Raw genomic sequence first — 123,793 nt, 5'->3', positions numbered from 1 at the left:
AAAAAAAAAAAAAAAAAAAGAAAAATCGTATCGAATCGTAACGGAAAAAAAAGGAGAGAGAGAGGAAAAAATGGAGGGGAAAGAAGAAAAAAATCTTGGAAAATCTTTCTTCTCTTTCGAGAGAGTCATCTGGAAAGAAAAATCGTCGAGCAATTATCGTCCGTTCGCTCGTCCCTCTTTAAACGGTGCTTTTCATTTCCCGGAAAATGCCACGACAGTGCTACTTTACTAGCTCCTTTATTTCGAAACAGTTTCGCCAGACGAGTCAAAGAAGAAAGTTGGCCGCGCGGCATCGTCCTCCTCGCAACGAAACTTTTCTCCACCGTAATTACAAACACCGTTCCCCCAACCCATTCTCACCGATCCGCAGCAGCTCGCATTTCTCGTCGATGAGAAACCGGCCTGGTGACCGTAAATTCGTCTCGAAGCCGAAAAACGTATCCAAGGCGGGGGAGGGGAAACGAGAATTCGATCGATCCGAGCAGCCGGCCAGGTGCGCAAGATTTTATAATTCAAGATGCGGCAGGGAATGGAAGGAAGAATTGCGGAAGAAATTCGGCGCGACAACAACTTTCGAAGAAGAGGAGTATCGACGGTTTTTCATCGAGGTGCCCCTCTTCCTCCTCGCGTTCCTCCTTCAGAGGATGATGTCGCCTTCCCTTCTCTTCCTATCGCGTGGATAAACGACACGGTGGTGGAAAGTGGAATAATTGAGATTTATGTAGTCGCAGGGGAAAGACAGCGCGGAGGAGGCGTGCGCGCCATCCATGGAACAAAAAAAGGAGAAAGAAAAAAAAGGAGAGAGGAAAAAGGAAGGAGGAGGAGAGAGTCTCGGCGAACAAGTTAATTAAAGGGGGGGTCGACGTTAGGGGACCGCGAGCTGAATATCGATCAACTTGAGATTCAATTTCGATCGAAAGGAATAGAATTTATTATATAGGGGAGGATGGATTCGATGGATTCTAATAATTTTAATATAGCTGTTAAGGTTGGGCCGGGGGGTCGATCCATCTTGGCCGTAACCGGCCGTTCTCCGTTATATCCGAGCACGCGAACCTTTGGTTAAGCTCGAACCGTAAGATTTCCCTTCACCCGTTCGGCCGTTGACACGAATTTGCTATAAAAAAAAGAAAAAAAAAAAGAAAAAAACAACTCCGAGATATCGATGCCGCTTATTTTTCCTTTTCCCTCCCCCCTTTTTTTCCTTTCCTTCTCTCTTTTTCCTTTTTTTTTTTTACGTATCGTTGAGAGACGAGCGACAGAGACGAAGGCAGGGGTAGGGTAGGAGTGGATGGGACACGGAAACGACGACACGGTTATAATTGGCGCCTGGTATCGATTCCCTCGGTCTCCTCGATGCCAAACTCGTCGACGAACGTCCAACACACTCGATCGCTCACAAATGGAGAAAATTCGTGCCGGCGTCGAATGTTAACCGCCCGTAATCGAATTCGATGGTTGGTCGGTTGGTTGGTCGGTCGGTTGGTCACCTCGTTTCGAGGATCGCGACTCGAAACTACGAAATGGAGGAGAACGAAGAGAGAGGGAGGGAGGGAGGGAGGGGAGAGAGAGAGAGAGAGCGTCGATACATATTCAAAGGACGGTCAGGCAAGCAGGCAGGCAGGTAGATAGGTAGGTAGGTAGGTAGGTAGGTAGGTAGGTAGGCCGTCTGGTTTGGCACGGGCCATTAGCATCGATCGTCTTCCGGGAGACTCGCGTCGACCGACCGTTTATCCTCTCGAGAATTTCCTTGGTATCGAGTTAAGGGGCGCCCCTCTGCGCGTTCTCTCTCTCTCTCTCTCTCTCTCTCTCCCTCCCTCCCTCTCTCTCTCTGTATTGTCTCGTGACACGAACCACCATTAACTCTTTCTCGTTCGTTGGACGAGATCGAGTCGAATTTTTCTAATCGCGCTCGTTTCGCGAGATATATATATACATATATATACGGAAATGAGGAGGGGTTGGGGAAGGAGAGATAATAACGACGAACAAACGAGGAGGGGAATGTTGAAAATCGGTCGCTTTTTTAATGAAATACGATTTATTTGCTAGATATTTGCGAATATGTATATGTATATATATACATTAGGCCATACACACAAGTACGCGTACGATCTCTTTCCGATCCGATGTGGGGTTTTTCGGGCGACAATGACGGGAGATGGCGATCATCGCGCATTGCGTTTCTCTCTACGGAAAGCGACGACGATTCGACGACGTTTCGCCACTTTTTTTCTCTAATCTCGATCACGAGGTATCTATTTCTCGATAGATACGGCAGGCGTGGTGGTGGTAGTGGTAATAATAGTATGTATAAAGTATTCACAGACGTCTAGGAGGCGGAAGAGGAGGAGGGGGGGGGAGGAGGAGGAGGAGGAGGAGGAGGGAGGATCGCGAAGCGAGCGAGCGGGCGCGTCGCGTCCTTCGGGAAGTAGACAACGGGAATTAGAAGCTTGGAAGCCGTACAACTGGGATGGATAACACGTACTTACTTAGACGTATCGTTACGCGCGTGATGCGAGAGAAACACGGATAGATATGCGTGGAGGAGCGTGGAGGAGACGGCTCGCTGGCCCGCTCGCTCGCCCGATTCCTATCCATCGTCGCTCCAAGAATAATCATGCCCCTCGCTTCCGTGCACGCGTATTTTTCGATAAATATTTACGGCCAGCCCGTGCTCCCGTCGAATCGTTCCGAATTAATCGGCTTACACCCTCGTAAATCGTATTTTCGAGTCGCGTGCCGTAATACGCGGCACGGTAAATCCGGGCTCCGCGTTCTCCGGGCTCCTCCCTCTGGATCGATGATCGTCCATCCGGCCAAGTAGCCAAACGCGATCCTTTCGAAACGCCATTTCCGCTCCGTTCCTCTCCTCTCCTCTCCTCTTCTTCCCCACTCTCATCGACGCTTCGCCCTCTCTCCTTCCGACGACGGTCTCCTCCTCGACGGCTCCTCGGAGGAGGGAAGCGCGGCCGGCCGCGCTCGTCGTCGATCCTGCTCCTAGACCAGCAGCGCGGCGAGCAGCGCGCTAACCACCGTCAAGCGGCAGACGGCAGACGCGAGGGTGGTCGCGCGTCCTGCGACTGAAACATCCGGAACAAGCGAGGTAGAGTGACGAAGGAGGGAAGGACTTCGCGCGAAATTTCAACTTTTTAAGTCGACTTTTGCCCGACACCGAGAAGGTAGGCAGGGGGGAGGGGGAGAGGGGAAGGGCAAATGCGACAGGAGCAGCAACGCGACGTACGTCGCTTCCGAGAACAACTTGGACTAACTAGAGAAAATCGAAGATCGTTAAGAGCAATTTCGTCGAGACGTTCCCCCCCTCTCTCTCTCTCTTTCTCTTTCCCTTTGCCTCCCCTTTGGCGATTTTCGAGTAGACGAGGGGACTAAATTTCTCCTCTCGTTCTCCTTTCTCGATCGATCGCCACCATCCGTTCTCCATTTTTATTTTAATTTTTCATTTATACAACGGACGATTTCCTCCGTCCATCCTCGGGTCGAATGGGCGGTTCGTGGCACGTGATGGGGCATAATTTACGCGTTGAAATTGATCGTGGAAGAAAGAAAGAAAGAAAGAAAGAAAGAAAGAAAGATCGCGAGGCAAAAGGTAAACGAAAGGTAAATTATTGTTTTAATTTTGAAACGGTCCACGGACGCGGCCGTTTCTCGAGGGAGATCTCGGCCCGACTTTGCGGCCGGCGTAGGCTACCCCGTTCCACTCTGGACGACGAGGATCGTAAAGCATCCTTAATTCGTTAGAGGGCACGAGCGATGCTTAATTTCGCGCGAAAGTGACTCCTCGCGCTCTCCCCCCTCTCCGTTCCTTTTTCCCTCCTCGCTTTCTCCGGGGTTGCGCCTCTTTGGTCGAGAAATAACGAGGTAATCGTTTCTCGCGACGTCGAGCACGCGTTAATTAACGCGTCCGTCGTTTCGACGGTTCCCGTCTCTCTCTCTCTCTCTCTCTTTCTCTCTCTTTTCCGCACGAAGGAGAGAGTTAAATAGGAAGAAAGAAAGGAAGGAAGGAAGAGGCGAAAGGATGCTTACCGAAAACTTCCGTTGTGCGAGTCTCGAGGAGCAGCGCGTCCGAGTTTGAATCCAATTCCACGGTCGCCTCGCATCTTTTGACAAAATTGATAGAGACGCATTAATCGTCGGACTCGAGGGGGGCTGGTTGATGTGATGGTGGTGGGTGATGAGTGGTCGGAGAGGAAGATCGTCCAGGACGAAATTACCTGACGTTTATTTTGTCGCCAGCGAAGTGATTCGGTTCCAACTGTAGCCGTAAACTGGATATCACCGAGTAGAGTCCGTGCTGCTCGAACACCATTTCCGTGTCGGGCTTCACCTGAAACGAATCAACGACGGAACGTGTTCTTCCCCCGAATTGTATGTCGTTACGATCTCGTAACGGCGATCGATCTCTCGCCACGGAATTATATTTCCAATTATCGCGATCGAGGGAGAGGGCGAGAAACGATACTCGATTCGCGCGCGATTCGACGCGATTGCGTGGCGTAATGGGGGTGGAGAGGGCCAAGGGAAGCGGAAACGTCGTCCCTATCGAGATTTCCTCCCCTTTCCGCCCAACGAGATTCCCAGCCGCGGGCCATCCGAGCAAAGAGCCTTGTCCCTTCTCCCAGAAATGATAACCGGATGGATGGATGCGCGTTTAGACCTCCTCTCTCTCTCTCTCTCTCTCTCTACCAGCTGTTCCAGAAAATTTCGAATTTCGCTTCTTCTTCCCCTCCTCTTAGAAATCTTCTTCCCGAAACGATATTCATTATCGTGATCGTAACTCGATCTCTTCTTGCTCTTTTCGAACATCTCTATTCGTTCTATCTCCATTCGAATCGAAAGGATACAAGGTCCCTTATATCCCTCGAAACGGATCGAGAGAGAGAGAGAGAGTGGCGAATCGGAGACGAGACGAGACGTTTTCGAAACGATATTACTACTCGCGTTAAGTGGCGCGGTAAACTCGCTCAACTCTTAATGGACATCGCCGAGAAGGCGAGGCAAGTTTTGCCAGAAGCAGAGGGAGACAGAGGGGACGAGGCGCGGCCGATAAGGGAAAAGTTTTCGAGCCGTCGTATCGCGACGCGCGCCGTGTCGCGATTCGTCGCGAAGCCCTAAAGGGGACGACCGACGTTCATCGACGTAATCTTTAAACCTGGCATCCGCTCGCTTCGCCCCGCTCACAACTGCTTCCGCTTTGCGGATTATATTCGAATCCCCCGACGACCTCGCGCACGCCATCCCCAATCGCTTCCTTTCTCCAAATCCCCCCCTCCCCCCCCTCCGACTTTTTTTATTTTCTCGCGGACAAATTAGATTCCTTTCCCAGGTCTACGTGACGTGGATTAATTAAAGCGGTTAACCGAGTTGCCCGAATTTCGCCCTTGTCCACGTTTCTCCTTTCCTTCTTTTCGCCTTTCTTCTCCCCGACGGGAGAAGAGGGAGAAAGGGAGAGTTGGAAAGTTGCAAAGTTCCCGGGAGAAAGTGTAGACGAAAGTGTAGACGAAAGTGTAGTCGAAAGTGGAAAAGAGAAGTGGTTGCGTAGCGGCGGTTGGTCGAGACTGTACCCTATACACGTTATATATATTACGCGCCTTCTCTCACGGCTTTCGGTAGCGCTCGTTAATTGGAACTTTGGCTCATCAAGCATCGTCGTCGTTGCCACCGTCGGTATCGCTTCCTTCGACCGGCAGCCTAAGCGCTCTCCCTCCCTCCCTCCCCCTTTTCTCTCTGATCCGTTTAACGATCCCCAGGTCCTGCTCGTCGTCACGCTTCGTCTATCCGTTGCACGCTTTCGCCTCTCCAAAGTCTATCTATAACTTTCGACCGTGGCAAACTGTGTAACTTTCTCTCTCCCTTCCTCCCTCTCTCTCTAGTACGAAAGGGAAGACGCGAAAACCCCCAAGTTCTCGCCTTCCTCTCACCTGCTTCCCATTGATGAACCATTTGAACGTCGAGGCGGGATGAGACTTGCCGCTGGTGCAATTCAAACCGAGGATGTCCCCGCTCGCGTAAATCTTCTCCTCGCCCGTTATCAAAGGTCCCTCTTGAGGTAGAACTGCAATCACAACAACCTTTACCTATCTTCTCTCCCCCTTTTCTTTTTTTTCCCCTCCTCCTTTATAAACGCGTCGTTGTTTCTCTCTCTCTCTCTCTCTCCATCTTGGTCGGAGATCGGAAAAAAATAGTTCAAGCCTTGCAAACCTGTCACTACACGTTCAGAATATTCTATTCCCTACTAACCGTAACCCTTTCGAGGGCAAAACTCACGAACGATTCGGTTCACAATTATCTCTCCCTCCTCTTTTCGCGGTTTACGAGGTTTTTCGAGGAGAACGAGAGTTGAAATTTACTTCGAGTGATCTTCAAGTATCGCTCAAAGTAAAGCTTTTACATCGGCGAGAGTAACGTCAAACGTGTGTTTCCAAAAAGAGAGAGAGAGAGAGAAAGGAAATTGGACGAAGCCCGTGTCACGCGATTCCCCGGTTTTACTTTCGAGGCTCGAGAAGGAAGGAAAGAGAGGGGAAAGGGCAGAGACACGAGGGATGGCCGCGGGTTATTTGCCGCGTACGAAAATTTTCCACGAGGTCGGTAAAGGCACGGTAATGGCGGGTACGCGGCGGGTTATCGATCGTGCATAGGTCGGAGAGCGCGGCCGGACTACGGAGAATAGAAGGAAACGCGAGGGGGGGGGGGAAGGAAGGAAATTTCATCGTTTTCGAAGAAACGCTTTCGAACGCGGCCCCCTTTAGTCTCTCGCGTCGCGCCCAGCAGATGCTTTTACGCTCGAGAAGCCTTTCTCCCTTTCCTCTCCCCCCTCTCTTTCTTTCTCCTTTTACGCCCGCCTCCCCTTCTCACCCCGCTACACACCACGGACTCTCTAATATTCTCCTCGGACTTTGTCTCTTTCTCCCTCCCTCTCTCTCTCTCTCTCTATCTTTCCTTTGCGAGCGCTATCCCGAAAAATTGAATCTCCATTTTCACAAGGATCGCGTGGGAAGCGGGTGGGGGGAGGTTAGAGCTTAGAAGAAGCCGCACGACAGCTGCAACGTGCGTGAACGTTCTAATCGTGCGCGTGACCGTTGGAAGGAAGGAAAGGTTTTCCTTCGTTTCGAACGGTGCATATCTCAAATAAGCTGGATAAAATTGATTCTGTGACAAATGTGCGTTAAAATTTTAAATCGTCTTTTTTTACAGATTAAATATATATATATATATATATTTAGGGAGAGAATCGATCGATGATTGATCGATCGTTTGAATAGCCGAGAGAGATATTCCGTAAATTTTTTAAGAAGCGTTTTAAATTTCAATTTTATATTAGGATTTCGTATTAGAAATTACGCAAATAATGTAACAACGATTCGATAATATTTTTATATTTTTTAATTCTTTTAATTTTAATTTTAATTAATTTTTTAATTTTTTTATTTCATTTATTTCGTTCCACGCGAGAAGAATGTACATATTTGAATGTACATATTTTTCGCACAAGTTTGCAAAACTTATTATTAGAATTATTAGAATTAATTTTAACGTTTAAAGCCGGCCGTAAATGATGTGTACGAGCTTTGATCTGAGATTCTTTGATCTAGCCATTGGTACGCAGCATGTCTTTTTCCATTGTTTCTTTCATTTTATAATTTTCAGTTTTATCGTTTTTATCGTTATTTTCGTAGCAAGTAAATTGTTCTTTTCCTCGAACATATACGTTCCTTTGGAATGCAATTTCCAATTCTCAAACTCCAAGTCTTCCAATCATAATTATATATATTTTCTTTTCTCTATTCAATATTAACTAAATGCAATGTTAATTTTTCTTATACATTCACATTTTTGCACATTTTTTAACTGAAACGATAATAAAAAGCGTGCTATCCTTTTCGTTAAAAGTTAAATCTCTTAATAAAATACAAATACCGAAAATCGGAAAAGAAATAATTTTGTCCAATTTACCTTCTCCTTACTCACTCGAATCTTCCACGATTATTTCTTTCTCTCTCTCTTCGTCCAACATAATACCAACCAATCATAATTTTACGACCTTACTTGGGTTCCACCCACCTACGATCTCCATATTGGCTTCCGCGTTGACCGCATTGAAGCTAGGAGCCTCTGTGATCACCTCGCACTTGTATTTCCCGCTGGTGTACAGGCTCACGTTCTGAAGCAGAACTTGCTGGTGATCGGAGCGCCGATACTGAAACAAAATCGTCCACGTCGCCCTATAAATCGCGGCCACTAATTTTTCGCGAGCGAGAGTTTTTCCCTTTATCTTTCCAACGGTGATCCCTCCCCCCGTGGCGAGGGGTGGAGATCGATGCGCGACTTTTCTCCCTCCTCTCCACCCCCTCCCCCTTTTTTAAAACTCCAAACAACGGGGAACCGGCTCGAAACGTTTTTCGGCCACGACGATCCACGTCGCCCACCTCTCCATTCCGAGCTGTTGCCTAGTTTGCCCCCCTACCACCACTCGCTCTCGTTTCCTACCTTCACCGTTTCCGCACAGACGCTGTGCACAGCTTCAATTATTCTTCATAGATAGAATATTACGCTATGAGGTGGGTAAGAGGCTTACACGCGCTTATATCGATTTATTGCCGCACGAGCGTGCCCCGATCTACGTGTATCGAAAGTTATTTCGACGATGGATGGATGGATGGATGGATGGATAGATAGGGTCTCCTCCTATGGCCAGTTAAAAGAAAGAAAGAAAAAAAACAACGAGGAGTTGTTTCGTTCTTTCTCCCTGGGAAACTCTCTCTCTCTCTCTCTCTCTCTGTTCCTCTTCCTCATATCGAAAGCGGAGAGATCCGATCGCCGATTAATTCCTACTACGTTGAGAAGGAGTGGTGGGGCAAAGGGAAGACCCGCCAACGTTGATAATCCATTTATCAGACACCCGGTCGCGTGTCTTTTTTTCTTTTTTTTCGCTTCGGCGTTACAAATATCCACGATCCCCTGCCCCTTCCTCGCGCGCTTTCGAAAGAGCCGAAAAAAATTCGATCGAGATCTCGACTCTCGGGTCGTCGAACGAACGAGCGAGCGAGCGAGCGAGCGAGAAAACGTTTTATCGCGACGACGAGGACGACGACGACGAGGAGGATGGCCTCTGCGCAAACTTTCCTCATCGACAAATCGATTTACGTTTGGCGAGAAAAGTTGCGGGAAAACAAGGAGGTGGGGGGGCGTGGATGGAGGGTCCAAGTCGAAACGTTGGCGGGAATCGCATTACCTCCGGGGGTTATTTCGTTCGTGTTTCGCCGGCGAGCGGCGCGCGACTCCTGCGGACCGACCGATTCGCCTCCAACGAGGAGAGAGAGAGAGAGAGAGAGGGAGAGACGAATAGCGCCGCGCGTCCGCTATTCACCGAGAGAAACGGCTGCTGCACACGTCCCCGTATACGTCCCGATAAAACGTGACTCGCTTTCTCGCCTTCCTTTTTTTTTTTTTTTTCCCCTCCCTTTTTCGCGCCAACTACGTTTCTCAGGAAATAAGAGGATCTGCAAAAAAGGTACTCGCCGAGAGGGAGAGAGGGAGAGAGAAGTTTAACGCGGAGAAAACTCGCGAGAGTTTTTTTTTCTTCTTCTTTTTTTGAAAACGATTAAGATGTGGAAACGAGATTTCAAAAGCGACCGCAAACCTCTTGCTTCGTTCCTTCGTCCGAGTGGAAATTAACTAACGACGACGACGACGACGACGACGACGAATTGTCGAGTAGGAGGGGAGGGGAGGGCGACCTCCACGAGCCGATAAAACTTAATCTTCTCTGCTCGTCTTCGACCGCGAGGAATTCTTGATCCCTTTCTCTCCGTTCCAACGAAATTATTCGAGGGAGAGGGAAGGGGTTAAATAAATGTCGAGAATAGAGAGGAGGGAGGGGGGATTTAAAATTTTCAGATAGCGAAATTAAGCGTGGCGGTGTTACGTAACGTGGGCGAACGAGGAAGGGGGTGGAGGAAAATTAAAAGTCGAGATCCCTCCCTCCCTCCCTCCCTCCCTCCCCCTCTGAAGTAGAAAATATACGGCTCCGGCCGCTAAATCCACTTAATTCCTGCTACTCCAATAAGTGTCACGCGAGCGATATCCAAGCGGAGGAATGGGCGGCGGTGGAGAGGGGTGAAAAGACACGCTCGCTTTTGTCCACGAAAGAAATTTCTTTGTCGATATCGGGCGGCCATTGGACCGAGTCAGATTAATAGCCGTGCTCTCTCTTCCTCTTCCTTCCCTGAGTTCTCCGGATCCTCTTCTCCGGAGAAAAAGGATGAGCCGATTCGAATCACGTAACGCTCGTTACGCGTCGGCCGATATTAACGAGCGTGGTGGAGGGGGAGGGGGAGGAAGAGGAGAAAACGGAACTTTCGTGCCTTTCGTTCGCCCGAAAAACGCGGAATCGGAAACGGACGTATCGAGAACGGTCTCTCTCTCTCTCTCTCTCTCTCTCCGCATGGACCTCCGCGATCCGAGAAGAGATCGATCGGTTTTATATATATATATCTTCTTCTCCTCTCCTTTCTTCTTCCTCCTCTCCTTCCTCCTCTCCTTCCTCGCGATTCGACTTTACAACCGATATAGCTGCTTCGGTCACGAGAGACAACTTCTCCTCCCTCTCCTCTTCCCCCTTCCTTTCGTCTCGCCCCGATTCGTCAAACATTTATTCGGGACGATAAAGACACGACGACCTCGTTCGAATGGCGCGGGAAGGACAACGTATGTCGATGTACGACACACGTATCGAAACGTATCGCCAACTTTATGCCCACTCCCCGCCCACCTCCCCTTCCCTTATTCCCTCGATTTGAACCGGCTCGATGAAATACTTTTATATACGACGTCGAATAAAATTCGAAAGGGGAAATTGAATAGAGGGTTCTTACGTTCAAAGCTGCGTGACGTCTTGGCCTCGTCGCGAACCAACCAACGAACCAACGAACGAACCAACGATTCTCAGGCGAGGAAACCCGCGTTTTTTTTATTTTTTTTCTTTTTTTTCTTCTTGCGCGCGGCCCCAAAAACCCGTTCTTCGTTTCGGACGGATGCGAGCGATAAAACGATCAGGCCCGAATGTATTCAGACCTTTCGTCTCTTCCTCTTTCTTTTCCCTTTTTCCTTTTTTCTCCCCCTCATCGTCTCTCCCACTTTTCACCGGGAAAACGGATCAAACGAACCGCTCTCACGGTATCCCAAACGACTTATGATTTTCTTCACAATTATTCTCGAGGAATAATAATTTGCGAGATTTCGTGGACAAAGGAAGGGAAAGAAGATAAGAAAAAGGAAGAAGAAAAAGAAAGAAAAATCGTCCACGGAATGTTTACCTTCGAGATCGATATATATATATATATATATATATATATACATATGCCGACGCATATTCGCAAAGGTAATCGCGCGCATCTCGTAACACGCAAAGAGGTCCGTATACCGGCGTGGATATTGAAGTTGGAGATGATGCGAGATAAAAGGAGCGACGGGCGTAACTGCGCGCTTTTTCCCTCCGTACGGCTTTATCCGTGCCGGCTCGTAAATGGAATTTCTCCCGATGTCGCGCTAGCTTTGTTAGACGTAGTTGGTACTCGCGAGCCTGCGTTGCTACCTCACCCCCCCCCCTCCCCCGGAACGCCGCGTGCATCGCTAGAAAGTCGAGTATTCGAGCCGTTTTCGACTCACGTCAACTTTAACCCCCTCCACGTGATAGGTGTGCTTCTTGGGCTCCCCTCTGGGCACGTATCTGTAGAATTCCTCGTGATCCTTGTACCACGTGATGGAGTAGAGCTTGTCCGTTTCTAGGTCGTATCTGAAACAGTGGAACACAGGGGTAAATGACGCGCCGCCGTTCAATCCTTTCCGCGCCGATTCGTTTATTTGGATTTATCTCTCTCTCTCTCTCTCTCTCTCTCTCTCTCTCTCTCTCTCTCTCTCTCTCTCTCGATCGATCGATTGATATCGATTCGAGACCAAGAAGGGAGAGAACGGATGAAACGGGCCGCGCACGAACCGCGAATCGTTTCTCGATTAGTCGCAGGGTAGACCGTTTCGATGGCTGGAAACGTGCGAGTAATGGAAATTGTTATTCCGTTCCCCGACAACGAATATTTGAAGTATCGAGCGCGTTTGTGATGTATTCTTTGCTTTTACATATCGGAGATTTCCTCCGCCCCCCCCCTCCCCTCCCCTCCCCTCTCTTTTCCCCGTTTATCCGATATTCCGTGGAATCGTCTCATCCGCTGGTCATCCATGGAACTCGTTTCGTTTCGTTTCGTCTCGTCTCGTTTCCAAGCCTTATGATTCGCCCATTCGAATATTCTCCGAATCGTCGATATTTTCCATTCCATCGTAAAGGGGGGGGGAGTAAAGAAACGAGAGAGAGAGAGAGAGAGAGCGGAGGACAGAAGGAGAGGAGGGTAAACAGCGATCGTCGGAGAGGAAACGTTCGTAATAACGGTGTATATACGTAACGGTGTACGATAACGTAATTACGATGATAGTCGGCACGAAGGAACGAAGGCATTGTCGCGTGACAAACTTCCTTCGATCCAGGGGAAGCAACGATTACGGTAATTGATCAACATCCTCCGGTCCAATCCATACTCCGGATCCGCATCAATTTGCTAATCGAGTCCTTTCCCCCCCCTACCCTTTCTTCGTCCGGTGGGGAGGAGAGAGAGAGAGAGAGAGAGAGAGAAAAAATCTCGAAGGATTTCATTCTCGAACGAAAGATCCGGGTAATTTCGATTCGAATTTCCAACAACGGAATTTCACGAACAAATCTTTCCTCGATCGTCTCGTTCTACAGCAACAGGCTATTCCGTTGAAACGAGAGAGAGAGAGAGAGAGAGAGAGAGAGAGAGAAAGAGAGAGAACCGCGATAATTAATATTCGTAAAGTAATTAAACTAGCGCGTTGGTCGACGACGACGACGACGACGACGATATTCCGAGAGAGGGAGAAAGAGAGAGAGGGAGAGAGGGAGAGAGTTGCATCGCGATCCGTCGGATCCTCCGGTTCCGTTTCCGTGCACCCGTTATTCCGTGGAAATTTACACGCGTTCGGTGTAAAACTAGTCGACCAATTCTCGCGCCACTTTCGTCCCTAAATTCGATTACCACCCGTCGAGTTACGCTCCCCCCTCTCTCTGCCCCCCTCTCTCCCCCTCGTTTTCAACGATCATCTCGATAACAAAAGCGGTCGCCAGTCAAGTCGCGAGCATGTTTACCGGCAATTAAATTTTCACCTTCACCCCCGACGCGAATGGTATGCGATCAATAATAACACGTTTTCGTTCGTATTCCTCCGTTCAGATTCCTTTTCCTGCCTTCTTTCTCTCCTTCTTCCACTCACGCTTACTAACCTTTCGCTATTCCTCCGCCAAAAATTTGCACTCGAGAGAGAAAGATCGTCATTTTCTTTTTCGGAGGTGATCTTGTTATCGAAGAATCTAGCGAGAAATTATTGCTACATTTCCAGAGAAAGGTACACCGATACTCGAATCGCTACGCAGATATATAATCGGCCGTAGCCAATTTAATGCAGAGCGACTTTAGTCGGTACGTCGGTGGCAATTTACGGTGAGCGACTTATATTCGCTCCACTTATGCAGCAACGAAAGGGAGTTAAATGTCGCCGATCCGAGCGTGGCTCGATCGCGACGTTTCCTACGGGGAGAAGTACGATAAGGCGACGCGGAGCAGGGGGGCAATCCTGTCGTGTTGGATCGTTTGCGCAGCGTGTCGGCCAACACTGGTAGCCGGTTACGCCGCAGTTGCATGGACGCATCGTGACATGGACGTACCCAAGGGGGACGCATCCACGGAGGAAGGGGAGGAACCGCTCGCGTCGGTGCTGCTGTCGCCGTCGCCGCCACCCAACCTCTCCCCGGTTGCAGCCAGCGGAAAAGGGATCGCCGCAGTCGAGCGTAGGTGCACGATTTGGAGGGCCGCGTCGTGGGATTGATTTGCATCCTCCGGCTCATTTGCCGGGTCGTGTCCTGCGGGATCTCGCCCGCGGCCTTCCACTCTCTCTCTCTCTCGTCTTTCCATTTTCTTCCCTCCTCTTCTCGAGGGATCTCTCGGCTCCTCGAAACTTATCTCCGAATGTACATAATATAGGCGACTGTTTGTCCTCCACGTTGCAAGGAAATCATCATCGAACGAGTTCTCATCATCGGGGGAGGAGGGAGAGAAAGTCTCTTCGACCAAGAGGTGTCGGATCGATGAAATAGAGATGAAATGGATCGTTTATCGTGGCCTTTCGAATTAAAGGTTCGATAAGAAGAATCCGTTTTCGATGAAATTTCCCGCAATTTCCATTCGGCCAGGCGCACCTTGCGGAAATTCGACTGGGACGGGACGACGAACAGGCGACTTGAATGGAGAAGGGAGTAAAGGAGGGTGGAGAAGAAGAAGCGAAGGCAGCCACGACACGCCGGATAAACCAACAACCGAGCGTTCGCTGGGGACGGTAAACTAATTTGCAATTTATACCCAGGTCGGAGAACGATCTTCGTCTCTTCGCTCGACGCCGTGTCTCGCCACCCACCTGATATCAAACGACACTCCGCCCGTCCGTGTTTTTCCGCGAGGGAAGAGGAACGATCCTCCCTGATAATCGGGAGGAGGATTTTCGAAAAACTACCTCCTTTCCCTACCTTTCCCTACCAATTCGATTGCCTCGTTCACCGATCTCGTTCCGATACGAGTCGAATCTCGAGTTGCTCGAGTAAATCGAATCGAGTCGAACACGCAAAGTTCAACGAACGTCTCTCGTTAATTACTCAAAAACCGTCGCCGTCGCGAGAACCTGTCCCTTCCTTCCCCCATCCCGTTCTATTTTCAACGCGATCCAAATTTCGCTTATTCGAACTCGTTACTCCAACCGGTGCTGGCTCCCGGAATAAATAAACGAGGGATCGTTTCGTTCACGAGAGAGATGCGTCTCGAGTTTGTAAAATTCCGTGCCGATATCGTTGGACCGTGATATCGTGAGAATCGTGAACGAGAAATGGGAACGGAGGAGGAATGGAGGAGGAAGGCGTATACTCTTATTCCTCCTTCTTTCGCGCGTTCAACCATCCGTTTTCCGTGAACTTTTACGAAAGAGAGTGGAAAGAAATTAGAATACGAACGGGTGGATATATTTTGACAGAAGAAGAGGAAATCCTCGAGGGGACGGAAAAGAACCTTGGATGAAATTAACCGCGTATATATTCTCGTTCGTTTCGAGAGAAACAGAGAAAAAAGTATCGATCTATTAGATTAGACAGACTTGCGCGTTACTATTCGGATTCGAAGGAAACAAAGACTTGGAATCGATGGTATTTGATAATAGCCAATTCGAAGAATCTATCTATCTCGATCGAGTTTACGTTCAAATTTCATCGTACGTTTGATTTCTGAAAAAGAAAAAAAACGATCAACCCTTGCTAAGGTTAAACCACGTAACGAAGGAACGGGACTATTTCCAAGAAAAACAACGGTCGAGGCGAGAGAGAGAGAGAGAAAATTGAGAAAAACTCTTATCTTACGCTCGACTTCGTGTTCCGTGAATTAATCTTGGGATTTCGCCTCGACAGGTGGCTGGTGGGATCAGCGCAGCGCGTTCGATTCGATCGATCCACGGCCGACGACACGCGTCTCTCTCTCTCTCGATAGATTTTTATAATCGACCGATCTCTCGCGGTCGAGGTCGGTGACACGTTTATGAAAAAAGAAGAAGGAAAAAAAAAAAAGAAAAAAAGTCGGCATTCCCCGGCAATTGCCGCCTGTTTCTTACGTCTCTCTCGAAAAACAACAAGTGCTCTCTTGGAAATACGCCCCCGACGCGATACCCAACGGTCGACCTTATTTTCTTCGTGAAAAGTCGTCGAGACCGTGGCGCCACTAATTAGAATGCATATTCCGACTAACCGTAATTGTAGGACGCGCAATGCCGCGCCATAATTTCATTACGTCTTAATTAACATGGCGGCACGCGCGCGGGGCTTAAGGATCCGCGAAATATCATCGGGGACACCGCCTCCACGGTTCATCCCGTTCCTCGCTTCTCTCTTCTCGCCTTTGGGGAGGAAAAAACGCCTTTTTAATCGATCCACTTATCGTGATTATTAATCATCGCGGCAAAATTCTACTATTAAAAATTTCTGTTGCTGATAATTTCCGCTCGAATTTCGTATCTCGCCAAATTTCGTTTCCGAATTTATTCCGATTTTATATCGAAGATTAAAAATTATCGGAATAGAAGGACGCATTCGATACACGATCGAGGTTAAACGCCGTCGAAAACTTTGCACGAAGCAAAGAATAGAATTCTTCCTCCTTCGTATCTTGACGATAAGCTCGACGGGAAACTCTCTTCTTTAAAAACGATTCCGAGTTTTATACCGTTACGACTTTCCATTCCTGAGATATCATCGCTTTAAAGCGGAGCGGATAATGTTTTAATATCACCTCTCGCGATCGAATATCTCCCTCGTACCGGGATACCACTGACCTCCTATTCCACTCTTAAACAGGATGCTCGGCCAAACATTAATTCAACCGTACTATTTTCCCTACGAAATATTACGATTACGCGTGTATACACACACACACACATATATATATCGAGGGAAACAATAGCGCATTATTACTCGGCTATTCCCCTCTATATATATTTCGAATCTCTGCGATTCGATATCTTCCAAATATAACACAGTGAGACGAGATGCGAAACGCGTAAACTCTTGGATTCCTTCCATCCAAGTCTTCCCTCCGTGAATCGTGGTTAATCGAGAGATTCGTTAACGAAGAGATTCGGCGAAACCCATCCGGTTCCCCGAAACTTTGATTCCGCCGTTAACTACTAGACTCGCGCGCAATTACCGGTCGAACCCGACCCGAAGAGAGGAAGAGAAAGAGAGAGAGAGAGAGAGAGTCTGCGATGACCGCGCAGAAACGTTATTCGGGGCGAAGAGAGGGAAAGATTGGATTCGCAAATTCGGTCTAGACTACCACCGGGTGGGTGTCTAAACTGGCTCAAGGCAACGGGGCCAAGGGGGAGGGGATGAAGCTCACTCGGTGGAAACTGTCGGTACTGGTCGGTTCGCGGGAATCGGAAAGGGAGATGGGGGGCGAGTGGTATCGAGATATCTTTGGGGAGATATCTCGCGGGAGCGGAAGATTGTACGCGCGTCGGACGGAGGCGGGTATCTTTTTTCAGGCGAGAAAGGGGGGGAGAGGAGGAGGAGGAGGAGGAGGAGGAGGAGGATTGCGCTTTCCCGCTCGGATTGCGGTCCACGATATTGGGAGTATAAATAAATAAAGCGCGAGGAGAAGCGAAAAAGATATCGAGATTCGTAGCTCCAAGGGATTACCCCGATCCATCCCACCCTTTTCTCTTGCTCTTATTTTTAATCTTATTTACCGTCCCGTTCGGACGGTAAGCGTAAACTCGATACGTTATTGGCTGGCATCTTATCGATGTCTTTACGACCTCTTCTCGACCGGTTCCCCTTACCGTAAATAAACAGAGAAAAATCGTTGGAAAACCGTCCTCGCGCGTCCCTTCCCTCCCCTTCGAATCCGATTCCGTCCCACGGACGGTCGCCAGTGGATTTATCCCGCGGTTCCAAGACGATCACGGTAGGTTGCTGTTTTATCGGCTCGCGATCGCGCCGATTCTTCCGACGGAAGCGAGCCTCGAGAGACGCTGCACAGTAGGAAAGATTTCGACAATTAAGACTGGAAGCTGAAATATTTTCGAAATATCGTCTACAGATTATCATCTTAATCGAATGGGAGGTTACGTTTGTAAATCAAAGTATCGTATATTTTTGTATTATATGCGTTTTGGAATTCTTTGAATTCTGATGCAACGAGTTTTTCAGTCAAACTCGGCAACTCGAAATGATTTTGCGCGTATGTGACTCGATAAAGAAATATAGATCCAATAAAGGAAACTATTTACAAATTGATACCGCGTCTTACAAACCTCGATAAAAAAATATAGATTCAATAAAGGAAATTATTTAATTAATTTCCTTACTATTTAATAATTTAATATATTTATTATTATACTGCCCTCTTATTAAGAATCGGAGATAAGGAAATCTAGCCATTCGAGGGCAAATCCGTTTCCTTTCAATGGCAACTCGAAATAATTTTGCGGATATGCGATTTGGTGCGTCTTACAAGCCTCGATAAAAAAATATAGATTCAAACTATTTAATTAATTTCCTTACTATTTAATAATTTAATATATTTATCATTAAATTGATACTACCCTCTTTTTAAGAATCGGAGGTAAGGAAGTCTAACCACTCGAGGGCAAACCCGTTTTTTTTCAATGGAAGTTTTCAACTCGAAATGATTTTGCGGATATGCGACTTGGTGCGTCTTACAAACCTCGATAAAAAGATATAGATTCAATAAAGGAAATTATCTAATTAATTTCCTTACTATTTAATAATTTAATATATTTATCATTAAATTGATACTGCCCTCTTATTAAGAATCGAAAATAAGGAAATCTAGCCACTTGAGGGCAAATCCGTTTTCTTTCAATGGCAACTCGAAATGATTTTGCGGATATGCGTCTTACAAACCTCGATAAAAAAATATAGATCCAAACTATTTAATTAATTTCCTTACTATTTAATAATTTAATATATTTATCATTAAATTGATACTGCCCTCTTTTTAAGAATCGGAGATAAGGAAATCTAGCCACTCGAGGGCAAACCTGTTTCCTTTCAATGGAAGTTTTCAATGGCAACTCGAAATGATTTTGCGCGTATGCGTCTTACAAGCCTCGATAAAGAAATAAAGATCCAATAAAGGAAACTATTTGATTACAAATTGATACCTCTATTAAGAATCGGAGGTAAGGAAGTCTAGCGACTCGAGGGCAAACCCGTTTCCTTTCGCTGAGTTTTTTAATGGAAGTTTTCAATGGCAACTCGAGATGATTTTGCGACTTGATGCGTCTTACAAGCCTCGATAAATAAATATAGATCGAATAAAGGAAAGTATTTACAAATTGACCTCTTATTAAGAATCGGAGGTAAGGAAATCTAGCCACTCGAGACCAAACCCGTTTCCTTCCGAATACGGTAAGTGCACACGTTGCGTGCCAACGATTTCGGTGGCGTGGGACGAATCGATGGGATCGATGGGGAAGAAAAACGAGACGCGTGGAAGGAGCGGGAAGAAGAATCCCTTTGAAAACGATACCGTTCGACGACGTTGCACCACGTCCAAGTGCCTCTTACCTGCACTCGAGAAGCGCACTCTTGCCCCTAAGGGAGTATGCCGGGACGTTTATGCCGAGCAGCTTCAACCCCGTCACTGTAACAGAAAGAGGAAACAAATTTTTCTTTCTTCTTTTTCTTTTTTTTTTTTTTTTTCAAAAGCGGTGAAAAAAAAACACGGCGCACGAACGAACTCCACCAAATCAAACCGGGCATCTTTGCGCGGTCGGCGAGGAAGAGGAGGAAGAGGAGGGAGGAGTCTCTCTCTTCCCACCGAAATCCCACCGCCAAACGCTTGACCTACTATGAACGGAACGCGTACAATGGAAGTATTAAAAAAAAGAAGAAGAAAAAAAAAAAACGCCACTCCGAACGCCACTCAACCCCCTCCCTCCCCTCGCGATGATATTTCGACGATAAAATCTCGCGGCGACCGAGAGACCTTCGACTCCGACCTCCGACTATTACTTACTACAACGCGACCAAGAAAAGCTTGAAAAGTTGCGGCTCGATCGAGTGACCAAGGGACGCCGAGGAGGGGGGGAGGGCACGGAGGACGCGAGTCGATTGTACTAGATGCTCAAACAATGCCCCGGCAAACTCCATTGTACCCTCCTTTGTTGCCCGTTCTCCTTTCTTTCCTCTTTGCCTCTCCATTCTTCTCCTCCTCCTCCCCCTCCTCGTAGTAGTACTACTACTACTACTACTACTACTAGCTAGTAATACTAGGAAGGGACAAATTTTATCGAGAGGAAACGATAAACGACACCTTCGTTTCCTTCGAATCGACGTAACAGCGCGACGAGTGCAACTAGCGGCGAGTTCGCGTACCATCGGCGCTGGGGGGGGGGGGGGGGAGGGGAAATTTCGCGGTCGTTCGAAAGGGGGGTTCGCGTTTAATTAAGCTCGCGCGATATTTTACGACGGTGACTGTGGGTGGGGGTGGCTACGCGTGGCCATAGCGGGGAGGGGCGACCTTTCCTCCGTGTCGTAAAATATACCCGTTTCGTAATGCATTTTCGTTGCGCAAAGAGAGACCGGGCGAGGCGAGTTTGCTTGAATTATTTCCTCGAAGAGGGGGACGCAATTTTTCGTACGTTCCAACGTGATTTCGAGGCGAGGCCCGACTCTTTTCACGAGAGTACTACGACTGTACGTGGGGAGGGGGGATGGTGACTGGTTACGAGCGCGTACGTGGTCGGCTTATAAGTTACCTACCAGAAAGAAGCGTTCCGCGTGGTTAATCTGTTCCGCGCCCGTACCACCGCTTAATCCAGTCCCGCTCTCGCGAGAACCAAGATACATCGCCCTTCTAATTACCCGGGCTATGATCTTAATGGACTTGGAAATGCCAACCGCGTCAGTTCCGCGTGCAAATTACGTAAACGTGGAACGACTCTTTAATCGCGGCGCGCCACCACGACCGAACGCGAAAAACTCGACGCGCGAATACGTGTTTTAAATACGAAATTCCGAATTATCATCACCTCCCACTCTTCGCCGGAACGCGTCGCGTTGCAAGTGCGAGTCGATGGTAAAGATCCAAGATCCAAGATCCCTCTCGTCCTTCGTGTGTGATAACAGGAATAATAGAACAATTACTTTCTTCGTTTATTCAAGATTCCACGTATCTTTTCAGCCGCTAAGTCGGATAAATTTTTTATTGCTAAAATTACATTCCTATATTATTGGTTGCATTACGTATTCTTTCGATCTTTCATTATTTTTTATTCCCTTCCTTAAAACTACATGTTTTCGTTCACTCGTTATATCACCGCTCGATCGATACGATCGATACGATTGAAAGATATTTATCACATCGTTGTATTCAAGTTGTAGTTTAAATAACATCGCTACGAAACATCCCTTGTGCGGATGACGAAACAAACACACGTGTATTAGGTAGGATACTCGGCCGTGTGGAACGGCAGTTTCGACGAGAAATATATATCCGATTGGAGCGATCGACGCGGAATCGTTTCTCTGCGAGGAACCGACACCAGATCCGGACACGGAGCGGACAGAGAGAGAGAGAAAAGCGAGGAGAAAGAGGAACGTTCGGACGACGTTTGGTCAAGGAAATTTGATCGGGCTTTAAATTTGATATCCGTGCCTGGACGTAGGTTAAATTAATTTTCGAACGAATCGCGGGGAGTACTCGGCACGAATCGATAATGGGGCGCATAGAATCGTGGTTTGACGTCTCGTTTCGGGTTTTGCTGGGTCCGGCGGAGGGGAGGGGACGTCCGTAGCGGGACGACAATAACGTCACTTGCGGTGTACGTAGCGGAATCGTCCATTGAATTAGAGTGCCCGCGGCGTTTTCGGAGACAAGCCGGGGTTCGAGTTCCCTCGACTCTACTCAGCTTTTGGGCCAACGATCGTGACGCGGTTCACAAGTGCCACCCTATCGGCCGTCTCGATTCGCTTTCTCCACGCTCAGGAATTAATTGCACGCCTGTTCGGCTTTGAATAGCCACTCCAAGTCCTCCGCTCTCTCCGGCCATCGCTACCTTCTCCAAACGCGAACTTCTCCTCTCTTTCTTCCCTCCTCGATCCGCCCCTCCTCCTTCGTCCACCCCGGCCGGCGAAAACGAACCGCGAAATTTACTCTCTCGTCTTTGCCACGAACGATCCACCTTGAAATTCGCCGATCACCAGCGATTCTCTCCGTTAATTCTCCCCGCGAATCAACGTAACGAGATTTCATCTCTCTCTCTCTTTCGACGATTCGATATCCTCCTCCGGGAGGATCGTGATTAAATCGGCAAAGAATCGCTAATTTTCGTCGATTTCTCTCTCGCGAAAAATCAATCTAAAATTAAGCGAAATTAAACGAAATTATTGTATTTCGATGAAATTTTCCGCGTTGGACGGAAACGCTCGTATCGTGGAAAGTAAGATTCGCGCGAAGTATATCATTTTCATTCGCTTCTCCCGACGAGTATAACGAGTTCTATTCCAGATGCTCGAACTCGTTCGCGTCGAGTGTGTCGAATGCTAAATACTTCTCTCTCGTTTCCCATTTTTTCGAAGACGAAGCGACGCACATCCATGCCGTTCATCCATGCACGCCGCTTTTGTTCGTTCCTTCTTTTCTGCGGAAGTTCCGTCGGCGGAGATGCATCACCGCCCTCCAATACCTTTACCTTTAGAGATCGTAAAAGTCAATTTATCCGATTGAAGGAGGAACGATTCGAGGATTAATCGACACGGCGAAACGCGGGGAAAAAAAGAGTTTCCTCGCCCGGAAACGCATCCTCTTTCCGTCCGATTTCCCGTAATCGCGCCACGATATTCTCACGGCCGAGGGGAAAATGAAGAGAGAGAGAGAGAGAAGCGCGATACAAAGATACGATTCTTCTTCAGACAGGGTTTTTTTACTTCAGGAATGTAGAACTCGCTTCGAAAAAAGGCGTTCTACAACCAGCCAGAATTTAACTCTTTCTCTCTTTGGGGACGATTCATTCCTTTTCTCGCGCGGTGCAATTCGTTTTCGAGGGACAATCGACGAGGCGAAGAAAGGAAGAAGGGGCGATCGGTGGAAGACCCGGCGCGGTTCCCAATTTAATTGGATTCGAGGCGATCGAAGCGAGAACTCGCGAAGAACCGGCTCGATCGTTCATCGACTGCGAGGGCGAGGAGAAGAGGGACACGTACGGAGGAGTCGTTATCTTATCCTGTATAGCCCGGTTGTCCGGCAAGGTAGGCAGTTAACTCGTATATCTGGTCACGCCACCGGTTAAACTCCCCCTCGCGTACTTATCGCGAATTAAAGCGCTCCTTGAAAGGAGACACGGAAAGGGTAAAGGCCGTCCTTGTATTATCGCGTTCGGATGAGTTTCACGCGACCGTGCCACCGTCGCTCGACATTAACGTTTCCATTATACGTTCACGACTTACCCACCCCCTCCCCCCATTATTTCCCTCTCGATTTATCCTCGATACGCCTTCGACGATCCTCCATGATATTTCCGGATTCAACCCTCCTTCCCTCGATCGAACGCGTGTATAGACGGTTTTGAATACCCGAAACAACGCATTCGAGATCGAACCACGATCCACCTCCTCGAAATAAAAAAACGCCTGGACTTGGATTCCACGGACTGGACTCGCCGCCATCCCCAACGTTGATGGCGATTCGTTGAAGCGTGATCGAGCATCGGGGGCGTGCGTGAGTAAGCGTTACCGGTAGATGGACGGATGATATCGTTGTCGAGAGAAATAAGGATAGCCTCGGGCCGGACAATCCGGTTCGCGAGATATATATATATATATCCCCCTCGTCGAGCAGTATCTTTCTGGTTTCGGCTCCGTTTCCCTTCCCTAGCGAGGCTAGGCGAGGCGATAAATTTATCCAACGCGATAAGAGTCCCGATTTTTGTCTTTACGAGCCTCGCCGCCCTTCCCAACGGAAAGGTGGTGGAATACAAGGGTGGTTTTCGGGTTATGGCGTGACCGCGCGTCACCCCACGAGCGGCTATTGAGAGGGAAGGGAGGGGCGGGTTAAACGTACACACGTCTCGCGTAATGTGCTCGCGAGGCACATTTTCCCCCGCGGCGGAGGCGCGTAAAAAGCTCTACTCGCGCGTAGAGATCGAGGCGATTCGAGGAGAAAGGAAAAGGAGGAGGGAGGGAGGGAGGGAGGGAGGTGGCTCGCGTGGTTTCTCGCGTGTTCTACGCGCGAGACCCGCTTTGATCGATTCCCCTGGTTGTGGAGGAAGGAGGAGGGGGAAGAAGAGAAAACGAAAAGAGGAGCGCGGCGTTGGCTGACTCAGCTGAAACGCATGCTGGAAACGCGACATTAATATTAATTATTATCCCCTGTGCGAAGGCGCGTGTCGCGTCATGCGCCACTTTTTTTCGGGCGGAAAACGTTCGAGCTCGACGACTGGCACCTCTCCACGACTCGAGAGAACCATCTCGATTTTTCGAATATTAGCGATCGAGGGGAACCAAGTGGCCAGGTTTGCGATTAATTATTACCGTCCTACCTATTATCCACCTACCAAACACGAACGAACAGAGAGAAAAAGAGAGAGAGAGAGAGAGAGAGGGGGGGGAGGGAAATTTTGCGAACACGAGTTTTTTTGGCGACGAAGAGATCGATAAAATTGGGAAGAAAGAGTAACGAAAAAGAAATCGGGGATCGAGATGTATCATCGGACGATTAGAAAACCACGTTTCGTGGATATAACGGGGGATATAAATAAAAGGCGAGACGAGGGGATAAAGAAAGGAAGAGCGAAAGTTTTGCGTGGTACGAGAGGTGCGAAAAGTTCGGAGAGATTTGGTGGGAAACGAAGATCGCGGAGAAAAGGGCGAAGGATTGGCGGAAGGATAGCCAGGGCCCAATTAAAATCGATCATTGGATATTTATTATTATTGGGAGGAGATGGCCGCTCCGCCCGAGTTGCACGCGGCTCGATGCGCCTCGAGGGGGGGTTGGTGGTGGTGGTGGTTCGGTACACGTAACCGTTCCATTTGCCACGATACGATAATAGCGGTACCTTGGTGTAGCTGGCGCGCGATACACGGGGAGACGAATGGCCGTGCGCGCGTGCACGCTTTCGCTCGGCAAAACCGCGGCGAGGGGGGGAGGGGGGAGAGGAGGAAAGCGAAAAGCACAAAAGCGAACCGGCCAATGCTTTTGTTCCACGCGTTCTCGCAGAGATCGTGGGAACGGCGATAACGATATCGTTGGAAAATTACGGTAAATACGACGGGAATACCCTTGCTCTCGCGGAAACGTACGTTTTCGTTCGCACGAGAATTCGAGAATCTTTAAAATTTATCGGTTTATCGGTGGCGATTTATCGCTCGGTCGGGGAGAGCAGGAGTGCGCTGGAAAGGATAGAGCAGCCGATAGTTAACGTTGCTAACGTTGCTCGACCATTCCATTCCGTATTCGAATGTTTAATGAAAGGTGAGGGAGGGTACGCTGTTAGTTGCCGATTACGTAGGTCGGGCAGAAATTTCCATTTAGAATCGTTCGCGGTCCGGGTGTACGGTGTTTTCGAGTACACGAGTGTGTGCACACAGAGGCCCGCTTTCGCCCGGTCTCGCGATATTCCAGCGACGCGTCTGAAAATCGTATCGCGCGCAATGAATAGCGGAACATTTGCGTCCAAGGTTTAATTCTCCTCGACTACTACTCCCTCGACTGCGACTGCCGATGGACCGACGCAGTTTCCGAGTAGTATTTATCTTGGTTCTCGTATTCATCGTCGGTCAACGAGGGAGGATTTCGCGTCGCGTTGAAAAGTCTAGTGATCGATTTTTGTCTCGTCCGATATACGTACATATTATATATTATACATATATTTTATATATATAAATTGAAACGAAGCGGAGCTGGTTCAAACGAATTACCGAAGAAAGCGGGTTCGACGTATGGCTCGATCTCCGATGGACGCGAACTCGGACGGATTCGACGCGGAATTCGAAATCGCTTTGGATACCAGCCAGCTCTCTTCCGTTCGATCGCAACTTTTGGAAGGTGTGATGGTAGGCGCGACATCCACATTGTTCGTCGACGATGCGTCTTTTCGAACGTTCTCGAAAGATTGCCGAAGTGAAAATACCCGAAAAATATCCAAAGAAAAAGGGAGAAAGGGAAGGAGAGTTTTCGATCTCGACGCGGGACGTCGTCCTTTTAGAAGCCTTCTCTTTTACGACGTAACTCTGTCGTGATCGTCGAAAGATACCTAATTCGCGTCGCGGGGATCGCAAAAAGCGGATCGTTAGCGGCGGGTTGAAAAATTTACTTTATTTTTTTTAATTTACGAGGGCATAGATGGACGGTGGAATTCGCGTGGAATCGCTTAACGAGCGAGACGGTTGCGAGAGGAGGGGGGGATCGGCGCGAATCAAAGCGGTGGAAGGCCGAGGAAAAAGGGATTCGAGGAGGAGGGATCGATCGGAATCGAAGCGGGCGGGGGGGGCGGACGTTAACGATTGGACGCGGTGGTGGTGCGGCGTGGCGCGGAGCACCGGCACCAATCGTTTTATCGACGAATTAAGCCGAATTAAGGCTGGCCCTACGGGACGGCCACGCGCGATTTCACACGCCAACGTTTTTCCATTGAATTTCGAAAAATTGTTTTATCATCGTTTCCCCGTCCTCGCGATATCTGTTGCGCCCAAAGTGGTTTAACAGGGAAGGGGGGAGGGGGAGGAGGACCGACCCATACGGGAAAATTCGATATTCCTTTGCTCCTCGTTCCCGCTTCGATACGTATTTTCCGCCCAAGTACGCTCGCCCACGGTGCTCGCCAGAGAAGCGGAAACTTCTCCCCGAGTGGAAACGGAATGAGAATTCGAAGATACCATTGCTCGCGGGAGATAACATTTTTCCAATTTCCCAACCTAATGTAAATGCTCTCGAGAATAGAACGGAAATAATTCGTCCAACTAATTTCTTCTCCTTTCGCTTCTTCTTATTCTTCGAGGACGTTTTCGAGTCGAGGAGGAAAAAAAAAAAAGAAGAAGAAAAAAGAAAAAAGAGAGAGAAAGAGCGAAAGAGCAAAGCGTGATCCACGGAAACGGTGGTTAGAGGTTAGAGAAAAGGAAAATAAAAGAAGACGAATTAATTAGAAATATATACAACCGTAGCCCGTATATATATATATATATATATATACACGTATATATAGGGAGGAAAATACGAAGCGAACGGTTACGATTTAATGAGTTTGCGTTCTAAATTACCGGTGATCTCTGACGGATTCGCTCGGAATAAAACGAAAGAATCAAAGTGGCGAGGAGGATAAAGTTGTCGCGCGTTGTGGATGGATATAAATTAACGGGGTGTGGGACGAATTTAGCATTTTTTTCGTTTGCGCGAACTCGTCTCGCCGGTGCTGCCGATTTTTTCCCCCCTCGTTTCGAGGAGAGAGAGAGAGAGAGAGAGGATATATCGATCGTTCGTCGAATTTCGAGCGGGTACGAAAATGGACTCGTTTCGACGCGAGACCGTCCCGTTGAATTTCATCGATCGATTCACCGTCTAAATCGAATTTATCCAAAGAGAGAGAGAGAGAGAGAGAGATGGAGAAATTTCACCGATGGATCTCTCCCACTCGATATATCATCGATCGTTCCTTCCTTTTTTCCCCTCTTCTCCCCTTATCCCCCCATCTCCTACCTCGTTCTCGCTACTTCTTTTTCCAGCTAGCCAGCCGGGGGAAGGTAGGCGCGCGTGGAAAATTAGAGGATCCGAGAGAGGAACGAGAGGAACTGGCCGGGGAACTCGATTTACATACCTCGACGGGCCTGGATCGCGTCGGATCAAGTTAGCAGGGGCGACGAGTGAACTTAATTAAGCGCGTGCGCGAATCGTGGTTCGCGGCGTACACGTGCCACACACTTCGTTAAATTTTATTCGCCGTAATTTCGCGACTGCGTCGTGCGTCGAGGCTGCCGGTCCTCGCTTCGACTCTCGAAGCCGACGTTGGGCTTCGCATCCACCCTCCTCCTCCTCTTTAATTACATCCTCGTTCGAGCTTAAGACCGGCTCGCCGAATCGACGACTGACTCCCCCTCCCTCCTACACCTCTCGACGCGAGCATTTCGTTTCGAATCGCTACAGGTCCGGACCGCTACTAACCCAAAAGGAGAAAGAGACACCTCCCCTCTTGTCTCAACGGATCTTTTAACGCTGCCTCGTTATGTTAATGAGAAAAAAATCTTCGTTACGCCGACACATTCGGTCGAAAACGTTTGCTCAACCAAACGATTGCTATCGTACGCGTCCCCCCTTTCTCCCCTTTCTCCCCTTTCTCCCCTTTCCGATATATATATATATATATATATAATAATAATTCGTTGACGCCGTTTCCTGGGTGAAAGATCGTAAAAATGGAGTTAGTCGTTTTCTTTTGGAAGTGGCGATAAATCGCGTCGTCGCGATAACGATCCTTTTCCACGAATTCCATTACACAGCGCGCGCCTTTAAATTCCGTGGCCGGCTTTAAACATCGGCGTTAACGTTTGTTTCGCGCTACGATATTTCGTTTAGCCTGCAATTGAAAATTACTACCGCACGAACGCGTCCCAAAACGGGTGTGCGGCGATTGCAACGTGAATATTTAATGCAACGGCAATCATTCGAATTCGGTTGGTAAATTAGCACCGTATCGATTTCGCGTGTATGCAAAGGCACGACGGACCGACCGTCATATGCACGGCTAATTACGTATTTCCGGGACAATGGATATAAAAATAATGGCGATATCGAGGCGACTAACGGGGACCCCCCCTCTCCTTTCCTCCCTCCCCCTATCTCCTTTCGCTCGGCGCGAAACGAATTGGTTTTGTCGAAGGGGACGCGACGCGGAAAGAGGAAGAACGGGTTGAATTACGGAGCGGATGAAGAAGCAACGAGCGGCTAGGTGTCCGGCTAAGTAATCGAGGATATAAAACGTGCATCGGATTTCGTTAACGAAAACACGCACACGCCGTTCTCACCGTTCTAATTAACCAGCCGAGAGGAGATATAATCAACGTGAAGAACGTATCTCACGTTGTGGAGCGTGGTATCCACGCAAGTGTGGACAATCCAGTTGCCACGTGATGATTAATCTTTATCGCTGGGGAGAAGGAATAAAATCTCGCCCCCGATATTCGATTCTCCAAGTGGTTCGCGAGTATCTCGTTCTCTCGAGTATCTTTCCGCGTATACCGAAGGATAATAGGGGAAAGGGAGAGGAGTCGTTATTACGGGTTCGTGCCAAGTCCAAGAGACGCGGTTACGAAACTGTACAACTGGTGAACGAGGGATCGATTAGAAGCAGTTATTCGTTCCGCGTTTTCGATTGTTCTTTCGGATGCGTAACCGGATCGTGGATCGTAGTTGGATCGTGGAGGAAGGAAGGAAGGAAGGGAGGGAGGAAGGAAGGAAGGAAGGAAGCGGGTCGTTTCGAAGAGACATGGTTGAAGATGGTCAATTACGATACTGTTGTGAAATAACGATCCGTCAATAAGCGCGCATTTCCATTTTCAATGGAAAATGAGTCGAGAAGTAGAACGAGGAGGAGGAGGAGGAGGAGGAGGAAGAAGACTCGAAGACGATACCGCGGATGCATTTATCAAAGGAGAATACGGTTTGTATCGAGGTAGGGGAAGGAAGGAAGAAGAGCGTTGCGCGATACTCGAGAGAAGGTGGAAGAGAAACCGCAAGAGGGCAAGTTAGACGGAGCGCGGAGGAAACGAGGAGGAAAAATGATGAGCCAGAAATAATTAGCGGGGTTGCAGAGCGCAGCCGACCGAACGCAGATGTGCCAAGTCTGTATGAAAAATTAATGACATCCCGTTCTCGGCAATTCCCTTCCTCTCGCCACCCCCAACCCTTTTTCACTTCCCTAGCGCCAAGTTTATTCCCTCTTCGCTGCTTTTTTTTTCTTCTTTTTTTTTTTTCTTTCTTCTCTCTCTCTCTCTCCCTCCCTCCCTCCCTCTCGTTTTTACTTAAGCCCGGTTTCCCTTTATTGCCAACCCTCTTTTGACGATCTCGCGTGTCTCGACGAAATTTAGCCGCGCCACGATCCCCGATAGGCTCTATAATTATCCCGTTTTATCTTCATCAGGGTAGAGGGGGTGGACTCTGGGGGAACAACTCGCGACCAAAGAAGCGATATAACCTGCCGTTCAACCGTTTACCGTCCACAGGAAGAACGCTCGTTTTTCCATTCCAATTCGATATCGGGATTTGGACCGGATATTTATTCATCCCTTTCTTCTCGTATAATAATCGATGGATGGAACGGAACTCTTTCGCTCTTTCGGCCGAATACACGGACACAAACTTTGCCTCACTTCCCTTCCTTTCAATTTGTCTCCATTACACGCGTCGATCACTTTTTCGTTCTCCTGCCCCGTCACCTGCTCCCATCCCGTCTGGTCTGGTCTCGTCTGGTCTGGTCTAGTCTCGTCTCGTCTCGTCACGGCAAACATCCAACATCGTTTTTCACAGTTTTGCGCTGCATAACGATCGATAGGTCACACGCGCGACACTCGATTCGTAACAATTCGGGAACGCATCGATCGGCGCTCGTCGAAAACCGAATCGACGTCGATTTAAAACGATCCGTTCTCCTCTCTTCCTCTCCATCATCGACAAATATTTTTCGAACAGCGTTTTTTTTTTTTTCCCTCCCTCCTCCTCCCAAGAATTATTCGAGAAATTCGACGAACGAGTGAGAAATCGCGAGTTTCGTCGTGGAACTGAACGCTTCGTTTAACCGGATCGTGTTGTCGAACGCGACCGCGAATCGAGCGACGAAGAAATATTTACAGTCGATATTATCCCGTTATAAAAGCGAGCGTAATCGTCTCGCCGCGTTGTAACCCAAAGTATCGCGATAAACGAGAGAAAGAGAGGGAGAGAGGGAGGGAGAAAGAGAGAGAGAGAGAGAGAGAGAGAGAGAGAATCGGCTCGTCTGCTCTGCCATAATACGGATAATTTATGAACGCACACGCGCGTGACCGAGTTTCCCTACGACTTTGCAATTAACTCGTCGATTTCCATCCCCTATCTTCCAAAAGCTCGAGGGGGTTTCCCATATCTCCGTACAAAGCTCGATGCACGTTTTATTTATTTATGCCAATCCATTCTCTTCCACGGATCATCTTATCGCTGTGTTTACAGTATGAAAATTTTATATTCCAATATTCCACCATCCCATCCTCGCGTATATATTCGTTATTTTTTCTTCTTTTAATTCGAGCCTCCACTCTCCTCTTTCTTTCCTTTTCTTTCTTTTTTCTTTCTTTCTTTTTTTTTTTCTCGCTGCCTCTAAATCGTAATTATACGAGTTAACCGGCAATCCAGCGGACTCGTTTTAATTATTATCTTCTTCTTCGCATTGCGTAGACAATATACATTTTTTACAACCATACATACATCTCTATTTTTATTTTTCCACCTTCCCTAACCACCACCACCCTTCCTCCCTTTACTTCCTCGTTTTCCCCCTTCCCCTCCGCCCTTCTCTTTTTCGCTCCTTCGTCGGAGCTCGTGTACCGGAACGTCATAAATTCCAAGCCATCCCACTCTCGACCCCTCTTACTCGCCACTCTTTTCCCTTTCCTCTTCCTCTTCCTCTTCCCTTTCCTTTTTCCCCTTCCTCCTCTCTCTCTCTCTCTCTCTCTCTCTGTCTCTTTTGCTTCTTCTCTTCCCATGCATTCGTCGTCTCGTTCGTCCGTGCACGGGTTCCTCTTGAAAGAGCAGCGACAACGCAAAAGAAACGGAACGTAATTAGAAAAAGTGTCATTTTTTTAAACTCGCATTCTCCGCTCGACAAAAGCAAAAGTCGCGTTTCGGTGCTTCTCGTCATCCCCCACCCTCAACGGAACAGGAAAGGGACCGAACGCGTGAGAACGAACAGTTCTCGAAATTTTCGATCGAAGGGGAGGATTTATATTTGTTTCTCGTCCGACCGATCAGGTGAATCGCACGATTCGATCGGGCTCACGAAGCGTGGAGAATTGAAATTGCGATTGAAAGAGACTCACCCTCTTGTCCGAGGAGCACGGCGAGGATGAAGAGCAGCGTAAGATCCATCGTCGTTCGTTGGTCGACGACCGTGGATCCCGTACCTCCGCTTTCGTCTATCCAGTATAATTCGAGTTCCCCTATTTTCCCTGTTCCCAGGTCGTCGTATTCGCAATTCCACCTTCTTCTTCGGACTCGACGGCCACGATCCACGATCTACGATCAACACGGGCGCGTGTATATCTCCACCGACCGATCCAACCGATTATATTCGCCTCGATATTCACCACCTCTCGAAAACGAACTCGCGCCATCGAGACGGGTTTTTCGCCACCAACCCCTCCACCCCTCCCGAAAACAATCCTCGCGTCTCGAATCGTCCGACAACTAACGAGCTGTCCAAGGGGGAATGAAAGGAAGGACGGATACCGCGTTTATTTTAGCGGAACGAGTGTGACGCGTCGAGTTGTCGACCCTTCTTCGAAGGGTCTTCTTCTCGCACCCTCTCTCTCTCTCTCTCTCTCTCTCTCTCTCTCTCTCTCTCTCCCTTCACAAGCGCGTCTCTAGAGTCACAGGTCTCTAAAAGTGTCTCGAGCGTTAAACGCTTGGAGATTTCCAAGTTTCCGCGATTTTTCAGCAGCGCAGCGTCATCCCGATCTCGTCGGCCCGATAACGTGGCAGGCGATAGTTTGGCACAGGGACAGCTCCTCCCAACCAGGGAGGTTTAAGAGGGCGGGCGTCTAATTTTCACCGGAATCACGGGCCACGATCGCAACGTAGACGAAAAGTACGTAGACGGTGGTGGAAAATCTTGGACTCGAGTCGGACCTACTCGAGGGGAACTGTATCGAGAGGATGGGGGGAAATTGCTCCAAGGCGAAGAAGAACGGGGATTTATCCGCGGAGAGGGGTTGGTCGTGATAATTAATTAAATCCATAATCGGGCGAAACGAACGTTCCGAAGAACGAAGTTTGGAAAAGAAACGTTTGAATGGGAGAGGAGGCGAGAAGTTAAGAGAGAGAGAGAGAGAGAGGGAGGGAGGGAGGGAGGGAAAGGTGGAGCGAGAAAGGAAGGTGGAAAGAGAAAAACGAAAGTATGCCGGCGTACGGAAGGTACGGCTTTTAAATGCAACTTGTTGCAATCTCGCCCAAAGCGGCGAGTTTCCTTCGCTCGACCGCGCTGGAACGCGCACGTGTGTCCTTCGCGGAGCGAGCACGCGTGCTCTTCTTCTTCTTCTTCTTCTTCTTTTTCCAAACAGGAGTTGCACTTCTCTCCGAAACCGGAACGGAATTTACGTTTTATACACGTATCGTATCGATCGATTGCATTATCATAGAACGAAATACGATTTCGGAGAGGAGACTCGTCGAAAATTCGAACGTTCTGGCCAATGTTTACCGTCAACGATCACGACACCGACGTACCGCTTTCCAACTCTCTCTCTCTCTCTCTCTCTCGATCCTTTGTTTTTCCGATGCGGTGACACGTGGTAACGGGAGAGCGTCGATCCAAGAGGGCACACGCACACGCCGATGTTTCGTCGATTCTCTTTCGCTCTCTTCTCTTCCCCACCTCCTCCCCCCTTCCCCTCAACTTCACTCCCGTTTCCAATCGCATGACGCGAATGCGTATTGATTCGACCGAGACTATTGCCTTTCGGATCCATTCAAAGAAGGGGTGGAGCGTGATGGGTATAATATCTGGGGGTTCCGTTTATTTGTTGACATAATTGCACCGAAACGCGATCGATTTCCCTCGCCACCCCGATTTCCCTTTTATCGCGATCGATGGATTCCCCTACCGCGACGACTCCCAATTTTCCTTCTATACTCTCTCTCTCTCTCTCTCTCTCTCTCTTCCACGCGATTCCTCGATCATCGGTGGAGATTTTGCCCCGTCTCAGGCGCGCTTTAATCGAATTCCCGAGTTCTCACAGGAACAGAAACAGGTGATCTTCGATACGGGATTAAGAGCGGCTTACCGCAACGCCGCCGTTAGCGGCTATTCCTGCCAAGACTAGTTCCGGTTCATCGAGTCGTGCACACGGTTCGTTGTCCTTTCGTGAGCCAGCGTCGGGATCCGATGAAATCGATCGATCGGTCGAGAGGGGGGGGGCGGAGGGAGGCGAGAGGGAAACATGGATCGTGGCGGAGGAAGAGGAGGAGGAGGAGGAGGAGGAGGAGATCCGCCGCGAAAATTCGAAACCGTGGCGTGGGGGGGAAGAATGGTTGGCGAATTCCTTTTCACGGCCGTTACGTCGATTCGTGGTCGGGGTTGGCGGAAAAAAAAAAAAAAAGGGATGGAGGGCGAAGGGAGGATGGATGGAAGAAGGCACGAGCGGACGACGCGGCGTGGCGCGGTGATTCGCGAGGAGCGTCTCGGAGGGAAAGTTGGCGTCGCGGATGGCCGATGCCGACTACGAAAGCTCGACGTGGCGCCAGCCGAGGCCTGTGCGCCGCTACGTCTACGTATACCTGCACGCGTGCGCGTTGCGAGTCGAGCAGGTGCGAAATGCACGCGACTCTCCACCTACGATACCGACCAACGTGCCTCCCCGACCACGCTCACGATTACTCTCGCCTTTTCGCCCCCGACGATCCATTATTCCCGATCGTTATCGATAAAACCAACCCTTCGAACCCTGAGGAGAAAATGAAAAAAAAAAAAAAAACGTTCAAGATACGTCTCCGTTGCGTTGCCTTTTCGAACGTTAATAGACGCCGCGTCTCGTGATTATCAATATCCAACCCCACTCCTCGGGGTAACCAATACACGGATCGATATGAAGCAAACAGTTAATTTCACACCGATTGTTATTGGTATTCACGAGTTTGGATTAACGCGTCCCATTTCCGATCGAGCATCTCCGCTCTAGACAAATTGAAAATAATCGAAAGTTGTCCAAGTTATAATCGGGGGATCCCGTTTTTCCTCGATCGCCGGAAATTTTATCGAGCGAAGAAAGGAGAGAGGGGAATCTGGGGAATCGAATCGCGGCGAGGCGAAAGGGAGAAACAATTATTCCGTTGTTCGGTGCGAACAAGCACCGAATGCGCACGAATGAATTGGAGGGAGTAGTTTAAAGGCGATAATAAGCTCGGTCGTTTGTAAACGCGTGCCGCGGGGAAATCTTGGCAAATGGAAAAAAGGATGGAAATTAAGTTTCCATCCTCCGTTTCCGTTCGTGTTCCTCTTCCTCTTTGGCCGATTGACCGAGCGAGATCTCCTTCTTCCTTTCTCTCGGAGGAGGAAGGAAAACGCGCTCCGAGAGATCCGGGGGACCACGAGAGCGCGGCGATAGATAGATCCAGCCGGCATAAAAATTTCCTCCTCTTAACGGGATAATCGTTTTCTCCCGCCTCTCCGCCAGGCTTCGTACTTCTCCTCCTCCTCCTCCTCCGCTACTTTATTTCACTTTGTTCCGCAAACTGAAACTGACGCAACAGCCAATTTCGTTCGTTACGGTAACGATAACGGTAATTGTTAAAACCGTGTGCGCGTTCTACGCGCGGTGAGTAGTCCCGACGACGACGACGACGATGGAGGAGGGAAAGAATAGCTATCGTGCCTCAAAGCGGGGACGATATCAAAGCGGGAGAGCGCCGCTTTTTTCTCCATCGTTTTTTCACCCCCCGATATCGCTTTTACGTCCGATTCGGGGACGTAAAAATCGAGACATCGGATCGAGCGGAGAGAAGTGGAGTGATACGGCGCGATAATGCGTTTATCGCGCGAATATCGATAGGTATATTCTCTGCCTCGATCGCGAAAAAGTTGATCGCGTTTCGTCTGGGAGGGAGATTCATCGACAGGGAGTGAAGGAGGGAAGGGGATAGGACAAACGCGAAGAAACGCAATGGAAACACGTCGAAATTCCGTTCCCTTTATACCGGTTGCGGTACTCCTTTGAAAACAGTTGCGGTAGAAATCCCAGTTCGTAGAATATATAGACGATAAATTCCGCTGCGGTTTGTTGCAACGGATTGAGAAGACAGCGAAATTGTTTTCGCTGAAAACCGCGTATATGGCCGAGCCAACGATTTGCGGTTACGCCATCAAAGACGTTGTACTTTGCCCGTTTGCTCGCCAGCTTCTACTAGAAATTGGCGTAAATCGATTATCCGTTCATTAATCGACCCACGCGCGCACTATAAACGATCGAGTCTGCGAGCGGGAACGGTAGGATGGACCTTCGGAAATTACGTCGTTTCGAATACCGGTCCAGAGACGGAGAAAGAGAGAGAAAGAGAGAGAGAGAGAGAGACGGACAAATTCGTATTTCTTATTGGCGGTTCATCCGAATATGGACGTGGTCCACTCTCTCTCTCTCTCTCTCTCTCCTTTTCGGTTTTGTTTCTCGCTGGAATTCGTCCTTCCCGTCCATCCATCGAGATATTACTCCGAGGTATTGCTCGCCTACGAAAACCAGAGAGGAGTTAGGATAGGAAGGCGGACTGCAATCGTTCTTTGTTAAAATCGCGCTTATCTCTGAATGAATAATTTATCGTCCCGTTTATCTTTTTCCACGCGAGAGGCGTTGCCCGCTAACGAAACGATCAACGTTTAAAAATAAAATTAACATAAAACAGGAGGGTGATTTAAGGACGCGTAAAAAACTTCTTGAGAGGAGATTCGGTTCGGGAGGACGTTGAACCGTTGGGTATTCCCCTATGCGATTCGTTGGTCGCCGCCGAATCGATCGAAATACATAAATTGAGCGAATATCGCGATAATAATAATAATAATAATAATAATCAACGGGTAACGCGATTCTTTCAACGCGCACGTACGAACACGCTTTTGTAAACCCGATCGCGAACGGATCGCGGCGGGACAAAAGAGGATGCAATGGCCGGTATGCGTAAACTCGAGCCCGATATAAATTTCAATTTCTGTCGAGCGGGAATTCCACGCCGCTATTATACAGCTCGTATGGAGCTATACTAACTGCTGCTGGTTAAATGGATCGACACCTCCCTCCTAATTGGCGAATCGACGATTCCTTTTTCCTCGACTCGGAATTCGTACGCGGGAGAAGCTCGCGCCAGTTAACCCGAATAAATAGAAACGTTCCGCGTCTGGCGGAAGATAGTATCGACCATCCTTTCCCCTCCCTCCACCTTTCTCCTTTTCTCCCTTCCTCTCTTCCCGCTTTCCTATCGCACCCTTCGTCTTCTCAAGCCCTTCTGTTGCACCACCTCGAGCAACCTGACCGTCTGAAACGTAACCTGCTGTCGAGGGGGAGGGGGAGAGACCGAAGGGACGAGCAGAGACCGAACTCGAGGGTGTAGCTTTCACGACCTTTCCAGGCTACGGAGTTAATATTTATCGAGGCTGCCTGTAATTTTCTTGGCAACTGGCTGCGTTCTCCTCGTCCTCGTTCCCGAGGATGAAACCAGAGGGAAGAGAAAATAATTAAGATAACTCCGATCCTCGTGTATTTTTCGGTAAAATATATATTTTTTATTCCTTTTCTCTCTCTCTCTCTCTCTCTCTCTCTGTCTCTCTCTTAGTCTCGATCACACGCTTTTTATTGGGAAAATAGTAGACGATAGGATCGAATTATTGTTTGAAATTTTTCGTTCCCTCGACAACAGTAGTCTCGTCGGCAAACACACCGTCGTTTATGAATAAGATTAATACGAAAGCGATCGAACACACGGTCGTATATACACACGAAACGCGAGAATATCAACAAGTTTCGTACTCCTCGTTCTTCGTTTCGGGAACAATGACAGCGAGCGAGAAACAGGGGGAGGCACGAAGCACGCGGCGGATCGAGACTAGAATCGTACTCGGCAACGTTCCTCTTGTATTACTGCTTGCCGCTTGATTTACAGCGCCCACGCCCGCTATCGCCCACGATTTCCACTTGTCCCTCCCTCCCTCCCTCCCTCTCCCGATTAATCGGTCCATCCTGTGCCGGCGCTAATTTATAGGCGCGCTAATCGTTTCGTGCGAATTGTCAACAAGTGGCCGATTCTCGACCACTTGCGACGCGAAAACCGAGCTACGGGATATCGCCAATATTTCCATCCTTTTCTCTCAAACTGGACCAACGATCGCGGGATTTTCGGGTTACCTAGTTACAGTGACATCGATCGGTACGGGGGTGATGGTAATGAGGTAGAAAGGCCGACAGAAAGGAGAGGGAAGAAAAAGGGAAAAGAGAATAAAAATTAACGGTGAAACGAAGGTTCACGGAATGTCGGGGTAGGCGATCCTCGGGGGAGGCCGAAAATGCACTTTTTATCGCGGTACATCTTGTATGCGGCGGTGTATCAGGCCCGCGCATACATATTTCCTAGCACGTTTCCCGCACGTAGCCCGTTCTCTCCACTGCCACGTCCCACGTTCTCGATCGTCTCCTCCTAGGTAGGCTAGGTAAACGTGCAAGGTCGGCCCTCCTGCTCGTGCTCCCTCTGTATCGAGGAATCAACGAACCGTTCCCTCGCTGAGAGAAAAACCCAGGCCCTTCCAATTCTCTTCCGCGATGTCCACTCGCCACGAGTGTTTCTTCTTCTTCTTCTTCTTCTTCGAGAGAGAGAGAGAGAGAAACATCGAGATTCGTATTAATCCAGCCCATAGGCGAGAAAGTAGGACGAGTAAAGTGCAAGGACGGCCCTGCTCTATCATATATCATATATCGAGGAATCAACGAATCGTTCCGCTATCCTCGCTGAGAAGGGCCCTTTCAATTCTCTTCCGCGAAAAAAGCAATATCCACTCGCCACGAGTGTTTCTTCTTCTTCGAGAGAGAAAGAGAAACATCGAGATTCGTATTAATCCAGTCCATAGGCGAGAAAGTAGGACGAGTAAAGTGCAAGGACGGCCCTACTCGTGCTGTCTCTATCATATATCGAGGAATCAACGAATCGTTCCGCTATCCTCGCTGAGAAGGGCCCTTTCAATTCTCTTCCGCGAAAAAAGCGATTTCCACTCGCCACGAGTGTTTCTTCTTCTTCTTCTTCTTCTTCTTCTTCTTCGAGAGAGAGAGAGAGAGAGAGAGAAACATGGAGATTCGTATTAATCCACCCCATGGGTAGAATGTGGAACGAGTTAAGTCTTTTTCTTGCGGCCCTACCATCCTCGAGCAAGGAGAGGGGAATAAACATTGCTCGACAAAGTTTGGAGCGTACGAGGAGATTAAGCGGTTACTCTTCGTCGAGCCGTCGCCTCGGGCCCGACGCAACGTCATCCGACGAAGTCGAGATTTTCCCAAGTTGAGAGAAAAGAATGGTGGGATCTATTTAACGCGCGTCTTTATCTCTCCTTTTCTTTCTTTCTTTCGAAACGAAGAGAAAAACGAAGGTGGAAGCAGAGAAGGGGAAGGGGGAGGTGGATACGTGTCGTCGATTGGATTCCGACTAATTCGATGGGGAAAAAGAGGGGATGGAAGGGAGAGACGATCTTGAGATTAAACGAAACTCGGTGGTGGTGGTGGTTGGTCTATCGAGGTACGTAGCCGGTCGGTTTAATCCGGTGGTGATCACTTTTCCGAAGAGGAGAAAGATTTATGGGATCCGTTTTAAAGCCGATTAAGAAGGAAGACGACTGGAACGTTTCGTAACCCCCCAGCCTGTTCTTAATGACTTATACGAGGTGCAATTTCCAGCGACGTTCGGTGGAACGTACACTCGACCGCCACGAGTCTTTAATCAATTATGCAAATCATTTGCGGACTACCGCCGCGCTTCCTTCCTTCCTTCCCCCCTCTCCTTTGCCGCGAGGACGCGCAATCCCAAGTTCCCTTTCCCTTTGTACGCGCGACATCCCCCATACCACAGTCTTCCGCCGGTACTCGTTTGGCCGCGCCCAATTTCACGTCCTTCCAATCCTCCCTGTTTTTTCCCTCTCGCTTCCGAAACAACTCGGTTAGCTCGCGGCTTGTTTATTAAAACTTTCGAATTAACTCGCTTTAGACGCGTTCGTTTTATACTTTCGTGGCCCCCCATATGTATATATATATATATATATATATACACATACTTGTGCGTATTATTTATTCCTATCTCTCCCTTTTTCTACCTCTGAAATGTTCCTAGAGCTAAAATACTAAAATACTTTCTCTCTCGTCACTGACGACCACGCGTCATCGTCATCCAACGCAGTTTCGCTCTACGCGCGACTATAACCTTTTCGTATCCCTCTCCTTCCAGCTTCGCTCGCTCGCTCGCTCCTCTCTAACGAGTTATGTTTCGCGCCCTCGTCGCGAAAGTTCGGATACGAGATTACCGGCGCTGGTCGGCTCTCGAGCTCCGCTCCCTCCGATATTATGGAAAGCGCGAGAGCTCGATGCCCGAAAACGAAGGAGGGACGAGGAACAAGCGAAACGAGAGTATCGAGCCGCCTCCATCTCTTCTCTCATAGAGACGAACCAGTCCTTTTCCCAAGGAAACGAGATTTATTGCGCGTCGTGTATATATATATATACGAGCACGACGACGGGGCTCGAAACATCCGCTTTACGATAAGAAACCAGATGTATGCACTCGTATTGCCAGTCGCGTTTTCGGGTAACCACCGTTCCCCTTTTCGAAAGGAAAAGTGCAGCAGATATATATATATATATATATATTCGAGCGAATTGGAGCGTATCGATACCAACAAATCCTCGTGAAACGTTGGAAAGATTCGGTTCCGTTCGCGGATTAATCGCGTGGACAAAGAAGCTAAAGTCGGGGTTGACGTCGATGTCGTCGCGAAGGATGCTTTCAAGTTTCGGTTACCGCCACGCATTTCGTCGCATTTCGTATGCCGCGTTCCATGCTTGCTACTACCTCTCTGGGAGTTGGTCGTAGAGATAACTAAACGGAAAGAATCGCGTAAAAAGGGATGCACGTCGGCCCGCTTAATTTTTTAAACCCATCCTCCGTTTACATAAATTACGACTATTATATTTTCGCGTGCGTGAGACGAAAAAAGAAGAGGAAGAAGGGAAGAAAAAGGGAAGGGAAAAATGGAAAATGGAAGCGTTCGATCGCGGTGGAGGTGGGTGTTCGACCTCGATAAATATATATTTCGGTATACCGATGATACGACAGGAATAGAATTTCGTTAGGGCAAATGTCGGGTAGCGACTTTAACTTTAACGGGTCAATCTTGCATTATTTAATAATCCATCTTGCCCTCCCTCCGGCTACTATCGCTTCCCAATCGATCCTTCATTCAAAGACGTCTATTGTGACGGAAGAGGCGGCACGCTATTTCCGATTACGTCCTTTTTATTCTACGATTACGAATATTTATGGAAGTGGAATTTGGAGTTTCGTTGGAACACGCGTGCAAAGTGGAAAGTTATACACGCGTTATGGATGGATGGATGGGTCGAAGTTTTGGAAAAGTAGGATCGGGTGCGAAAAGTGTGAGCGATGGAGGAAAGGGAATAATCGTCGTTCAAGTTTCGCACAGATTCGGGAATTGGCTGACCAAGATCCGTCCAACTACACCGGAAGTCGAGTCGGCGAGCCCTAGCCAACTTATCCATCGAATTAGAGAAAAGCGTTCTCGTGGTGTCCCGTGCACACCCCTGTGCAAACTTCCCCGTTAATCTCCTGGCAACCCCCCACGGGCCTCGATTTATCGGCGATACGCGAATACTTCTTCTCACCGTCTACTATCTCCAATACTACTTCCAACTCCTTTCGATCCGGCATTCGTTTTACAACGAGCTCGCGAACCTCTGTTTTTTCCTTTATCTGGGATATCGCGTCGATCCTCCTCGAATCGACAATCTCGAGTGGCGAAAGTCGATATCGATGGAACGAGCGATATATAAAATTCCGCGTTCGAAATTCTAAGTAAGCGATTTAAGGATTTCGGCTAAGCAAGAAATCGAGTTGCTCTCGTTATCGATCGAGCATCTATCCCAAATATAGATTAAAAAGCGTAGCGACAAGATTGAAGCGTAGTGTTCGAGGACGACGATGGGAAGGAATTGGAAAAACCGCTCGAATCAGGCTTACCCTCGACTCATTACTTTGAATTATTCGAATAATATTTTCCTGTCTGACTGAGAAATCAATGCGTCTACCCGGCCGATGCATAATTCATGGCATAGTATCGGACAGATCGAAGATTAATAGCTCTGATCAGACGCTCTCTAATCGAACGCTTACCGCCTACTTTTCCTCCCTCCCTCTCTTCTTTCCCCTACCTCCCATTCCGTTTCCACTCTCCCTCCCTCCCCTTTCGTTTATCTCTTCCAGAAGCTGTCTCGCATCCTACGATAAAATCGATAGATAGCCTCGGACAGGATGAATTCGAACGATTTTCGAATCTAATACATACTCCTCCCCTTCAACCTCCTTCAACGTTAATTTCATTTTTCGCCAGGGAGGAGAAAATTAAACGTAATTAATCCATATATATATACACACACACACGCTTGTCGAATACGAGCAGAATCGAGGAAAAAGGAAAAAAACGGAAGATGCGAAAACCGCTGTAAAACTTGATAAAAAGTTGAAAAGGTTTTCTCGCGTTGCAACTTTTCCCTCCGATTCCTGATGCGACGAGATGGAAAGAAAGGGGAAGGGAGAGAGAGGGAGAGAGGTGGATCGTCATCTTGCTCGGGCGCAGATTATCCGATTAAAGGCTAGACGATCCTTGAAATCGCTTCGCGGTAATGGTTAACGAGCAAAACTGTTTTTGCGAGGGAAGCGACGCACCGAAGCTTACCAGCCGCCAAAGCTTATCCCGAACGGAAAGCAACTTTTCTCTCCGGGTAACTAGGAACCCGGCCAATAAAAGTTTGTCCTCGCATAACGCGAGAAGAAACAATTTTGGATCGCATCGTACGAACGCCTAATTGAGACGAGCACGTACCACCTAATAACTTTCGAGTTCGATTCCGGAAATTGAATGACGTGACGCAAAAGCTAAACGCTTTTCCTCCCGGCCGAGAAGGAGGAGGAAGAGGAGGAAGAGGAGGAAGAGGGGGGGGAGGAAAAAGAAAAGAAAAATTATGCCTCCGGGCAGAGTTTGAAAAGAATCGAGGAAGGGAGGGGAGCAGCCGATAAGATGGAATATCGCCCCCCCCTCCCCCCTTTAATTCGAGTTAATCGAACGCGGGCAAAACGAGCCGAGAATTTCGTTTCGAGAGTTTCAGAAAGGAATAATTTTGTTTAGATCGTTTTTCCTTCTTTCGAATTTGCAATTTTACTTACGCGGATCGATCGATTATTTTGTTTCGTCAGATGATCGCCGGGGATAACGAAGTAACGTATTTTCTTTTCTCGGGACGCGGAAATCACGTGTACTTACCAACGAGAAAACTTTCCCGAGATTTTATCCCGGCCGACGTTCAACAACGTGATACATCACTTTGTACGTCGCATCGAGGCCGCTTAGACTCGATAAAATTGCGAGCAATTTATCGAGAAGATCGATAATTGTCGTTTAAAAAAAAAGAAAAAAAAACTCCCCGCGCTCGATACCCAACGATTTCGAATCCCTAGCTACAAACGACTCGACTTTTCAAAACTTAGACGAGTCGATTTGTTCGACAAGTTTATCGAGTGGCCAGATACAAATTGCCGCGAGTCGTCCACCAATTATTTATTTCGTTCCAGATACGTACGCAAGCGATTGCCACTGCTCTAATAATAAACGGATCGTTTTCCGAACCAAACTCTCTCCTAAACGTGTCGCGCTTCTTTTCGAATTGGCCGAGAACACGTTTCTCGGAGGAATTCGACGAATAACCCCTGCTCGCGTACCATTTTTTCGACGACGATCGATTCACGTAGTGGAAGAGGCCACGACCTCGGACGAATTCGTTTCGAGCGACACGCGTTCCAAGGCGATGTTCCGCAGGACGGTGGCGAAAGAACGTAGAGAGAGAGAGAGAGAGAGAGAGGGAGGGGCGCGTAACGCGGAGAAAAGTGGCGGTAGGAGGCATATAATGGCGAGTATTACGGGCACTTAGTCACTTTTGTGCTTGGGCCGGCATTGTGCTAAGACAAAAGATGGCGAATCCCCGGGAGCGATTCAACTGTCCCACGCGAGACAGTGGCGGCGGAGGCGGCGGCGACGGTGGCGGTGGCTGCTGTGGCGGCACTCGAATAACTACAAGGGGCTCAGGGCAAAATTAAGCCGAGCGGGATGGCGCGGCAATTCGCGAGCGTTCACAAACACTCCTTCTCTCGTTTGTTACGGCCGCGATACGCTTGCACGTTCGCTCGCGCACGTAAATGGAAATACCACCACCTTCTTCCGCGCTCCAGTCTTCCGCGCGTGTCCGCCTCTGAAAGCTCCGATACGCATTGTGCCATTCCCCTTTGTTATCTTTTTCCGTCCCAAGTTTACGCGATGCACACACACACGCACAGGCTCCAACTCGTTTCGACCGCCACAATACCGCCGTTTCTTCTCCGTTCTTTCTTCTCCTCTCCGCCGCGAATTCGTTACGCTTCCAGCTACAGACCTTGGTTAGACCTTTCCTGATTATTTTTCAGCTTCAGTAGTAGTATGCTCTCCGGATCGGGATAACTTTTCTTCTCTCCCTCTCCCTCTCTCTCTCTCAAGATTTCGAACATTGGGGAAATTTCGCGCAACGATATCCGGAGGAATGCGGAGGAGACGTTTCCCCGCCGCTCGATCGTCCGTCCCCGAGGTTCGCAATTTCGACGAATCCAAGAATCGAGAAGAAGAGGGAAAAGGGAGGGCGAAACTTATAGAGAAATAGGCGGAACGATTCGGAAGACCACTCGGTCGCGGCCGCCTCTTTCATCTCCGACATCAAAAGGCAATTCCTGAAATTATGGAGATTTTTCCGAAGAATTTCGCGAAATCGACGGTATTCTACCCAAGACCGTGCCCTCGTGCTCTTTGTCGGAATAAACGGGTTGAGGATTGAAGGAGAGAGGGCGGGGAGAGAGGGGGAGAGAATAGAGACGGAAACGGGACCGGCGAAGGAGAAGAAAGTCGAGAAGAGAGAGAGAGAGAGAGGGAGAAGAAGTCAAGGCTTGGAACAAATGAGAGGTTATTTCAGCCGCTAGACGTATGTACATATATTCGGTATCCCCGTCTCAATCATCGATCCGACTTTGCATTTTCACCGCGAACCTCGTAGTTTCCCGTTAAACCGTAACTTCTCCCCTTCTCTCTATCTCTATCCTTTTATCCTCCCAACGAACGAGAGGAGATAAAAAGATCACCGATCTTGAAAATAACCATCCGAGATACAGAGAGAAACAAAGTCGACGATCTTAATCCACCCGGAGCTATTTGCAATTTGAACGTGTAGCGCGTCGACGCGTGAAACTTTCGCGATCGGATCGAGAAACGAGTAATTTAAAAGCGATAAATACTTTTTCTACCGTCCGATTGATAAGCCGGTTGATATCGCGTCCATCGTTTCCAATGATCGTCTTTTTTCTTCTCTTCTCAACCGTTATCGATGGCTAGCCTCTGGTGTTTCGCGATACCGATTCCTTCCGTTTCGACCCCGTTGCTCGCGGACAAAAGAGCGGGAGGCCGTGGCGGGGAAGATAAGGTGGAAACATCCGAGTGTACACTCGGGAAAGGGAACAAGTATCCGCGCATAATACGGTTTATACATACATACGCGAGATGATGGGAATCTTTGCTCCTTCCTTTCTTTCGTGATAATAGCAACAGTGGCGACGCGTAGCGTACGATCGGTGAAACGATCAGGAGAAAAAGAAGAAGGGAATATATATCCTTTCAACCGTGCAAAAATTCGTCCCGCATCGGCAATGTAATCGGATCTCGATTTAACGGTGAATCGCGAGACGCTGTATTCCTTGGGGACGATAGGGGACGATTAACGGAGATGCCGAATTGATTTCGCCGTAACGAGAGGAGAATTCTCGGGTGGAGGGTCGAGAAGGGAAGAGAGAGGCTCCTCGTTTCGAGGTGAACCGAACGACTCGGCTCGTGGGACGAGATTTGAATAATCGTGATGGCTCTTGAATAGGAAAAAGAGTGTCAATCTGCGCGTTCTGTGCATGCAAGTTTCTCCAACGAGCGCGCATCGAAAGCACGGAGGAGTACAGCAGGGGAGGACGCAAGGACGGGTACCATTAGCGACGACGAAGATGGAGGGCGATCCAGTGGCGGCTCCCCAATTAGCGTTAATCCTTGTTAATCCTCCGCGTCTCTCCAATCTGCATCCCTTTGTTCTTCGTTCGGGCCGCCAAGCGGCCCGACTATCGCCACAGTTTACGGAATATTTCGAGTTAGCAGCCAAGGGACAGGGATGGACGAGGGGGGAGCAAGCAAAGCCGGGAAACGACGACTCGAACGTACACTCGAGCCGAGTTTCCACGTCAATTTTATTCGCCGCTGTCGATCCTTCCGGTGCACCGCCATCTCGTTCGCGCGAGAGAGAGAGAGAGAGAGATTCGAAAAGGAGCGGCGACGTATCGATCGAGGAAAAGGTATCTATGTCGGGTAACGAGCGGTGTATCGGCGGCTTGGAAATCGAAATTTCGCGGCAAAACGTTAACGTTAATGGTAAGAAGGAGAAAAAGAAATGAGACCCTTCTGGATAGGTAGAGATTGAGCGAAACGAAAAGTTGGGAATTCGGTAAACTCGGTGGTGGAATCGGGACGGATCGTTCTCGATCGTAGATGAAGAGTTACAGGAGACAAAAGGAGGAGGAGGAGGAGCAGGAGGAGCGGGTTTAGAAATATTCGTCCGTTTCGAAACAAGGGAAGGCATTGAACTCTGATCGATGAATCTTGCGTCGCCTGAACGGGGCCGAACGACGAAACGACGCAAAACTGTGGAACTACGCGGCTTAAAATGAAAAGTAGCGGCGCGTACGGTGGTTATACCCGTGGAAAGGGGGGTATGCATGGTCGAGAGGGTGGCCGAGACGAGGAGAGCGATCAATGAGAAATGACGAACGCGAGAGAGGATGAGGCGAAAGATGGAGGAAGAGAAAGAGAAGGAAGGGGGGAAAGAGGAGAAAACGGCGTCAACGGTAGCTCCGCTCACATTGTTACCATAATCGGCCTCGGTTGGGCCCATTGTTTGTCATTCAATTTTCCCGCTGGATTTTCACCACTGACAATGGGAGGAACGCTTTATAAGTCGCGGGAATTACATGGACGAACAAAGCTCGTAAATATATCCGTTGAATCGTGAAAAACGTCCTGCCTGTCTCCCTCCCTCCTCGCACACGACACCGCACTCTTCCAACCCATCCCGTTCCCGGTGATCCTCTCTCGCGTCACCCCGCTCATCTTCTTTCGCTCTGGATCCGCGCGCGGAAAACGCGGCGACTGTATCTTTTCGCACGGACGAGCTTATATCGGGGACCGAGCGTGGTCCTCGACCGATACGCGGCAACGGAGGCAACGTACCAGCCAGCCGGCTAACTGGCCAGCGGCGGATGGAAACGCAACGGATACCGGCGGCCAGTGTACGCGCCAACGGACCAACGCCGGCCATTCTCGTAAATCAGTGGAATTCCGCCTCCGTTCCGGGACAATTTTATGATTTAATCCGGTGAATGCGCCAAGGCAGTGTGTGCGGTCGCGCCAGCTTCGAAAGCTTCGAGTTCGCGATATACCGACTGCACTTGCCGAGATGAATTTCGCACGCCGCCAAATGGTGACCGCGCGTAAAAATGGTTTGCGGCGGCCGATGGTCGGCGGATGGTGAATGGCGTGGGTAGGGTGGTCGGCGGTCGGCACACGGCCGGCAGGGGGAGAGGAGGAGGAAGAGGAGGAGGAAGAGGAGAACGAGGAGGAGGAGGAGAACGAGGAGGAGGAGGAAGAGGAGGGAAGAGACGCGACAGCGACGCACGCTGCGTGAAATTTCAGGAGGACACTGACCGACGTGCGTCGCCATTCCTCCGAATTTTCGATCGGTTCGAGAGAGCATTATTCGGTTAAACCGATAACAAAACGGGCCCTTGATTACGAGATTGACAGCACGCGTCCGATCGATCGTATATACGCACGCACACGCACTCTCTCTCTCTCTCTCTCTCTCTCCACCCTTGGTAATTTACCCTCCGACAAACTTTTCGAACGCGAACAATGGGACGAATCCCGTATCCGTACCCATCCGTATCCACCGACGTATCTCGCCATTTTTCCCATCTTCCTTTCTTCCAGCCTTGATCGGAGATTAAAGAATCGTCGCAAAAGAAGCGTGCGAGATCGGTTCGCGTGACCAACTAGACTCAGCTAAACAAAAGGTTTCTCCTATTCGTAAATCGCAAATCGAATTAAGCTCTCAACTGGCACGCCATTCCCGATCACGAATCGTCGTACGTATAAAAGGAAAGGATCTCGATAAACCGAGTCAAGTGAGTTGCGGAACGTATTCACGACTTGTCATCACCGCGTCTCACTTCAGGTCGTTGTCATCGCGCGTTATATCTTGTTCTTTTTTTTTTTTCCACAGTGCGGTGTTATCCAAACTTTTTACCTCTTCCCCCATACTATCTTCGTATCTCTCTCTCTTTCTCTTCCTTCCTTCCTTCCTTCTCTCCTCCCTTCCTCCCTCCCTTCCTTTCTGTTCATCGTGTTTGCAACAACAACGTTCGTCATCGATCGATTCGAATCCTTGGAAGGATATCCTTCTATCGGCTTCGACGTTCTATCGTCGAATTACCGTAATCCGTGCCGCTTGGAATTAATACCGATCTCGCATACCGATCGTAAAGACTTTGAACCGTGCCGGGATGTTATTGCATAATAAGACCGTCGCCGGTAAAGCGTTGGCTTTCATGGCCGAGGAAGGGTGTGTAACACGTAATCTCTCTCTATCTCCATTCTTCCAATTTTTTTTTCACCCAATTTTCCAATATAAATATCCTATTTCTCGCGCGAAACGAACAGTGATCTCCTTTCTTTGACAAACGTTACGCTACGCAACGTTTTAATATCCGCGTAGCGTTCAACGTTAATACGTATATTAAAACGTTATAAATAAACGTTGTTGATTTATTCATCATCCAGATATGTTCCCTCGATGCGAGAAAGATTTTTGGGATGGAACGTACCGCCGGAGTATTCGGATCTTGTCCATCCCCATTGGAGAGCATTCCCAGCACCTGGAAAACATTTTCACATCGGACTCGCGCTCATCTATTCGATGCTGCTAGTCATGTCTCTCGTAGGCAATTGTTGCGTCATATGGATATTCAGCACGTAAGTTTGAAATTTAATAATTCGAGTCGTCGTGCTGCCCTCTCTCGAGAAACCGTGGAATCCACGCTCGCGTCCGCGTGGATCGATCGTGCAACGAACGCGTACCGACTATCGTTATAAGCGCGCATCGTATTTACCGATTGTGTTTACCGACTACTTCGTTTCAATTCGGGATGCGAATTGTTTCCAGATCAAAATCACTGAGGACCCCTTCGAACATGTTCATAGTTAGCCTGGCGATATTCGATATAATAATGGCTTTTGAAATGCCAATGCTAGTGATAAACAGTTTTATGGAACGTATGATTGGCTGGGAAGTCGGATGCGATGTCTACTCGGTGTTTGGATCGATTTCTGGCATGGGACAAGCTATTACAAATGCTGCCATCGCATTTGACCGTTACAGGTTACAGTTATTCCGTTTCGTCATCGTCTATTATTTACGAATCGAGATACCGAATCCTCTCTTTCTTTGCAGAACCATTTCCTGCCCGATCGATGGACGACTCAACTCGAAACAAGCCGCGATAATCATCGCTTTCACGTGGTTTTGGGTGACACCGTTCACTGCTTTACCGTTACTAAAAGTTTGGGGCCGATACACTACCGGTAACAAATTCCACTTCTCTTTTCTCGGAAACGTTCGACTCGTACTTTTGCCTTATGTATCCTTCTAACCATTCCAGAGGGCTTTCTCACCACTTGTTCGTTCGATTTTCTTACGGACGATGAGGATACGAAAGTTTTTGTGACGTGTATCTTCATTTGGTCCTACGTGATTCCTCTCGTTTTTATCGTATTATTTTATTCTCGATTACTCAGCTCTATTCGCAATCACGAAAAAATGCTACGAGAGCAGGTACGAATTTCCAATATTTTTACATAATTATAACTATTCTTACGTAATGTTATTATATATATAAAAAAAAAAAAAAAAAACGAAATTTCTACTCTAAAACAAACCGTTTATTCGTGCTTTACAGGCAAAGAAAATGAACGTGAAGTCATTAGTATCGAATCAAGACAAGGAGAGAAGCGTCGAAGTGAGAATCGCAAAAGTAGCATTTACCATCTTTTTCCTTTTCCTTCTAGCTTGGACACCGTACGCAACGGTTGCTTTGATAGGGGTATATGGCAATCGGTAATTATCGCGTTTACTTGAAAATCGTAAGTTTTTTCGCGCGGATGGTAAGTAACGATGAATGTGTTTTCGCTCCAGGGAACTCTTAACGCCTGTATCTACAATGTTACCTGCTGTATTCGCCAAAACAGTATCTTGTATCGATCCATGGATTTACGCGATCAATCATCCGAGGTAACTAATTCGTCGCGATATCCTCGACGCGAGACAGAAACGAAACGATCATGTCTCTCTTTGTCGCTGTACAGGTATCGACAAGAATTACAAAAACGATGCAAATGGATGGGCATTCACGAGCCGGAATCGACTTCTGATGCTACATCTACCCAAACTGAGAAAACCAAAACAGACGAATAAATCGAACGTCCTAAACTTTGATGCGCTTATATAGATTGTTTTTTCGGTATTTGATCGAGGTCGCACATTAAAGAAGTGCAACTTTGATTTTCCGTATTTTGATTTTAACTCTTATATCAATAAATATGTAAAATTTAAAATTTTATGTAATTATGAATATGAAATTGTATAAAAATACAATCGTAGCGATCTGCGCATGGATAATAACGATTGTACTCTTATTATTAAAGCATTATTAAAGAGCAAAACGTTTCGTTTATTTTTTACCTTTCTTTCCCCATGTTGCGTGCACTCCGGTAGACTCCCGCGTTTTTCGTTACGCGCATCATATTTATTCCCTTTTTATTCCTTTTCCCTGTGATATTACTACCACTACTACCACTACACGTATACACGTTCGTATTATTTTTCCGTTTTTTGAACGATTTCACTTTCACAACACGTATATACGACACGAAAATTAATTCTCTTTCGAAACGTAACCTCTCATTCCGAATGCCACGTTGACATTAATTGAACTCAAAATGCGCACAAAAGGGTGCGCAATAATCTGCGCAGAATACGGCGCAGAAAGTGACACGCGCGACACAGCGTGTTAAAGCGAATAACTAATGCTGCGATAAAAGCATCGAACGATTTTTCAGATCTATCAATATCAGAAAATAGAGAAATATAATCCATTTATTACGAGATTTTTATTTTGCGAATGCTCGTCGAATAAAAAACGATAAATTTTTGTTTTTTAATTACAAAGCTATCTCTCCGCGACATGTAAACTTTCGTTTCTTTTTATCTTTTAGCGCTTTTATAGAGAAAAGAGGGGGAAAAAAAAAAATACTTCTCACCGGCGCTTGTTACGAGAAAATTGAGAGGATCTTGTTACATTCTCGTTATCTCGATCCCCTTAACTCTTTTAGAATGTTCGTTCTTAAGATTATCATCAGGAAGGTAATATTTTACGAGAGAGAAATTATTTTATTACTCAGATTCGCAAATATTATTCGCATTATTTAAGAGTATGGCTCGATTTCTAAATACACGAGACGATATATATATATACATATATATACATCTATAACGATTTCGAAAAATGAAAGATCGGTATTCGCGCTTCCTCGTACAATTGGCCAAACGAACGAGAGGAAATTGAGAGGCGCGAGAAGATATCGATGAAGCAACGTTCGAATAATAGTCTTTATCGTACGAAGATTCATCGAGAAAGACGATTACGCGGGCGTAAAATGCAACGGCGAAAGTTTAGTCCCGGCGCTTGTATCCCGTTTGTGAATTGTGTAGTACGTACTCTTACCGTGTAGTAGATAGTACACTCGCGTGGCTCCCCGGAGTCAGTAGGCGGAGTCAACGGATAGCCCGACAGTTCGGTTAATATGCAGTTAGTACGTCATTTGTTTCTCGCCGTTGGCTGGGCTTATCCGTAATCTCTGACGTCACAGTTCCCTCCGATCTCTCGCGTTATCGCCGCTTAACTCACAAATCGACGAATTCGCGGATTTTCCGGATATTCGGCACATTAAGACATCAGAAACAGACCGGAGAAAAAATATTCTCCTTTCATTCCAAATTTAAATCGATTCACAAAATGTGCGTAACCTCCCCGATTTCGATCGATTCCATCCTATTTACACTATCCTCCGATGAGTTTACCCACACGTGACAAAGTTTTCCCTGCCGACACGAATGGAAAAATGAAGAAACACGCGAGAAAGAGATTACGAGAATAAAGGACGGGAAGAAGAGTTGGCGGATGTGAGAAAAGAGAAAACGAACGGAGAGAGAAGAAAAAGGAGAGTTCGATTCGGCAATGGGAGGAAAAGAAGGAGGAGGCTTCTAAGAAATCCTTGATTAGATGTTCTCGTCAAAGGAATCCTTCGTTTTCACAGAATCGAAGAGGAGGAGGAAGGAAAAAAAAAAAAATGGATCGCACGGAGGGGGTGGAGCAAGAGGGAGATAGATATAAACTGGAAGAAGAAGAAAAAGAGAGGGAGGGGAAGGAATCGGTTTGGGGGAGCGAATTAAAAATTGTTCCAGTCTGCGAACATGGAAGAATCGTTGAAGTCGGGGGAAAAAAAGAGAAGGAGGAATAAGGCGGCGTTTTAATCGAACAGGTCTTGGAAGGGATTGCGCCGTTCCGGGAGTGGAAGGGAACGGATCCCGGCCGCTCGGTTTAAGATACATCCCATCCTATTTCCTGAGGTCGCACCGGTGACGACCAGTTATGGATGTTGAAAATTCAATTACGCGGGATTTATGGCTGCCGACGTGGTGGGATATATTTATTGTCGTAGCATCTCATTCTGACCCCCTCAGTTTCCCTCCCCGCATCACGGGGAACGTTCGATATCTAATATCTAATATCGAATGTTGCGAATACGCGTTTAGCTCGAGTTTCTGCGTCTACTCTTCGAATTCTTCGAAAAAAAAGAAAAAAAAAAAAAAAAAGAAAAAAAAAAACACCTTGTTCGTTTCCTTTGACCCGTTTCGTTACGAAAAGGAGACGGACGTTACGGAAAGGACGGGGGGAGGGGGCACACGTTTGAGAATTATCCGTGTTACAGACAGTTCAGGTATTAACGGGAGGACAGACAGGTGTTTTATAGCGGTTAGACGCTTCGTTTTACAAGATCGTTCTTTTTAAAGCTGTCTTAATACCGGTTAAAGCACGAGGTAATAAACTCCAAAGTGCTCATTAAGGCAGGCTATACATAAGTCTTTTTCTTGTTCATCGTAGCGCAAGATGTATATTAACAAGAGCGATAAATTTTATCCTTATCGGCCGTTACAACTGTTTCGTTACCTTCCCTCCCCCTCCCCCCTTTTTTCTCGCGTATCGATCCCTATCGGAAAATATTCGCGATCGCGGACGACGAGCGCGCGATTGGACGAAGAGGGGAAAGGGGGGGGAGAGGGGAAAAAAGTGGGATCTTTAGACAGACGATCGCGTTGCCACGACTATTATTCACCGGGAATATGATCAGCTCGTCTTTTCGAAACGAATCGCGACTTTCCCTCCCCCTTATTCGAATCCCGTATTTCACTCGAAACGTCAAATAGAATTCAGTTATAAAACTTCCGTTCCGAATTTGCTTACCCAACCGGCCCCATCTTATCGGCACGGCGAAACCATTTATCTCCGATCCCGCAAAATCTCTAATATACGTTACTTTCATCCCCGTTTCCAATTCGTCGACGTCCGTGAAACAAAACGAGGAACGCAACGTCCCTCTATATCGATTCTCTTTCTTCCGAGATGCGTGCGATTCTCTCGTTTTTTTCGCTTAATCGAGCTAAAATTCAAAAAAAAAACGTTGAACGTTGGTGGGGAGGAATAATGGGAGAAGTGAAATTTAGAAGGAAGCCGCGTAAAGAAGGCGGGGGAGGAAAGCTCGTCTGATCGTAGGGAATTAGGCCGACGGCGGGAGAAAAAAAGTTGAAGGGATGGAAGGGAAAAAAGAAAGCGGTTAAGAGTATTAACGTAAAAGTGTGTCATCGAGGGACGTAAGACGAAGGCGCGCGCGTTTATTTACAAATTACGAAGAAACGGCGCGGAAAACTCGATTGGAGGGCATAAACGGATCAGGATCAGTTTTAGGAGCGAATTCGATAAAAGAGAGAGAGAGAGAGAGGGTGAGAGGGTGAGAGTTCCGTTTCGCGACGATTAGAGATACTCCGGTTAAAGCCTTTCGCAAGAGGGAGGAGCGAGCGAGGAGGGAAAACAGGTGAACGAGTTAAATCGGAAGGACGGTGGAGAAAGAGAGGCTGATTAAAGTGGAAAGAGCAAGTTGGCCGAGTGTGATGCGGCGTGGACAATAGTTGGCCGTCGTCGAGGGGTTGGAGAAAGGTTGGAGGGGGAGGCGCGGAGAGAAAGCTGCCAACTCTCTCTCCCACCGAGGTGAAATACTAAAGCGAGCTTAAGTGCGTTGCCATAGGGACCGGTGGGAGCCGAGGGGGGCGAGAGAGGGGTGGACGGGGTTGCCGCGAGAGAAGGTCGTGCCGCGTCCCGTCTACGCCGCACAGTTTCCGAAATGCGCTAAACCGGTCGGAAGTAGCCGACGAGTCTCGAGATTCCCTCATTTTTCGCCCGACCACGCGATTCTCGGCAACCGTTGGACGAGCATTTCCCTCTCCCAGACTCGAAATGAACGAATCCGTTTCCGCGTGGATTTCGATCCATCATCGACGATGCTACGCGTCGTCTTTCGAGCACACCTTTTTCTCGTCCTTTCTTCTCTTACACGCTTTAGAAAGGTCTGGAATCTTCGATCGAATTATCGGCGCTATCCGCTATTAAACGGCACGGCTAGTATCGCTCGATTTATTATTATTTGAAGCGCATGCTGTCTCACGTCCGTAACAATACTTCCGTAAAGTCCAGTAATTTGCATCTCGTTGCAGATGTATTCCGTGTATCAGCTCGCTGGCACGCTCGTTAAACGAGTTTCCCCTCCTTTCCTCTTATCTAGCCAGGCATTCCTTTTTCCGTTCCTACCGATGATTCAAGGATCCCTCTCGGCAGTTGATGCACGGGAAAAATAAATACTTGATTATTCGCCTCACGATTTTTACTCCATCGTAATTGCGAGTGACGTTCCATTTCGATCGAGATGAGCGACACAAACTTCGTACTTTCGAGTAGAAAGAAAATTCACGCCCACGAGGAAAATCAAAAGTTGGACTCTGTCTCCCTTTCGAATATTCCACAATTAATAAACAAATATTTCTTCCCCGTCGAAATGGTACTCCGAACGAAAATTTTCAATCGTATCTTTTTCACGATGTCGAGGGTTTTCTCGCGAGGGTCTTTTCGCGAAGAGGCGGAAAAAAGGGGCGAGAGATGTTTCCCCGTTTCAGTCGATACTTGCCATTTTTTTTTTTTTTTAACCAACACGTAATTCGTTCCCTCTTTTCTCTCCTCTTCGTAAGTTTCGGTTTCACTCTCGAATCGTTTCGATCCTCCTCGATCGGGAAGCTGTTCAAAGAACGCAAAGCTCCAACTACGGGAGAAAATACCAGGGGTGGAAGATGATCGGACGGAAACTAGGCAAGCTCGGCCAGCTGCAATACCGCGATACACAAACTTATCGGGGAAACTCGCGAAACTTCCACGAGGGTTCAGGAATTTCAAGATGGCGAATATTCGCATACCGGATTAGGAGAAAGAAAATTGAGATCTGGGAGCTAGTTTGGCAAGGTAATTTTGATCCACAAGGAAGCTGCTATACTCGGATCGTTTCGTATTCAAAACGGTTTACGTATCGACTCGATTCGCAGTGATTGGTGAAAAAGAAAAAAAAAAAAGAAAAAGAAAAAAAAGAAAAAGAAGGAAAGATAGTAATTTCTAATTAGCGCGCGATAAAATTAACGGTGATTCGTTTCGCGCGTAATTCCAATTGTAAATGGCACTGATTAATTAGGTCGACCATCTGACAATTCGATGTGAGGAAATTCGAGCTTGGTCACGATAATGAGCCGTATTAATTACAAACGTTCCACCGGCGTTAATTACTCAAGTAGCGCGATAGTATATACGTTTCCATTTGCATCGCTCCCCTGTTTTACATATTATATAAAACTACTAAAGCGCGTTGCTCGTTTTCGTTCGTCCAAAGGATCAACAACAATTTTTCAACGGTACGGTCTCGTCGAAACGACCACGTAAACATTCGTCTTTTACCAGCTCTTTATCTCCTCCTCCTTCTATTTCTTCTTTCCATTTCTTCTTTCTATCTACGTCAACGCGGAGCGCGGTTTGCTGAAATTTTTACCTTTTCTCGGATTAAATTTCCTTTCTCTATCGAGGAGGAGGAGCAAGAATATCGTAATGCCACGCTTTTTCCCTCTTCCAGGCAAAATTGCGATATGAAAATTTCTTTCGTTTCTTTTCCAATTCGAGATTTCCATCCGGCCAATCGACCAATTCCGATACGATATGAATTAGTAGTATTTTCTTAAAACCCGATAAATACGATAACGAAGAGCGGAAAAGGGGGAAAAAAGGAGAGGGAAATGGAATAAAGCAAGTGGCCGATATTCCGTATCGGTTCCCGCTAAACCGAAAATTGGTAAAGAAAAAGTAAGAAGGGGGATATAAACGTTCGACGCGGAATCGATTCCATTATTTGTAATAGGGAGTAAACGATCGGTGTACAGCCACGCGTTTGCTAATATAGAAAAGAGGAAGAAGAAAAGGAGGAAAATAGCGCGGAAATACGAATGTCGCGGGCCCGGCAGGTTACGGTTGAATAATGACCGTTGCGGAAGAAAAAGTATTATAGCTCCGCGGAGCTTTCTTTTCGTAAAGCGCGTTCCCTATATCACTCGCCTTTTGTCGATGCCATCCGCTAACGAGAAGCGATAACAAAACCATCTTACGAAATCTTCCCTATTTTTTTCCCCTCCCCCTTCTTCCCTTCCACGCGCGCTACAATACCCGGTAATACCACTCTTCGGCCCAGTTCCAGCATCCAACCAGCCTCCTCTCCACCGCCGATCGAATCTCGTTATTATTATTATTCGAAAATCGCGAAGGTAACGAGGATAGAGAAGGGGTGGGGGGAATAAGCGCGTTACGCGTTTTTCCATGTCCACGCGTTACGCTTCGCGTTCGCGTACGAACGATGAAAGTTAAACGAACTTACCGGCCCCTAAAAGTTACCGCTGAAAACTCGCGAAACCGGATTTACCGATTAAACGTACGAATATAATTTGGCCCGATTTGATTGCGACGCTTTCCAACACCGGCCGCGCAACTTTCTTTTTTACTCTTATTCGCTTTATACCCGCGAAGAATTTACGCGTATACAAATCTGGCGCGGGCGTCTGATAAAACGTTAAAGTGCACTTATATTTAAAGCGGGATGGATATATATATATATATATATATATATTCGCGAGATGACGGGAAACAGGGGCCGCGGCTGGGTTATATTTTTCGGGATATTTTTCGAGAGACGCTCTCCCGCTTTTTTTTCAAAGATTCGAAAATAAACACGTATACGATTCCATCCGACACGACGACGACGCGGTTGCGGGGATCATTACAGGGCTCGTCTCGTTTCGCTCGAAACACTGGCGTAAAAAAAAGAAAGAAATATCGCTTGACGAGATCCCACTTAATAACACGCCCCCTCCCCTCGTTCGTCGCGACGAAATTTAGATACGCGTAAACAACTTTTTCTTCTCCCTTTTTCGAGTCGAATCCCGTAGCGGGGGATGATAAGATATAGGAATAGGAATGTAACCGGTCGCCCCGTAAAAACCTACACCTCGTTATTTGGGGGGAGGTAGGAAACGGGGGGGTATCGATAGGTGGCGAGAGAAGGCGAAGCGAGCGAAGACGGTTCGGTTGGTACGCTTTCCCGGCCATTTCCATGGCGTCGTTCGAAATCGAGTCAATCGAGGCGAGGTAAAGGGACTCGGAAGGGTCTCGGATAGGGGAACGCTTTCCTCGATGGGATTTTGATTCCGCGAGAATTTTCTTGACCACCCTTTATAGGTGCGACACGGGGCAACTATGTACCGCACCACTTACACACACACACACACACACACATACACACACACAGGGGGAGAATAAGCAAGGAAACGAGGAGAGGCAGAGCATGCGCTCGGGTATCGCGAATGTACGAGGTTCGGTTCTCGCTTTAGTCGAACCCCGGTAACGGTAGGGGTAGAACGCGCTCGGGCGGCTATTCGACAACGTGCTCGCCGCAAGACGAGGGATACTTGGTCGGTGTGCGAGGCCTCCCCTCTCCCCCCCCCTCTCCCCCCGTTATATACCCGCGTCTCGGAAACATGTTTCGCAGATTCACAGAGCACGATGCTTCGCCCCTGTAACACCTTCCATCCCCACGGAACCGTAATCGTCGTCGTTGGCGAACACGTATTTCCAAAATTCGGATGAAACGGCGTGTATGAGTACAGCCACGGTGTCCTCCGAATAAATACAATTCGCGCCAAAGGTTTTCAGAGTCGATTCCTCTTCGATAATCATTGTGGAAGTGGCGATCACCTGGATCGGTGATAGTGATTAGTGGTGATAGTGGTGGTTGGTGTTGGTGGTGGTGATATCAGTGTTAGTGCGAGGAAGGAGAAGTGGTGGCACGTGAACGCTTTGCCGAACGCGTTAGAACGATGCGGTAAATTTTTCCATTACCCTTTCGAACGCATCCAACATTCTGCTCTTTCTACTCTTCTTCATAAACAGGTGAGAATACGTATTTTTCGCGTTAACGATTCATTTTAATATACGTATATATATATATATATATATATGTGTGTGTGTGTATACCGAACGAAAACACTTTCTTCGATCTATAAAATCTTTCGATTTATCGGTCGTATAATTATCGCAAGTATAATTAGAAATGTCAAGCGAGACGAGGCCTCGTTAAACACGGTAATACGAAGCAACTACACGTCCGTTTAGGGAGTAGTGGTATGACCACGCGTAAAATCGTTCCAACTCGTTAACGAGTCCAAGAACTCTTAACAATGTTACGCTGTTTCACCGCAAGCTTGAGATTATAAGAGACGAATTTTCGAGAACGCTTAAAATTTATTTAATCGTCGATTAAGAAATTTTATTACGAAACACGACGAGATACCTTTCGTTATTGAAGAAAAAAAAATATATGAAAATATATGTCCCGTCGAGAGAAAGAAATTCACACACGATCGAGATTAATGATTCGGGTACATTAGTAGTTATCGTAATTGAAATATGACTTCGAATTTCCGAATTTCTCAATATTTTGGATCAACGAATTTCGAATTTTGACAACATTCAGGATCGATTCCGTGACGCGAACGGATTTCCCTGACCTTTCGGAATTCGGTAGTCGATAGTTGCAAGGGATAAGTAAAGGACCGATGTTAATTAGGAAGGAAACCCGCTCGATTCCCTGGACGTGCGAGTATCGTTTCGAATGAGCTATTCCCCCGTTGCCTTCGGCTTATTTAGCTTCTAGGCTTTCGGGTCACTTCTCGGGAGATTTATTAAAGGTCTACTTTTTCACCAACGAAGCGACACCCGGTTTTTTAACGATGAATCGAAAAAGTATATACGCCTATGGTCGATACTTTTTACGATATTTGAACGAAAAAAAAAAAAAAAAAAACAATTCGATCAGATTTTTTTCTACTTTTTTTTTTTTTTTCTCCAACTTAAACTTGACTCCTTCTTAAACTTTTCGAGATATATTTTGCGAAATGTACAAACAAACTTTGTACTTTATTTTCCAGATATTTCACTTCTTTTTTGAACATTTTTCAAACACTTTTTTCTCTTCTTTCTACGCACACTTTTCTCGACTATTCGCTTTTTTTCGTATCTTCCCTTTATATTTGTTTTTTTTTTTCCACGATTGCAGAGTTTTCGTACACTTTATGTATCCGTTTTAATATCGAACCTGTATTTCTTTCTCCTAATTTTTCCAGTAGATGCTAATATACTCTTAAAGAAACATACAGAATTCGCGATGCATTTGGGGAAAAGGAGAGGTTTCGTTTCGTAAAATTTTTACGATTATAATTCATCGGACGAGTATGTATCAACGCGGCCAAAAACATATACCTTTCGAAAACATTAATCTCGCGACACGATAACCATGGATGGATGGATGGATACAAGGAGCGCATCGTCGAGAATGAGAAATTAACGGAGGGAAGGATTGGATCGCGATAGCGCGATAATTGTCCGCCCATATAAATTTTTAATAGGTATTAGTAGATAGACAGAGGAAGAAAATTGAAGGTATGGTAACGAGGTCGGGAAAAACGTTGGATGAAAAACGGATGGAAATGAAATTTGATTGGCGCGTTGAAACAGCGACGCGTCGGCAAGGGACCGACATTAATCTCATCGACGAAATGCCGAAGGTGATTACGAGGGTGGATCGACTCGGCCGCTGTTGCTCGCGCGCCATGGACCACGATCGAGGGCGTGCATCGAGGGTAACCGGTGGAAACGTTTCGCGCTGGCGGAGGGAGGAGAACGAAAGGGAAACGGTGAGGCGGGGAGAGGGTACGTACGTACGTACGTACGTACGACTATCGGTGTTGGGGCGGCGCGCGTGTTAGGCGCGTGAAACCAGGTTGCTCGTTGGTGGTAGGCGACAGCAAACAGTTTCAGGAATGCGTGGCGTGTGTTTCGAGCGCGTTGATATGATTTACGAATCGCTTCCTACGACCCGACTATCCACTCGTGGTTCAACTCCACCTATCCTACCGCCACCGCTAAATGTTTCGCTCCTCCGAAACGTTGCCCCCCCTACCAAGATTTACCGAGCTTACGTGACCTTTCGCCCGCGAAATTAGGCCGATTCATCATAGGCCAGGTGAATGCTTACGCAGGGATGCGCCGCCTCCCGCCTCTCCCTATTCATAGGAGCCTCCGTACACGCGCCGTTTACGTCTCGCGTAATCCATCGATCCTTCCTCCCTTTATCGATCGCGCGATTCCTCCTATTCGACCGACCGCCTCGCTCCCCTCCCCCTCGAAAGACCACCCTCCTCGAAAAGCCCCGGTTTACGATCGTTCTTCCTTAATTTCTCCAATTTCCACTCGTTCCCCAAACGAATTTTTATCGAATTATATGAATACGCAAGGCAGAAAAAAAGGCCCGCAAGGTTGATACCTCTTTTGTAAACGATCCGTGTTAATTACGTAACGCAGAGGCAAATTCGCCCTCGTTCTTTCTTTTTTTTTTTTCGACCTCAACTTTCTTCTTATTTCAATTCTAAAGAGGTTTTGATCGAGGTGCGCGTTGATCGTCGCAGCGATCGATGTAAATTCGTATTCGTATCACTTGCCAACTATTTATAACTAGTCGATCGAGGCGGCGTGAAGGGGGATTAGGGGAAATTTCGAAGCTTCGATTCGGACAAATGACAAAAATGAAATATAACTTTACCAATTTGTTTAATTAATTACTTTTAATATCGTAGATTGTATTCCACGAATAGCGAGCGCGACACAATGATAGGGGAGGAGGGGGTTTTAGCGATCGCATCGAAAACTGTGTCGACCATACCGCTCGATATTGGCGAACACCGGGCCGATATTCGAGGGAACAAGCCTGGTTTCGTCGCATTAATTTTATTATCAATGTTCCCCGTTAAACTTTTGTAATTCCCGTGTAATCATTGTATCGATCGGTGTCGTTGACGAACTCATTCTCCTCCCCCTTTTTTATCCTCTCTTTTCTTTTTTTTTTTTCCCCCCTCCCTCTTCTACTGTATCAATCGCGTCACGAATCGATCATCGATCGAACGATATATATTTACGCGACAATATTTTTCCCCAAATCGAATCCGCGTTACGAGGCAGAGGAATCGAGGGGTCGCTTTACGATTTCGAAACGACGCGACGATGATATTTTTTCATATTCGTTCGTAGAGACGAAGGTTGTTTATCGGGATCGAGGGGAATCGTTGGTTCTCGTCTCGCGGGTAAACCAACTAGGTAAACTAAGTTGTTCGAGGCAGGAATACACAGGTTTACCAGTGACAAATGTTGCTCGCTTTCGTTTCCCTTTCGGCAGATGCTCCGATACCGTGAAATCCCCTTTGCCCGTTGCATTTCGCGCTTCCCTCATTTTCCTTGCCTCGAGATCGGAGAGGAGCAGCGAGCGCGATCCTCTTCCACCGCTTCTTTGCTCTTTGCTCTTTACTCTTCGACCTTTCCCGCTTTAACGCTCGGTGAATTTTTCAGCATTCAGGTGGCTGGTCGAGTACGAGTTGGTCCAATTCTCTCTCCGGGGATACGCGAACAGCCTTGAGGCTTTGCACAGTCTCGAGTCTTCGTTTCTTTCGAGAACGCTCTCTCCGCCCAAACTTTTGATCGCTTTTTTTCTTTTTCTCCCTCTCTCTCTCTCTCTTCAAGTCGATTTTAGACCAAACCGTGGCATCGTATCGATAACCTCGTAATTGAGTTACGAAATTAGAGAAATGATCCACCATTTCGCGATTATTGTCGATCGCGATTATCTATTATTTTCCGACTCAAAACGATCGTCAATTCTGTGAAAACGAAACTTGGCCCTGTCGTAGTTCGAGTAGACGATTCGGCGGTACACGAGCATCGTCGTTCGATAAACGCGGGTGTTAGTAAACATGGGAAACCTACAAACTGGGTTCCCCGCCAGGAGAACTTCTACGACTATCGTTAGTGTCCACGTATGAATATGTAATAGGTGGAAACACGGCATACAGAGGCACGCGAGTCCCCTGCTCTTGTACGTCGTTTTCTCTTAAATCGTTTCTGCGAGCACGTAAGCTGAAACAAACAAACATTTCGCGCGTCCCGTTTTCAAATCCGAGAAAGAAAGGGAAAAAAATAAATAAATAAATAAATAAATAAAATAACCAACCACTATACGCGCTGTCGTTTACTAGGCAGAGAAGGGGGGAGGGAAAAAAATACGTAGAATAGAAAATACGAGTCTCTTACTTTTTCGAAAAACAAAAATAAAAAAAAATAAAAAAAAAAAATAAAAAGGTGGAAAAACGGTCGGGAGCGAAACGAAACTAGCATGGCGAGTAAGTAGCGCGCGCGAGCAAGGGATGAAAAAGTCGTAAGAGAAGAGGTAGGAATAAATATACACGGATGGATAGGTAGAGACGGGGAGGGGGGGATAGGCAAAAGCGGGGAACGAGAAAGAAAGGGACGCGCGAGAGAGGCTCTCGACCCTCCTTTGCGGTCCTCGCGTACGATGCACCAACCAGCACCAACCAGCACCAGCACCAACCAGGGGGGGAGCATTGTTCGAGTCGTCACAATGGTGGAACAAAACCTCAACCGGAGGATCGAACTCTACTCCAAACCCCGACGACTCCCCGTCGCCGTCGCTCTTTTCCCTCCACGAATCGACCCCGCTAACGGCGAAACTCGTTCGCTCTTTATACGGCCCGCGTAACAACCAACCAACCTATCCCCCCCTCCTCGAACGTGGCTGCGTGCAGCAGCGCTTCTCCTCCCTATTCTCGACGCGAGCTACGACGTTCCTCGAACGGCAACAATAAGAAGAAGAAGAAGAAGAAGAAGAAGAAGAAGAAACAAAGGGGAGAAAGGTTGCATACGATTGATCGGCGAGCCACAACAGCGTGTCGATGATTTTCGACGTCTTCTCGACCAAAAAATTCCCTGTCGAATTTCCCCGTGGTGGAAAACAAAGACGGATCGTGACGGAATATAAATCGACTTACGGCGCCACAGTAGCTCGAGGTTAGGTTGGGAATAATCCAAGTCGGTGGTGGAACCGAACGTGGAACGATTTCGGAGAACCACGGTTTTGCGGTATCTTCTCGTCGATTCCTGAAACCGATGCGATTCCGAGATTACGTTTCTGTATACTCCGAAACCAGTTTGCACTTGACCGATAGCGAGCCCGGTTTCTCGCGGTTTTAAGTTTTCGAACGGATCGAAGCCTTCTCTATCGGACAATCGTGATTATTCGAATTGGAAAGTAATCGGTCGAAAGGAATTCCAATTTCAGATACAAATTTCGATCTGTACTCGAGCGATGATCGAACGTATGAAAGCACGAAATCACGTGGAAAAAGAGTGATAAAGTAGAAAATAGTCGGTCGAGTATCGGCAAAAACATGTCCAACTCCACATATTCGAATCTCCTCGTAAATCCCTAGAGCTCTTAGAGGACACTCTAGGAAGGAATATTTTTTTTCTGAAACGTTTCCATCGACGCTCGAGAGAACTCTTATCCAATCGCGTTCGCCAAGAAAACGCTCGAGTATCCGCGCGCGACCGAACGATTATTCGATTATATAAACCAAGTTTTTTTTCCCCCTATCTGTGCAAAATTTCGCGAAAAGGAGGGACGAAAACAGAAACAGAGATTAATTCGATCGTAATCGAATGCGGTAGAAGACGTTGCTTCCCGACGCGCAGCATAAAAAACTATTTCTATCGTCACGGGAGAAGTTGATTTTACGGGATAACGAGCGTAGCTATCGCGGGCTGCGATGTTTTACTCGGTCGCCCAAAGTGACTTCGTAAATCACTAGGGAGAGGGTCGCGCTCCTCGGTCATTATACCAAATTTACGCGTTCTGTACAACACCTCTACGGAGTTCGAGTCGTGCTGGAATCGTTGAAAATCCCCCCGCCCTCCGTTCCCTGTAATCGAAACAAAAACTGGCTCGCGGCAGATATCGGTTTCGAACGTCCCGCGGACCGGGACTACCGCTCCCGATGACGCACAGATACCGGGCAAAGTTTCGCGCTAGTCCCGATTAATTCGACCGATTATACGGCATTAAATCGCGATGCACCGTATAATACCGGGCCGTTTCGCTCCCGCTATAATACGGGTTAAGTCTGGGCAACGAGTTGGACGGTGCGAACGAACACGCGTACCAAATGTCACCGAGAATTCGGCCACCGCTGAAATCGCGCAACATTGTACCGATGATTCTCGTTTCCATCCCCTCCCCTCTCTTTCTCTCCCTCCTTCACTTTTCGCCAACAGCCCAGTCGAGTGGCCTGTGTACAGTTAACGCCATTTCCCAACAGCGTTTCCATTCCCTGCTCTTTCTCTGTCCACCGGCACTCGGTGTTATGTACTCAGCCGCGATACGGAACAGCGTTTTAGATGCAACGCGAAAAATCGTTCTCGATCGAGATGCGGGCAAACACTGGGAAGGGAGGGAGAAGCGGCGGATGGGATCGATCCGAAGGGAATTGGAACGGGACGGGGACCACTGGGAGAAATCTTAATTATATTATAAAATTCAATAACGAAGCGGCCGATGACAAAGGCCATAGCGACAAGTAATGGGGCGTCTTAGGGAAAAACTGGTGGAATATTATTATACTGCATCATAGTCACTCGCAAGCCGGAGAGAAAAATGTTTTGCATCTGCATCTGACCGAGGGTATGATATAAGTAATGGTCGCGCAAATTTCCTTTGGGGCGATGCGTTGCTACCGCGCTTCCCACCGTCGTCGAGTGACACGCGGCCTTCTTATCGCGAGAGTGAAAGACACACTCTCTGTCTCTCTCTTTGCCCGCGCTGCCCGCACACGATTCCATCGGAAAAAAGAGAAACGGAGAAGGAAGGCAGCGACCGAAATAATAGGAACGAAACCATTTTCCTCCGTAAATTATTTTTTTCGTCTCTGTTTATCCATGGCAACGATGGTATCGTACAGCGTACATATCGATAAAAATGGGTAATAATTGGCAGGCAGGAAGGATCGATCTCCCCTAACGCAAGACGACGCGATCGCAATTATAGAGCGAACGAACGAACGAACGAAAATGTCGCGAGATACATACACGCATGCGCGTACCACAGAGCGTCGAGAGACAAAGGAGAGAAGCGGAGAGCACGAATTGGCGAGAATTTTTTTGCGCGGCATTCGCACGACCCGTTCCAACACATTACACGTTATATACGCGTTAATGGCGCGCGCGTTATTCGAAATCTCTGATAAGGTGGGCGGGGAGATTAAGGGCCGAAGAAAGTATTAGCGGCGTTCGAGGGTAAAGTCCGCTCCATTACCATCCTCTAAATCACGGGCGTAACGTTTTTGGGACGGTCGTAACTCCGGGCTCCCGATGTTTTTGGCCTCATTAGTAGCCGTCTCTCGGCTTGATGTGGTACACGGAAAAGGGTCCTGAGAGGGCGCGAGAGAAGGCGGAAGGGGGGGTAAGAGGAGCGAGAAGAGGTCGAGAAGAGAAGTCGTTGCCGCGAGAGACGCAGGGAGTTGGGAGAGCTGCGAAACGGCGGTGCGGTGCGGCAGTGCTGTGGAGCAAAGGAGAGAACGCGGAGGGAGAGGGGGGAGAGAGGCTGTAGCGGAGGATACCGACAGTGGCTGCGATTAATATTCCCCGGTTCCAGCAGGAGTTCCGTCGTATCTACGTCGTACGGCAACCTCCTCTCCCTGTACGTTTGCACTTTGAGTCGTAGCCGCAGCAATCCCCTGCCTTTGCCCAGTCACCGCTGCCCTTTTCGAGATCCGCATTACGCTCGATACTCCTTCTTTCCATTCCGAACAAACGTATCGTTGTGTCAAAATTTCCATTCTATACCGATGCGCTGATAAATTTTTGACTATCCCTGCTGCGCCAGATTTACACGGCAAATTACTTACGAACGAGGAAGACAAATTTAAGAATCTCTATCTCTCTCGTGAAAAAGAGAGAGAGAGAGAGGGAGAAAGAGAAATTCGAAGCATCGAGACAAACGAACGACTAATAATAACGATTACGATTCGATGTGCGATTACTTATTCTTCTCGAACAAAAAGAAAACTGAAAAATAAAAAGGTTGGTTGAAATTTTCGCCGAGAAGAACGTCGACCGAGCGTCAAGAGGGAGGAAATACTGGAGGTAAATTTTACGGTGCTAAAATTATCATCAAAGAAAAATATGAATATACGAGACGCGAAAAAAAAAAAAAGAAATAAAAAAGAAAAAAAGAAAAATGAAACCGAGATATCAAAAGGATTCTAATTTCATCTTCGCGTTGTCCGACGATAGCGAATCGAATCCAAATCCGAGGCGAGTCGTCGTAAGATGAAATCAGACGAGAGCAACGCGAGCTAAGCTATTGGATGTACGTATTCCCTAGATTCGAGTGGGCCGAACGGCGCGGCGCACCCATTTTCCGATAGCTAATTACCGTGGATATGCAAGCGCATCCGTTGCGAACGCGTGCGCTATCGCATATACGCGCGATACGCTTATCCACGATGGTTCGATATGCGCCAGAAACGATGAACGCTCGCTTACCGAACTCGTTACTCCAGTCTCCAAGGTATATACGCTCGAAATCCAAAAAAAAAAAAAAAAAGAAAAAAGAAAAAAAACGATGTATTTTTACATCGCACCGCTCTCCGCTGCGCAAACGTTATTTTCAAAAAGCGTTGGCCCCGAGCGAGTCGATCATAATTATTTAAAGTAATTGCGATGCTTGGTTACGCGTATACTCGATGATTTGATATTGCACAGGGTAGAACGTTATTTTAAAGGAGATATTTTGAACGATAAGAGGTATTTTTGATACGGAGATTATTATTATTCGGGAAAAACGGTAGAAAATTTCACGTTCCAATTGTTTTATTATTCCAGCGAATTTTATATTCGACCATGATGAAACGCGTCCGAAGCAAGAATTTAATTAACGATTGGTACGCTCGATCGCGTATTAAATTCGCCTTAAAATCGGACCACCATTCATCGAGAGGACAACACGTTTCAAAACTAGTAGAACCGGAACTAGGAATCGATAGACGCGTCGATTTGATACCGGTATACCGAGTATTTCCAAAATGATCGACACGTGGAGGGTCGCTGGAGGCATCGAAATGTCATGGTTGTGAACGGCGCTTAAGCCGACGCGTTATCGACACGCTTGGGAATTGGAGCTGCTAGGACAGCTGCTGCTAAAGTATGCATGAACAGGGACTGTTTTGTATCCCTATACTCGGTGTGCAACTATTCCTCGTACACGTTGCTACTCCTCGTTCATCGAACTGCTACATTTGTCGCGCTATAGTTACCCTCCGTCCGATTAACTCCGATAGAAAATTCCTATTTTTTTCCTTATTTCCCCCTTCTCTTCTAGTCCTGTTTCGCGTGGTCGAGATAAATCGATATCGAGCGAGAAAGAAAATCAAACGAAGAAAACTTTGCTCTCCGTCCATTTGATTCAACGGTTTAAGAACTTCATTTTCTAACGCGTATTAACGGAAACAAATCCTCAGCCGGCTAAGCTCCGATAATCGGATCGCGTTACTCACCATCGCGTCTCGATCAATTTCAACCACGCACTTGATCGTTTCATCGTGTAAACTCCGTAGTCCAATTTGCCGTTTCGAGCGTGTAACGCAACGCAACGCAACGTACACGGAAAATTTCTTCCCCGTAGCCGAACGAAAAAGATAACGAAACTTGGGAAATTTTTCGTTCATTCGCTCGAATAAAAATTTGTTTTACGATCTCGTGTTTGAAATAAAAAAAAAAAAAAGGAGAAACGCGAGAGAAGCGAAGAAAGCGGATCGCGTTAAGCGCTACCACGCAGCTATTTCGAATCATTTAAAGCGGAGGGGAAAGAGGTTTTTCGACGATTACAACGGAGGTATAACCGGTGGAGCGAGAGACCGAGCAGATCGATTTTGTCGGTGCGGCTTTCGACTTTTGGCACGAATAAGTTCCGTTCGGTGGTGTTAAAGTCCTCGACTTCCCTCCAACTGCTCCCAAACTGGTTCGAATCCCCTCTTTCCGACAAGGAGCTAACCTTTAATGTACGAGTCATGTTCAAACCGAAACCTATTTGGCGTAGTTAGGAGTCGTGGAACAGCTCGGTCCGATACCTCTCCTCTCCGCGAACGGTTTGCACGTACGCGCCACTGCAAGAGATCACCGACCTCGGTTCGATGCCACGGAGAATTATACGATCGAACCGTCCAACTTGAGGATACTCGAAAGATACTACTGGGTGTAAGCGACGTTACCGAGATAATTGTGTTTCGCAACACCGAAGGCGGTACGACCGCATTCGATAAAACTTTTTCGACCATCCGTTCGCCGCTTCTTCTCTCCCTCCCTCCATTCTCCGCAATTTCTCGTTTCGCCTCGCCGTATGCCCGCAAATGCGTTACAAGCGGAACGAAGGGAACCGGCATCGCGCAACGACGCAACTCCGTGAAAACTCCAAGTGGTTTTCGTATCGTGGTGGATTGCGATGCATCGCACATTGCAGACACCACGCTGCACAACCCCACCCGACGCGACGCCATATCGCTACACCACTCCCACCACCACTATTCGCGTAAATAATCGCGCACCCTAGATTCCAAGGAGTGGCCCGCCAAATTATCGCGTCGATTTTATTATTCCCTTTCGCTTTCCTCCCATCTTCCAACCATATTTTATCTTATCCCCCTTCTCTTTCTATTATCGGAATCTCCTTTTTCGAGAATCGAAATAGCGCGCGACATTCGATCGATAATAGTATTGGAACGAGAATTCGTGTAATTCGCATAATTCGCATAATTTATAACTCGTCTTTCGATATTCGGGGGGAATACTACTCTCGTTTACTCTCTCGTGCGATACACCGAAATATTTCGTGCCGGAACGAAGAGAGAAATATCGGGAAATATCGTTTTATTAAGGGAGAAATTTTATCGGTTATTTTTTTATTTCGCTACGGAGTGAATAGGTACGATACGTCGCGGTGATAAACAGCCGATGGTAATTTAGGTTGCAGTTTACAATTGCAGTCGAATATAATACGCGCAACTATATATATATACACGCATGCATATATCGTGTATCGTAAGCACAGCCAGATCTCTGCGTATATAGTTTATCTTACTTATTTCATTTATGACCGCTTTAAATTTCAGGAGCGGGAAACAAATCCGTGGGAAATTATTTGGCTGGATAAGTTGAAAAAGCACGGGCGCGCGTGTATTAAAGAGAGAGTTTGGTGCGAGCGAACGGAACAAGGTATCGCGTAGTAATCGTTTCCGTTTGAGGGCGTTAGGCGTGCAGGTTACGAGGCGCAGTGACGCCCCATCGGACTGCCTCGTTTCTTAGATCGTGTCGTAGGTCGCTGCCTTAGTCGTCAACGTCTAACGATTATTAACGACCTGCAGTCGTGTTTCTGTGCTTTGACGGGTATCGCGCGGGAAAAAGAAGAAGAAGAAGAAGAAGAAAAAGAAAAAAGAACCATTAATATATAGCGCGATGGCAAATTTCACGAGAGTATATAAGTCGGTAAAAGATGGCGCATGAACGTGTCGCTTAATTTCACTCCAAAATTAACGAGTATCGATTCGATACCAACCCGATATGCAACTGTCGAATCCTCAAAAAAACGGCAACACTCGAGTGCTGCCTCGAAATTAAAACACGTTTCGATTAATATATCGGTTATAAAATCAAAGGTTTGCACCACAGTTTTGTGCGGGAAACGAGATTATATTTTCCTGTACAATTTTAACAATCTTTATATGATAACACCGTTCAAGTTTTGGGATAATTTATGTAGTACAACAATTTGCTCGGCAATTTCGGTCTTCGATACGGTTCGTGTATGCGTTTGTTCGCCATGGCGTAGAAATGAGAAAGAAAATTAAAATTTATCCATTATTCGTTTAACCGGGCATTCACCGGAGAGGAGAGAAACAACAAACCGAGATCGATTTTATTAGAAAAATATTTCAGTAGTTTTAACGATTCTCTTAGAGGAAAAATATGAAATTATATTTTCTCTGCTATAAACAAGGCGATACGTTTTCGAGTACAAAAATTAATTTCATATGTTATTTCGTTGATTTCGGTTCATAGTAAATCCTAATTTCTGAATTTTCCAACTAAAAGTTGTAATAACCAATTGATTTCAATTTGATAGAAGTTTCGATGTTTGCCACTTAAGTCGATAATTCAAATTCGTTATCGTGAATATTCAGAAAAATATTATCGAGTAATCGTAAGTATTATGCTGCGACAAATTAGTGAACGAACGTTTTGAGAGATGACACCGAATTTATTTCCTTCTGGATCTGAATCGGTCGAAGATACATTTTACGATCGAAAGTTTTAAAATATAAATATTCGATGCCATTGATCGTAAATAAGAATAATATTTATCAAATAATATCGTATTTCATCATCCTCGTGATTACAGCCTTGAATATTCAATACACCGATACTTTATCGTTAATTGTCTCTTCGATTCATTTACCTTCATTTTTAACCGATAAATGAAACAAAGTTGATAATTATTCTCACGGTAGAATAAACAGAAGTAGGAGAAGGAGTTTCGAAGTGGAGAAATATATATATATATATATACGACAAAAGTAACGATGGAACCGTATAGATATAATAAAAAAGAATATAACAAGAGGAGGATAGCGGAAGAAGGAGCGGAGTATCGAGTATCGAGAGAAAGCCAAACGAGGATGGGTCATTGCGTGGTCTAAGCCGGAAAACGCCAAGAAGAAAGAAGCTTCGGCATTATATCGAGAATATTTCACAGCGACTCCATCGACTACCGTAGCCGCCTTCTTCTTCTATTGTTACGCCCCTACGAGTTTCCCGATACTCGGCATTATATTAAATTATTATATAGCGCGTACAGGTCGATGCTACTACCGAAGAATGTAGTCGAACGACCACCACGAGCGTAATACCCTCGCGCGATCCACGCAGAAACGTGTGCGAGAAACGCTTGCCGCTTGGACGCCCCTTCGAAACTTGGAAATCGATAATTGCGAATCGGTTGTCCGAGCTTTCGTTCTTGCGAATCGTATCGAATTCGTTCAAATCACGAATGCCAAGAATGTTACGTGTCCTTGGAATCTCGAACAATTTGAGAAACGAACAAAGTTCCAAATCGTATCCCCGATTCGAAATTCGTAGACATCGTCTCGAAGAAATTTCTACTTTCGGGATATTTCTTAAATCTGTTCCCGACGGAACGTCGAGAGGATCCGGAGAAGAGGAGAAGTTTGGCGGGCGAGCAATTTTACTGGATGGAAACTTGCTAACCGGGAAAGGTTTCCGTTAAGAAAGTAATTAGAATGTTCTAATAACCGAAAGCAATTGCGTCTCCTTGCTTCACCGTCGCCCGGCTAGATACGTTAATTCGAGCCGATTATCATCCCTATAACCGGACAATAATTAAGCGCGGGCAACGCCACGCTCTTGCGAAGTGGTGCGGTTTTGCTCGCATACTAACCTAAATTCATGGGATGTATTTACACCCGCATACTCGCGTGCACGTCTCCAGGTCGTTTCGCCGTACTACATCTCACCCCCACTTCGCGGATTCAATTCCCCTATCTATCCTAGTTGTCCTTTCGATCCTTTAATTATTACACGACTGCCCTATCCTCGAAATCCCCTTCCCCTTGGCTCGATCAAATTTTTTTCAAAAATTCTCATTTATTCCACGATCCACGCATTGTTCTATACGCGAACAATCGATATATAAGGAGTTTGGAATTTTTTATCCATTCCGTTCATCGAATAAACGATATTTTCGCGCAACAGGTTTCTCGTCCACTTTCGATTCGAGGTTTATCGAATATTTGTATTTGAATCTTGAAAGGACGAAATACGACGTATTTATTATTATTTATTTTTTTTTTTTTTTTAACTTTTAACCCCCCCACCTATCCCTCTTTATTCCTCGATATTTCGACACTCGTTTTAACAAGAATCTTTCCCATTCGCGGTCGGAAAAATATTTTATATTTTAACGATTCGCTCTTATAGAGTAAACTCGAAGAGGCAAGAGATTTCATATTTTGCTGGGAACCTTCCAACTTTGAGTCGTGTATATAGTTTTCACGAGGAACGAACGCTTCACATTTTAGATGCGAAATATTAAATAAAACGATAAATTTAAATTTATAACCGCGTAATGGATATAATAATTGTAGAGAAAGATTAATGAAATATTTAAAAAAAAAAAAAAAATTAGACGAGTTTTAATACGTGCAAAGTTTTTTTTCTAATTAATTAGAATTCGATTATGCGATTTGCATTTGAAACTATACGCGAAATGTAGATACAATTCTCTCCGATAGCCTCTTAAGTAAAGAAATACCGGTTTTAATTCTATTCTATTAAACTATCGGTTATTTGAATCGTTAAGTATCCGTACAATTAATAGGTAAATCGATCATCGATGAGATCGGGATATCAAAAAGGGGGAATGCCGTTCGGAATGGAAGGACGAGCTATTCGACGAGAAGGTGGCTTTTAATTTAAAAAGATCAGATTAGAAAGAAACGAGTCAGCGACGACGGTATGCTTTTGAAGGGGAACGCGTAAAAGCTGTTTGATCAGAGCGGAGGCTTTTATCCGATTCTTTGCGATACTAGTTATCGGTCTCTTCATGATAGCTCGCTAATAAGACGCCCCGGGCAATCGTATCGTGGACCCCGTTACCGAATCGTTACGACGTGTACATTGCATATTCATTCGGGAGCAACTCATCCTCTAATAATTCTACGTAATTAGACGATACGAGATTAAACGAAAATATTTTATATATTTCCCTATTTCCATATATATATAAATTCGTTCGATTAATTTTTATGGGTCGAAAGTAATTTTTCTAAATCGTTAACGTTATTTCAAAACGCGAAAATGTTGACAAAAAAAATCAAACGATTCAAAAAAGAAAAAAAAAAAAAAAGAAAAAACAAAGTTAAAACAAGAAAAGAATTTCGACAAGCACGTCGACAGAGACCCCTGCGGAGTTGTAAGAAGCGCACTAGAGAATTTTCCTCGATAATCTCGACGAACCATGAAGTTCGTTTCCAAGCTTCGAAGATCGATAATCGGCGAGAGTATTTTCTCTTTAACGGTAACGAGGGGGTGCCACTCAAGGGAGAGACTTCACTTTTCAGCTTCGCCAACCTTCCTACTCTATCGAAAAGAGAGTGCGAAAAATGTTATTGGTTTCGCGTGGGAAAGCGGCTCTTCATAGAAGATCTTTCTCAATGGAGATAAGGATCGTTTCGAAAGAAAGAATCTTTGGAAAAATCGACGATTCGATTATACGAAACGAAACGGGGGAGAAGACGATTGAAATTCAATAGAATTTATCCAGTTTTCAATATTAAAATTATATGTATCAAGTTTAAGAAGATAACGCAAATTCGAATTTAGGGATAAATTGTTAGAAGATGATAGCGAAATCGATGTAGCGTAATTTGTCGAAACGCGCCTCTACAGAGGGAACGAGAATATATATGATATAACGCGAGACGAGAGAAAATGGAACCAAGTAGAAACGGTTTGAAAAAGCGCGGGAAAATGCGGCGAGTTCTACAAAAGAGTTGGAAAACACGATCGAAGCGTAAAGGTGAAGGAAGAATGGGAAAGGGTATTACCCGTAAGTTGAACTACGTTGGAAGTTGGATCGATGGGGCGGGCGAGCGGCGAAGACGAGAACTGGATCCGGGTGATCCGTCTTCGGTTTAGTATCGGCCAGTTGCCGTTAATCCGAGGTTACATCGCTGCGTAACCCTGCCATGTGTCGATCGAACGAATCCTAGGCGACAGTATACTATACACACGTATATATATATAGTTGGATATTTCGGAGTATCTGATGGCCATACGGTGAAACGATATCGTGCTCGAGGACGATAGGAGAGTTTGTTCGAGCTCGAGCGTTAAGCCGAAGAGCAACGTCTTGGCGAAGAAACGAGGTGGTGTTAGAAGAGGACGGGTAGCGATGGTGTCGGAAGGCGGACTAACGTTACCGCATCCAGAAGCGCCGCGATTTCTCACCCTTATCTTATCTGCCAACCACCGCTTCCCTCTTGCCTCCCTCCTCCTCCTCCTCCTCCTCCTCCTCCTCCTTCCGATGCCGTTTCACGCGCGACCATGCACCCTCTCCCCCCTCCTCCCATTCTCTCCAACTTTTCCAACCTTCCAGTTACAGCCAAGCCAAGAACTTCTTTACTCTCTTGATTCTCCTCGAAGGAGACCGTCAACTTTCTTTCCCTCGCTCCTTTCTCCTTCCTTCTACGAACCTCGACGACACTTAAATTCGTTCGGCGAGCTATTAATTCCACGGATTGACACGAATTTCCAACCGGTAAGTATCGCTCTTTCTCGAGTTCGTTCAGTTCCGTCCAGAGACGGAACAGTTCCGAGCCAAGCCCCTCTGTGTGTGTGTGTGTGTGTGTGTCCCTCGTTTCGTGCGAACGCCCCGAGCAAACGGAGCGAACGGACCAAGCGAAGCTTGAAAATCTGCCGTATCGATCGGCACCATTCGCGCGACTCGTTGGAATTATGGCCATCGATCGAACGGGACGAAAACGACCATCGCGACGATCAGGAAACTTCGTACGTCCGTATCCACGGCCTTCTATCCGTCTCTTTTCCGGCATCTCTCCCATCTTCCATCTTCTTCTCCTTTTTTCCTTCCTTCGTTCCGTGGGACAAACACGACTCTCTTATTTCCGCTGTCCGAAACGATCCTGGACGATCCTGGACGCTTCGCATCTCATACTACTTACGTTTCGTCGTCTCTCTCTCTCTGGCTCAAATATACGCTGTTAATCCGGAAAGAACGTAGCAAGCAAACTTCTCTAGCATCTTTTCTCTCTCTCTTTCGGTCTTAATCGTGCGGAAGCAATCCTGACGTTGAGTTTATCGACTAGAAAGTTTACATAATGCGCAAGAATCATTTATAAAGTTAACAAAAATTTCGTTACATATCTACTTATAAATAATTTAAAAATAATTAATATAATTATAAATAAGAAATGTGAACTTTAATGTTTAAATAATATATTGGAAAAATAAATTGTTTTTTTTTTTTTTTTTAGACGGAGGAAAAAAGGCAAAGAGCGATGAACGACGTGTAATCCATTGAATCAATTGGCTTAGGAACTTTTTGTTTCGATCAATTTACGGGACATGCCAGCTGTTTTGATTCCTTCTTTTCCTCTTTTTATCCTGTACCCGTACTCGATATCATTCGACGTGAACCAGTGATTTATCAATTTCAACCTAACGCCAATAGCGTTCTATGCAATCGGATAACTGTCGATTAAAAATATACTGTCGTTAATATCGACGAATCGTCTCTTCTTTTCGTTAACATTCACGTGACGAAACGTTAATCGATAACATAATCGTTTAACTGTTACGTTAGATCGAGCAAACAAGAAAATGATTTACGCTAAATTGAGATACAAGTTTAGACGTTCGATACAGTATTTGAAAAATTTCGCATCTGAAAATCGAAAGATTGTTCTAATCGACTGTACTATATCGAATGTTCGAGTTTTCGGTACTAATTCGATCAACTTTTAAATTGACATTTCGAGGTATATATACGATGCACACAAATCGATTACTTCGGTCACTTCCGCTAGAATTCTTTGTTTCGGAGAAGAAGGTGCGGTCGCCTTCCATCTTTTCCTTTATCGGTTGGTCGACACGAACTGTCTATGCACTTACCATTTTTTATTCGATGACAATGCTTGTACACGCGCGCACGCGAACCTGTCTCGCGAATAAGGGACTCGTGAAAGAACAGCCAGAGAGGGAGAAGCGGGTAGAAGTAGGTTTTGTAGACATATACAATTTGTCAAACTGCCGCTCGGCACAATGAACCGTGTATTTTCCCAGTAGATTTTCTACGACAGAATTCGGGTCATCGTTCTCGTCTCTTACCTCGTCCCTTGTTGTTGGTCGTTGTCTTCGTTGGCGTCTTAGCGGGGGCTCGACGTTTTGTTTCACCATTCTGTATCTGTCGCTGGTGCTTGTAACGTAGCAACGTTGTCGGACGGTTCGTTTGTACAGAGAGGCGCATTCGGAAATCACGATCGAGACCGAACGTTCCCCTCGTTCGTTGTAGTTTGTTCGCACGCCCGTATATTCTCGTTCGTGGTTGTACGTGAGTCAGAATACGCGTATAGATGCTAGAGAACGACCTCGTTGTGTACATGCGTTCCACGTTTCAACCCTCACCTCGTATTTACTTACTCCTCTTACGCCGCTGCTCTGCTTCGTTTACTCTTTTCGTAAATCGCGACTCGTGACTAGTCGATCGCCTCTCAATCTTCAACAATTTTCCCTGCATTCTTTCTCTCCACTTCATTCTTCGATTCGCTCTTTTCTTCCTCTTCTAAATCGATGACGGGATATTCGATTTAAAAGAAATTTTGAGAAGGTTAAGATGAAAATATTTTACGCACGTCGCACGGTCGAATGGCGTCTAATAATGGCGACGGTGTCGAGCAACGACGAGTAATAACGAACAGTGACGGATAACACCGAACCGTAGCGATTAGGAACGGAAAGAATCGGAAAAGAACGAATTAGGACGAACTGTTACGAGCGGCGACGAATGTATTCGTGATCGACCGAGAATTTCGATCGCAACTCGACTGACATTGAATAAGCTTTCTTTGTTCTATAATCAAATATCGATCGATGTATATAGAAACTGAAAGCGTAATTCGTACATAAACTATCGTGTTATCGATAATCTTATCGTGAAAACATGAAAATGGTAGCTTATCTTTTGAAATGGACAAAATAATATTCGCGAAATGGTTAATTTCATCTACTTTCTTTTTTCTCTCGATAAAATAACAATTTAAAAAAAAAAAAAAAATAATAAAATTAAATTAAACTTTTTTATCTCGAAATAAAATCAGGATGTAAATTATTTTTTTTAAATTCATTTTGTTTTTTGTTTTGATCAACGAAATTTGATCGATTCTTTATAATAATTATACGTTTCGAAAAAAAATTCTATTTGACAGTTTGTCGATATTAGCCGACAATATAAAATTAGCCAACAGATTAAACTATTTAAAGTAAAGATGATAGCATTAATACTTACACGTATTTTTATCGAATACCTATATTCGCGAACATGTTAAAATATAATAAGAATAAACGTAGAAAATGGAAGAAAGAGGAAAAGGAAATGAAAAAGAAGGCAAAGACTGGAAGGAGAGTGATTTCAGCATCCGGTGCTTTCGAAATAGAGGAGCGAAACTTAGCGCAATGGTGCGTACGTGATCTGAAAATGAAGCTTAAGCCAATGGACGACATCAGGTGGAATCGGTAGTTCTCGTGGCAACGGCAACCTATATTCGGAACGTTGGCCGTTGATATTTCTTCTTCGAGTGCAAGATATACATTCGGAGGGATACCTTCGACTTTTGACCCACAGCAGAGAAGACTCTCGTTTGTCGGCTTCGTTCCATCATCCTATCTCGAGAAGGAAACATCACTTTTGCAGAGAGACTATCGAACATTCTTTCTTTCGATCTTTTCATCCATAACTTCGCCTTCCTTTCTTTTATTCCATGCCTTTGCTTTTGCCAATAGACGTATATATACATACATCTTCTCTGTCTGTCTTTCTCACTTGGCTTGTCATGTCAAATGACTCGAACGATCGATTTTCTCGCAGATACAGGAGCGAATATCGTGGAATGCAAAACGAATCGTGGATCTTACGATCGTTCTTACGACACCTCTACCGTATTCCTTGCTTGCTTGGAAACTCTTAAGGGGAAAGTCCTTTCGAAGACGAGTTCCGACCCAAGTTTTACGGGCCAAGTTAGAATCTCAACAGAGAGGAGAACTGGCAAGGGAAGGGAAAAGGAAATGCAGTTGGGAGGGAAAGATTTCGCGGGCGCGGCCCATAACTTTGCTCGTAAATTCGATATTCAAAACAGGAAGTGAACAATGCTCTTATATACTTCCTCCACCGATGCGGTGGCGGTCCACTCGTACCGATATACTACGAGGATGTAGCTTTGCAAAAATTCCCCCGATTAAATGATTCGCATTTTACAACAACTTTTACGATTTCTCCCAACTTTTCGATCAAATTTTTAAACTCGTGTTTAGTACTCTACGATCCGACAACAACGTTTCATCATCGATTATTTCTATTTATCGGCCGTACATGCGCAATAGTGATCGCGCGTTCAATTCGCTATACCGTGACGACAAATATAACTTTGTATTTTGAAACGAATTAAAATTCAAATGATCGTACAATTGATTTTATTTGCATACTGTTGCTATTTATTAACCGAGACGCAAATCAATCAAGCTTCGTATTTTTCAACCGTGTATACGCTTTCTTCCCTATTCGTTTATCCTCTTGCATTTCCCCGGTTAATTTTCTTCAGTTCTTTTTATATCTCTCTATTCGATTATCCATGATTATTTCACAAACATGATTCGTAATTCATAGAATATACGTCATAGAATAATAATCGAATTTAGAAATTCAATTTTGAAACGAATATTTTTTTTTTTCGATAAATATTAATCAAGAAAAATATTTTCGGACAGTTTGATAAATATAAAAACAATAGTTGTTTAATATTTACAACCGAGATTTGGCTCGATTCCAACACTCGCCATTGCACCAATTTTTCGATCTGCGAAATCCACGTTTATGAGAAATCAGTGCGAGTCAAAGAATTTAGGTTGCTCCGTTTTATCGTCAGATAAACATTGCTTTATGGCTCTTTTGTAAATAGAAAAAGGGAAAAACTCACAAAACTATTGTCTTTTCCGCTTTTAAAGATATGAAAAAAGAATATGATGATAAATTATCAAATTTTCTTATTAAAAGGAATTAAAATCAATATGGGGATCAATATGGGATAAATAAATTTTATCATTGGTACTTCTTACGATTTTTCTTATAAATTATAATGATCTCGATTCAGCTGCTATCTTTCGCTTCTTGAATATCCGCGGGATTATCGTTCGCAGTGGTGATTCGGTGCATGGTTAAGCAGCGATGATAAACGAATTGTTGGCTAGGAGGATGTTGGTTAGAGGGTAAGAGAAAGAGACCGGTTGAACGATCGAGAAGAAAATGAAACGGGTGACGAGTGGCGCGGAATAGAAGGAAATACTAAAAGAAGGGATAGAGAGAAGTTTTAGAAGGAGATGGATAGATTAATGATAGAGGGGGAGGAAAAGAGAGAGAGAGAGAGAGAGAGAGAGAGAGAGGAAGGGATTGACAAGTGAAAAGGGACGGAGGAATAAGGGGAAGAGGAGTCGTTCAATTAGAGAACCCGAGCTGGCACGATCGAATGCGAGAATTCAATTTCTTCGGTCTTTCAATCATTTCGAGTGCGCCAGGTCTCTCTCAAGTTTTCTCTTCTCTTCCTCCCGCTCATTCGCTTTTATCTCGTTCCATATTCTCCCCTCGATTCTAGCCTATGACTCGCTTCGTTATCTTCTCGCGTTTGCTTTTTCTTCCGCTCAGTCCACGCTCGAGCCACGAACCAGCTTAACACGTGGAAAAACAAATTTTAAAAATCATCCCCCCTTTCTCTCCCCCTCCTCTGTCGTATGAATTTCAAATTTTTTATATATTAGCGATTTATTTGCAAATTTTTCACATCTCTCATGCATCGCGATTAAAAATAGAAGTTGTTTCAAAAGGTTTTCGAATCATTTTTTTTTTTTTTTTTTTTTTTTTTTGTTAAAATTCAAACTACGAATCCAATCTCCACTCGTGCGAGATAACTCGACTCTTCCAAAATAAATAGATACCACGACGAATCTTATCGAATCTTCGTAAATGTTGATGATTTTCTTTTTTTCTTTTTTTCTTTTTTTTTTTTTTTGCGAATTATGCGAAAATGGGGGGAAAATTTGTTTGGAAATAAAGAAATTCAAGATATATGAAAATAAAGAAATTAGAGATATATATATTTTTAAATGACCACACGTTGTAAATATTATGCTCGTTGCAACTTTATTTTTTTATCCTTGAAAAATATCTGTCCCTCCATTGGTTCTCTTCCATCTCTGTTACGAACCAAGCTCTTCGTTTCGTACTTCTTTACGCTCGCTTTGACTGAGACGCTTTGGCAAACGCATTAAAATCTCCTCGTTTTGCGACTGCTTTGATCTCGATGACAGCCGTGTATGCGCTCGCGCACAGACGTTCTAACCGCAAGAACATTTTCAACCGAAGGAATCAAAGAGAAAAGCGAAGATAGAAAACCATTGGATGAAACTTTCGTGTATTTCCTCGTTTCTTTTTTTCTTTCCTTCCTCCCTTCCTTTCTTTTCTTCTTTCTTTCTTCTTTTTTTTTCTTTCTTACGCGATAACTTTTAAAAACTGTAGGATTAGACAGTGGATGGAGTACAATATAGTAACAACGTAACGTAACAACACGGCGATAATACTTGGCGTTGGACGCATCGTTAACCGCGTATCCTTTTACCACGTAGCCGAATGTAACGACGTAATACGATTGTCGGAGAGGAGAGGTTCGCGTATCGCGTATACGGACGATAACTAAGGCGAAGAGGGGCAAAAAAGCATTAGAAATGGTGCGAGCAGTTTCGAAGGAGGAAATGATTTGGAGGTGAAGAGAGAGAATAAAATATGGGAGAAAGAAAGGGACGCGAGAGGAGTGTGCGAGTGCACAAGCATTCTATAGCTAGCTACAGCCACAGCTCATCAATCATCAGAGTTTAGAGTCGGACACGTAATTTCCGGGACGCGGGATTCGTTCGACGTTCACGTCCGTTCGAGCGAGGCTCCGATTGGCTGTTGGTAGCTAACAGGGCTATTCGATTGGTTGCTCCCTGCATCGGCATGATTTATGAGCCCTAGTGCGTTCGTTAATATGCCCGGTGATCGTTTCGAACGAGCCAACCGACCGACCAACCAGTCAACCGGCCGACCAACCAGCTAGCCCAGTGAGACAGTTCGACTGCGACGTGAGTTATATTCGACGATGGCTCCCCTATATTCCCCCAATCACCGCCTATTCTCCTTCGCTCCCTGATCGTTCGCGCTACCCATCGTCCAACCTTGTTGCTAGACACCACCAACCATCCCGCGCAATCGGATCGCGGAAATCTATTCCTCCATCCAGATTAATCCAAATTTTACCGCTCGCGCCCGATATCCTCCTCGTTCCATCGCCAATTTCAACCACGATCTTGACAAATTTTCGGTAAATAAGGTGAAAGATAGATTCATTCTTCTTGCCCATGAGCGTTGCGCGATTATTTACGAGAGATTATTACATCGTGGTGAAATGTAAATGCGTTCGTCTCTGAGGAGATTTCGATTTTTCGACCGCTCTTCGTTCGAATCGATGGTCACGCGTTAATTGTAAAACGTTATGATTATTTGGCAACGTATATCCATACTAGCGACAGTTAATGGTCTTTGGGATTTACATTTATCGACCTTTTACCGATATAGTCGGTGACGCGAAACTCGAAATTACGTAAACGCCAAGTTTCGTTTGGTTGGCTGCACAGCGTTCGACCTGTGATTTTCACCGACAATTTTGGATCACACCCAATTCCACCATCTATAAATATAATTTCAACTCCTCTCTCGTTTTTTTTTTTTCTTTTTTTTAATCCCATGAAACGCGTCACCGTCGTGTCCACCATCATTTTATCAGCAAAAATAAAATACACACACTACGATCCTTCTCCCCCGTAATCGTATCTTTCGGATATTCTTAACACTTCGCAATCCTTATTTAAAACGTTAATTGACCATTAATTTTTGAAATCACGAGCACGATCTTGATTTTGGAACTATATCACGTTTCCATATTCCAATCCTCATCGTCGTCGTCCACGTGGTGGACGTTTAATCTAAATGGCATTAGAGTCAAGCTGCAAGAATTAGTCAGGTGGATGGGAAATAACACGTTCGCGTCGTCTAATTGTTCGTAACGAAGCTACGTTATCCGAACGATCTGGATTATTTACGACCTCGGAAGTAATTGTGTCTTTGGTACAAAATCACGATTAACGAAGCTAATGACCACGATTCACCGGGACGATTCCCGTGTACGTACGACTGCCGAATACCGAAAAGAGGAAGGATATTTCGTTGCAAGAAGGGAAAAAAAAAAAAAATAGAAATAAAAACAATTATCTCACGATCACGTTTTTCCTTTTCGATCGAATATCGATCGCTTTTCGTTCTTGATTCGCGACTATTCTGATGGAAAATTAGATGTGTAAAAACGTGATTGGAGTAAAGCGCGAAATAGGGTTGGTTACGACTAGATCTCCCTCGTTACGACGGAAAATGATTATTCACCCTCTTACGCTCCGCCCTGACACTGGTGCTCCGGTACGTGCCTGGTCTGACGTTGAACGAACGTTTCCACTTAAAGACGGGACCGGCTTTATCGCGCGTCCCGAATAGAACGCTCGTCCAGCCCGGATTATCGCTCGATTCCTTAGACCTAATCCTGCCGTCTGCGTCGTTAGCCGGCCGTGAGGAAAATTAAATACGAGCTCTGGAACTGGAACGATTCTCGCTCTCGTGTACAAGTGTAAAATCCTTACCATATAAATCATGCGGAATATTTACGGGACGGTAATTTCGTTAAAAAAAGAAAAGAAAAAGAACACTCTCACGAAGTTTGTTTTGTCGGAGAGAAGGGAAGGAGAAGGAAGGTGTTACGGAATATCCACGTACGACTCGAGCGAAGTCTCTTCTCGGTACAAGCCGGAACTAGCCGGAAACTTTACTTTCCGACGGTCGGACGACAACGTAGGTAGGTAGATTCCGAGACTCATGGGATCTTCCCTTTATTATTTATTGCACGGTCTTGCCGGCGAACAATCGTCCGTCTTTCTCGTTCCACTTTCCTGACGTTTACTTATTCTATTTGCCTCTGAAACCATCCTTTTACCTGTGATAACGAAACTTTGGTAATTCCTTCATTCAACGTTTCCTACGTTTCCTTTACTAACGTGTATACTTTACAACGTCGTAAAATTATATGTATATATATATATATATAACGTCAACTCGTTCCAGTTAGTTATATGATCGATGTAAGCGATGATAAGCCACCTGTTAGAAGATGTTGGGAAAACGAGGATACTTGGCAACCAAGAAAATCGCTGCGTATGTGACAGTAATCTTAAACGTGGGACAAGGCGATTGTTAGCAACGTTGTATGCTATTGCAATGTCTTATCCCCAACGATAAATATTCGTATCGTAGCAAAAATATTTTTCTCGCTTATCTCGTTGTGTCGCGAATCTTTTTCTAATCTCTCTTTTTTCTTCTTTTTTTATTTTTACCAACGAAATTTTAAATATATTAAAACGTTCCTATGTAATACTTTCTCTCGTTTCCCTGTTTAATCGTTGAAATATGTACAAACATCTTTAGAATTTATGAAGTTCCTTTGATAGAAGAAAATGAAGCTGAGCCGTTCGTTGTTGAATATGTAACTAACATGAAGTATCTTCGTAATTATGGCTGACAAATGAAAGCATCTCGTGAAGTGGTAACGGGCGTTGTCAGATTGCAAATACTTGCCTAGATGCTTTACGAGTTTCAAAACAATGCGATGATAGACTGGCATGTTGGACAACTGACGAGTGTGCATTTAAGGAGAATCTGAATAGTCTGGAAGCTGCTTTTCTTACCTATAAATACGCGTTCTCTACGGTGAATAGATGATTAAACGTAAAAGAGAGAGAGTTTAATCGGTATTGCAACTAAACTATCCTCTATAATTACAACCACAGCTAATTAACTCGAATATCGAGACAGTTAAAACTTTTAAAGATTTTCTTTTCTCTAAGTTTACTTAAAACACAAAAATAGAGATTATTAGAAATGAAAATCAAAAGATTATTTTTTATATCTGATATCGTCTCGTTCTTTTTCCCTCCTCGATAACTCGAACGTTCAAAACATACGAATATTGCGCGATTATATTCGTTCGGAGAGCAAAGTGTAGGATATATACTTTTATCGTTTCGTCTCATTACGGGAACAACGAAAGAGATTGCATTTCGCTAACTAAACTGGAAATAAAGGTCCGAAAGAGGAGGAGAGAAAAGGGAGGGAAAGAGAGAAGAATTCGCCTCGAAACCTGGAAAAGTTCCCCCCCCCCTCTCTCTTTCTCTCTCTACCTCCGCTTTCCTCGTCCGACGACAAGACGGATAGAAGCCGTAGCAGCATTGGAAAACGGTATACATCGGTAAAAAGTTTTTGCCGGCTACTTTTTCCATTTTCAGATGAATCTTTCGCACCATTTTCATCCAGAGTTCTCGCCAACGTTCCATTTTCTTCCTCGCGAAAGAATATTGTTGTTGAAATCTTACAAATTAATCGCCATTTTACATCGCGTAAAATGGCAATCTGATTTATGGTGCACGGGGAAGAAATAGTATGCAGATAGGGTGGAGGCTGTTTCGGAAGCAAATAAACCCCGATGCTGAAAGACAGAGCACGTCTAAGAAAATCAGAGCGTTAATATGGATTAGCGGTCACGAGGGATGGCGCCCTCGTGTTGATCGTGGTTGCCTGCCGAAAATCCCGTCAACTCTAAAGTCGACCCTCGTTTACCCGACGACACGTTCGATCTTTCATTCTTAACGAGATCCACGACACCGATGTTACTACCCATCGTCCAATCGCCGATTGTTGTAAATTAATATCAAATTTGTTGTAAATTTGTATCAAAAAATTGTTGTAAATTATTGTATCAAAAATAAATCTACGGATATAATGGATTAGAATCGATTCGAATCAATTTGCAGATATCAATTTTTACGTTAATTTTTTACCTTTATATATAATATTATATATACCTATATATATAATACTAATACTAATATATATAATACTAGTACCTATATATATAATATTTATTGTACACAAACAAGGTGAATAATCGTGTTTTCTACGAAGCGAGATGAGTCTTAGTTAGTCGAATCAAGATTCGAGAATTACACGAGAGCGTGTAGCGTGCCGTTGGCAGTAGCGTGACTTCCGGCAGAGGCGCCGAGCCCCGGAAACCAATCGTACTCTCCGCCAGACCGAATCATCCGCACTTCTGCGGTCAAACGATTCCATAGTTATGCGTGCAATTTTCGTTACTTTACTATTAGATAATTTTATTATTACTATTAGATAAGATCTCCCGTTTAAATATTGATAGAGAAAATCGATCGCTTGATATCGTTAATTAATTTATAAGTTTTTCACATTTCCATAATTGTAATTTTCGTTACTATTTACGATTAAATAATTTTACGGATACGATAAGGATAACATCTGTCGCTTAAATATTAATAGAGAAAATCGGTTGCTTGTATCGTTTGATTAATTTGTTTGGCCAAGTTTTTCACGTTTCCGTGCGATATTTTCGATGATATCCGAGATATGGGTGGATATTTTTTCTGAAAGCACGGCTAAACGTAACGATGGATCGGAAAATTGTAACGGTAAACTGGTGAGAAACAAAAGGAGGAGATAAAGCGATATTTTTCTAGTTAGAAAAATAAAAATGGAGGCATAGAGGCGCGAAAGAAACAGAGGCGAAGATATCGAAATTCCGAGGGTGGATTATCGGCTTTGTTTGGCCGGGAGGTTGGCATCGAGTATCGATATTTGCAATTTCGCGAACCTAGGCTTCGACCTGATGCAAAAATCAATGAACCAATAACCGAGGTTGGTACTCGACTAGTTTCTACCTGCATATGTATAGATAGTGTCACGAATGTATCTCCTTTTCTGTTTGCTCGTTAACCTCTATGCTTGAAAATCTCTTTCCAGACCAGCAACTTGGAAAGAGATAGTTATGAAGAAAAACTCGCTATTGAAAATATGTTTTTTCTCTTTCTTTTTTTTTTTTCCCCTCTCGTATTTTTTCCAATAGGATAGGATCTCGCAATATCTTTCCAAGCGTGTCAAATCCGACTAAAATTATTGATCAAAAATTTAAATGGTGAAACGTATTGATTAAATACGTCTCGTTTTATTCCGTGTTTTGGTTAGGTTTTACACGGCGAAATCGATAACGAGTCGATGATAAATCGGTAAAATTGGACGGATTCGAGAGGGAAGAAACAAAAAGATGAGGATACGAATCGATGATCATGGAGACGTAGTCGGTGTAAAAAAAAAGTAATATCACGGATGAGAAATATCGCCATTGTATTTGATCGCGATGTGTGCGAGATATCCTTTTTTTTAAATAAAAAAAAGAATGTTTGTACACGAATTTAATTTAACGAAGAAACGACAAGTAGATGTAAAAAGTAAATTTAAACGGTATTATGGAATAAAAAAAAGAAAAAATGAAACAAAACGGAGGAAATGATATTACGGGAACAGAGGCTGGATTTCTGGCGCAACTAGTCGTCGAAAGGAACGGTGGACTCGTCATAAAGCGATAAGCATTTTTCCAGCAGACGAAGCACCGATAAAAGCGCGAGAAATTAAAATTCAAAGGATTCCACCACTCGAGATCGTTTAAAATTTACCAAGTTTTGAGCTGATTTAGGCGATGGATATCTTCACTTTTAGAAGAAGATGGTGGAACGAATTCAAGGGAATAATAATTTCCGATTAAAACAGGAAGCTATAATTGGATTGAAATCGTTGAAACGATTATTTTCGAAAAAAAAAAAAAAAAAGAAATAGTAATACGCGCCTAACGAATGCAAAAACATTGACGAGTAAAATTGTCGAGCAAAGATTTCGACAGATTTTTCTGGAAAGATAACCAACTCTGTTATGCATAACTTTGTAGAATCTCCGGCTAGAAAATGAAATGAAAAAAGTAAATAAAAAGTAACGCAAGATTGTCACGTGTTCCTTCCTACGCTGGCTGTTTCTCGAGTCTGAAAACTGGCTGATGAACGTCTGCCTCGAAAAGACGCGTCGGTAAAGTTCTTCTTCGTCCACTGGTAAAAACTACTCGGCTCAACGTTCTCTCTCGATTTGCTTTCGCGTCCGAGAAACCAATTTTCCACGAGCCGTCGTCGTTCCTGTCGTTCTTTTGCGGTGAAAGAAGACAGAGAATGGTATGGAAAAAAAGGCAACGAGTTGGTGTCTGAGTGGTAAGATGGAAAATGAATGTTACGTCAAAAACCAAATGAAAAGCTTCTCTTTCGAGAAGGAAGAATAAATCTAGGAAAAGTTCATTAACAGCCATTGTTATTTACGTAGTTTCTATAAAAATCGCTCGATTAAAAATATACGAACTCGTTAAAGATATTTAAAATTTTGATAAATTATAGAAAAAAAAAAAAACTTTAAACCGATATAAAAATTTTAAACCGAAAAGAGATTAGAGAAGTAAGATTTGACGTATGAAATAAATTGGAGAAACAAAAATTTCATTTAGCTAAGATATACGAGTCGATCGATATCAATTTCCCTTTCGCTTTTATTTTAATTTCGTTTCGACAATAATATTATTTCTTAGTATCGATTGATTTTCATTTATATAACAACTGCTATATGCACATATATAGAAAGTTACTTTGCAACGTTAAAAGTGGAGAGAGAGAGAGAGAGAGAGAGAGAGAGAGAGAGATCGTTATAATTCGATCGATCTAGTATCGGAAAAAGTGCAATAAAAAATAATTCTGCACAATTGGTCGTATTAACCAGGCAGTTTTTCGATACGAGTTAACGTCGACGTTCCTCGAGTCAATTGTCAATGGTTTCGTATCAGTTACCGTTTTACCTCTCTACGTGAAAAAACGTACGTCTGTAGTAATCGTTTAACAAGCGCAACATAGATATTTTAACGTTGTTCCACGAAATCATTCCTCGTGGTGGATTTACGTATTGTCGATACTTTGCTCGTGGTTTGCGCTACTCTTTTTTTCGTCGCCTCTTTCTCGTCGATGCATCCGCATCCCGTTTTCATTTCGGAATCCGATATCTGGTCGTTGCCCCGTTTTTCCATGGATTTCGACCGCGCCCAACCTTCTCATTTCTCGTCTCCTCCTTTCCCACCGCTCTTTCCTCCTCCTCTCTCTCCGCGCCCCGCGAATCCACGCTATCGGCCTTTCCATGCAAATATGCCAAGCCTTTCTTTCAGACTTTTCGCTCGAACGGAGTCAGAAGCGCGAAGAGAAGGAGACGAAGGGGGGCGAGAGATTCGAGAAAATTAAAGAGATGACGGCAATTAAAGCTTTAATACGTTCGCCGTGTTCCGCTAATACGCATCTGGAACGCGTTGTTCCAAATGAATATCGAGATTGCCAATTTCGTCGTTTCCACGTCGTTCTACGTCGATCGATGTAATATACATATGTATGTATAAATATGTATAAAAGAGAAAGGGATAAAGGCAAGGAGATAAATTTTATCGATAAGTGGAAGGAGGAGCGAAATGGTCGGATAAGTGATATTAACGAAATGGAAGAAAAACTGTGCTCTCGCTCTTATCTAACGAAATTCGAAAAAAGTAGAGTGCCCTGCCCACCCTCCCCACCCCGTAGCTACTTATCACCTAACTCAAGGAAGAGGAGGACAAAGAGGGAAAGGACGGGGCCGCTTGGCACCGGAATTCCGGCGGAATTCGCAAAGAAATTCGCGCTCGCGGCCTCTGCTGCTCGCTCGTTTGTCTCGAAACGGTGCGCTCGGACTAGCCATAAGGAGGGTCGTAATTCAGGCGACATTCCGCGTTAAGGGGTGTCTTACCTTACCTCTAACTCTCTCTCTCTCTCTCTCTCTCTCTCTCTCTCTTTCTCTCCCTCTCTTTTCTCTCTTTGCGAACGCTTTGAAGCTAGTTTCATTTTTTTTTTACCCTTCGATCTTTCTCTCCTTCCTTTGATTCACAAGGGAAGAAACAAGGGTGAAGAGAGGATCTTCCAATTATCGACGCGGATCCTCTCCCCCGGCTGCAAATTACCGGAAACTTTCTCTTATTTGAAGTTTAATTGCGCCTGGACAAATCGAACAGCAGTAGTTATCAAGATAATTTTATCGAAACGTTTTCGATAACTCTCTCGTCCGTGCTATCCGTCTCTCTCGTTGATAAAATTTTTCGTCCATGTTCAATTTAAAAAAAAAGAAGAAAAAAAAAAAAAGAAAAAAAATACAAATTTCTAGTTTATAAAACACAGAGTGAAACGTTTATTAGTGAAATATTTTACCGCGAAATAAAACGATGCGCGTTAACGAGCCCTTTGAATCGTTAAACCAAATACGAGCACTGGGCGTTCGTTAATTACCGTACCTACGGTAATGAGATAACTTTTTAATTTCAAGTTTTGGCTCTCGAAACTGGCGATTCTCGAGATTTAAAGGATCCACATCCACCCTCGATATAGAACGAAGATACTTTTGGATAGCAGATGCGCGATGGTATCTCGGCGCGTTAGCGCGTCAAACGCGTATAGCTTAAAGGCAAGAGGAATTTCATCAAATATTTCGTCTAAACTCCAAATGTCAGAAGCCCGAAGCAAAGAAGTCGAAGAAGAAGAAAAAGAAGCAGAAGAAGAAGAAGAAGAAGAAGAAGAAGAAGAAGAAGAAGAAGAAGAAGAAGAAAAGCCTAAAAGAAGATAAGCGCAAGAAAACGAAAGATCCGCGAAGGATAGGGTACATAAGGTAAAAATTTAAGACTATTGAGTCAGCCATATCTGCTAGCTTAACAATGCTGACACAGGCATTTAGCCTCAGGCTCGAACGTATCTTTTCTCCGTTACGTGGAACTTGTCGGGAAAAAGAAACGAAAAGCGCGGCACGAAGAAGGCGGAGAATCGTGAACGAGCGTGGTTGGTGGGGAGCGGAAGGGTTGGTGGAAACGCCACAAGGAAAAATAAGAATTTCAAATCTAATTTTCCAAGGCATATTTAATAGCGTACCAACCATCCCCCCATCATTCCCCAACGCGACTCTTTCGCTTCTTTCGCGATCGTCATTTCATCCTCTCTTTATTATTTCATCGATCCTTCTTCTCCCTATCTAACGAGGAGGAATCGAACAGAATCTTAGATTTAATTTAAACGTAGTTTTTCCCCCCTCCATTCTTGTTACTCTTCCCTATTAATTAGAGAGGGAGAAGGAATTCGATCGAAGGGAAAAAATCGGAACGAACATGTGTATTCAGAAAAATTTAACGAAAGAAATTCCCGCTACTTCTATCCAGAGTTTTGGATTTTTCGTCAAATTCGATAGGAGAAAAAAATCAGGAGTAAAAAGTGCGCAAAGCTGTCACCTTTATCGTTCAAGCAGGGGAAGAGAAAAATCATAGCGATTTTCCTTCGGGAGATTCGTTACCCGGTCCAATTAGCCCCGATTCTCTGCCTCGAGACTTGAATCAATTTCGCGGAACAGTAGGTCACAGATGCCACCAATTACGTTCTGCCAATGGCCCGCCATCCTTTTCTATCTCTCTCTGTCGTGTTCAGGAAACAGGCTAAATGATTTTTCTCCTCCCAAGAGTCGGAACGGCGAGATCGGTCGACCGAAGGAAACCCATTTGACGACTTTACCCCAATAATTGTCGTGACGGCTTGCGAGTATTACGCTCAAGTACTCCACTCCGTTTTACTTTGCTTTTCTCTTTCTCTTTTTTTTCTTTATATATATATATATATATGTACTAACTCTAGCAATAATCTGTCGATTTGATAAATCTGATACAACGTTAAGCGATATCGCGAGGGTTCTCGCGAGTCGATTCTCTCGAAAATATCTATTGCGAGAGATTCGAGCGTTCAAGTTCAAACGTCTCGTGGTTAATCGAGCGTTATTTGTCGAAACAGACTAGACTTTGTACATCGAGACAAAAGTTTCGTCATTAGTCTTCAAAGTCGCGCGACTAACAAACTTATACCCTTATTCCTCGAACCTATTAATACAGCTAGACATCGGATGTTAGTTCTTCTTGTCATTAATTATACCACGTTCGACCAGTCTTTCTACCTGTTCTTCCCCTTGTTCTAGATTTGCGACAACGTACCATCATATTTGAATAGATAATGAACGATTTAATACGATTCTATTACGATCATTCATTTCCAAATTATTTTCCTTCTTTTTCGCCAAAATTCTCGGCAGAGATTTATCACGGATCGTTTCGGTTGGAACCTTTTTTTCTTTTTTTTTTAAAAAAACGAGCGATCGAGAATATTGAATAACGATATATACAAGAACGAACGATAAATTATCCTGGCTATGCGCCATTATCAGGAGGATAAAATCGTTGGTTGAACGAATTTATATATATATATATATTGTACATGTACATTATCTATATGTTGGAACAATTAATCTCTGGTGTTAATTAAATAAAATCATTCAACGCGTTTAAAATATTTCTAATCGTTGGCGACATTCCGACTTTCAGATGTTTGTCGCAAACTCCATTTCACTCTTTCAAGTTGCTTAAAGTTCAACGCGTTGTTCGCAATTTCCATTATATTTGTTTCGAAGTAACTTTTTCGTAGAAAGTTTTAAGCGAAAATGTTTTCACCCTCTTTCTTTTCTTTCTTTCCCGCGTTCACGTGTCCCGCTCGCATGCTATCGGATCTTTCGATCCGTCCTTGTTTCCTTATATCGCGCGGAAGTAGATTCCCAATCCCAAGAGTCGAAATTTTAAGAATACTTGAAAACTCTCGGGACATATTTTACATCGTGACTAAAGACACGACGGATAAAGTTGCCATCCGTACAAGTGTTGCCTCGAATAAAACTCCACTCTTTTTTTTTTTTCTTATATCCACGGTCCTCGAGCTAAACTTCGAACAAACGGATCCGAGTATATTCCCTTGAAACCTCTGCTTATAAGCAACGACGAATCTAAAGCCGTGATAATTGCAATTAATCCGTTGCGGTTCCTTTTTCGCGCCAATTTTTTCTTTTTTTTTTTTTTTTTTCACCAAAAGATTCATTTCAAAAGCAATCTTCGCTCCGATACACCGGAGACGAGAAGAAAGAAACGTGAAGAAAAGCAAAAAAAGACGAAAGAACGAAAGAAAGGTATACGGATATATCGAGTAATACCCTTTAAACAGTAATATAAAGATAAACTTTCCCTAGGGAGAGAAATGAAAAATTTCTCGTCTATGCGATTGTCGCAATGCGACGCAATGGACCAACAACTGCCAGTTAATCGTTCTCCCTTTCAGATGAATTATTAAACTCGAAAGATATTCTTCTTATTTCTCTAAGGCTAGAGACAACGGAGAAAATCGAGCAGAGAAATCTCACCCTTTTCCGTGCGTTATTTATTATATTATTTTCGCGTAAAATCTGAGACGAGAAAGGGATGAATACAGAGGAACGATAGGAAGATAAGTGGATGCGGAAATTTGCGCCGAAAACGCCATAGGCAAGGAAGACGGATGCCTGCCGGCCGTTTCAGCGTCTTGAGCATTGATTTAATCAATGGCGGAACATTATATTCCTTCGAAAAGTTTCAAAATTCGCGTTTTAAAATCGTCTCATCGTTCGATCTAATACATGTACGTTCCATCTCTGACGAAGTTTATTAAACGTAACCGAATTGCAACGTGCATAAGATTATCCTTCCAAGCACACCAAAAAAACGAAGGAACGCGAAACATCGCTTTTGAATATAAAACATCGTTCAAAAACGTGATACGAACAATTTAAGAGTCACGCGCGTTTCACGAGCGAGACCGAGCTAAAAGCTGCTGACCCGTAAAAATCCAACACGTTTCGCTTGCACACCGAAAGATTCGAAATCGAAATAAAAACGAGAAACTTTGATTTATCGCAACTTCTTCTTCTTCTTCTTCTTCTTCTTCTACTACGTAAAAATTTCCCTGCTTTTACCTTGCAACGAATCATTCGTGTACGATGCATTTGTATCGGTCGATACAATATCGATTACCGGGGAGGAATGGGAAATCTCGTTGGAAATAAAAATTACCTTCGATTATCGAGAGATAGAGTGAACGCGTTTCAAGTAACGTTTAACCGGGATCAAGCCGGTAATTTTAACAGACTCGTTTTCGCTGATAGTTTAAACCGCTATTAAATTCGACCCTTTCGGATGGAATGAAGTGGAGAAAAATCGATCGCTTTGACATGGTGAAACTTCGAATAGAAAAGTTTGATCGAACGGAATTAAGCCGAGGAAACTAATTTGTCGAATATACCGAAAGTTTCGGCGAGTCTCTCGGCGAAGGAGAAGATTCGAAAATAGGCAAATCGATATTTACCGCGGTAAAACTGCTTTCTGATAAAACTTCGCCTCTTTTTTAATTCAATCTCGCGATAATTAAATTTTTATTTTTATTTTTCCCATCACTCCTCCTTTTCCTTCCCAACCACTCTCGGCGAACATTCCGCGACGCGTCTCCCTACACATACATATACGTATACATTGTTCGTGAAAAGGTCGCGGAAAAATGAATTCCACTCTTGCCCGCCTCCTTCTACTTCCGTTCTTTTTTCCTCTTTACTCCTTCCCCTCTGTCGATTAAAGGACATTCAACAATCGAGCGTCCGAACGATTTCGTTCGAACAATTTTCTCCTTCGAGAAGGAGAACATTTACCCACTTCTCGCGCGGGTTAAACCTGCTAGCTTGCGACCCTAGTCTAGCGAAGTCTGCTCGAGCGCGAAAACAAAATGCATTTATTGGGGCCAGGGATCGAAAATCTCTTGGGAATTGGTTGGAATTTCATATCTTCGCTAGCGCTCCATCTGCCGGAATTATTCTCTTCTCGTAACCAATCTTCTCGTAAAGAGAGCCGTTCTCATTGTAAAGAGGGAGGCCAAGGATGAAAAATAATGGAAGCAAGTCTGATAGAATCGTAACTACTTCTCACTCGTAGGGAATATCTCTACGAGGCAACATCTATTCTATTCTATTCCATAAAAAGAATTCCTTCTATTTCGTATTACACGTAATAATATTTTACGTAATTAAACGTCGATGTTTAAATTGTTTACGAATCTACAAATTAATTTACTCGATAAGTTTGAATTTGATTTTCAATTATATTATATCAGGAAAAATATGGAATGGAAGCGCAAAAGCGCGTATACGAATATTTGACGGACGAGAACGAAGAAGAGAAAAATAAGAAAAATAGACGTAATTCATCGTCGAGATCCAGATGAAAGGAGTTGCGAGGGAGAGACAAAAAGAGAGAGAGGTGAGATACTTGAAGAAATCGTGCTAGGAACACACAGAGTTTCCGTCTTGTTTGGACGCATAGCTAGCACTCGAAGAAGAGATGACACTGGAAGAAAAATAAAAGCCAGCTCCTCGGGCCAGGTCACCTTTCCTTCTTTCTAATCGCAGCATCCCATTCCATCTTACTTTCTTTTTTTTTTCTTTTTTTTTTTTTTTTTTACAGCCTATTTACTCTCCGCGCTACTTGTTTTCCCGTTGCCGCCCTTCTAAGAATTATTAAAGGGAAAATACCCTTGAAATCTGCTTTCTTTTCATCTTTGATGACACCTACCTAGAATACTGTTCATTTTTATCTCAGTTGCATCGAGCAAAATGAAAAGAAGCCAGCGTCTTAAAATTATAACAACCAAGTGAAATTCTCGAGACAAGTTTTCGAGAATATGTCCGTGGAAAAGAAAACGCGTGTTGTTTATTACGGATATTTTTTCACGAGTTTGAATATCAAATGGTATTTCCACAACGAGTAACAGAGCTCGGAAAGTTGTATATTGGCTTCGCCCAAAACTTTCCACGGATTTGCAACGCAACATTTCATGCGCTATTAATAACGGTAACTAAGTTACTATTACTCGAAAACAGGAGTTCGGTTTGGTCGCGATGCACGACGAGTTTGTGGTAAAAGTAAAGAAGAGAAAATTTCAAAGATTTGCGAAAATTTTCTTACCGTGCAACTAAATATATACGACGCATCCACCAATGACGGAGTAGATATTTCGTTTGCTATTCGGTTTACTTCGAAATGAAACACTGAGATGGAATCTAAACGACGTTTGGACACTCGGCAAACAGCAATAGTGGAACGCGCAATGGCGGCGAAAACGAAAACGGTAGATGCATATCTTCGGTGTTTGATGAATAGTTTTAGTTCGAAACGTATCGATCTATCTTGGAAAATGAAAGAATACCTGTTTCAAAAACAGGTAGAAATAGAAACAAAAATTACAAAAAAAAAAAAAAAAAAAANAAAAAAAAAAAAAAAAAAATACAAAATATCCGAATAAGTAGAAAAACAAAACAAAAAGAAAAAGTAAAAAGAAATAAAAGAGAAGAAACGATAACCAAGCGACCAAACGAGAATTTGAAGAAAAGTAGTACAGCTAAGAATTGCTCTAGATTCTAGATAAAGGTGATATCGAGAAAAAGTAATAGCGAAATAAAATCTTGGTTCGACTCGAACCATATGGTATTCCATACGCTTTCGTAGTACGTCCATTGTACATATTCTGCTACTTCCATACCAATGTAATATATTTTATCGATTTTCTTTTACGGCGAAATCGCGAAATCCCTCTCTGCGTCTCTTACTTCTTTTCCTAATTTTCATTCGTGTTCACGAATGAAATGGAGAAGGAGCGCAGCTATTGTTACAACTTATCTACTTTCGATGCACGAAACAACATCATCCATCCCGCTTCGCGCAACTCTTTCAAACCGAATATATTCCTTCCGATATTCTCCTCCAAATTTGTGACATTCGAACGATTCGATTCGATTCGTTTGGCCGATGTTCATTTCAATCGAAAAAAATATAAACGAACGTCTGAACGATAAGAAGAACGATGTCTCTATAAATCTTTTTCGCGAAACGATTCGAAAGCCACGGATATTACCGTTGTAATGGAAATTTGATAAATTCCGTCCGTTTCAAAAATTAATCTCTCGCGAAAACGGATACGCGTTAGTAGGTGCATCGTCGATGCCGTTGTTCACTGCAACCAACAGTCTTTCTTCTTTCTATTCTCACCCCGTTCAATGTGTTATACGAAAGAGATACGGCATATAACCGACACAGTGTAGCAAGAATAACCGAGCAAGCGAAATTCCAGGACGATTGCTGCGTGTGCACCAGCTTGCCCATTATACCGGCTTTGTTCAGTCAGACTCACTCTCAAACAGAGGCTGATATTCCTGACGATTTCCTATGGGATCCTCGATACCCTTTCATTCTCTACGCTTGCCTCTTTCATTCTCGCCCAACCTCTTCCTTCTTCCATCTTTGTTTGGATAAATACCTATCATACCTCGTCTCTTTTCTTTATTATGCGAACCTATCTATTGCGCGATAATAATAAAACGTACGCGATTAAAAATATTACATTCGTTCCAACGAATTAATCTTATAATTATCTTGAATAATTATCTTAATCAATTTCTCATCCCTCGAATCTTTCTCCATCTCTGAAAAAATATCGTGGTTTAGGGGAAGCATAGAACGATGTCATTTCGATTTATCGCGTGGTACCGATCGAATACTTTTATCCTTGGGTCAGGAACCTGACAAAGGGATCGTAACTCGATGAAACGCGAAGGTTGACCGCTCGTTTGAGACTAGAACCGAGGAGGAGAAACGAGGACCGAAGAGGAAGATTTTTTTTTTTTTAGATTTTCCGCTCGTTCGAGAACCATCTCTATCTTCTATGCAACAGTTTACACCAAGAAACGCTCGAAGACCATGCTTGCAAATTCGAGAAATCGATTCCGCGAAGTCTATGAAATGCAGATTTTGTGTTTCTTTGGTAGAAAAACAGAAAGATACGGTACCAGAGAGATTTTTCGAGAAAATAAGCAGAGTTGTTAAACACACAAGCTTGTACAACGACGTCTAATCGGCCGCTCCGGAAATACTCGCAACCTCTCGATCGAGTACGAAAATAAGAGAAAGGAAGGAGTGAATCGAAGGCAAGGATGTATTATAAACGAGGAAGAAAAACGGAATGTCGAATCGCGGCGCAGCCTAGAAAATTGGCTTTTGTCGATAATATCGGGGCAAGTTGATAGCGAAGTGACGGTACGGGGGTAAACGACCCCCTCCGCGTCCAAGTTCCGTGGCAACGGCACACCGCGGGGCTGTCTCGTGTGTGCACGTGTGTGCTGATGTATGCGCTGACGTGCAAGCCTGCTTTGCATTTTTACGGTGCACGTAGAACGAAGCGGTATAAAGCGATCTCTTCGTTCCATGCGCGTATAGGCGTACAAGCGTGATGTGTAGGGTACCCGCACCCGTAACGCGCGGTCGCTCGCGTGTTCCACAGGAATCGAGGAAAATATCTACGCGAGACCAATGGAATTTCTCCTATACCGGAGCCAACCATGTTTCACCGCCAATGCTCCAGTCACATTTATCAGTAGACGATACTTATTTTCGACGGAACGCGTGACGACGGCCACTCGCGTTAAATGCGCGAGTACGAGCGCACATTTCGATCGATCTCCACGCGATTCCTCCTCAAATCCATTCCCCTCCCCGATGGGAAATGAGTTACCGGTTCTGTACGTACGTATACCGTACACGTCTCTCTGTATTTCTATCTGATCGATGCAATATACTAACGCGCAATTGCTAACGAATTTTTCCACGAATATATTCCCTCGCTCTCGCCCCTGTTTTGAATTTAAATTGGACGGAAGTTTGAAGGAGATGCGTAAAGTATTTAAGTCCTTCAAATTTTACTAGACGTACCAACTTCGTTATCTCGGTCGGAAGGTCTTCTCAACGTTACTTCCTTTGCGAACAATAAAGGAAAAAAACAAAGGGAGATATCCGATGTGATGATAAAAGTCTTCTTTCAATTAAGTTTTTTTCAGCGTCTCGTTAAGAATTAAACAACTACTTTGAGAAAAAAAAAATAAATAAGAAAAGTAAAAAAAAAAGCGGAAAGAAGAGCGGAAAGATCTTTTCCCGACTTCTTTTTCGCGTAAACGCGTTAATTCTATCCTTTGCCTCGTTGCTCGAAAATTCGAAATCTCATACCGATACCGATACCGATTATCGTATTAAATTTCGCTAAGGGTGGAAAAATTGGAAGAATATAATCGGTCCATCGAATCCGATAAGGTTTGAATAACGCGGTTTTAGAATTGTCGTGCAAGAATAAAAGCTAGAAAATTTCTAATTCGCGGTTGAACAACATTTTTTTCCTTTTACTATTTATACTCGCAGCCTGTTCGTGCCCGCTTTTATGTGCCGATTCTGCGGCTTCTACTTTTTCCCTTCATTTTGTCATTCTCTTTTTCCAACTGCACCTTGTTGCGGTGGATATTCCGGCGGCCACCACCCCTCGCATCCCTCGAACAAAACCCCAGTTCCGTTGTCGTACCGTACCCATTGCAAGACCCCACAATTCCCTGCATCCCCATCGCGTTTCCGGAACCTACCTACCTACCTACCTACACCACGATACTTCCCCCGGTTTGTCTTCGTTGGACCCTCGCGACGGTCGTGCTTTTGTTTCGAATTAACATTAGGAGGTTTCCGCGTCCGAGAATTTATTTAACGGACGTACAAATAAGTCGTGTCTCGCTCGCCTATACGATATAACGCGTACACGATATTTAGAAATTGCTAATTTTTCGTAACGTAGGGTTCGACTTGAAACGAACGAATGAAAGGAACGGTAATATTTTACACGGCGCGTATCAAGTTGCATTGCGCATCGAAACGAATAAATAAACATGGTTTTGTTTATTCCACATCGTAAATTAGAATATATGTATATAAATGAAAGGAATCCAAAGATATGAAAATCGATGTATTCGTAAAAAAAAAAAAAAAAAAAGAAAAATTCGTATTGCCGAAAATGCGGCGCGAATGAATTTACGACTATCCATAAATCCTAGGTTATTTCAAATTATACCCTCCCCATATCTTTCCTTTCGTGCGATGACAAATCGTTCAAGAGAATAACATTGATATGTAAAAACAGTGACAAACGACACCGACTATCTTTAGAAATTTAAGCTTTAATTTATCTTGGGAAGAGAAATCAGTTTATGTGGGTCTGTCCGACGGAAAAGAGGTAACGTCGTGAAGAGATTTGTCGTCCCACTAGACGCTCTTAGAATAATTGCACGAACGGTTTCTTCCTTTATTCTCCCATTGCTGTAGGCTACTCGTTTTCCCGCTCCACGCTATTCTTTTTAGACATGACGAAGCAGGATATCCTGACCCACATACGCTGGTTTAAATAAGCCGGTGGTTTAACGTCCCATTTTACCTGCAAACTTTATCAAATATTTCCTTCTTATTTCCCTCTCCCCCCCTCCCCTCCCAATTTCTTTATTAAATTTATCAAAAAACGAATCAGACGATTCATCGATTCGATTCATTTTTCATTCGATCTCTTCGCGTAATTAAAAATAACGAACGAAGATTTTGTCTGTGATAATAATGGGAGGCTACGCTTCCCTTGTTCGCAAAACCTCTAAATCGATGCTCGAAATCGTTTACAATGTCGATTCACGCATCGCTGGACTTTAATTCGGTATTTCGAAACGCAATTTTCCAAACCATTCTTCGATGACACGTTTCAAACGATCCAGCTTTTACAAGCGTAAGCTCGGTTAAGCTCGTGCGTTTCGCCGAGTTGATAACCGAGTTTTTACCGTGGCCGAGTCAAAAGCTTTAACGAGTGACGAGCGTTCGATTTTGCCATTGATCTTAGATATAACAAGTAGATATAAAAGAAAAAAGAGGAGGGGGAAGGATAACAAATCGAAAAGGAAGAGGCAAAATTTGATCAGTCGCAAAGACGGCGCGATGATTGCGCGAGAAGCACGAATGAAAGGAAAGAATGAAAATGCAGAAGAAAACGAAGGATAGGAAGTTGGCAATATCGCCCACCGAGAATCCTGATTTTGTACAGTGTCGTGACATCGCAGACAATCTTGAAAGCTGGTTCGCGTTGACGAGAACTTTGCCGTCCGGTTCATCGGCAACAAAGGATCGAATCTCTCTCATGCGCGAGATCGGAGATTGCAGAGAGAAAGGTTTCAACGAGAGAGGAAGCAAAAACATGAAATCTTCTCGAGGGAAACGCTAGGAGAGAGAGAGAGAGAGAGAGAAAGAAAAAAAAAAATTTCTCGTCACCATGATCGAAATTTTTCGATACACGATCTTTGGTAAATTTAATTAAAGAAAAATCAAGATTACAACCGTTCTCTGTCCTGTAAAACTAATAAAATAATTAAAATAAATTCTCGATAAATAAAATCATTAATACGACTAAAAAAGACTAAGAAATTTGTTTCGAATATAAATCGTATGGTAAATTGAATAAGAAAGAAAAAAACGCAAAGGAAAAGCGTAGGTTGCGAAACGCTACTTTATATAGTTGAAATTTATGGATAATGAAATGCGAGAAAAGAGTGTAAAGTGGAAGAGGAGGCAGGGAGCAGTCGGAGCAGGCCAACAGTCATAATCGCAGCTTAGAATGCATGGAATAATTGCGCACGTGCATTGCGCTGTAGGCGGCTTAAACGCTGCGGCAATCATAAAATATAATTTCTTCGGGTCGGCTTATTACGGCCTGGCTGTCCTCCTCGTTTCGCCATTCCTGCAATTCTAATCTTTTTTCTCAGCCAGGTTTCGCCATTACGTAGTTCGCGCTACAACAAAACGGGCAACGCGAAAATAGATAGAAAAGACGGAACAACGGGCGAGGACGTGTGCAAGTAGAAACGCAGGATTGGTTCACGAGAGCAAACCACGCATTATGCGCATACGTGTGCTACTACGAAATACTTGCTATATGTGTTCCGTAATAAGGCACGGATAAACAACGGTTGGTCTCTTCTTTGCGCAGCTTTTCATTCTCCGCATTTGCACGAACTTTATCGTAAACGTGTGCGTGAATCCTCTGAATCGAAAATACGTTATCTGTTTTTCTTCTTTTTTTCTCTCTCTCTTTTTTTTCACTTTTTCTCGATTAATCGAGAATGCAAAGATTAATCGTGGAGAAAAGAGAAGACGAAACAACGTTCGTAAGATCGAATAATAAATGCACGGATACGCGTTACGATAGTTTGCGACAATTTGCCAATTTTTCTCGAGTAGGTTTGTCGATCTAGCAAAACTATCGTTTTACCGGAACGAAGTAGAAAAAGGAATGCTGGCTCAACTTGGCAAATTTTATCAATTTAGCGATTTCCTGGCGCTGGTCCAGCCACAATCTCGAGAAACGAGACAGAGCCGTTTATTTTTCTCGACCATCGGTACCAGATATACGGATTTAAGATTTTCCTTGTACTTTCGTGACAATTCGATTCGCCCGAATTACGTTCAACTACCTCAAATTATTATTATTTCACTTATATACACACGTTGCGCACCTCTTTCGATCGATGAGAAAAAAAATTTTCCCGAATTTTTTTTCTTTTTTTAAACCTTTTGTAAACCTTTTCCAAAACCTTTCGTCGAATATGTGAAAATAAATAGCTGTACATAAAAAAGCTTTTTACTCGTATTTCCCTACACAACAATCCTAAAATATACAAATTTAGAGCGCTTCTTCTATCGCTTTTTGCGATACTATTCACAGAATTTTATTAGACCGATTTTTCCAGATTCCCTTCGTCCCTTTTCCTTTCAAAAGAGACTCTATCTTCCGAGCAGACAGGCTTCGGCAGCCAATATCTCGGAGTGCGACTTAACGTTGATCCTTCTTTTATACCGGTTGAATTTAAATAATGGAGCCTGTGCTAATTCGACGCCAGCGGTGGTCAAACTAAGTTTGCGAGAAATTTCTTTGAAAATTTACATTCAATTTTTCCATCGTTCCGAATCATTTACGCGAATGTATATTTTCATATTATTTCTAATTCGTACATTTTTTTTTCTTCTCTTTTCTTTTTTTCGATTTATAATTTCACGCGCTTATCTAACGCATCGTGTGCTAAAGCTGGAATAACAGGAAGCTTTGGAAATAGTCGACGTGGCTTGAAACGGATACCGAACAGATGGCGACTTGATCCAACTGCTGTAACTCGTTATAGTCTGCGGTTATACCTCCGTGATTACCTGCACGAGCAAACTCGGACTTCTGCCCGAGTTTCTCATTATCGCGAGTGCGCGGTGTAACCCTGAACTTTAATCACGGGCCTATCGTTACAACCTTTTTTATCGACTCGAACTTTTCCCAACAACCCAACGTTACCAACGGTACACGCCGTTTTCGTCCGTTTCAAGATTCATACGCGATCGTTCGGATCTCGAAATTTCGCTCCCGTTTTAGGCGAAGGAAAAATTGTTACTAATTCACCCGATCGAATTTGCAAGTGCATTTGCAACATCCGTCCATCTATGGGAGCAGGGATAGGAGAGGAGGTAGAGATTTATCGAGAAAAAGAGAATGCAGAGATTCGCGAGATACTTTGAGGGAGGGAAAGAGAGATGAAAGCGATGGCTAACACAGTAACGAAGTCCAAAATGTTTTTCCCCTTCTGGACCGTCGAGTGCTCAATATCTATGCTAATCCGGTCTACCGCTTCTTCGGTGCACAGTACTACACACTTCTCTGCGTCAATCGTATTCCTTGTCTTACCCTCCTTCTTCCACGTTCTTTTACAACATTTCGCTCCTCTACCGATTCCATCGTGCCTTTTGTCTCTGAATAGTCCGTGTAAACAACAACTCGAAATATTCCAGTTTCCGAAACAACGAATCGATAGCCCAATTCAACCTCGAAACTTGAATAGGTGAAAACATGATAATGTCGCAATGAAAAAAAAAAAAAAAATAATCGTAATCGATGGAAAAATTCTTTTTTTTTTTTTCTAGGGAATAAATAAACGAAAGTCGATGAATTACGATAACTAAAACATTTCAGATGAATCTTGTTATTGTAATTTCCGGTACGAGTTAGCGAGAGTCATTCTATATGTATAACTGTTTACTATATCGATCAGATCTTTTCTTCGTAAACGTTTACTTTTCACCAAGTTCCGTAAAGGAATCTTATTACTTGACTTCCGCAAACGTTTATGTATCACAGAATTACAGCCGGGATATCATCTTGAAATTCAATTCCACGAAATCTTCTGCTTTGATGGATAAAAAAGTTATAAAAATCATCTATTTTTTATTTACGCGTACGTTTGAAAATGCATCGATCGACATCTCGAAATTAACGGTAGGAGTATTATATTAATTAAACTAAGAAGACAAAATGAAAAGAATATTGTACCATCGATTGTTCGTATTCGTATAGAATAGATTTTGCTATTCTCTATCCCTATCCCTGTCTCTCGCATCATACCGCATCAACTGCCTTGGCGAATTGCATTAGTTCTAATCTAATCTCCTATTCACCATTTCCGTTATTACTCGTCGATGATACAATAGAGAGCTAATTAAACTTCATGAGCTGCGTATTGAAAGCCAATGGTATTGCCGTGTAACAATTGCTCGTCTTTGAAAATTCGGGCAAAGTGTTTCATAAATATCGTACGTTAAATAAAAATTTGCATCTTAAATATAACTTATAATAGCAAAAGACAATCGTGCGTCTTATTTACTTTTTATAAAATAAAATTCATTCCATAAATATATTTTGACGTAGTAGCTTTTCGAAAAATCACATTTCGCACGAATGAGATTCGCATCGTATATCTCATATTAATCGTAGATTGTAATTACATCCTCGATTTGTAACATTTCGTTCTTTTAATTTTCTTCTAATTAGAAAATGTCGGGAATGCGCGATAAATTTTAAACGCGATTACGTTATTAACAATGTCTAAAACTTATTTTAAAGTTTCGATCGAAAAATGAAAGGAGATCCAACTAGGATCCAGCATACATCTTGAAAATTGTAAACGAATCGTGCAACGGCGAGTGCCACAATTGAATCGATATCGAAAAACGTACGGAAAAGTTCTAGTTTCGAAAAAGCGAATGGATTTCTCTGGAAAAGGAGGTTAATCGATAACAACGTTTCTCCCGGTTTTTGATTTACGTTGCGTTGTCCTAGACGTACAAATACCGCTGCGCCATTCTCTGTTCTCCGATCGTTTCCCTCTTTCAATAATTTTAGTTACTACATTAATATTTTTTGCTATATGAAAATTAATTAGAACATCTATATATCTCCTATATATATGGAAATATATATATATATATATATATATAGAAATGACGATACGAAAAAAAAGCATTGTTGATCGAATTACCATTTAACATTAACATTTAATATTTAATATTTAATTCTCGTATAGATTTCTAATTAATTATCAACTATCGACCATACAAATATCGAATTTAATTGAATATGTATGCGTGTGAGTATATATATATAAAATTACGTTAATTATCGATAAATCGGGCAGAAATTGTATCAAGAATCGAGAAATGTTGTTTCAAGGGAGTTTCTCGCGAAATTTAACGATCCACTTTACGTATAAGCGAGATCTCGTTTCGAAGTAATTCCGCTCGCTGGCAGTCCGATTAACGTTTTAATCCGATTACCAAAGTTTACTCAAACTCGCGTAGGATCGCCGCGAAGAAAACCTAGAGATTCGGTAATACGACAGAAATTTTCCGTTGGGACGTCTGGATTTCCGCCTTTCCGCCAAGTCTTAGTGTCTCGGCTAATTAATCCGCTAAATTAGTAGGTCGGGGAGCGAGTGTTCAGCAGAGCGTAGAGACCACGAGTACCAAAAAGACCGTCTCTGCTTCTCTGTAGCTGATACACGGTTGGCGAGGCTGCGGTAGTCGAGTTGCTCGCGCCGAATACATCTTCTACGAGAGCGCGAGATCATTCGTGCTTGCGACTGCCATGAAAATGCATAACTGAGTAAACGTGCTCATATTCCTGCCGTTCGGTGTACACGGATGTGCTTACGCTTGCATTCGGGTTACCCGTACGCATTCGCGTTAGTATTAACGTTCGCGTTCACGTACAGGTATCAAACGCAATAATACCTTGTAATGGAACAATGTTGTTTCTGTCGCTGTTGGACAAGTTTCCGGTCAATGCGTCAGAGAAGGTGTCGGTAAAACGTGGCTAAAACAACCGGATAGAGAAGAGACAGTGTCTAAGCGGTATACCGAGCTTAGGCTTGTCTAACCTCGATTTCGTATCGGTGTATGTGTCGTGACGTCACGTGCGTTCAACACCCTCGCGTGGTCATCGATCTGCAACTCTCCCCTTACATCCCCTCGGACGATGAAGGTGTAACACGACCTACCGAGCATCTATTCTCTACACCGGAATGGATACGCCGCACTTTTCCTCTTCCGATTCCTTCAAAAATCTCTCCATCCGTTTCTCCCATTTCGTATATCTGCCGTCTTACACTTTTAAACGATACGCGACACGCGAAATTCCATTCTTGAAAATGTTCGTTCACGTTTCTCTATCCTATGTTACAAATCGAATTTCCATTCATATATATAATATAAAAAAAGATTTTTCACGATGTAAACGATGTAGACAATGTAGACGATGTAGACGACAACTCGATATCTCGTAGAGAGGATCTTTCACTTTTCCGAAAAACTTTGTTTCTTTTGCTTCTTCAACTTTCCTCGAACAATGTTGGTCGAACATCTTGAAAATATTTTCTTTATAGTTGATGCAAAACTGCCATGTATAATAAAAAAGAAAACATGTTAACGCATAGATAAACGTATAGTACCATTTACTTTAAATCATTCCATATAAACCGCTCAATTAATTATTCATACCTGTTCTTTTCTTTGATGATCTTTCTCTTCTTACGAATATTTTCATCGATCTATAAATAAATATAGTAGAATTAAACTCTTAAAAATGCCTCGTTGCTGTGTTGAAATAATTAAAAATATATTGTATAGGAATATTAAAAGTAGAAGAAAATTTTGAAATAAATGCCATTTATCGAAAAATATAATTAGTTTTTCCACTTTATGATTTTAAGCAAAGCTTTTAGATAAAGTCTCTACTCTTTATCAATTCAACAACGAATCGTTTGCCATTAGTAAATTATCTCACGTATCCTTTAAATAATCATATCATCGATACTTCGTAGTTCGACGACTTTCCAAACATTCACTCGAGCATCCTATCGAGCATCCCATCCTTTATTGAATCCTCGGTCCAATCATAAATTATGATAGAGTTAAATTTGATGATATAACGCCAAATTATTTGTCGTTATATCATCAAATGCTTTGTTAATATATTTATAAATTATAAAATCAACGAGAATATTAATGAGAATTAGATTTCGTCGATAAGCTTATGCAATTTAATATTTATAACAACATCTTAAATATTTCGTGATAAGTTCAAATCATGATTTTCACTCGACTAAATATCTTCTAAGCTTGGCATAAGATAGGAAATTTGGTATCGTTCTTCAAGTCCTTAACAATCTCTCCATCGTTCATGTAGATAACTACCGAATATAACCAAGCTTTCGTGAACATTTCGTACTATGTATTCACACGATTACATCCTAGCAATTCTCTAGTACAATAGAATCGAAGTAGTCTACAGGATATTGAATTGATTATCGTAATTGAATGTTTTCGTTAAAATTAGTTTTTTTTTTTTATAATAATCGACAAATCTAAAATAAAATAACATAACCTAAAATAAAAAGGAAAAGTAAAAATAAAATCATAAATAAATATATGAATGAGATTTAAAAATAGCATGAAAAATTGATCAATTTTTTTTGTATTTGCTTTAACGCAAATTAGTTTTAACAGTTGTAGGAAAGAGATAATTATTTCATAGATATAAAATATATAGATCCTTGATTTGATTAGTGCAACGAAATAACGGACATTTCAAGATGAAGTTCAACATAGAGATATGATTCGAACATAGAGATATAGTATAAGTACTTACAAATTTTCTGACAGGCAATGGAATGTTCAATTCAGAATGCATTTTGCATTTGTATGGCACATGTGATTTCATGCATACGTTGAATAGCTATATTAGATAGTTTGATGAAATACAAGAAAGGTATTAGTAAATGATATATTTAGCGAAAAAGAAGAAAAAGCAAAAAACTATGAAAAAAAATGAATGGGACAAACAGTTCCAGAGAAAGAATTATTCAAGATTAAGAATCGACGAGAATTCGCTTGTAATCGCATCTGAGCTTTTGTGATCGATCTACGTCGAATTTCCAGCATGGTTATCTCGTGGGAAATCAGTTAGTTTCGTTCGTTTGGACAAAAGTCGTGACGATCGAAGACGATAAAACAAAGATCTCTCGAATAATTCGAATAATCGATCATTAAAATTAGTAATTAATAATATATATACAAAATATATATACATACTATTTATAATCTTCGAATTTTATTTTGAGAAAACATCTCTCGTTTTTGTACACTTTCATTTTTACAATCCTATTAAACATTAATCATTTTATAGAATATATATATATATATATAAACTTCAGATATTAATACGAAGAAACGAGAAAATTATAAAATTATACTGTTAAGCATATCCTAACCTTTCTTTTTATCACTTATTATTCATTAATAATTTATCGAAAAAGAAAAACAAGCTACCATCTTTGCATAATCATAAAACATTTTTAAATTGCATTAAAATTACATATCACTAATCGAAAAATATAAAACATTGAATCGAAATATTTCACATCACGACGTCTATCTTTTGTTGTACATCATTTATCATTTTTTATGTAAAAAAAAAAGAGACAAATTCAAAAACACAATCACAAATTATTAATGATATCTTTCTTTTTTTTTTTTAAACATTAATAATACTATAAAATTACAAATTACAAATTAATCGTTACAAATAATCGAACGAATATGCAGTTTCTTCTCCGCGTGATATTACATCAAGTTGAAACTAGATTCCCAAGACGATTCGTGAAAACTCGACTATTTTCGACTCTCATGACATAGAAGTAGGACACTATACATAGTCGTAGATCAACATCTAAACAAAATTTTGTGCAATATGTATTTATCTACATACTTGCATATTTCTTTATGTGAAAACAATGTTAAAAAAATTATATACAATCAAATTACAGACTTTATTATTAATTTTTTAAATGTTGTAAATGAAATTTAATGAATAATGTAATACGATTTTTTCGAAACATGATTTATGTAGAACATACTAGGAACAAGCATCTAAAAGCTTTCCTCGTATTGCCGGTACTTTACAAAAGTTTGTAAAGTAATCAGAAACATGGAAAGAGACTGCTGCATCACCCACACGCACACACACATTTCTATGAGTTTTAAACTCCACCTCTACAACTTTGCTACCCTTTCTATTATACGAGCAACAACGGAAACGCATCTTTAAACTAAAGTTTTTGAGATTATATTTGACGTTCGTACGAATTATGTAAATTATATAGTTGAAATATATTTTCAATCTAATTTATATTTTAATTTATGTAAAAATAGTACCTCTTAATATGAATTTAAAAAATCGTATTGAATATAACTGTGCTTTTTAAAAATAATAATTCTTGCCAAAACGCAATTTTTTAAAGAAATTTGTTAAGTAAGTGTCAAAAAATTGTTAATATTAATTAAGAAAATTATACGAAGTTAAAATCGAAGCAGCAAGTCACCAAACTTCATTCGAGAGTTCGTTATGTAAGTTATGTGCTTTCGTAGAGCAGCGGATAACCAAACTCACGTAACGACTCTTAACGCGATGGTGTCCGTATACCGAATGTAAAGTTCTTACCTTGAGAAATAAATATTCTGAGATATTTACAATTTGTTGCATGAAATATCTAATATACATAATAAATTTAAATTCATATATTCATTGAAATTCTCAGTTTCTTTTAGTTTTTCTCAAACAATTATACTAGTTTATCAATAAACATTCTAGTATATATATATAGTATATATAGTATATACAAATACTTAATAAAGATCACTTATATAATATCATGTGTTATATATATGTATGTCAGATAGATATCTTTAATTATATCATATTATTTATTTTATCATATCATTCTATAAAATGATTAGTGAAAACAGTTCATTGATTGAGATACCGTTATTTTGTATTTAACAATAAGGTAAGTAATTCATTAAAACTAAATAATATTTTCATTTAACTATATATATTTCTTTATATAAAAATATTATATTATGATTGAAATATTGAAATTTGAACTAAATTTTTATATAATTTTTAGATATATGTAATTTTGTATATAAAAATTTTATAATATTGTAATATTATAAATATTATAAATTTATAAGTGAATTCAAATACTGTATACTATATATAAATATATAATATACAATAATAAGTTACATTATTATAATTTAAAGATTATTAAATTATTATCTTCGAAATTTTTCAAAAAATTTTAGTTTTTCTTTTTTTTTTCACTATTAAAATTATACCATTAATTAACAATTTATAGTAAATTCACTATTTTGTCGTGAATGGATGGAATCAATCATTACGTAAGAAAAATATTAAAAATAAAAAAATACAATTTTCATTACTTCTAAATTTATTTTTACTTAAATTAAAGCGTAATGATTTTTATAAATAATTTAAAAATGAATTATGTCTAATTATTTTTTTCCGTTTGGAGATAAAAGTATTTTTCAAAAATTAATCGCAAAACAGACATTGTGGCGCCATCTAGCGGTGAATAAGTGAAATTAATCGTCACGTAATAAAATAAAATTATTAATTTTCTTGGCTTCTAGACACAATTTTTTAATTTTTAAAAGCTCAAATTAAAGTTAGGAGTCTCAGAAACAGTTTAAAACAATCACTATTCAATATTCTCTTTTGTTTGGAAATTATAAATATCTTCCGAAACTTATATATAAACACGAACACAGAAACGCTATAGACATCTAGTGGTGGATAGATGAAACTAATTGTTTCATAAAAGTAATAACAGAAATAGAAAAATAAAATTTATCTGATTTTCATATGCAAAATTTCTTAACTTTCAAAAATTAAAGCATAAATTGTTAAACATAATTGAAATGAATTATATTTAAATATTTTTTCTCGTTTAAAAATTAAAAATATTTCAAAAATTATTCATCAAACGGATATTGTGGCGCTATCTAGTGGCAAGTTGGTGAAATTAGTTGTCGTATTATATAATATTTACATATAATTTATCTGAATTTAATTCTAAGAATTTATTTTTTTTTTTGAGTTCTTGGAAAAAATTAAAAAATTTTATGTATGAAAGACATAAAAATTTTATTTTCTAATTTCTATTATTTTTTTTTTATGGACAATTAGTTCTAGCTATTCACCAGTAGATGGCTATAGTGTTTCTATGTCTGTATTTTATACAATTTTCCAAAAATATTTATAATTTTCAATTCAGCAAGAATATCGGATAGTGATTAGTTTTAAATTATTTCTAATATCTTGAGCTTTAATTTGAGCTTTTAAAATTAAAAAAATTTTGTCTAAAAACCAAGAAATTTGTAATTTTTTATTTTATTTCTTAACGATTAATTTCACTTTCTCGCCGCTAGATGACGCCAGAATGTCCGTTTTGCGATTAATTTTTGAAAAATTCTTTTAATTTATAAATGGAGGAAAATATTGACAATTACTTTTAAATTATTTGTAAAAATTCACACTTTAATTTGTAATCTTATATGTTAAAATTCAAAAATCAAAAAATTTTATTTTTTTATTGTACAATAACTTTTTTTTAACAAAAGATGTATTATTTTGTGATTTTATTTTATATATTCTTATAAACTTCTTAATATTATTAAAGTATTCTAGAATTTTTCTACAATTCTGATTCTTTTTTCAATGTTTTTATTTATTTTAAAAGTTAAAATTCAATATCTTTATTTTATTAAATATTAAACAAATATTTTTTGAATATTTTAATTTGTGCATAATAATTTTAAAATAAATTAATTATTAGTTAATTATATTTTAGAAGTGAACATGTTTATATCATAGTTCAATTTTGACAAGAATATTTCAATTATCTAGATGCGCATCTAAAATTACAAGTAATTTTATTGAGATAAATATATATTTATATGTGTTTTATGAAATTATTTTATATAAAAATATTTGATGAAATACTCTTAAAATTAATATTATGAACATTATATATCTTATTTTTAAATAAATATTTTTTTAAAAAATCAAACAACAATAAATCAACATTTATCAACAATTATTTAATATATTATCATACAATTATAACAATTATTATATATTATTATATATATAATCAATAATAATAAAATTTTAGAAATCAGAAAAGTGTAAAAAATGAGATCACTTACAGATAATAGAATGTTATATTTATATTTTATTTTTTGATTTATAATTTATGATTTAAATTTGCCATTTTCTTAAACAAAGTTGTAACACTATATTAAAGAACCATTCATGTCATCGGAATATAAATATATCAGAATAAAAATTCAAAAATCATCATTGTAATAACCTGCAACAATTTTTTTATTAGTTTAATACATATTATATACTATTATTATTCAATATGTATGATATCATATAAAAGATTTGTAGAAATTGAATTAATTGCATTTCATTTCATACAAAATAATCTGCAATAAGAAATATAATATAAAAATAATTTTATCAAAATTTTTTCATTAAATTTATTTTTTATATATTTTATTTACATTATATTAATCATGTTGTTTTAATGGTATTATATCAAATATTTTTTGCTTCTCGATTTATTTAAGCTATTTAATTTAAGAAATAATTTATAGAAATAAAAAGATAGAAATAATTCTGTTTTTATTCTATATAATAATTATATATTATTTTATTTAAAATATTTTTCTTTTAAACTATTTTGTTTTTATATTGAGATAAAATTTAATAAAAAAAATTGTTATTGGACAAAAAGAAAGAAGCATAGATTTATTAATATTAACAATATTTATTAGCTTATTAATTAGCAATGTTACCTTGTTTTTACATGAACTTTGGTTTATAATATTGCTTAATAAAGTTTGGTTAGCTTATATCGTATTGGAAGAGAAATTTGTCGTTCGATCCAATTGCTAGTGTAGTTAGTATCGCTATTTCAACGAAAGATGTCGTCAGTGTATTTAAATCGAACATTTCTTCAAATATTTTAAAACAAAGCGAAATTAAAAAAAATCAACAATACATTAAATTCATAATATTTCTTGGATTCTATAATTCAATATCTTAATTTAATTAAAATTTTATTTAAAAAAGAAATTTAATTTTTATGTTTTTATATTTGCTAATTAATACTTTTCTATTGCTAGATGGTTGTAGTATTTATATCTATTTCTCTAAACCATAATTTTAAATTTCTTAATAATCAAGTAATAGAAAAGTAATTAATATGTTATGAAAAAGAATAACATCATTTTTATATACTATAATCTTTTTTTATATTAATAAACTATACATTAAATATATTTCTGAATTAAAAAAACAATCTGTATTTTAAAATGTGAAATTTTGTCTAAAAAAATAATAAATCCATAATCCTATAGTGTTATATTTATATAGAAAAATATATATATATGTTTTATTGTGAAAAATAATAAAAACAGTTTATTAGGTATATTAATAAGTTTAGATTATTAATAATATTAATGAATACAAATTATAATATTTATAGTCTTTTTAAAAATTTTAATTCTTCTTTATTTATATAGAAATTTATCTAATAATAAATATAAAGTTTTAGAAAAAAGATGTAATATATTACATTTTATTTCATTTATAAATAATTAAACAATTTGACAATTTTATAAAATCCCGCGAAATATTAAGTAAGGGGAAGTAAAGCAATATGGCCGCCCAGTATCACAGCACTATGGCGACTTTCTTGTCAGTTTCCTAATTATTGCCTTTTTTTATATGTTTTACACGAATTTTTTAAGTCAGTGTATAGTAAATAGGTACAGTGTATGTCAGTTTACGATGTGAGGGTGGAAATTAGTTAATATTCAATTGGTCAGCATATATACGCAAGCAGTGGTGAGTGTTTTGCTATTCTGCACATAATCGTTTGTTCTGGCTTTCCATGGTCGCCCTCTAAACAAGAGGGATAATCAATTTGTTTACATCATGTATTGAATTGTTACTTCAAATCATTATTATAATCTGATACTTCGTCATATATGATCAAAATTGAGATATAATGATACAAATTAATATAAAATGTCTATAGGCAAGCATGCATTGCTTGACAGTTGAACGCGTTAGAACATACATATAACCTCTTGCATCTTAGAATGCTTCCATTTGTTCTTCATCTTCTTAATGTTCGTCGTTTGCTTATACTTTATTATTTTTTTGAATTTTTCTCTTTCGAATGTTTCTTGTAATATATTATATTTATTATTTATTATTCAAAAATACTAATTTCGTATCTATATAATTTTATATTTTTCTTCGTCCATCGAATGCTTCGAAACAAAAGTATTGATTTTGTAATATTCTTAAATAATCGTATTTCATTTTAAATATTTTGATGATTGCATTATGTATTTAGCCAATATTATAATATTAAAAATTAAAATTCATAATAACAAATTTTATATTTTACATCTATGTGGCATTTTACTAGTAGATAAAATATACATAAAATCTATTATATATTTTTATATTTTATATATTATTTATAAAAAAAAAGTTATACATTTTATGTATATATATCATTTTAAGAATAAACATACAAAATCTTAATTCGTATAACATTCATTAAAAAAGTTGAAGAAAAATGTAAAAATCTATTATTTTTAATTGGATAAAATTAAGACATTACAAAAATATTTATATTTCTTATATATTTAATCAAATATCATATTAATATTTTTGAGAGACTTTCTTTTAATTATATTTAATTATGACATTTAACTTTTTTTACATATTGATATGTTTTGATTTTGAATAATACTTTATTTTAATATTATTGTATAACTATTTATTCATATAAACATCATAAGTTATTCCAAATATATATAAATATTGAGTGATACATATGAATAATAAATATAAATGTTGGATGATACATATTTTGCATGAGTTATTCTAAAATATTCAAATTTTTTTTAAATAAAAAATTATATTGATTTTGTGTTATAAACTATTATTTTAGAAGGTATAATCATCTGATATGTATTATATATGCATATGTTTATTTGCTCATCTATTAATTTAATGTACAAGTACTATTTGTTATTAATATGTCCTGATATAAAATTTATTTATGTCTTTCCGTGATCCAATATCGGCCATGATATTATGATCAATCATTTGATAGCAACTAATTCCATTTTTCTTTGTTTAAATTAATAATAATCCTATCTATCAAAACTATGCTAATTAAATTTTTTTCATTATTAAAATATATTTTTCACTTCTTTATTCAAGGAATATGTTCATGACTAAATTTGAACTTATTCTATGGTATCGCATTAAAAGGTCATTGTTTTAATCTTTTTTATTCAATATACTTGTTTTTTTTTTTATAAAATAATCATATATATATATATTTTTAATTTTTTTGTATTTTTATTTTTTCAATAATTTATCCTGCAATCTTCTTGAAATTCAAAATAACTTATAAAATTGTTCGTTTGAGAATGTTCATGTATAATTCGAAGTTTTTTAATTTTTTTATAGATTTCTATATTTTTTAACATGTTTTATATGTATATCATTATATTATATGTAATGATTTTTATTCCATTATTAGTATTGCAATTTTGCAAATATTTTTTTTTTAACTATCACAAATATAATTTTTTTTTAAATATTTTACGATATATCATATAATATATTTTATTATGTATTATAAATGAAAAAAAAAAATTATTTAATATGTAAGATGGGATCTGATTAATTCCAAATTAATTAATATATTTTCATTATTTCTTTAATCTTATTAATTCATGGAAATAAATCTTTTTTTTTTTATTTATTTTCAGATTAACGTGAAATAGGACCAATATTGAAAAGGAATACAGGTGCGTATCGACAGTGCTATACCAGGGGGGAATGTGCCATTTAGATGTTAGTCGCAAATCATCATATGGTTAGTTTCTTTTTATTTCTTTAATTTATTATATACATATTCAATAATATACACATGAATTTTATTAAAAGTATTTACGCGTATTCTATCTTTGAATTTACTTTACTAAGTAATTTTTTTACATTGATAACATAAATATTCCTATAAATCAAAGAACGGAATAGTTCACAAATAAAATATAATTTTATAAGATTTATAGGTTTATTTAAATCGAGCAATATGTGTGCCATAAATCGCTTATTTTTCGCGTTATTTTATTGCTTACATAAAATGTTTTAATTGCGCGATAAAATATCAATTGTTTTTCCCATTCGTAAAACTCGTTAATCTTGATTATTCATATGTTTATTTTTTCGTATGTAATGTTACTGGATCATATTCATTCATATTTTTTTCTTATTTAAATTTTATCTTAATATTATTAAATAATATTAAATAATATTACACAATATAAAATCTCGATTAAAAATTTTCCAATTAAAATGATGTTAAGTTTTATTTTCTTATGATCCTAATATTTGTAATTAATATTAATTGATATTTCATCTTTGTGTTGTTTATCGAGATTTTATAAGATCTTATTATGAGATTATTATGAAATATAAGATTTTTTTTTTTTATTTTAATAATTAATTAAATCCCATTAAAATTATTTATAAAATTTTTAATTATTAGCATTATATATTATTATACATGCATTTATATTAACTTAATTCTTTTAATCATAAAATATTGAAAAATTTATATTATCTTTTTCCCAATTTCATTATTTATATGAAATTCTATTCATATAGGTTTTACGATTTTATCGTTCTCGAGCAGTACGATTCTTTTTTTATATTAATTAACTATCTTTTTTTTTTAACTATCGAATCTTATCCTATCATCTCATAGTGAATTATAGTTTTCAATATAATATTTTAATGATATTATTCATTAATTTAATATAAAAAAGAAAATATTTCATAAAATTAGAAATATTTTGAGTTTCAATAAGATAAAATATAAAATTAAAAGAAATAAAAAAAAAATGTGATACTTTACAACATTCATCATTATTTTAAAATATATCTTTTCATTTTGTAACAATTGTTTATAAACCTTTCCGCTGTGTTACCATGTAAGATGCACGAAATGAAGGTAAGTCTATACCGACGTTACTACTTGTTACCGGCTTTCCCGTGATTACATTACCGACTGTGAAATAACCCATTGTGGGTGCAGTTCAAATGCTCCTTTATCAACTGCAAATTTATATTATAATTTTCCATTATAAATTATAAATATAATGAATTCGTGTTTCATGTTCTGAAATACCGATTTCGAAAAAAATTATTATATATATATATTTCTTTTTTCTATATCTTTAGTTTATTATAGTTTATTATAGTCAATTTTGAAATTATATTCAGCTCAATTATTAATAATTACATAATAAACAAATTTTTTATTGTTAATATCGTAATATGAAAAAATTTCATATTGTCAAGATATTAGTATATTTTAATTTTATTTTAGTCAGTCAATGATTAGTTATCGATTAATTAATGATTAAAATCTAAGGATCAGCATAAATTATTATTTTCAAAATTTTTTAATTCAAATCGTAATGCATAATTATAAATTATAAATTATATATTATAAATTATGCATAATATATAATATAATATATAAATATTTATCAAATAGAAAATATTTCGACAATATTGCGAAATATATTTCAATACATTTGTGTGATAAAAAGATATTCGAAATTGATATTCGAATAAAATTGTGAGATTGTATAAGATCGATGAGATTTCATCTCATCTTTTTATTTTTATAAAAGTTGCCAATAGATTGATTCTGTGAACATAATCATGAATTAAAAATATTTTAATGAAACTTCTTAATTATGTTTCGTCAAATAGATAAAATTTATATACTATTTTTATTTAAAAGAAAGATATTAATTTTTAATTTTACAAATGTATTCAAATATAAAAATAATAAATAATAATAAAAAAAACATTTGTTTTATCATTAAAAGTTTATGCTTTTTTTTATCGATGGAATTCAACTGCGATATTGTGATATTATACAAATAAAATAGAATAAAATAAAGAATGGAAAATGTAATTGGCTACGCACAAACGATAGCGAAGTTTTTATTATTATCTGTTCTTTCTTTGCAGATTTCATTCGTTCATTAGACTTGAGTCATTCAACATTCACTAAGTTACTTCTACTTTTAGCTTTCTCGAATTATGTTTATAATCTTTAGTCTGTTTGCTTCGCGTATAATGATATAATATATTATTTTATAACGAATGACGCTGTTTCGCGAAATTCTTTCTATTTCTTATTTTCTTTTATAACTTACTTCGTAAATTAAAAATAAAATTGAAAGTTAAAATTGTGTAAATATGATTAAGAAAAAAAATTAGTTAACGTAAAAATAATGCCGGTATATTTTTCTTGACCGAAAAAAATTGTTATACAATTTACTAAACAAGTAACAACGAAGGGAAAAACCATGCATAAAACAAACCAAAGATCGGTGAGAGTATAAAAATGAAAGCATACGTAGGTTGTAGTGATTTAATGACTTTAATGACTGTGCGATTATGTCGGCCACAGTCACGGCGGGTTAACAGGCGATAAATAAAATGTAGACACGAGTGGCAACATGCGATGCCATATGCTTTTTTCTATTATATTTTATATAATTTTTTTATATTTTTTTTTTCTATTTTTTTATATTTTATATTTTTTATGGCTAAAAATTTACTGTATTTTCTGCAATACATCATTCATGGATTAATATATTATGGAAGAGGTAATTGCGTATAACGCAATATAATATAATTATGTAATGTCAAGTGGTTAAATAAATATGTGGACGGAGGTGAAAATTTAGTGGAATTAGAATAGGCAATAAAGAGAGTAAATTTATACTCAGAGATCTTTTAGGAAAACGCCAGGAGATTCGAAATACACATTATACTCGCGAATTGCGATAGAACCTGAACTAAGTCATCGTGTAACTAGTGCCGGAGGCTGATGCTTCAGTACTGGCTTTGGGTCTCTCAGTTTGCCAAGTAATCCTACTCTTACCTTTTACCCCATCGTTTTCACTCGCTTTTGCTTCTCATCTTTCTTTCTTTCTTTCAGTAGCTTTTCCAATCTCTGATATTTCTTGTTTTACTCTCGTTTCGTTTCCCAATTCTTTCTTACTGTGATTTGCATACTAATTAATTAAAATCTTTATAGATAGAGGTGACAAGACAAAATATTCCACAAAGTTTCTTCATTTATCAAGATTTCTAGACACTGTTTTAAATGTTATGATATTATTATTATTATTATTATTTTTAATATATATATATATATATAAATTTCATTATTTTGCCATCATTTCTTATTTTATGACAAATCGATCGAAAATAATTTATAAAATAAAATATCTATAAGTCATCCGTGAAACCAATCGTACATTAATATTCGTGATGTAATGTGAACTACATATACAGATACTACACATAACTATTAATTATTACTGTCGTACGTTATAATTTAATACAAATCGAAAACTTTTGTACTTGTTGGAATACATTTATTATTGATATGCAAGTGCATTATTCGTAATATCTTTAAATGCATGCATATTGATGACGAAACGTGAAATAATATTAAGAAAATTACATACGTGTATAGGTAAACGTGAACCAAGTTTAGATGATTTTAAATTCTGAAACGATCGATTACTCGGAACATTGTCGGTACTGTCCAGTGAGTGAACAATGGACATTAGCTCTGATTAGGACATGCAACTGACACCGTGTACGTAACCTACTCTGTATTCCTGGTGGGCACAGAAGGTAGTACGTTCATGGTGATCCAAGGACCTGGTTCCATAATAGTATTAGTACAACGGCAGTGCTCACGGTAGAACGCCTAGGAACCATGCAATCATTGGCACGCGAGAGTGCGTCCTGTTATTGCTAGTGATAAGGACTACAATTGGGCCACCAATCGACTACCGACCGAATCTTTTTAACTCTTAAATCGGTGAAACACCTTTTTCTTTTTTGCTCGGTCGTACAACGGTGAGTTTTTTTTTTCTTCTTTTTGGCCGATCTCACCGATTTTCATCCTTGTAAACAATAACAAAAATGATTCTATTCCACTGTGTTGTATCGTTAGTAGTCACATCAGAAACGAATTTAGTTGGATTGACCAAAATCTACTTACTTACCGGCAAATTGATGGCACTTGAATGTCGTAGAGCACGTACAATGAGGGTGGCGAAACACGTACGCGCCAAGTTGATGTGATTTAGTGAGAAGAGTCTGTTCCCTCTCTTGTATTCTACTGTTTTAAATAATAATCCCCGTTCCAATTTTAATTTGAACGTGATAAAAACGAACTTGTATTATGTGAAATAGGACAGAAATCGAAGTTTATTTTCTCTTAACGATTTTTGACCTCGATTGACGAGGACAAGACTCGATCGATACTTGATAATTCTAGATAATGTGCACTCATGTCATATATATATATATATACACAGCTATTTATGGTCATAGAGACATATATATTCCAGACGGGTAAAAGGTGGGTTGGTAAATTTCAGAGCACACCCCTGAAACGTACCCAGTACACGTATGAAAGTGCAATAAAGAAAAGTGGCGTTCGTGCTTGGTTGAAACGCGTCGCCGTATACTCTTTTCCCGACAATTTATTTTCGATCAGGTGGCCATTGCTGATTAACGCGATAATGCCAACTTTGTTCAACGATTAACGACGTTTTATCCAATTCCTCCCATTCCGTGTACTCTTCTTGTTCCGATAATCGTACATTCGAATCCGGATAAGATTTAAAGAGCCATTCTCTCCAACTTACGAGACGAGCTTTTCATTTAAGCTTAAGCTTAAATTTTTGTGGGGAGATAAATAAAATTTCATATAGAAAATTCATATATTCCCGATTGAGAATTCCATATCGATTATTCGATATTTTTAGATTTTATATTTTAGATTTTATTTATGCCGATTAACAAGGATCTTTCGATAGTTTCGATACGAATTACGATTTCACATAAAATACTATGCGTGTTTCTTTCGCTCACGATAATAAAGCTACCCGTTAGGATACTTTTATCTCGAAAGGAAGTACATACTTTGTGCTCTTTTAGCTCTAGCCCGAAAGAACGGAATTCTTCGGAGAGGTTTCTTCCTTCTATCGAGTTCTTACGAGTATCACGGAAACCTACTACGGACCTGGTTCACGGAGGTGTCCTACATTAAAGATGGTGTTGAGTTGTTTGCTCCACTTTTGCCTCTCACGCCCTTTTCCTACTTTTCTTCCCCAACATTTTTCTTTATATATCATTGCGTTCTGAATATTTTTCTCTCTCTTCTGCGGTTTTCTGTGGTGCGCGTACTACATTTCTTCTTCATTCTCTCGTTAGCCCCCTATTCTATTTCTCGCGTTCGAGAAAAACCATTTCTCCGAAATATTAATTAGATCGGGAAAAAGGAATGGGAGGGGGGAGGGAAAAAAAGAAGAGAGAAATGAAAGAGAAATGGAGGAACGTTAGGAGGCGTTGATTGGCGGCTAATCGTAAAACGGGTCGGAAAAGCTTGGAAGCTTGTGCGAAACTCATAGTTGGTAGTGCGGCCGTTAGAGATGGGGAAGGATTAAAGGCTCTTCTTTCGAATTTCACGTCAGTCAGCTGTACGTCGAGATAATCCGGAGCGGTGTGTATTCGCGAGGCGCGTATAAAATAAAGATCCGTCGCTGTCGAGCTCTTTTCTCGTTTCCCGCTTAATAACGCTTAATAAACGACAACCGATGTCACGCGAGACGTGCTCGCTTTCCTCTCTTCTTTACTCCCACTCTATCCTCCTTGCTTCCCCACTTTTATACGAGCAATGAAGCGGATTAAGCTGCACGTTTTCTGCCTATGGCGCGTGCGACATAGGGGAAAGATCGAAGACGGAAAGAAAGGTGGAGGGTCGAAAATTGGACGAGCCGCGAACGTTTCCAACCTTGCTTCGACCATTCGAATCGGATTTTCCACCACGTTGTAGTAATTCTAACGTAGTAACTCTGACTTCCTTTCGGATAATAACGCTCGATGAAGGGAGAATAAATACGTTAGGATGTAAATATAGGTAGGGAATCGATTTTCTTGTTCGTTTAAAACGTTGGCGCGATTACCTTAATTTTACGTTAATTACTTTAAGTAATTATGATTATAGATACTGGAGGAGTAGGAAGAAAATTGGTTCACGCGCAACTATCTTTTGTAACTTTCGACTTGGCAACTTGTCGGATGAGAAGTTCTTCTTTTAGTTACCTTCGAGAAACAGCACCCGTCATTTATTCGACTACGCTTTACTCCACGATTAATTAACGCCGTGAGTAGAAGAAAGATATAGACAAGCGATGCTAAATAGAGATAGTTTTTAATGTAAAGGGAGAATACGCAAATTAGTTTCGATTCATCGTCCTGTATTCCGATCGCGTTTGTACAGATATTTTGATTAAAATTTTCTGAAAATTGCACACAAATCCTTCGTTTTACACTTTTATTCCGACATTTCTACTTTGCGCAGTCGCTTCTGTTATCGGATCGTTGTTGGAATGAATGGTTTATCGATTAATTTGCTCTTCTCGTACGTTGTACGCGAAAGCGAGTAATTTGCTTCTACGCCGATATAATTATCGTTTATTTTGAGAGGCTTACTTCAATGCTCGAGGGAAATATTCCTCGTTAAATTTATTTGGTGTATAACCTTCCTAGGTAGCAAGATATTTGACAACAAACCAAAGTACCAGGTGTTCCATGTACGACTAAACCGCAAGCCGTCGCTACGACCAATTAAACGAGGCTCTAATAATTTAACCACGTGTCGTTGCCCTGCCCAGATTTAACCGTGATAACACGCTATAGCATTCGACCTCTTCTATGCAACCAACTACAGGTAGCCGGAGAGAGGGGTGTTCCATTGCCCACCGATCCCAAAGGACATTTTATGCTAACGTTCTATCCTACTAATAATAACCCGCATTTTAGCAATGCTAATAATTATACGCGTTGCCTCGTTCGCACCGAACGAAATTAGTTAATATCTTTCGAACAAGCTTACCTACCATATTTCACCCTACGAATTTCCTTTTCTTTCTTTCTTTCTTTCTTTTTCTATCCAAACTGACGAATCGATTCGAGATAGATTCTAATAATAAGATTCGCATCTCTCTTTAAATACATTGAAAGCTTAATCAATTTGGTTTGTTCGACGAGCAGTAAGACCTATGAATACTCTGTCGACATTGCCAAGCTTAGCGATACTCCTTCAATAAGCGTCCATTCGATTAATCAGTGTCTCCTCTGGTCGATAGTACAGAATTGAGGGGATTAAAGTGATCCTCGAAATCGATGATATTCTATGTAATATCATGGATAAAATATATATCTAATTACATTTTTTTTTTATGTTGTGCGAATTTTATCGCGTTCTTTTATTCTTTTTCTATCGCGTTTGTGTCGTCGTGTTAACACCTGATAACAGATAAATATAGATTCGAAAACATCCAGTATGTATTTCCCCAAATAATTTCCCGAATAAATTTAATACGTAGTTCTTAGCTTGGTATCACTTCCCAAAAGATATTTTTTTGAAAACGATACCAATTTCCAAGACCCACCACGAGGAGGTGACTACGCAAGGGTCTCGTTTTATAATTTTTCTCAAATTTTTCTAAGGAATGGAATAAAAAAGTAAATAATGAAAAAAAAAATAGATAATACATAAACATAATAATTGTTACACTTTACACTTTTAAATCGATGATTATTCTATAAGATTTCGAGGATGAGAATTCTAGTTGGATTCTCATAGAATTCTGCATATTCTGTATATTCTCGTACAATACTTGTTTTTTCTTTTTTTTTTTCTTTTTCCTTTTTCTCAAAACGAATACATTTGGTTAGTGTTTGGTAGGGTTCTGATGCGGCTTTATATTTTGCTCTCTTCACGCGTGACGTCATCTCCGGAATACGTGAGTCGCTTTACGAATGACAGGACAACACGTAAAACCGTAGAAACCGTGGTATCAACGAGCGTAACGAGAACTATCCTAAGCCACGAAAGAATTTCATTTCGA

General features: G+C 42.2%; 3 protein-coding genes across 17 annotated transcripts in view; 2 read left to right on the top strand and 1 right to left on the bottom strand.

The window, feature by feature from the left end:
• Positions 1-2,391: 2,391 nt before the first annotated feature.
• On the bottom strand, positions 2,392-77,076 carry LOC122711257. Of its 4 annotated transcripts, none has more exons than XM_043929831.1 (9): positions 76,572-77,076; positions 31,751-31,946; positions 19,262-19,337; positions 11,686-11,812; positions 8,080-8,215; positions 5,940-6,073; positions 4,233-4,345; positions 4,045-4,118; positions 2,392-3,083 (listed from the first exon to the last, which is right to left on the bottom strand). In XM_043929831.1, the coding sequence occupies exons 1-9, from the start codon at positions 76,638-76,640 to the stop codon at positions 3,001-3,003; spliced, it is 1,008 nt and encodes a 335-aa protein (XP_043785766.1). In that variant the 5' UTR covers positions 76,641-77,076; the 3' UTR covers positions 2,392-3,000. The 4 variants fall into 4 exon arrangements, with proteins under 4 accessions (XP_043785766.1, XP_043785768.1, XP_043785765.1 ...); XM_043929833.1 differs by lacking the exon at positions 76,572-77,076 and adding an exon at positions 33,713-34,207; XM_043929830.1 differs by lacking the exon at positions 31,751-31,946.
• LOC122711256 (opsin, blue-sensitive) lies at positions 48,041-50,613 on the top strand. The gene is made up of 8 exons (XM_043929829.1): positions 48,041-48,457; positions 48,676-48,867; positions 49,058-49,273; positions 49,346-49,476; positions 49,554-49,726; positions 49,851-50,008; positions 50,087-50,182; positions 50,257-50,613. Exons 1-8 carry the CDS (start codon positions 48,399-48,401, stop codon positions 50,363-50,365), a joined length of 1,134 nt encoding a protein of 377 aa, XP_043785764.1. The 5' UTR covers positions 48,041-48,398; the 3' UTR covers positions 50,366-50,613.
• A 36,346-nt stretch (positions 77,077-113,422) lies between the features above and the next one.
• The window catches only part of LOC122711172 (tyrosine-protein phosphatase Lar), a 148,777-nt gene continuing 138,406 nt past the window's right edge, over positions 113,423-123,793 (top strand). For 11 of the 12 annotated variants that reach the window (XM_043929676.1, XM_043929679.1, XM_043929681.1 and 8 more), the window contains exons 1-2: positions 113,423-113,576; positions 115,532-115,638. In XM_043929676.1, the coding sequence (XP_043785611.1) occupies positions 115,615-115,638 (24 nt within the window). In that variant the 5' untranslated portion in view covers positions 113,423-113,576; positions 115,532-115,614. The remainder of the gene's footprint in view (positions 113,577-115,531; positions 115,639-123,793) is intronic. The other variant, XM_043929678.1, reaches the window with a different exon arrangement.

Source organism: Apis laboriosa, unplaced genomic scaffold (genome assembly GCF_014066325.1).
Source record: "Apis laboriosa isolate Shangri-la unplaced genomic scaffold, ASM1406632v1 scaffold16_cov148, whole genome shotgun sequence".
Lineage (NCBI taxonomy): Eukaryota > Metazoa > Arthropoda > Insecta > Hymenoptera > Apidae > Apis > Apis laboriosa.
The sequence above is the reverse complement of the archived record's forward strand: the minus strand, read 5'-3'. Positions and strand labels throughout refer to the sequence as shown.

Coding starts and splice junctions, on each gene's coding strand:
- LOC122711256 (XM_043929829.1), top strand. CDS start 48,399: ATGTTATTGCATAATAAGACCGTCGCCGGTAAAGCGTTGGCTTTCATG. Junction 48,458..48,675: donor GCTTTCATGGCCGAGGAAGG/GTGTGTAACACG, acceptor TTCATCATCCAG/ATATGTTCCCTCGATGCGAG. Junction 50,183..50,256: donor TACGCGATCAATCATCCGAG/GTAACTAATTCG, acceptor GTCGCTGTACAG/GTATCGACAAGAATTACAAA.
- LOC122711257 (XM_043929830.1), bottom strand. CDS start 76,845: ATGTACACAACGAGGTCGTTCTCTAGCATCTATACGCGTATTCTGACT. Junction 8,216..11,685: donor TGGAGGGGGTTAAAGTTGAC/GTGAGTCGAAAA, acceptor ATTTTGTTTCAG/TATCGGCGCTCCGATCACCA. Junction 3,084..4,044: donor TCGCACAACGGAAGTTTTCG/GTAAGCATCCTT, acceptor CGGATGTTTCAG/TCGCAGGACGCGCGACCACC.